At 36.0% G+C, this 132,920-nt stretch overlaps 2 protein-coding genes and 1 pseudogene across 3 annotated transcripts; 2 read left to right on the forward strand and 1 right to left on the reverse strand.

Annotated features, from left to right (window-relative positions):
- Positions 1 to 16,175: 16,175 nt before the first annotated feature.
- Positions 16,176 to 99,440, reverse strand: STK31 (serine/threonine kinase 31; the record flags this gene model as incomplete). Its single annotated transcript, XM_081283282.1, has 24 exons — positions 16,176 to 16,406; positions 21,987 to 22,055; positions 37,831 to 37,953; positions 40,961 to 41,110; positions 42,332 to 42,418; positions 42,600 to 42,725; positions 43,316 to 43,441; positions 45,327 to 45,407; positions 46,769 to 46,870; positions 49,386 to 49,517; positions 50,871 to 50,990; positions 52,469 to 52,585; positions 53,104 to 53,283; positions 61,232 to 61,354; positions 71,672 to 71,831; positions 74,331 to 74,446; positions 76,529 to 76,703; positions 77,908 to 78,266; positions 88,391 to 88,549; positions 90,072 to 90,146; positions 94,063 to 94,161; positions 96,636 to 96,688; positions 96,778 to 96,824; positions 99,391 to 99,440. 24 exons carry the CDS (start codon positions 99,438 to 99,440, stop codon positions 16,176 to 16,178), a joined length of 3,060 nt encoding a protein of 1,019 aa, XP_081139408.1.
- On the forward strand, positions 57,214 to 57,484 carry LOC308643872 (mitochondrial import inner membrane translocase subunit Tim9-like; annotated as a pseudogene). The gene has a single exon. The product of its transcript is annotated as a mitochondrial import inner membrane translocase subunit Tim9-like (transcript).
- Positions 99,441 to 112,882: 13,442 nt separating the features above from the next.
- Positions 112,883 to 115,942, forward strand: LOC308643445 (tubulin beta chain-like; the record flags this gene model as incomplete). The annotated part of the gene is made up of 4 exons (XM_081283283.1): positions 112,883 to 112,939; positions 113,671 to 113,779; positions 114,104 to 114,214; positions 114,891 to 115,942. The coding sequence occupies 4 exons, from the start codon at positions 112,883 to 112,885 to the stop codon at positions 115,940 to 115,942; spliced, it is 1,329 nt and encodes a 442-aa protein (XP_081139409.1).
- Between the last annotated feature and the right edge of the window lie 16,978 nt (positions 115,943 to 132,920).

Below are 132,920 nucleotides of genomic sequence, written 5' to 3' on the forward strand. Positions count from 1 at the left end.
TTCTTTGTTGATTTTTTAAATTACCACTTCTTGTATCTACCTATCTTTTATCTGTCCAGATTTTGCTTCTTAATGATTCAGTCCTGGTGGAGTTGTATATTTCTATTAATTTGACCATTTATTGTAGGCTATCTAATTTATTGGTGTATAATTGTTCATAGTAGTCTCTTCTTTGTATTTCTGTGGTATTGGTTGTAACATTGCCTCTCTCATGAATTAGTTTTTTTTTACTTAGTCAAACTTAAAGGTTTGTCAATCTTATCTTTCAAAAAGAAAAAACTGTTTCATTAATCTTTTGTATTTTTTCTCCTAGCCTCTATTTATTTTTGTCTGGACCTTTATTCTTTCTTTCCTTCTGCTGATCTTGGTCTTTTTCTTTTTCCAATTCCTTCAGGTATAAAATTAGGTAGCTTATTTGACATCTTTCTCTTTTTCTTAATATATATGTTTATTTTATAAATCTCTTAGAAATGCTTTTATCTTGTAGGTTTTAATATGTTTCCATTTTGTCTCAAGTTATTTTCCTTTTGTTTTCTTCTTTGATCCACAGGTTGTTCAAGAGTGTGTTGTTTAATACCCATATATTTGTGAAGTTTTCAATTTTCCTAATGTTTTGATTTCTAATTTCATACCATTGTGGCCATAAAAAATTCTTGATAAATTTCAATCTTATTAGATTTAATATTTGTTTTGTGAATCCACATATGTTCTGTCCTGAAAAATATTCCATGTGCTCCTAAAAAGAATGTGTATGCTGTTTCTGATGGATGGAACATTCTCTATTTGTCTGTTAAATCCATTTGGTCTATAGCATTACTGTCTGCAATTTCCTTATTGATTTTATCTGAATGTTCTATCAATTATTGAAAGTGGAGTACTGAAATAGGGATCCCTATCATTAAATTGTTGGCTATTTCTCCCTGCAGATTTTTAAATGTTTGCTTTATATATTTAGATGCTTTGATATTAGGTGCATCAAGTATTTATAATTGATGGATTTGCCCTTCATCATAAACTGTCTCTTGTGGCAAGTTTTTACTTAAAAGATTATTTTGCCTAAGTAGAACCACCTGTGCTTTCTTTTGGTTATCACTTATTACATGAAATATCATTTTTCCCTCTTTTTAAGATTTTTTGTTTTAATTAGTTGTACATGACAGTAGAATGCACTTTGATATATCATATATAATGGAGTATAATTTCTCATTCTTGTTGTACATGATGTAGAATCACACAGATGTATAGTTATCTATGTACATAGGGTTATAATGTCTGTTTCATTCTACTATCCTTTCTATCCCCATACCCCCCCTCCCTTCAAATGTTGGCAAGGATGTGGGGGAAAGGTACATTCATACATTGCTGGTGGGAATGCAATTTGGTGCAACTATTATGGAAAGGGGTATGGAGATTCCTCAGAACCACCATTTGACCCAGCTATCCTACTCCTCAGTTTATACCCAAAGGACTTAAAATCAGCATACTACACTGACACAGCCACATCAATGTTTATAGCAGCTCATCACAATAGCTAAATCACGAAACCAATCTAGCTGCCCTTCAACAAATGGTTTTAAAAATGTTATATATATACACATATATATGTATATATGTATGTATATGTGTGTATGTATATATACACACACATATACACACATATATTTATATATAATGTACTATTACTCAGCTTTAAAGAAGAATGAAATTATAGCATTTGCAAAATAATCAATTTTAAGTAAAAACCTGCCACAAGAGATAGTTTGTGATGAAGGGCAAATCCATCAATTATAAATACTTGATGCACCTAATATCAAAGCATCTAAATATATAAAGCAAATATTTAAAAATCTGCAGCAAATGCTATAAATGGAGCTGGAGAATATCATGCTAAGCAAAGGAAGCTAAATTTATTCAAATGTTTCTGTTCCTTTCTCTCCTCCTTTCTGAAATTCTTTCCATGGTGTTGAAATGCTTGATGGTATCCCCATAAGCCTCTTCTGTCCTGTTTTTTCTTTTTCTTTTAGAGAGAGAATTTTTTTAATATTTATTTTTTAGTTTTTCAATGGACACATCTTTATTTTTTATTTTTATGTGGTGCTGAGGATTAAACCCAGCGCCCTGCGCATGCCAGGAAAGCACGTTACTATTTGAGCCACATCCCCAGCCCTGTCCTGTTTTCTTAATTTTGTTCCTACTCCTCAAACTAGACAATCCCCCAACTGACTCAGCTTTATGATTACTAATTTTTATTTCATCATTTAAAATATGTTAAGCCACTACAATTAATTTTTCATTTCAGTAACTTATTTTTGGCTTCCTAGTTTCTATTTGGTCCTTTCCTTTTTCTTTTTGGACTGGGGATTGAAACCAGAGGGCAGCTTCCCACTGAACTACATCCCCAATCTTTTTTTAAATTATGATTTTTTTTTTTTTTAATTTTGAGATAGGGTCTTGCTAAGTGCCTCACTAAGTTGCTGAGGCTGGTCTTGAATTTGCAATCCTTCTCAGCCTCCTGAGTCACTGGGATTAAAGGTATATGCCACCGTGCTCAGATGGTTCTTTCTTATAATACCTATCTCTTAGTTGACATTCTCCATCTGGTAAGAGATTGTTCTCATGCTTTTAACTTCTTAAATATGATTTCTTTATGTTCTTTATACACATTTGTTACAGCTTTTGTGCTACTAAGTCCAATATCTAGCTTTCCTCAGGGATACATTTTATTAACTGTTTTGTTTTTCCTGCATATGGACCATACTTTCCTGTTTCTTAGTATATTATCTAATTTTTTTTCAAAACTAGAAATTTTAAACAATATAATGTGTCAACTTTAGAAATCAGATCTAATCTCTGCCTCAACTTGGGGTTTGTGGTTGTTCTTGTTTCTGTTAATGATGCTAATATGTTGCTGAGTAACTTTTCCTAGATTAATACTGTAAGGGCTATATTCTTTCTGATAGGCCACTTAGCTTAATGGTCACCTAACAATTGAACATTCATTTCCTTAAATGCCTAGAACCAGTAAGATTCCAAACTTTGCTGAAAGGTTACATGTATCCATTGAGGCACACCTTAAACATTCTGGCAGTTTATAACTCTGCCTTTGCTTTCAAATTCTGCTTTTTAGAATTTCAAGATCAGCCACAAATGAAAGATTAGGGCCTTCTCAGGGGTTTCTTAGACATGCGCACGGCTCAATATGCACACAATCTTCTAGATACTCAAGAATTTTTCAGAGTGTTTCAAGACACCCTAGAAATATCTCATTCTCTAGATTTTCCTATCAAATTGCTTTTTCCACCTAATATGACTGCCTCAGCAGCTACTATATTAAACTGCTGTGATGCTTTTTAAACAAATGCCATGGGAAAAGGACTTTTCTGAGTTTCAAATCAGATAACTTTTAAATTAAGACAAGTCCTGAGAATGGGGCTTTTCCAGGGTGATGAAAGACCAGTAAAACAATGACAATTCTATAGCAATGAGGCTTTTGAGAAGCTCCAAACATTCTGCCACCTCCAATGATGTTAAGCCCACTCATTTTCATTGATAACACAACTTTGAGGCTGCTACAGTTTATGAGACTTCTGCAGAGCTGTGGTCAAGGGAATGGAAATAGGTCTATTAAAACATTACAAAGTTTGCTGTTTTTGCCAAGACCCAACCATTTTTTCTTGAATAAATGTTCTTTAGGTTGTCGTAAGCAACTGGTTATTTCTAGAAGTATGAAAAAGTTGATTTTGACCATTTTTGTCATTATTCTTGTTGATTTTATGGAGGGATACATTTTCAGAGGACCTTATTCTGCCTTCCAAAACTATTTCTACGCATAATATGGTTATCCCGATAACTAGGGCATATTAAAATATACCATTTTCTGAGTTAAAAGACAGATGCTTAGAAGAAATCTAACAAATGTTAAAATTAAAATACATGCTGAATGACTTAGCATTAATACTATGAAATGGGCCAGAGGTTTCCCATAAATTTCTTCAGAGATGGTTTATATTTTTGGTTCTCTCCCTTTTCAAAACCCTGACCTAAAACAAGATTTCATGCATTACTTTAGTTAAAATGTACTATCCTTAAATTTTTCCTTACCTCCAATCTTTTCATGCCTAAATCATTCTCTCTCTCTGGTTAATTATTCTATACTAAAACAGGACTATCTTTTTTAGCTGCTCCTAAGTTTATAAGAGGATCTCACCTCTTGCAAAGCAGCTCAATATTCTCTATTATCTGTCCCAAAATACTTTTTAAAAGTTATTTCTCGGGCTGGGGATGTGGCTCAAGCGGTAACGTGCTCGCCTGGCATGCGTGGGGCGCTGGGTTCGATCCTCAGCACCACATAAAAATAAACATGTTATGTCCACTGAAAACTAAAAAATAAATATTAAAAAATTCTCTCTATCTTAAAAAAAAAAAGTTATTTCTCAACTCCCTTATAAATGTTCTGTAATACAGCTAATTTCTTGGCATTTCCTAAATCCACATTTGAACTTTCCTAATTTCTTTGACCTGCAATGCACTTTTTCCTGTTCCAACAAGCAGAATTCTACCATGCTCCTTCAAAACGAATCAAATGTTCCTCAATCTCAGCATTCCTCTCCTCCCTTCTTTTTTAGTGCCCTTATTATAGTATATTACATGCTGCATTATTTACAGACTGCCTACAAAGCAGTTTGCCTCTGCAACAACATTCAAGAGACACTTATGTGACTGAACAGACATATACTTGGAATTTGTTGATTCTCACTACATATTAATATTTGCCATTTTAAAACATGAAAATTTAAAAATTCATCTGAGTAGATGACATGATCACAAAATATGAGACCACAAAATATGATCTTCATACTGGTTTCATAAGAGATTAAGAGGTATTATGATGGAGAAAAATGGATATCATTGTTTGGGCTAAAGAAAACTAAATTGAGTTACCCTCCTATAGAACTTTTAAAAACCTTTAATATTGAATATGTACAATCAAACTTCAATTTATCACTATTTCACAAAAAGCTAATCATGGAATTCACTTTTGTTCAGTAGAATACCCTTAGGAAATCCTGGTCTAATTCTTAATAAGTAGTGTAAATGAGGTGGTCTATCCTTGCTCCCTTTAATCCAAATTTGCTTTAACCTTATCTTCTGAGCTTTTAATACTGAATCAACTAAAATTGAGTTCTACTGTAAAATAGAGAAGTCAAAATGCAGCAATGGCTTGAAAATTTGGCAGTGGTTCCCTTGTTAATTAACTGATACACAAAAACTGTACATGCTTATGGTATATACCATACTATGTTTAGACAAATATATACAATGTGTAATATTCAAATAAGGGCTAACCTATCTCCCCATTTATAATTTTGATAAAAACACTCAAAATCCTTTCTTATAGCTTAAAAAACGGTGCATTAACTATAAAAAATTGAACACCAGAATTTCTTTCTCCTAACTAAGTATAACTTAAAACGCATTAATCAACCTTCCTCACATACTTCCCTTTAGTGATTCCCTTTAGTGCTCACTATAATGACTTAAAGGATTTGTTAAAAGAAATTGTTAAGACTCTATTCCCACAGAGTTTCTGATTTGGTAGGGAAGAAGTAGAGCCAAGAATTTTCATTTCTTTTTTTTTTTTAATATTTATTTATTTTTTTAGTTCTCGGCGGACACAACATCTTTGTTGGTATGTGGTGCAGAGGATCGAACCCGGGTCGCACGCACGCCAGGCGAGCGCGCTACCGCTTGAGCCACATCCCCAGCCCCAAGAATTTTCATTTCTAACAAGCTCCCAAGTGATGCTGAGGCTGCTGATAAAGGAACCATACCTCAATGTAGAGATTCATTCTCTCAAATAACATGAAATCTTAAAGATAGTACAGAGGTTTCAAAATGGTAAGGAACATCAGTTTCTTCTAACTCATTCTCCATCATGCTAGTTCATGGCTCACATCCTCAAGGTCACCTCATGATCCAAGAGGACTGCTCAATTTCTAGCCATCACATTAACTTTTGGGCAGTAGGAAAGGGGTAAAGGCAAAAGGGTACGTCTCCTACCTACATCAGCTTCTTTTAAGGAGCCTCATTTGCAATAACCTAAACTACCTTGAATAATAGAGACAGTGGTAAGTGTAGTCTTTTTAAGTATACTGCATCCCAAGTCAATTACTGAGAGTCTATTCCTAAGGAAGATTGGATATTGAATAGCCAACTGGAAACTTCCATGCTACTTTAGTCTACATATACTTCAATCACCACGTCCAATAATTTTTCCTAGTTATTTCATAAATTTCCTCCATATATTTCATCTCTATACCTACTTTCCCTAGATCTTGCAAACCATCACCTCTCATTTCCTTTATTATAATTACCTTTTTACTAGTCTCCCTACCTCCTATCCTGATGATAAGTAGAAAATCAACTATGAAGAAGCTAAAGCTGGGCTGAGGTCATGGTTCAGTGGTAGAGCGCTTGCCTAGCATGTGAGAGGCACAGGGTATAATTCTCAGCACCACATATAAAGATCCAATGACAACTGAAAAAAAATATTTTTAAAAAAAAGCAGCAACAGCTAAAGCTGCCTATAATTCTTAAATGAATCCCTATTTCCTCCAAAAAAATCAGTTATAAACATTTTTTTTCATACAAAGTCCTAATCTATCCTGCTCTACAGTTTTAACTACTAACCCCAAACAAACTGTTTCTCCCTTCAGCTTTTTCTACTAGCAAATTATAATACTCTTGCTCCTCTCTTCACTTTTACTACTCATCTTTTAAGATTTAATTAAGAGGCTGGGGGTGAAATTCAGAATTCCTACCTAGCATGTGCAAGGCCCTGGGTTTGATACCCAGCACCACAAAAAAAAAAAAAAAAAAAGAAAAGAAATAAAATTGCATACAATTTCAATGTGAGTAACAAGGCCTAATTAGCTAGACCAGCCCAAAGTTCATTAAAAAAAAAAAAAAGAAAGAAAAAGATTTATTAAGGAAGAGGTAGAGTAAGATGGCAACCCAGTAAGATTTTCCAATGATCCTCTCCCTCACGGACACATCAAATTGAACAACTAATAACAAATTACCCTCACAAGAGCTTAGGAAATAAGGTTGAGAGATCACAGTGCCTGCTTTTACTGTAACAAAATTATAACAAAATTAAAAAACAAAATGAAGAAGGCAGGAAGTAAAGAGTTGCCTAAGTCATCCCTTACACCTACCCAACTCAAAGCAGCCCAGCATAGAGAGATTCTTCTCCCTTGGGGGAGGGAGAAAGAATTAAATCCGAAGCCCAGTACCCAGGCCTGCTATGGTAAAACTAAGTGCTGGAAAAAGCCCTACAACCCCTATACCATCAGGCTAACACCCACAGACTAAGCTGCTGCAACTATTAGACCAACCAGCTGAATGTTCCCTCCATGCCTCTTCCAAACCCTGGGCAGCATTACAAGGAACAAGACTCCACCCATTGGAGAGTAGGGCATGAAAGTCAGCACAGGGCTTTTTCTTGGAGCCCAGGGGCAGAACTACCACAGTAAGATCAAGCAACCAATAAAACTGAAAGCCCTATAGCAGGCCAGAGCTCACAGATGGGAGCCCCTAGATCAACCTCAGCATCAGATGGATACCTATGCACCAGTGGGACAGACTCAAGATTCGCCCTGCATTATTTGCAGTAGTGGAATAAGTCCAAGATATACTTTCCCTCCCGAGACTCTGCAGGTCCCTACAGCTATTAAGACTCACATTCAGATTAGTATCAGCTTTGGTGGTAAAGAGATTGTCTCTACCATGCATTTCCCAATCTTGGTGAGAGCAGCACAGCTATCACCAAGCCAGTGGTCACACATGGGGTTCTAGAACTGGCCTAGCATCACGCAAAGACCTGTGTCCCAGTGAAACAGAATCATGTTTCAGTCTGCATTACCTACAGCCAGCTACAAGTGGGCCTCATTGTACCCTAGACTATGCAAATCCTGAACTTGGAGACTTGTGTCTACAAGTTCAGATACAATCCAGCCTATCATCACTCTAAGTAGCCAAGGGACTGTCATCACCAACACTACCCAAACCTCAGACAACAAAGAATAGTTAAAGACTATTCACTGGGAGTAGGTCATAATAGTAAGCACAAAACTTTGCCCTAGAAATTAGTGCTGAGCTGATGAAATCTAACACTGGTCACATCCTAAAGATTCCCATCCCCAGACCTGCCTGTGCAAAGAACTTTTAGAATAGCCCCACGTATAAGAAGACACACAACTGCAGTCTATCAGACTTCTTCTATAACTATCTTCATCTTTTGCTGAGTACAGCAGTCATGGGTCATGAGCCCACTGCAATAGGCCTTGGTTCTATCCCAGTATTATGCTGGCGTTGATCGACTGTGGGCTTAGGTGTGACAGAAGTTGGCAGCACTGGTAATCACAGGTGTGACAGAGAAGCCTGGGGCTGGTCCACAGAGGGTAACTATGCCCAGAGCCAGGCATACTTCACAGTGCCTGAACACAGGCTGGGAACTGTAGACAAAGCATTTGACCTACCTTGGCCCTAGGGAGAGGTTTGTGGGAACAAACTACTCTTTCTAGGTACTCTATCAGTTCTTCTAAGAACACACAACAGTGTGTTTGGGACAAACCTGGGTTTGTATTGTCCTCTACTGCTGAAATAGTAACAACACACCAACAGCAGACTCCCAGCAAATCTGGACCTGGGTTTCAGCCAATGCTAAAATAGTTGAGGCAACAACAGGCTCAGCAAAAATAATAAGCCTACTTAGAATTTTTGTTAAATTAGGAAAGCTGAAAAATTGCCTAGTGCTTCAATGCCCACTTGACATCACATGCCAACAAGCATCAAGAGCTTTCAGGAAACTATGATATCATCTAATACTTGAAATACAGTGCCAAAGGAAAAATCAGCCAACATTTTGGCCCTTGCCCTCTAAGGTCAGCCCCAGAGAACAATAGGACCCCTCTCTGGTGAGTCATCTGATCTGCCAATCAAGGAGTGGACCCTGCAAAGAAGGGGGTCACTGGAGAGGGAAATGTCCCTGATGCTTCCAAGAGAAGCCACTTATAGTCAACAAAACTGACCCATTCTGGCAGATAGCAACACTGGCAGAAGAAAGCTTAAGGAGCCAAGAGGCTTCACACATCTCCCCAACAGTGATCTCTGAGGAATTTCAGATGACTCTTAAGAGTAGAAAGGAACCCTCGCATGCACAAGGCACTGGATTCAATCCCCAGCACTGCCCAAAAAAAGAGTAGATAGAAACAAGATCAGTTTTAACCAACTTGATCTTAAACACCTGGCAGGAGAGTGTAGCCTAAGCACAGTCCTATATGAACATTTAAAAGAAAAAAATAATAGTTTTTTAAATGTAACCTAAGATGTACCCTTGTGTCAGCCCTACCAAAATTAAATAGAGCTGGAAGCTATAAAGGAAAGGTTGTTGTGTGGGAGTGACTAATAATAATGATCACAAAGGACTTTAGAGTTGCAAGTTTGTCCTAATTTGGGCCAGATCTCATACACCTACAAATCTTCTTAACCTTCTACATTGATGAACTTGATCTGATTTTCACTGATATGAGTTACTGTCTCCATGGTTTTCAGAGACTGGCTGAAATACGAATTGCTTTTGTGTTATTTACAAAACAAGTAATGCTTTGCTGTCTTGTTTACTGTTGTCTTAGCATGATCCCTACTCTACATATGCTGTCCAGTCACCTGTCATCTGCCACTGTAGACCCCTGAACTGCTCTGATGCTGAATATCCTTAACTGTCCATGCCCCACCTGAAAGAAAACAGGATTTTGGATTACTTCCCCCAACTTTGCCCTCTTTCAGCAGCAAGCAGCTTGGAGATGTTGTTGCCCATTTTTTCTATAGATGGAATTTAGAAACTGACAGTGGGGAAATGTAACAATTGTCTACTTTGTGCTTTGAATACATCCCTTGCTGCTCTGCCACTGCAACTTTAATTTTTAAAATGGACATGTTTCTTTCTCTTCCTCTTTCCCTGCTCCTCCTTAATCTCTTCCCCTCCCTAATCTCAGAGGAAACAAGATTACATTTCTTCCCCATTTTATGCAGAGTTATGTGTCCTTGAGTAGTACCCACAACTGGAATATAGTAATCCAGACTTTGGGGATGGTACCAGAAGATCTCAGAAACTACTATCTCCCAAATTAACAAGTGAATTACAACTCTAAAAGAGAACTACACATGGAATGTAGCTTTTAAATTACCTCTTCTAAAGCCCCTTGTTGGGCTGGGGATACAGCTCAGTTGGTAGAGTGTTTATCTCCCAGGCATAAGGCCCTGGGTTTAATCCCCAGCCCTGCCAAAAAGAAAAAAAAGAAAATACCTGTTCCTGCTGATGGACAGAATTAAAGGTGCCCTGTGTTTCTCCTTTACTAGCAAAGCAATAAAAACCTTTTTCCTTTTTCTCAAAAAATAAAATGAAACAAAATAAAACAGTGCCAGAAACTACCAGATAGTAATCCATACAGGAAAACTCTCAGGCAGAAAATTTAAAACATCTGTTTTAAGGAAATTTCAATGAGCTTGAAGAAAACAGAAATGTTTCAATACCCTGTAAAAGAAACTTAACAAAGAGATGGAGGCAATTAAAAAGTCAAATAAATTCTTGAGATGAAAATATACTCTGTGAAATTAAAAACACAATGAAAGGTAACAATAGCAGGATAGAGTAAACAGAAGAAAGAAGTAAGCTCTAAGACAGGCTGTAAAATATGCAGTTGGAGGAGAATAAAGAATGACAAGGAATAAAGAAAACTTAAAGGAACTTTGGGAAATTAAAAGAGCAAATGTTGGGGCTGGGGATGTGGCTCAAGCAGTAGCGCACTCGCCTGGCATGCGTGCGGCCCGGGTTCAATTCTCAGCACCACAAAGATGTTGTGTCCGCCGAAAACTAAAAAATAAATATTAAAAAATTCTCTCTCTCTCTCTCTCTCTCTCACTCTCTCTTTAAAAAAAAAAAAAGAGCAAATGTTCAGGTTGTTTGGGTTCAAGAAGGACTTGAAAATGCCAAAGAGATAGAAAGCTTATTCAAAAAAATAACATAAAACTTTCCAAACCTAGAAAAGGATACAAATATCCAGGTACTGGAAGGTTAAAGACTATCCCAAGATCTAATCAAGCTCCCAAAGGTAAAAGATAAACAGAAGACTCTTAAGGCTGAAAGAGAAAAGAAATGAATAAAACATACAGATGTCCCAATCTGCATGACAGCAGACTTCTCAGCAGAAACCTTACAGGCCAAGACAGAGTGGCAGGAGGTCTTCATGGTACTGAAGGGAAAAAAAACTGTCAACCAAAATATACTGTACTCAGCAAAGCTATCCTTTAAAACTGAAATGAAGATAAAGATATTCTCAGACAAACAAAAGCTGAGAAAATATTTCTATATCAGACATGTTTTACAACAAACACTAAAGCAAGTTCTTCAAACGTAAAGAAAAACATTAATGAGTAAGAAGAAAACCTTAGAAAGTATAAAACTCACTGGTAAGTTTTCAGAATGTTCTAATATTGTAAGCATAGTACATAAACCATTCATTGTTTTAGCATGAAAACTAAAAAACAAAACACTTAAAGATAATAATAAGTACATTAATATATTAGGAGATAGGCAATATAGAAAGAAGTAAAATGGAATATTCAAAATTCAAAATGTTGGGAGGAATGCAATAAAATAGTTTTCTTATTAATATATTTTCTCTTGTAAAATTTGTTTCTGTTCTTATCCTTATGATCTATTAAGTTGCTATCATTTCAAATAGCTTATTATAATTAAAATGTTTTTGTTAGAGAAACCAAAAATAATAAACAAGGATTAAAACGTACTACAGTAAATCACTTTACCACAAAGACAGAAAAATAAAAAAAAGGAAACTAACTAGAAAAAAATTACATAATGGCTAGTAAGATTATATCTACCAATAATTACATTGAATATAAATTGATTAAATTCTCCAATTAAAAGACAGAATGACTGAATAGTTAAAAAAAAAAAAAACAACAACTATATGTTGCTTATAAGAAATTCCCTTAACCTCTAAGACCACACATAGATAAAAAAGTGAAATAATGGAATAAGATATTCCATGTAAATGGGGTAAAAAGAAAGCAGGAGTAGCTATACTTACATTAGATAAAATAGACAAATGCAATAAAAAGAAAAAGTAAGGTCAAATAATGATAAAGGGATCAATTAAATAAGAGGAAAAACAATTCTGATTGCATATGCACCCAATACAGCAATGCCCAAATGTATAAAGCAAATATTAATAGTTCTAAATGAAGAGAATGATTTCAATACAATAATAGTTGGGAAACTTAACCCAGATTCAACAATGAATAGATCATCAAGAAAGAAAATCACAAAGAAACAGCAGAGTTATAATGCACCCCAGGCCAAATGAACTTAACAGATATCTAAAGAATATACATTTTTCTCATTAGCATATGCAACATTCCCCAGGAAATGAAAGGCCTCAAAAACAAGTCACAACATTTTTTTTTAATTTAAATCCCTTTTCTAACCACAATTAAATAAAACTAGAAAGCAATTACAAGAACAATTCTGGACACTATATAAATACATGAAATTTTTTTGAAAACCCAATGGATTGAGGAAGATACAAGAAGAAAATTTTAAAATTTCTTGAAAACAATGAAAATGAAGACACAACTTACCAAAATCTATGATACAGCAAAAGTAATACTAAAAGTAAAGTTTACAGCAATCAATACCCATATCAAAAGAAAGATCTCAGATAAACAATCTATCACTGTATCTCAATGAACTACAAATAAAAAAAAAAATAAACTAAACCCAAAATTAGAGGGAAAGAATGAATAAAGATCAGAGCAGAAATAAATAAAATGGAGACTAAAATATCACAAAAATTCAACAAAACAAAAAGCCTTTTCTTCAAAAAGGTTATATAATAAGACAAATCATTAGCTATACTAAGAAAGAGAAAAGAATCAAAGAAATAAAACCATGATTAAAAAAAAAAAAAAGGAGACACTAAACCAAGTGTGGTGGTGCACACCTGTAATCCCAGCAACTCAGAAGACTGAGGCAGGAAGATCACAAATTCAAGGCTAGTCTCATCAAATTAGCAAGGCCCTAGGCAATTTACGGAGACCCTGACTCAAAATAAAAAATAAAATGGCCTGAGGATGTGGCTCAGTGGTTAAAATGCCTCTGGATTCAATCCCCAGTACCAAAAACAAAATGAAAGTGAGACAGATATTACAACTGACATCACAGATACATAAAAGAGCATTAGACATTATTATGGACTGTATGCTGAAAATACTGATAACCCAGAAGAGAAAAATTCCTGGACTCATATGCCACTACCCAAACTGAACCATGATGAAACAGAAAACTTGACCAGAACAGTAAAACAAGTAATAAGACTGAATTAGTAAATAAAAAGCCTCCAATCAAAGAAAGCTTAGGACCAATGGCTAAATTCTACCAAATATTTAAAGAGGAAATAATACCAATTCTTATGTATTCTAAAAAAATATATAAGATAAAGGAATTCTTCCAAACATATACTACAAAGCCAGCATCACCCTGATATTAAAACCAGATAAGAACAAAAAAAAAAAAAGAAAGAAAAAGAAAACTACAGGCCAATAGCCTCAATGAAAATAGACATAGAAATCCTCAATAAAATATTAAAAGATACATCCAAAAGCATATTAAAGGGATCATTCACCCTGATCAAAGGCATTCATTCCAAGGATGCAAAGTGGTTCAATATATGCAAATCAATAAACATGATACATCACATAAACAAAATAAAGGACAAAAACCATATAGTTATCTCAACAGATGCAGAAAAGATATTTGATAAAATTCAACATCCCATCTAATTACACATAGAACATATCTCAACACAATAAAGGACATTTATAATAAGCCAACAGCTAGCATTACACTAAATGGGGGGAAGCTGAAAGCTTTCTAAGATCTAGAACAAGACAAGAATGCTACATGCACCATATTTCTTCAACACAGTGCTGAAGACCTAGCCATAGGAATAAGGCAAGAGGGAGAAATAAAGGGCATTCAAATTTTAAAAAGTCAAATTATATTAGTCTTAAATGTAAGATTGAAACTATGAAACTACTAGAAAAAAGCTCAAGCAAAATGCTTCAGGATAATGAAATGGGCAAGAACCTTTTGGACAAGACCCCAAAAGCACAGGAAACAAAAGCAAAAATCAAGAAATGGAATTACATCAAACTAAAAAGCTTCTACACAGCAAACAAAGAGACAATCTATAGAATGGGGGAAAATATTTGCAAACTACACATCTGAAAGGGGGCTGATATCCAGAATACTTAAAGAAACTCTAAACCCTTAACAGCAAAAAAAAAAAAAAAAAAAAAAAAAATAATTAAATAACCTGATTTCTAAAATGGGCAATAGCTCTATATAGACATTTTTCAAAAGAAGACATACAAATGGCCAACAGGTATATGAAAATGCTCAACATCACTATCATCAGGGGAATACAAATCAAAACCACAAATGAGGTTATTACCTCACCCTAGTAAAAATGGCTATTATTGAAAAGACTCAAGATAACAAGTACTGGCAAGGATGTAGAGAAAGGGGAACTGTTGTACACTACTGGTGATAATATAAAATAGCAGAGCCATTATGAAAAATAGGATGGAGATTCCTCAAAAAATTAAAAATAAAACTACCATATGATCTAGCAATCTATTCCTGGGTATATAGCCAAAGAAAACTAAATCAATATATCAGAGAGTCATCTACACTCCTATGTGACCAGCAACACTTTTCACAAAAGCCAAGTGAAAACAACATAAGTAGAAAATGTGGCGCATACACAACAGAATACCATTTAACTATTAAAAATGAAATCCTGTCATTTATGGCCTTATGGATGGAAATGGAGGTCTCTGTGTTCAGTGAAATAAGTCAGGCACAAAAGTAGTGGGCTAGGGTTGTAGCACAGTGGCATGGTGCTTGCCTAGTACTTATGAGACACTGCGTTCAATCTTAGCACCACATAAAAATAAATAAATAAAATATGCATCCATTTACAACTAAAAATATTTTTTAAAAAGACTAGTACTGCATGATCTTACTCATACATGTAATTGAAAAAAGCTGATCTTATAGAAACGCAGAGAGTAGAACAATGGTTATCAGAGGCCAGGGAGAGTATGGAAAGGTGGAGAGGGCTGAAGAAGGTTCATACATGAGCACTAAGTTACAGTTAGGACTAAGAAGTTCTGATATGCTACTTCACAGAAGGCCAACTCAGATAATAATAATGTACTGTACATCTCAAAAGGCTAAAGAAATAATTTAAAAAGTTTTCAATCATAAAGAAATGTAAATATGAAGATGATTATGTTTAACTTGATTTAAACTTCTATAAGTTTAAATGTAAACATGTATATGTACACATGTATGGAAACATTACATGGTATCCCATTAATATTCACAATTTTTGTTTTTAATAGTTAAAAATAAATTTTAAAAGAACTTTAAAGCAATAAATAAAATCATGGTATCACCTCCTCTAGAATGTTTTCCCTAACACTACTCCTCTGCAGGATGAGTACTACTCCTGGATAATCCCATAATGCCCAGGGCTATCACAGGATATTCCACATTATATTATGAAGATCTGTTTATATATCTGAATCTCAATAAATTGTGGGCTTCATAAGAGCAAGTACTATGTTTTAATTTACCTTTATGTTTCCAGAACTGGATACAAAGTACATACCAACTATCATCTGCTGAATAAATATCAGTCTTCACCATCAACTAGCCAACATACTGAAAATCTACATAGAATAGGAATCTTGCTGTCTAATAGCCTCTCCTAGTACAAGTATCACAGTCTAACTCAATTCCAACAATTACAGACAGAAAATTCTTCCTTGATAACCCCAAGTTAAGCAAAATTTCAAAGCATACAAACAGCTTTTAGATATATGCAAACATTTTTTATTTTTCACAACCTGAATACCAAAGATGAAATCCAACTAGTTCCAGAACATTTCCAGATCTTTTGTCTATTAACCAAACTAAACAAAGTTTTTAAAAGGAAGATCTGCAACATTAATAGAATATTAATTTATAAATCAATGCTGGCTTCACCATTTCTTGTCTTTTCTTTATATTTATCCAAGTTCTCCATCTTTAATTCGTCGTCCTTTTTATATTGAGTATATTCAATCTCTTTTTCTGGGTTTGGAATTGATTTCCCCTTCGGTAGCAAGAAACATTCAGCATTCAAAACTTGCTCAGCAGTCATTGAACTTCTAAAATATATCAAGCTACAGAGAAGGGATTTGACATTATCATCCTGCAAAGAAAAAAACAAAAAAAAAAATCAAAATCAAAATAAATGAACAAAAGGACAATCCTGTTTGTCACTGATACAAGCTAAAGTCAAATTTTCCTATTTAAAGATTCCTACCAATTTCAACTACTTTTTAATGTAAATGGATAAAATAACAGGATTGAATTCTTAGGGGGAAATGAAAAAGGAAAAAGAATCACAGCTGAAATCTCTCTCTCAAAAAAAAAGTGAAATTTCAGCAAAGGACATTTTATAATTTTCTCTATTCTGCCTTTATAGGGCACTGATCAGAGTTTCACACTCTGAAAATTTCAACTAAACCCCTCTGCTTGGAAGGTTAACTCCACCTAGTCAACTGTTTTTTTCCAGTTTTGAAACGATCTCCTCTAGGAACCCTTTTATCACCACTACCATTATTATCATCATTACAGAAGCCAGACTTTATCATGCACCACTATTTCAAATCACTCTCTGTTTTATCACAAGTAAACAAATCTAGGATGTTGCTGCTGAATAATTTCCACCTCCCAAGCCATCTCAGTTTGTCTTATATTTGCCCCTCCAATTAACAGCACATATCACACTAATGAAAATCATCTATTTACTATGAATGTGCTTACTAGACTCCAAGGTTCCTAAGGACAGACATTTCAGTTTATTAATTCATCCTCAACAATGAGCAATGTTTTGAATATAGCAGACATTCAGTAAATATTTGATAAATGAATGAATACCATTTTCCAAAAGGCACTATACAAAAAATGTTTTTAATCAAATTTAAAGAAACTATCTTCACTAGGTATAAACTTAACTGAAAAACTAGGAAATCTAAATGAGAAAAATAACACATCCTCTTTAAAACCACAAAAGTAGATCTGGAACAAATTAAATCTTATGTTCTTAGACCAAAAAAAAAAAAGACTCATAATAAATATATCAATTTACATGTTAATTTACAAAGTTTACCTAACTCCCAACAAAAATACCATCAGTTTTTTTTTTCTTTTAAATTAGAGCAGTTAATCCTAAAGGTCTTTTACAATAATAAGCAGGAATAGCCACAAAACTCTGATTATTTAAAAAAATTAGTAATGAGGAAGGATTTACCCAATGTATTTTTCCAATGTCTTAAAGACTATGTTTTCTTTTTATTTATTGGTGCATTACAGTTGTTCATGATGGTGATATCTCTTATTTACATATTTGTACATGCAAACAATATAACAATATAATTTGGATAATATTGTTCTCCAGTAATTCCCATGTCCCTCCCCACTCACTCCCCCTAATCCCTCTCTTCCATTCCACTGATCTCCCTTTGATTTTGATGAGATCCTCTTCCCATCTTTCTTTTCCTTCTTCCTCTCTAGCTTCCAAATATGAGAGAAAATATATAATCCTTAACCTTCTGGGTTTGGCTTATTTCAATTTAATATAATGTATAACTGTTTTCTTAATTTCAGTTTTGGGTGTTCATTGCAAGTGTACAAAAATACAATCAATTTCTGTAACTAATCTTATATCTTGCAACTGTGCCTTCTTTTTAACTAGTTTTAATAGCTCTAGGTAAGATAGACAAGGATGTCTTCTCTCACCACTTATATTCAACATTGTAAAGGAGAGGCTGTAGTTATGTGTACAAGAAAACCAAGGCAGCTTGAATAAAAAGAAGTAAAAATACTACCTGTATTTGCAATGGCATTAGGAGATATATAGATATACAGATATAGATCACTAAGAAATCCACTAAAAACTACTAGAACAAATACATAGGAATAAATTTAACATAAGAAGTAGAAAACCCTCTGAAAAGTACAAAATATTGCTGAAGAAAAATAAACATGTAAATAAGTGGGAAAACATCCCATGTTCATGGATCAGAAGACTTAACATTGATAAAGCGGCAATATTCCCCAAACTGATCTACATATTGAACACAACTTATCAGAATCTTAACTGACTTCTTTGCGGAAATTGACAAGCTAACTCTGAAATTCAGATGAAACTACAAGGGATCTAGAATAGACAGACAATCCTGAGAAAGGAGAAGTAGAAGGACTCAAATTATCCAATTTTAATAACTATCCAGCAACAGTAAGCAAGACAATATGATACTGACAAAAGAACAGACTTATGTATGCAATTGGTCCTTGTCTTGTGATAGTTTAACTTATAATTTTTTTCTACTTTGCAATGGTGTGAAAACAATGCATATTCAGTAGAATATCATACTTCAAAATCTTAATTTTGATCTTTCCCCCAGGCAGCAATACACAGTACAATACTTTCTCATGATGCTACACAGCTGCTCTGAGTTGCAGCTCCCAGTCAGCCATGTGATCACCAGAGTAAGGAAGCAATATTCTATAGTGCACACTGTTGTTAATTATGATGTTAAATTTAGGTGCATTCTCAACTCACAATATTTTCAATGTATGACTGGTTTATCAGGATATAAACACATAAGTTGAGAAGCATCTATAGACTGATGGAATAGAATTAAGTCTACAAATAAAGCCATACATCTATGGTCAACCAATTTTGATAAGGATGCCAAGACAATTCAATGGAGAAAGAACAATCTTTTCAACACATAATGTTATGACAACTGGATGGTCACATACAACAGAATAAAGCTAGAACCTTACTTGCAAACTTTATAAAATTTAATCTGAAATAGATCAGAAATTTAAATACCAAGACCTGAAAGTATAAAACTTTAAAAAGAAAATATAGAGATAAATATTTGTGACTTTTTAGATTTAGTAAAGGACTCAGAAAACTAAAGCAGAACCAACAAAGGAAAAAAACTAGATTTCATAAAAATTCAAATCATTTATGCTTCAAAATATACCATTAAGAAAATAAAAATACCACTCACATAATAGGAGAAAATATTTGCAAACCATACATCCAATAAGGAACTTACATCCAGAAAATATAAGCAACTTTATGACTCGATAATAAAAAGACAACCCAACTTAAAAATAGGAAAAGAATCTGCATAGGCATTTCTTCAAGAAAGACATATGAGTAACAAACACAGGGTAAGATAGTCAACATCATTAGTTACTAAGAAAATGGAAATCAAAACAATGATGAAATAATATTTCACACCCACCAGGATCACTAGAAATCAAAAAGTCTTACAATAAGTGTTGTCAAGGATAAGTAAAAAATAAAACTCCAACACATGCTGGTAATAACGTAAAATAGTGCACTGTTTTTGCAGTTCCTCAAACTAAACAGAGTTGTGACGTGACCCAGTAATTGTAATCCAAGGTATTTATCGAAGTGAAATGAAAACATGTCCACTCAAAAATCTGTACACAAATGTTTATAGAAGCATTATTCAAAAGACAGAAAGAACCCAAATGTCCATCAACAGACAAATACAATGGTAGAAAATAACTTTTCTACTAAACTTTAAATAACAAGGGTTCCATATGTTCACTGTGGCTGAAGCATAATCTCTGATAGAATGCTATCTAACAGCAAATAATATCAATAATGGTGAAGGCGATCCCCCACTCACTGTCTTGACAGGGTCACAGTGAGAAAAAGTGTTGGCAAAGCCGCTCTCCCACTGTCTTGACAGGGTCACAGTGAGGATGAATGCTGGCAAAGCCACACTGGTTGGTGGGTAACCGAAACCATGAGACCCTTTTTTATGTAATTGGGACTTTGCATTTTCATGCTTATGTTTCTCACAGGAGGCATGAGTATGTTAAATGTCAAACAATTAAATTTCAGATGGCTAGAACAGAACAGGTAGTTCATGCCTTGGAAGCTGTTCTGCTACCCACCCCTCAGCATATCAAGGACAAAATAAAAGGCTATTCTTCTATCTTAGTACATTGTGGACAAACCTAATAACAGACAACAATCATCCTCTGAAAAACAAACTCTTTGAGAACTAGTACACATTGACTGAGAAACAAATTCTTTGAGAACTAGTGTACCTTGACTGAGAAACAAAAGAAACTCTCTGAGAAAGCAGCTCAACCAGTTTTATGAAAATAAATTTAGGAATTAATTAAAATAGCTTTATAAGACACAGTTTTAGAATAATGTTAAAAATATTATTTAGATTCTTAAGTTTAGAAATTATTAAGTCTTTAGTTATATAGGTTTCTGATATGCTTTAAGGATGATTCATAAACTTTAGGACATTTTAAATATAAGATTTAAAGGGACTTTTTTAGATGGGAATTTTAGATTAAAAATAAAGTGCAGGTGTACTTTAGGTTAATGATTAATTAGGAGACTTAGAGTCTGGTTACGTAGTTTGACATTAGTTAATAAGGAAATAACATCTTGGGAAAAATAGTAAATCTTGGGAAAATCTGAAGGATGTAAATTGGTGACATGTTTTATTGATGAATCTGTACTTTGATGATTGTATGGCTGGGGGTCATATCCTGGAAGAATGTAGATCCGTGTGCTCTCAATCATGGTTAAGGAAATGTCATGTCTTGGCAAAATTTTAAGTTATATAATCAATGACGTATTGTGAATCTATAATGATGAGAAAAATTGTAATAAAAAGGGGACCCAGAGAAAAGCTGTTTTAGCTCTCTCTCTGAAGATTGCTCAAAGGGAACGACTCCTGTACCATCATTTCGCCGACGCCACTCCTCCTTCGGGACTCCCTGGACCCCGCCGGGGCCGGCCCCCGGCACAATAATAATAGGCTTTTCAAAGTGTAAACCATTATCTTCTTTGTTATCTCATTCTATACAGGCAGCCAGAGTGCCTAACACAGTTTCATAATTTCCCAAAAGTTGTCTCAAATACTTTTTACTACTGCCCAAGAAGTGTGGCAAACTTCCTAAACATTATTTCTAAGGTTTTTTTTAAATTCATGAATATGAGTATCATAACAAAATATATACCTGTGGTCAAATAAGTTTATTGTCTTAAATAAAGTTGTATGTATTTCTTCACTGACACATATCCAAACCATCAAAATGGCATAAAAACTTTTAGAATCAGATATTTATGCTATCTTTTAACCTTTTAATATATAATCACACTATATTTCCTCCTTCCCCTTCATAAATAAAAATTAGCTTCCCCTAAATTACTTCATATTTTATTTTTAGATCTTGGTTGTTTACTTGTTCACATTCCTAAATTGTTATTTCATTTTCAATGCTGCAATCCTTATAACCCCAACTCCTAGTTCAATTACTGGCACACAAGAAGTACTTGAAATATGTTGGCTAAAAACATATGGATGAAAAGCAATTTCAATGATAAGTGAGAATTTAAAAGAAAAATATATTTAGGTGCTCATTTAAAAAGCTAAAACATTAATTTCAATATAATCTTGAAATACTGTAAACAATACTTTTTCTTATTAAATATAGATATATATGTATACAATATGTGTGACACAATAAAGCCTAGTAATATTAACTAACTATTTGACAGAGGTTTAAATGATAAGTAAGGCATTTAAGTTTTCTCAGTACTCTCTACTATGAATGCTCTTACAAAGATTATGACATTTTCAGTAAAATACTTAAGTTTACATTGTTATACATTTCAAAACAGTAAATGACAAAAAAAGTCACATACCAAATGAAACTGATCCACTTTGGGGATTCCGTCTTCATTTGTCTCAAATTCCTGATTTTGAACAGAAAGCTGTAAAAGAAAATAAGTTATGAACAGATTCCAAATTTGTCAAAACAGTAATTCTACAAGAGAATCAAATATAAAATTCCTTAGATCCATGTGAACAGAGAAAACTTAATTTACAAAAACACATTACTCTTGCAGGATACAAAAACTTTAATAACTACTTACAATGATTCCTGAGGCTCCTGAAGGACTATTCAAAAGTTTATGAATACACTATAAATGCTAATACTTCCTCATCTTATAATAAGAAAATGTGTTAAAACTTAATAGTCTATTATTTTGGCTTCAACAATATTTAAAAATTAGGTACAAAGAAAATAAACCAGACAAGTTTCCTTCCTTCTAATACTTAACTTGTATTCAAAAACTATAAGCTAAACTAAGAAACTATTAAATATAGATTTCTTACATGCGAAAAGGTATGCTGAGTCCCATATTTTTACATCACCCAATGCTAACAACCATCTATCAGTGATTACTCTTATCCTATACACAAAACCAAATGTAATACTTCTAAGGAAAATCCTATGCATCCCATAATTTCATATAAAAATACTATTGTACATTATCTCCAAAAGATAAGGATATATTTTATCTTTTTATTTATTTTGATATTGTCACAATAAAAATAACTTTGATATCAATACCCAGTTTTCAATTCTTTTTTTATGGTGTACATACTTTATTTCTATTGTTATCTAATTTTTTTTCTTTTTTATTGATTTTTTTTAAATACATGACAGTGGAATGTATTACAATTCTTATTACACATATAGAGCACAATTTTTTAAAGTATGTTCACACCAATTCATGTCTTTATACATGTATTTGGTTTTTTTTTGCACTACAATTCTTATTACACATATATACCACAATTTTTCATATCTCTGTATATAAAGCAGGTTGACACCCAATTCGTGTCTTCATACATGTACTTTGGATAATGATGTCCATCACATTCCACCATCCTTACTAATCCCCTGCCTCTTCCCTTTCCCTCCCTCCCCTCTTCCCTATCTAGAATTCATCTATTCCTTCTATGTTGCTCCTCCCCACCCCACTATGAGTCAGCCTCTTTATATCAGAGAAAACATTTGGCATTTGTTTTTTGGGGATTGGCTAACTTCACTTAGCATTATCTTCTTCAGCGCCATCCATTTACCTGCAAATGCCATGATTTTATGCTCTTTTATTGCTGAGTAAAATTCCATTGTGTATGTATGCCACATTTTTTTATCCATTCATCCAATGAAGGCCATCTAGGTTGGCTCCACAGTTTTAGCTATTGTGAATTGTGCTGCTATAAACATTAATGTGGCTGTATCCCTGTAGTATGCTGTTTTTAAGTCCTCTGGGTATAGTCTGAGGAGAGGGATAGCTGGGTCAAATGGTGATTCCATTCCCAGATTTCCAAGGAATCTCCATACTGCTTTCCATATTGGCTGCACCAATTTGCAGTCCCACCAGCAATGTATGAGTGTACCTTTTTCCCCACGTCCTCTCCAACACTTATTGTTGTTTGTCTTCATAATAGCTGCCATTCTGACTGGAGTGAGATGATATCTGAAAGTAGTTTTGATTTGCAATTCTCTGATTGCTAGAGATGATGAGCATTTTTTCATATATTTGTTGATTGATTGTATATCCTCTTCTGAGAAGTATCTATTCAGGTCCTTGGCCCATTTGTTGATTGGGTTATTTCTTTTTTTTGGTGCTTACCTTTTTGAGTTCTTTATATACCCTAGAGATTAGTGCTCTATTTGATGTGTGAGGGGTAAAGATTTGGTCCCAGGATGCAGACTCTCTGTTCACCTCACAGATTGTTTCTTTTGCTGAGAAAAAACTTTGTTGTTTGATTCCACCCCATTTATTGATTCCTGTTTTTAATTCTTGCGCTATAGGAGTCTCATAAAGGAAGTTGGGGCCTACTTTTTCTTCTATTAGATGAAGAGTGTCTGGTTTAATTCCTAGGTCCTTGATCCATTTTGAGTTAAGTTTTGTGCATGGTGAAAGATATGGGTTTCATTTCATTTTGTTGCATATGGATCTTGAATCATAAATTATTTTACTTTTTACAGTTCATTTAAATGAAAGTCCAAGTAGTTCCTCCCATTATAATTATTATAGACCTAGAAATAACATAAAATATAACCAAAGGAGACAAGTGGATCCAAGATGGCAGGCTAGAGGGAGGCTGCATTCCCTGTCACCCTGTGACCTAGAATTCAAGCAGTGGGAATACTGTTTCTCTGAAAGTTATCAGAGGACCCCCAACAGTTATTAGAGGACTCCCATACAGGAATCCTGGTCACTGAGTCCACACAGGTCTCTTGGCCTCAGGGTACACTCAGGACCCCCCAGCCACCGCTCCCATGTGGACCCTCATCTACTAGCGTGGGGCTCCCCTGGTTGCCTCCATCTTGGGACACTGCAACCACTGCCATAGTCACCTGCATCTGGGGACACTGGACAGGGTCTGGAGACAGCCACCAGCTACAACACTGCACTCCACAAAGCTGCATCTCTGAACATGCTGCCCAGTCCAACCTGACACCCCATCTCTGAAAGCAGCAACCTCTATCCTGAGACACCTTTGTCACCAACTTTGGTTATCCTTGATACCACCAATGCCATTTTTAGTTGGGACAACTCCTAGCTTGGGACTCCAGCTGAGGCCTAGAAGCAATATCAAGGTACCCATAGCCTCCCGACTCCCCCGTCTCCCCCATAGTTACTAACCCAGCACAGTGCCTGCAGCTAAGTGGCCAGTCCATAGCTGGCAAAGACTGATCCTGACCTGCCCGAAACAAAACAGCTTTTGGGGACAGATGCTCAGGCCTCAAAGTGCAGCCCACAAGACCTCTGGAGAGAGAGGCTCCTGCTTGGGAAGTAGAAAGGGAGGGGGTGAGTGAGGTACAGTTTAGAGGCTAAAGTAGAGACTCAGAATTGTGAGGTCTACATGCAATAAAAGGAGAAAAGACCAGGTGCCCTCATCACATGAGCAAGCCCCAAAGGAGATCTTGGGGTACAGTCTCCCAGCAGAGAAAGCAAGTGCTATACCCCACATCCAGCAGTTCTGCTCGCAAAACCAATCCTCCCACCCTAATAACCTTCACCATCCTGAGGGTGGAGATACCATCAAACATTAGACAACCCACCTATGAGATGAGAAGGGAAGCAGGAAAGATACTGGACTCCAACAGAAACAGTCTTTAATTTTACTTCGAGATTTTTTTTTCTTTTCTTTTCTCTCTCTTCCTGCCCTAACATCCCCAACATTTCTGAAACCAAATACTTTTCATGGATTAGGCTACTGAGGACTGGGATGTCTGAATAATATATTACAGTTGTGTTGTATATTCTTTTAAATGGCCTATTTTTACACTTTTAATTTTTCTTAATTTTTACATTTGTTTTTTACTCTCTATATTATCTTCCCACTTACTTGTCTACCCAAAAATCACTTTCTCTCTTTTCTCCTGTGACTAGCCAACTTCTTTCAATTCTTCTTTCACTCTTCCTTAACATCTGATCCTACACCCCACCCCCAGTTCTCTTTGTACAACATCAGAAACTGTAGACCCTTTTGTAAACCTCCTGTTTATATTGTAGATAATAAACTGAACTCACCATTTCTGTATATTGTGACAAAACTGTAAACGTCTTAATAGAAGATATTTGATTTAAGGCTGTATATTGTTTGTATTGGTATCAGATAATATTGATCTCAGTCCCTGAAAGGAGAGGTATTGAACCCTACAGGGACACTATAAACTAGAGGGTAAAAACTCAGGAAAAAAAAAATCCCTATAAAAAGAACAAATCAAGACCAAAAGTAGTAGAAGACAGAAAATAATTAAAACCAAACAGTGGCTCAGGAAGCTGAGATAGGAGGATCACAAGTTCAAACTCTAGCCAGAGCAATGAGACAAACAGTGAAGTGCTGAGCAACTCAGTGAGACCTATTTCTAAATAAGATACAAAATAGGGCTGGGGATGTCATTCAATGGTTGACTGCCTGAATTCAATCCCTGGTACCCCCCTGCCCAAAAAAAAAAAAAAAAAAAAAAAAAAAATCAGAGCTAAAGTCAATGAAATTGAAACAAAAGAAACAAGTGAAAAAATTCACAAAAACAAAAAGTTGGGTTTTTGAAAAAATAAATAAAACTGATAAACCCTTAGCCATGCTAACGAAGAGAAGGAGAGAGAAAACTCAAATTACTAAAATCTATGATGAAAAATGAAATATCATGACAATTTGTTCTCCAATAAAATAGAAAATCTGAAAGACACTGACAAATTTCTAGAGTCATGAGATTTACCCAGACTGAATCAGGACGATATCACAAGTTAAACAGACCAAGTTCAAGCAATGAAACATAAGAAGCCATCATAAGCCTACTAACAAAGAGAAGCTCAGGAACAGACAGATTCCAAGCTGAGTTCTACAAGACCTTCAAAGAAGAATACCAATACTCCTTAAATTATTCCATGAAACAGAAAAAGAGGAAACAGTTCCAAACTCATTCTATGAGTCCAATATCACCCTGATTCCAAAACCAGGCAAAGACACATCAAAGAAAGAAAACTTCAGACCAATATCTCTAATGAACATAGATGCACAAATTCTCAACAAAATTCTGGCAAATCAAATACAAGAACATATCAAAAAGATAGTGCACCACGATCAAGTGGGGTTCATCACAGGGATGCAAGGTTGGTTCAACTTGAAAATCAAAAATCAGAAATGTTAAGTTCACTTATTATCTACAATATAAAGAGTAGGCTTACAAACCAATAAATGCAGAAAAAGCATTTGACAAATATAGCACCCCTTCATATTCAAAACACTAGAAAAACTAGGGATAACAGGAACATCTCTCAACATTGTAAAAGCTATCTATGCTAAGCCCCAGACCAACATTATTCTAAATGCAATAAAATTAAAAGCATTCCCTCTAAAAATTGGAACAAGACAGGGCTGCCCTCTTTCACCACTTCTATTTAACATAGTTCTTGAAATTCTAGCCAGAGCAATGAGACAGACGAAAGATATTAAAAGGATATGGATAGGAAAAGAATAATTCAAACTATTACTATTTGCCAACAACATGATTCTATACTTAGAGGATCCGAAAAATTCCACCAGAAAACTTCTAGAACGAATAAATGAACCAGCAAAGTAGCAGGATATAAAATCAATACCATAAATCAAATGCATTTCTGTATATAAGTAACAATCCTCTGAAAGAGAAACTAGGAAAACTACCCCATTTGCAAAAAATAAAATAAAAAATAAAACCTTGGGAATCAATGAAAGATGTGACAAACCTCTATGATGAAACTACAGAACAGTAAAGAAAGAAATTAAAGAAGACCTTAGAAGATGGAAAGATCTCCCTTGTTCTTGGATAGGCAGAATTAACACTGTCAAAATGGCCATGCTACCAAAAATACTATATAGATTTAATGCAATTCCTATTAAAATCCCAATGATATTCTTTAAAGAATTAGAAAAAGCAATTATGAAATTCATCTGGAAAAATAAGAGACCCAGAATAGCTAAAGCAATCCTTAGCAAGAACAGTGAAGCAGGTATCACTATACCAGACCTTAAATTATATTACAGAGCACTAATATCAAAAACAGCATGGTATTGGCACCAAAACAGACTTGTAGACCAATGGTACAGAATGGAGGACACAGCAAGGAAACCCAAACAAATAGTTATTTCATACTCGACAAAGGTGAGAAAAATCTTTACCACATGCATGAATGGTGTAACTCTACTTTGTGTACAACCAGAGAAATGAAAAACTGTGTTCTGTTGTGTACTATGAACTGAAATGCATTCTCTGCTGTCATGTATAACAAATTAGAATTCATTCATTAAAAATATATATATATATATATATATATATATATATATATATATATATATATATATATATATATATATAACCAAAGGAAAATTCTGAAGGATAAAAAGAGGAAATTAAGCTATAAGAGACTACAGGGGGGCTGGTGCTTTAGCTCAGTGGCAGAGCACTTGCCTAGCACACGTGAGGCACTGGGTTCAATCCTTAGCACCACATAAAAATTTTTTAAAAAAAGTTTACATTGCTATGCTATTCAATAAAGAGAGAAAGAAACTATAGGACTTGAGGAACAAGATAGTGCCAGGGAGTCTTCTGTGCCCCTAACCAAAACTGGAAGTAACCAAGGCTTGCCATTTCCCAATCCCCAAGCTAGCAACAGAAATCAGGCCAAACGGGGCCCTTTCCTGAATTTAATAGGAATGCCACCAACACAGATAGGTGAGCCTAAAAGAAACAATGAGGGATGCAACAGAAAGGCCAAGGTCACAAACAAGGGGAAATCACACAAGCTGCTGGTCTAATAAGTGCACCCTAATCCCCACAAGAATACCATCATAACTAGTGGCTGGTTCAGGAAGTAGTCTCTATCCACCCCACAGAGAGCAGGGTGTAATAGTTAATTTGAATGCCAACTTGATTGGATTAAGATATGTCAGAGATTAAGAGGCTTCTGGGTGTGTCAATGAGGGTGTGTCCAGGAATGACTACATGTGAAGTAAAGTGGGGACCTTCCCTACACTTGGCACCACCATCCAACAGGACAGTGGCTTGGATAGAATAAAAGTCAGAACAACAAGGAAACGGCAGCAGATACAAGCTCAATTCTTCTTAAACACATTCTTTTTTTCTTTTTGTTATATATGACAGCAGAATGCATTATAATTCATATTACATATATAGAGCATAATTTTTTCATATCTCTGGTTATAAACAAAGTAGAGTCACACCATTTGTGTCTTCATACATGTAATTAGGGTAATGATGTCCATCTCATTCCACCACCATCTTTTCTACCCCCATGTCCCCTCCCTCCTCCTCTCTCCCCTTTTCCCCTTTGCCCTATCTAGAGTTCATCTATTCCTCTCATGACCCCCAACCATATTATGAATCAGCATCCTTAAATCAGAGAAAACATTCAGCATTTGGTTTTGGGGGATTGGCTAACTTCACTTAGCATGATATTCTCCAACTCCATCCATTTACCTGAAAATGCCATGATTTTATTCTCTTTTAATGCTGAGTAATATTCCATTGTGTATATATACCACCATTTCTTTATCCATTCATCTACTGGAGGGCATCTAGGTTGGTTCCACAATTTAGCTATTATGAATTGTGCTGCTATAAACATTGATGTGGCTGTGTCCCTATAGTATGCTGTTTTTAAGTCCTTCAGGTATAAACCAAGGGGCGGAATAGCTGCATCAAATGGTGGTTCCATTCCAAGTTTTCCAAGGAATCTCCATACTTCTTTCCATATTGGCTGTACTAATTTGCAATTCCACCAGCAATTTATGAGTGTGCCCTTATCCCCACATCTCTCATTTCTATCGCATGGTGATAGAAAGGGGTTTTATTTCATTTTATTGTTGTTTGTATTCTTTTAAAAAAATTGTTATTTTTTAGTTGTACACAATATCTTCATTTTTATGTGGTGATGAGGATCGAACCCAGGGCCTCGCATGTGCTCTACCACTGAGCCACAACCCCAACCCTTGTTTGTATTCTTAACAGCTGCCATTATAACTGGAGTGAGTTGAAATCTTAGAATAGTTTTGATTTGCATTTCTTTAATTGCTAGAGATGTTGAACATTTTTTCATATATTTGCTGATTGGTTGTATATCATCTTCTGAGAAGTGTCTGTTCAGTCCCTTGGGCCATTTATTGATTGCATTATTTTTTTGGTGTTAAGATTTTTGAGTTCTTTATATATCCTAGAGATTAATGCTCTATCTGACGTGCATGTGGCAAAAATTTGTTCCCAAATTGTAGGCACTCTATTCACCCAATTGTTTCTTTTGCTGATAAGAAGCTTTTTAGTTTGAATCTATACCATTTGTTTATTTTTTTATATTAATTCTTGTGTTACAGGAGTCTTATCAAGGAAGTTGACACCTAATCTGACATGAGATTTGGGCGTACTTTTTTCTTCTATTAGGTGCAGGGTCTCTGGTTTAATTCCTACATCCTTGATCCACTTTGAGTTAAGTTTTGTGCATGGTGATAGAAAGGGGCTTTATTTCATTTTGTTGCATATGGATTTCCAGTTTTCACAGCACCATTTGTTGAAGAGGCTATCTTTTCTCCAATGTGCATTTTTGGCACCTTTGTCTAATATGAGGTAACTGTATTGTGTGGGTTTGTCTCTGTGTCCTCTATTCTGTAGCATTGGTCAACAAGTCTATTTTGGTGCCAATACCATACTATTTTTGCTATTTTTGTTACCAGCTATTTTTTGAGCTCTGTAGTATACTTTAAGGTCTGGTATAGTGATGCCACCTGCTTAGACTTCTTGCTAAGGATTGCTTTAGCTATTCTAAGTCTCTTATTTTTCCAGATAAATTTCATGACTACTTTTTCTATTTCTATAAGGAATGTCATTGGGATTTTGATTGGAATTGCATTTTGACAATATTAATTCTGCCTATCCAAGAACAAGGAAGATCTTTCCATCTTCTAAGGTTTTCTTTAATTTCTGTCTTTAGCATTCTGTAGTTTTCATTGTAGAGGTCTTTGACCTCTTTCGTTAGGCTGATTCCCAAGTGGGTTTTTTTTGTTGTTGTTGCTGTTTTGTTTTGTTTTGTTGAGGCTATTGTAAATGGAGTAGTTTTCCTCATTTCCCTTTTAGAGGATTTGTCATTGATTATACAGAAATGCCTTTGATTTATGGATGTCGATTTTGTATCCTGCTATTTTGCTGAATGAATTTTAAAATTGGATGGGCTAAACAGGATGAACAGAAAAGAGATGACAGAAGATAGAATCAATGAACTTCAGAAGAGACCAATAGAGAGAACTATGTAAAAGTAATACACTATAAAAGAGGGAAGTAGTACATTTTTTAACTAATAAAGAATGGAAAAAAATTTTTAACCAAAAATTCTATATTCAGCAAAACTATCCATCAGAAATTAAGGTGAAATCAAGATGAGGGAAAATCAAAAGAATCTGTTACAGGATAACATAATCTCAAAAAATGGCTAAAGGAAGTATTTCAAACAAAAAGAAAATGATTTTCTGAAAAAAACAGAAGTCCTGGGACATTGAAAAGGAAGAAAGAACATAAATATGATTAAATACAAAAAGCTTATCCTTCTTATCATGAGTTTTCTAAAAATTATAACACCATCTGATACTCAAGACAATGATCCTTTAAAGTGGGGAGGGTAACAGAACCTAAATGGATATAAGGTTTCTATACATGCTTCAAAGTGATAAAATGGTGATACTACTATATGTGATAAGCCACACATGTATTTTGTAATACCCAGACCAATCATTAAGAAAATCAAGGAGGCATACACTCAAACACACCATCAACTTTTCCATCTGCTCCCCAAACCCCAATGAACACCACTCTGGCTGAACTAAGTTCATTCTGATCTCCAGGCTCCTACTAAGCTACAATCACCCACTGTCTTCCTGAAACTACTATCACGATTATCTACCAGAACTTCATCAGCTACAATGAGATCTTCTCCTACATTTACAGGTTCCAGAGATCATCGACAGGCTGGTTCCTGAAGGTAGAATGGAAGATGATCAGTAGCATAGGGAGTTAACATTGATGACTTGCTCATTGGTGGAAATGCCTCCATTGAAGACCCCAAGGATAAAGGCACCAAAAGCACAGTAATCACTGGTGTTGATATTATCACGAACCATCACTTGCAGGAACCAGCTTCAAAAGAAACTACAAGAAGTACATTAAAGATTACATGAAACTGACCAAAGGCAAACTTGAATAATAAAGGCTAGAAAGAGTAAAATCCTTTCATGATAGGGGCACATCTTTGTTAATTTCAAAAACTACCAGTTCTTTAATGATGAAAATAGTAATCTGGGTGGCCTGGCTACTCTGCTGGACTATAATGAGTGGCCCCATATGATTTTCTTTAAGAATGGCTTAGAAATGAAAAACTGTTAGCAAATTTGGCAATTACTTTCAGTTTATCAATGTCATAAGTGCTTATTATTTGTCATCCACACAACAGATCTTAATACAAATGGGACTGATGGCATCTTGAGTCTGTCATTTATTTTGACTATGATTTATCTGGAGTAGAGACCATGTTTTTAAGAAAAAAAAATGTCATGTAGGTTGTCTACACATTAAGTGCTTTTAAACTAACAAAATCTATAAAGATATCAAGGTAGACTTTAAAAGTTTCCAAGTTATTCACACAAAGGCAAGAAAAAAGAAATGAGTAAGAAACAGAGGAAACAAGCAACACCAATAATAAAATAGTGGACTTAGCTCTAACTTATCAATAATCACCTTAAATATAATGATCTAGGTGCCCCAATTAAAAGACAGATTAGTAAATTAAAAACATGATACAAGAATTAACTTTTAATCCAAAAACATAGACACCTTTAGAGTAAAAAGACAGTGATATATATCATGTGAACATTAATTTCAAAAACATAAGATGAAATCAAGCATGTTTTCCCCTGTATTCAGGTCACAGAAGGACCCAAGTACTGCCTCAGAGCTGCCTTTTTAAAGTGGGCACAAGTCTAGGGATTCATGTTATCCATCCTACACCCAGGGGAACTGAGGCTCAAGAGGCAAGGACATTCACCCAGGGTCAACAAAGAGAAGTCTACACAAGATGGCCAAATAGAAGTAACCAGCACTTACCCCCTCCAGAAAGAAGAAAAACAACAAATGAATAGCATCATTTCAGAGTGAGCGACTCAGAGAGAGCACTAGAGATCAGCAAAGGAAAAAGAAGAATCCTGTACACACAGATTTCTGGGCTGGCAACACAAAGAGAGAAGAGTATAACAGCAATTGCAACCCTGGCTCCCCAAGTAAGGAGGAACACACACAATTGCATGGAAAAGGGTAAACAGAAGAGTCTCAGCATAACCAATGGTCACAGATACTGGAAATCCTAGCTACAGGAGCAATGTATTAGGAATTGGAATAACAAGAAAATCTTGAAGTAGGGTTCCAAAGAATAAACTGTACAATGGGGAGAGAAATAAGAAATAGATATGAATGTAATTGTGACTAAAATTTTAACATTCATTCTTACATCATCAAGGCATACATTAATACAACTACTAATTAGATGCCTATTGTGCTTGAGGTATTGAGGATATAGTAGCCAACAAGACAAACAAGCTGCCCTGAAGAAACTTATACTCTAGAGGTAGTATAATCATGGTAAAACACAAATAAACCCCTGAGCTCCACCTGTTTTTAGTTGATTCTAAAAATCACTAATCTTGGAGGTTATGCAGCTAAACAATATATTAGTATCCCAGCAGCTTTACCTTAGATGATACCTCTGACTAAAGCCACCTAATACATTAGAACTATTCTGTAAAAGGTGCATTTCATCATCTTGTCCAGCAAAAGTTGCCTTTATGTCATTATACCCTTTCTTTGAGGGAGAGTTGCCTTTGCCTTTTTTTTTAATTGTGGGGGTGGGGTCCAATACTAGGGATTGAACACAGGAGCACTGTACCAATGAGCTGTATCTCCATCCCTTTTTATTTTTGAGAGAGTGTCTCACTAAGTTGCCCACCCTGGCCTCAAACATGCAATCCTCCTGCTTCAGTCTCCCAAGTAGTTAGAATTTTAGGGAGATGTGCCAGAAGATGAAAAGATCTCCCATGCTCTTGGATAGGCAGAATTAATATTGTCAAAATAGCCATACTACCAAAACTATTATACAGATTTAATGCAATCTCTATTAAAATCTCAATGATATTCTTTACAGAAATAGAAAAAGCAATCATGAAATTCATTTGGAAAAAATAAAAGAGACCTAGAATAGCCAAAGTAATCCTTAGCAAGAAGACTTAAACAGGAAATATCACAATACCAGACCTTAAACTATAGAGCAATATCATCAAAAATGGCATGATATTAGCACCAAAACAGAAATGTACACCAATGGTACAAAATATAAAACATAGAGACAAACCCACATAAATGCAGTTATCTCATACTACACAGAGGTGCCAAAACATACAATGGAGAAAAGACAGCCTAATTCAACAAATGCTGCTGGTAAAACTGGAAATCCATATGTAACAAAATGAAATTAAACCTCTCTCTCTCACCCTGCACAAAAATCAACTCAAAGTGGATCAAAGACTTAGGCACTAGAACAGAGACCCTGTGCCTAACAGAAAAAAAAAAGTAGAGTGACCACACACATGTAGAGGAGGAGAAAGACCATGCTGTAGCCCCCATCTACAAATGCATGGCTCTCCCAGCCTGCTTCCATCTTGGGGCACCAGAGCCAACTCCAGAGACCCTCCCCACAACGTGTTAGCCTCCACCTTGGGGACAACTGGCAGTGCCTGGAAGCAGCAGCCTCCCACAGCACTGCATCTCTGAACAGGCTGCTCAATGTCACCACACAGTCTTCCCTCTCAGCCCTCTGAAAACAATCACCTCCATCTTGAGACACCTCCACCACCATCTTGGGTTACCTCCACTGTCATACCACCATCTTTAGTTGGGGCGGCCTCCATCTTAGGACACCGGCAAGAACCTGGAAGTCTTAACATCAAGGTACCTACAGGTTTGACGCTGCCACTGCCACCAACTAGGAACATGCCCACTTCCATCTAGAGACAACAGCCAGGACCTGGAAGACAATCACCAAGGTCCTTGTGGGCTTGGTTACACCAGAGGTATACCAACTAGCCTACTTCTCTTGATTCCTCTTTCACTCTTCCTGTAATCTAATATCTCTATATTCTCACCTCCTACCTCGTAAACCCCACATCCTATACTCACCCCTCAGGCTCTCTCTTTGTCCATCATTAGAAACTGTAGACCCTTATGAAAACCTACTATATATATTGTAGATATTAATCAAACACATAATTTCTTTTTACTATGACAAAGCTATAACTGTCTAAATAGGAGCTATATGGTTTAAGGCTGCACATTATTTGCATTGGGTGCTATAAATATTGGTCTCCCCCTTAAAGGTGAGGTATTAGTAATCCGAGGGATACTACAAGATTACAGTGTAAAAATTGTAATACCTCAAATCTGCACTGCTAGAGAGGAAAGCACATGAACAGTATGAAAAAACAAGGGAAGAAAGTGCCCCAAACAAACCAAGATGCTACAATAATAGAATCCACTGACAGCACAGATGAAATGTCAGAAAAGGAATTCAGAATGTACATGATTAAAATAACCTACAAAGCAAACAATGATATAAGAGAACAAATACAAGTAACAACTGATCACACCAACAAAGAGATAAAAGAGCAAATACAGGCAGCAAAAGATTAATTACATAAGGAGACAGATTCTGAAAAAAAATCCTTTAAATGAAGGAAACAATAAACCAATTTAAAAATTCAATAGAAAGCATCACCAACAGATTAGATCACTTGGAAGACAGAACCTCAGACAATGAAGACAAAACATACAATATTGAAAATAAAGTCGACCACACAGTGAAGATAGTAAGAAACCATGAATAGAACATTCAAGAATTATGGGATAACATGAGAAGACCAAATCTAAGAATTATCCGGATAGAGAAAGGCACAGGGATACAAGCCAAAAAAATGCACAATCTCTTCAATGAAATACCATCAGAAAACTTTCCAAACATGAATAATAAATTGGAAAATCAAATACAAGAGGCTTACAGGACACCAAATGTACAAAATTACAAAAGATCCACCCCAAGGCACATTATAATGAAAATGACTAGCATACAGAATAAGGCAGAATGCTAAAAGCCATAAGAGAAAAGTTTCAGATTACATATGGGGGAAACCAATTCAGATATCAGCAGATTTTTCAACCCAGACCCTCAAAGATAGAGGATCCTGAACAACATATACCAAGTTCTGAAAAAAAATGGATGCCAACCAAGAATCTTATATCCAGCAAAATTAAGCTTCAGATTTGATGATGAAATAAAAATCTTCCATAATAAATAAAAGTTTAAAGAATTTATGAGAAAACTACAACACAGCCTCCACAAAATACTCCATGAGGAGGAAATTAAAAATAACAATGAAAATCAGCAAAGGGAGGAACTACACTAAAGGAAAAGCCAAACAAAAAAGAAAGCAAGTCAAGTTAAAATCCAAAAATAAACCATAATGATCAGGACTACAAATCATATTTCAATAATAATATGTTTGAGTAAAAACTTTATAGGCATATGTAGTTATTTGAGTTTTACTTCTAGATCTAATATACATTTGGAGTTATATTTGTACAAGTTGCAAGAAATGAATTAAAGTTTCTTCTGTGCATGTGTTCCAATATCACTTTTGCTGAAGATTCCTTTCACTCACCCTTCCATTCACTTGTATATCTATCTAATTTCACACCAACATTACACTAATCTTACTATAATTTTACTAAGTCTTGAAGTTAGATAATATAAATTCTCCAATTTTGTTCTTTTTCAAAATTCTTTTGGTTATCCCAGATTGTCTGCATTTGTATACATTATGAAATCTGTCAACTTCTGCCTCTCCCTCCAAAAATAAAGAACCAGCATTCTGATGAAATTACATTAAATCTATAGATCAATATCAGAAGAACTGACATGCATACAATATTGTCTTTCATTCCATGAGTATACAGCATATCTCTTTGATTTATCTACATCTTTTCAGCAATACTTTGCAGTTTTTCAGTGTACAGTTCTTGTCTACCTTTTGTCAAAAATTCTGTATTTTTGATACTTTCTTGATTTTTTATTTCAACTTCCTATTATTTGCTGCTAGTGTAACCCAATTACACTGAAATTAAAACTTCTACCTTGCTAAACTCAGGTGTTCTAGTAGCTTTTATGTACATTCCTGAAATTTTTCCAAATAATGTCATCTACAAATGTTAGCTTTCTTTATTTTCAAGCTGTATAACTTTTACTTCTTTTTATTGCTTTATTGTATTGCTAGAACAGGGATCAGAAAACTATGGCCTCAGCTCCTATCAATTTCACTACCTGTTTTTGTATAGCCTATAATCCAAGAATGGGTCTCACATATTTAAGTATTTAAAAGAACATCAAAGGAACACTATTTTATGATATGAAAATTACAAAAAATCCAAATTTCAATTTTCTACAAACAATTTTTAGAATAGAGTCACACTCATTTGTTGATATACTAGGTATAGCTGCTTTTGTGCTACTAAAAAAAAAATCAGTGGTTACAACACCGAACACATGGTTCACAAAGCCTAAAACATTTACAAGCTGGACCTTTACAGAAAATGTTTGCTGATTGCTGGGCTAGAACCTCCAGTACAATGCTGATTATAAGAAATGCCCTTATTACTATTTAATCCCTCATAATTCTTAAACCATGGATAAGAAATAGTTGGTTTAAAATGGAAGCAGGAACATTTACCCAAGGCTCAGTTAGCATTTATTTTTCATATATGCATAAACTTCTTCCAGATTAATACAGGACAAAATCATTTTCACTGTTAATCTTGACTTTAACAAAACTAAGACAGCAATAATACCTATCTTACAAGCTACTTGTAAAAAGTATACAGTAGGTAATAGGAAGTGTATCAACAGTTTATGATAAATCTAAAAACTAAAATTCTACCATTGTTCTTTATCCAGAACAATATGTTAGGAAGAATTGCTATAATCGTCACTTTAAAAAGGAAATATATATAAAAATGATTGATCTATTTAAAAAATAACATACCCACAATAAAAGGCAACCATAAGCATATAAGTCTGAACTTGGAGAAGGAGGTTTCCCCATTTTCAATTCAGGTGATATCAAATTCAAGCCACCAACCATCATGTTCACTGAGGTTCGCTGACTCTACAAAAACAGTATTTTAAATATTTTAGGGTCAACAAATTTGATGAGGTTTTGTGTAAAACACTTGGCATCTGATTAGTAAAAATCCATTTAAGATATTTCATTTTCTTGCTCTCAAATATATTATCTAAATTTTGCTATTACAAATTGCTTTTAAAATTAGTTTCATAAAATTAACAGTGAGTCTTTGATTACATTCAGGTTATAGACTTGGATAGATCAAAAATAGATCATTTATTTTAGTAAGTTTCACAAGGAAATGCACCAGTGTTACTTTCTAATTCTGAAAACTCTAAGCTTTATAAAAACTGAAAATTTCTTTTCTTATTAATTATTTTCTATATATACCATTTCTAAGATACCAAAGGATAATCAATGGCAATAGTATGACTTAAATTCAGTCAGACCTGGGTTATAATCCCTACTCTTCCACTCATTTGCAGTGAAGCCTTGGCTTTAACTTTTTGGGGCCAAAAATTAATTAATTTATAAAACAGAAATAGTATCTACCTTACAGTTATTATAACCATAAAAGTAATTAGCATTATGCCCAGCACATATTACTTAGTATTAATTATATCTATCCTACTATCTTTATCCTTGCTTCTCAAAATGTGGTCCAAAAAACAGCAACTAAGGTACCAACTGGGAACTTATTATAAATGTAAGAATCTCCATCTCACAAATGCCAAATAATAATGTGCACTTAAACAATATTCCAGGTAATTTATATGCACTGTAAAAACTCAGATATCAAAGATGTTGAACTACACACTACTTTTAAAATTGCTCTTACTAGTTAATATACTTCAATCTAAATATAGTATGAAAATATAGCAAAAGGTGAGTTTAATCAGTACTTCAGATTAAATAATTTTAACTAGTAAAACAATGTTTTGGGAAATAATAACAGGTAACAAACAAGGAAAAAGAGGAAGAGTAATTCTTAAGAGCAGTCATATCTACAGTTGTATAAACGATATGTTCAAAAGACAAACTGGGCAGGATCCCTAGAGGTTGAAAACCTTAGTGGCACATGTCTGTAATCCCAGCAACTCATGAGGCCGAGGCAGGAGGATCACAACTTCAAGGCTATCCTCAGCAAGTTAGCCAGGCCATAAGTAACTTAGTGAGGCCCTGTGTCAAAATGAAAAATAAAAAGGGCCGGGGAGGGCCGGGGATGTGGCTCAAGCGGTAGCGCGCTCGCCTGGCATGCGTGCGGCCCGGGTTCGATCCTCAGTACCACATACCAACAAAGATGTTGTGTCCGCTGAGAACTAAAAAATAAATATTAAAAATTCTCTCTCTAAAAAAAAAAAAAAAAAAAAAAAGGGCTGGGGAGAGGCTCAGTGGTTAAGCATCCTGGGTTCCATCCCTGATACAAAAAAAAATGCTGAGAACCTTTTAAAACTCATCATTTAGTCATTTTTCTCAGGATGTCATCTCAATTTTCAGATAAATTAATATGCTAAAATAAATATTTTACCAAATCAATCTGTATAAATCCTGTTTCATTACAGTTTTAGATTTTCACTTTCTAATCTTTTTAGGGTACCATATGAAAGCCACTGAGACTATATATACACTGATGGCATTACCCTATGACTTGCAGATGACCAAAGTATAAGACATTATAATATAGTAGTGAAAGGGAATTAATCAGATAATAACAAAAGCTGGCAAGGACATGGAGAAACTAGAATCCTTATACATTGCTTATGAGGATGTAAAATGATAGTTACTCTTAAAAACAATTTGATTCCTCAAATAGTGAAAGAGTTACCATATGATCTAGTAATTTTCCTACTGAAAGAAATAACATATCTACACAAAAACATGTACATTAATGTTCATAGCAACATTATTCATAATAACAAGTGAAAACTAAAATATCAATTTACGAATAAACAAAATATGATACATATATATATATATACACACAATGAAATATTATATTTGGTCATAAAAAGAAATGGCATCCTGATGTATTCTGTAACACAGATGAACCTTGAAACTGCTATACAGTAATATAAGCCAATCACAACAATTATATATTCTATGATTTCATTTATTCAGATGTCTAGAATAGGAAAACCACAGAAATAAAGGACATATTAGTTTTTTCAAAAGCCTGAATAGAGGAAGAAATGAAGAGTGACTGCTTATCAGCATGGGACTTCCTTTTGGGAGTGATACAAATTATTCTGGACGTAGACAGTGGTGATCAATACACAACTCTAGAATGTACTAGAAACTACTACTAATTTGAACACTTTATAACAGGTGAATGATATCTCAATAAAGCTGGTATATTTAAAATAGGAATTTCTGATTCAGTCATTTCACATATCAATCAAAACAAGTGCTGTACACAATAAATGATTTTTATTTGTCAATTTAGATAAAGAGTCTTGTTCCCTCAAGACTATGTTGAGACTGCCAATTCTATAAAGTTTTTTTCACAACATGCTCTTAATTGTCTGATCTTTGCTATCTCTACTAACTCTTGCAATCTCTTGCTATCTCTGTGTACACTAAGATGATAAGGCTCCAAATTAAGAGCCATTGTAGTTGAGTCAGAATTTAAATAAGAAAGTCCAAAGTTCCCAGGTTTCTAAAGTACACATTATTAATCAAAAATTTAAAAGTATGTATTTTTAAATTTAATTTATGGGGAACAGGTGACACCAGCAAAGAGGGGTTCTTGTAAATTTCCTAGTAGTTGAATATTTCCAGATAATGGTAAAAATAGTTAATGTTGTCAATACTATTGAATGTAATCTCAGGTTGCTCCTAATATTTATGGTAAAAATATACAATGCAAAAACTTGGAAACTCTTGTTCTAGCACCTGATTGACAATAGGTAATTGCTTATACTACATCACACACCTTAACTGAAAGCACAGGTCTTACAATAAATTACTATATAATGTGTAAGTGCTGACTTACTGCCTAGTAATATTAAATAAAAGTCTAGAACTTATTTGTAAAACTATGATATTTTACCACAGATTTAGTGAAGTCAAAATCTCCAACAATTCCTTGTTCACGATTTAAAGCAAATACGTTGTTCTGATGAAGTGATCCATGAATTATGTCAGCCTTGTGCAATGTGTGCAGGCCCTGGGCAACACCTTTCATGACCTTTAAAGCTTCCTATAGGTAACAAGAGGTTAGAAAATAGGCAAATCATTTTAACACGTGAATCTTTTCCCTGTTAAGACTCTGTTTCAGGATGAGTAAAATTTCCTCCAAATAAATCTTTAGTAAGAATACAGCATAACACTATAGTGAAACATGAATACCCATGTTTACAGTATCACAACTCACAATAACTAAATTATGGAATCATCCTAGGTGTCCGTCAATGGATGAACAAATTAAGAAAATGTGGTATATATACACAATAAAGTTTTATTCAGTCAACAAGAATGAAGTTATGTCATCTGTAGGAAAATGGATGGAACTTCAGAGCAGTATTTAGCAAAATAAAGTCAGAAAGTCAGGGGCCATATATTTTCTCTCATATATTAAAGCTAGAGAGAAAAAGTGGAAAAAAGGTAGAGAGATCTCATGAAAACACAAGGGAGATTAGTAGAGTAGTAGTAGTGGATCAGGGGTAGGTAGGAGAGAGGAGAGAAGGGGAAGGGAAGGGAATGAAGAATGATACTGACCAAAACATATTGTTCTATTGCATGCACATATGAATAGGTAACAACAAATCCTACTACTGCATGTAATTACAATGCACCAATTTTCAAAAAGGCAATAAAGAGAATAAATCATAAATAAAGAATTAAAGGCCAGATAAAGCCCTGATTATGTAACTTGTATATTTGGTGACTGTGTATGACTGCAAAAGTATACAAATATATACACATTCTGCAGTGTCTAAGAAAACTTAGATGACAATGACTTACTGCCTAGTAATATTAAATAAAAGTCTAGAACTTTTATTTAATATTACTAAATAAAACTAGAAGAGACTGAAAATAATGTTCTGGGTAGTTCAAATTATAAATTTACAATGATAAAAATTAAAGCTGACACTTAAGTGCTTATAATATTAAATTCTATACTAGGCAATTTATATATAACATAGCTTAACAATTTATAAGTTTGGGATTAATAACCAAGAATGCATATATTTCAAGTCTCAACTTATCTCTGCCTGAGGGACACTGTGCAAGTCAAAGACTCACTTTTCTCATTTGTATAATAGAATTTTGTCACATCACAAAGTGGATGAGACAATTAAATAACACAAGTCAAAATTTTACACAGTATCACATGTAGGATGACCTAAATAAATATTAGATATTAAATATTAGGTGTTATTTTCTCATTAATATATCCATGGAAATTGTTTTGACTTACTTCTGAAGTTAAAGGCATACTAGCTTGAATAGCACTCAGGTTTGCCCTAGGATAGTATGGGACCATCAGATAAGCCATAGGATCAGACTAAGAAGCAAAACAGAGAAGGTGACTCCAGTTAAATATTGTTCAACATATTTTTATTACACACTGATTCTATAAGATAATTTTAGCTTATGTTAGAAGGAATGAATTACTGCTCTAAAACATGGAAACCAAAACTTAATATAAATATTAAGTCTATAAGAGATAAGCATAAGAACTTTACCTTACACAAAAACAGGAATATCAATGGCAGTAACCCAGAATCTTCTTTAACTTCTCTCCAAGCTCTGTGATAGGTAGCTGCCCTCTGAATCACCCTGGCTTCTGTGTCAACATCCACAGAATAGCCCTTGTATCAAGACAGAGACACTGGTAATACCAACATTTAAAATCCCACTCTAATTACAGATCACTCCCCTTAAACATAATAATTTTAAGTAAATCAGATTACATTTGATTTTCTATTCTAATTTTGTAAGTATTTTTTCTGCTTTGAATGCTATAATAATGAAAAGAAAAAATAATTCTACCTGTAGCTTACTATACACATTCTATTATGTGTAGCAACTAAGGCTAACTTAATAGTGTCACAAATCAATCACAAAGGAAATTAAGAAGTAGGAGCTTATGTTGGCAACATAGCAGAGATTTTGAAAGGAAATCTAAAAATAAAGCAGAATCTTAAAAGACTACTGGATAGATTGTAATAACTTCACAAAAAAAAAAGCAGTGAATCCCACTAAAGACAGATACTACTTACAAAAATGAAGGAAATTTAAAAGTCAAAATTAATTCTGGCAACCAAAATAAAAGAATCATCATCACGCCAGTCAACTTACATCCTTTATAAAATAAAAAGTGAGTTTTTTCTTTCCTGAAAAGTAACACCACTACTTCCCAACTTACAAAACTCCCACAAATCAGAACTTAAGCAATTACCTTTAAAAGAATTGTCTGCCCATTAACTTCAGAGCACACCAAAGGACGCTTGCTGCTAAGTTCCTTCATGGGCTCAGCATCAAGAATATCTCGTTCCAAGCTCATAGTAAGAAGACCACCAGAGTTCTAGGCACAAGTTTTTATTATAGTTGTAGAATTTAACCATGTCTAGTACTTTTAAATCATCAACATAGTTAGCTACGTGCTCTTAAATGGAATGAACATCCTCAACTCTACTAGAAAAACCAATAAAACAAAAATGTTGAAAATTTTTTGTATTTTTTCTGGTTTCTGACTTGAACTCCTACCCACAGTGTAATCATCATATAATAATCACTGTTACAGTTCTAGAACAGATACTACAGATGACTGGGATTAACCAGATAGGCTGCCAAGAAAACTTAATGTTTACTTAAAAAACCTCATGGTTTTCTGCAAAATACTAAAATAATGACAAAGTAGTTGTAGAATAGGAATGAGAAATCTGAAAATTATAACTACCATCAAATAATTCTAACACCTCTGCCTCTGTTTGAAGTCCTCAAAAGTGAAACTAGGTTTCAAATGTTTTAATCCCACAAGATATTTCTGCAATTTTTTAAAAGAATAAATTTTCACACCAAGATCTGACAGTTAATATTATAAATCACTTTACTGCTTTGTAGTTTTAGTAAAAAGGGTCAGAGGAGTATTTCCTAGTTAAGTTACATTAGTATATTTAAGTAATCCACAATACATATAATCGATCTACAAAGGAGTCCAGAGAATACTTCCCAGTTAAACATCTTAATATCATTAAAGCCTGTCATAAACCATGATTAAAACCTTTTATAATCTTCTACAATAAAGAAGATTAACATATTTTTAGAAATGAATTTTCATTTCATGGCATACATAAACACTCACCTACACAATATGAGACACTCTAGAGTTGCATAATTGCAGGTAAAACTCATCATTTTCATGTCTAGTCTGTAAAGACTTTATATTAATTGTTTAAGAAATTTTGATCTTATATGAGAATAAACTCATGTGTTTATACAAATATCCCTTTCAATGCTATATTTAAGCTTATGATGGAATTAAATGACAATTATAAAGAATAAATACAGTTGGCCCTCCATATCTATGTATTCCAAATCTGTGCAATCAACTGTGACTTGAAAATGTTTTTTAAAGTGTGTGTACTGAACATGTACAGACTTTTTTGTCATTATTCCCTAAACAATACACAGCATTTACACAGCATTTACACTGTACTAAAGATCATAAGTAATCTATGATGATTTAAAGTATACTGGAGGATACATGTAGGTTACATGCAAATACTAAGACATTTTATGTAAGGAATTTGAACATCTTGGATTTAGGATGGGATGGGGGGGTCCTAGAACCACTAAATACCAACTAACAACTATACCTCATCTAGTTCCTCATCCCTAACAGACAATAAAACACAAAGAGAGAACAGATTCTGCCCTGAGAGCCAGAATTCACCAATCCTTCTCCATACTGTCCAGGTCTAATGTTAATCTCCCAGCCTTTGAATTGGCCTGCCTAGAAAACAAAACCCACCTCAACAACTCTACCTTAACCTTCTTCTCTCAATTTTTTTTCCCCAACCTGCTCTAACTTGAAAATCACATTAGGTTTAAATTCCTCATGACTAACAGTATCCTGTTTTTATATAACTCTCAAAACTGCAGTTAAAATTTTGTTTTATCATTTCAAAAAAAAAAAAAAAACCCCACAAACAAGTGCCATACCATCTTCTGAATGAGAATGAAGAGAAAATAGAGAAAAAGATGTAAATGAACATAAAAATTCAAATCTGCACTGTGCAACTACTTAAGACAGTCTTGAGAAAAGGTGCTAATAATATTTTAAAATGTTCATCAGAAACATTTTTATAAAAAAGATATTATAAATTTAACACTGATATACAGTCTGAACATTATCACTTTTCTACACTCTCTGCAGAGTAGCAATTCTCAGGGGAAACAAAGCTTACCATGTATTTAAGTAATCCTATTTCAGGATAAAGCAGAGGCAGCTCAGGGAACCATTTCTGTGCCAAGCTATTCAGCTTCTCCTAAGTTAAAAATGTAATTTTTTATTGTAGATCAATACATATTTAATTGTTATGTGTTCCTTTTCAGGATAACACAGTATATCAGCATCAGTCTTTTTACATATCTAATAAGATATATGATCCTAATTTTGATTTCTATTTTTCAGAAATACCAAGCAAAAACCAAGTGATACCTTGAATCAAAATTACCACTTTACAAATAGAAGAAAAACTTAATTACCAATTTTATGCCTTGTATACATATAAGCCTAAGGTCAAAGTTCATACTCACTTCCAAACTAAAATGAAAATGTATAATACTATATCAACTTGAATAATAAACTGTCATTATTTCCTAACATATTAAGAACATGGTAGCATTTTAAAATAATGCATGTCTCATTTAGAAGAAAAAAAATTATAAAAGCCTGAGACAAAAAATAAATACATAGCTCTGCATCACTCACTCTGAAGCAAATGTGAAAACTAAAGATCCTTACAAAAGGAAAATCATGTCACATGCTTAAGAAAAACTTCTAAACTTTTGTAAATTTTATCAAAAGATTCATAAGGTGTTACATATAGTCAGATGAGTTTGGTAATTAAAGCATGACACTTAAAATGTCTATTATTTTATAGTACTATTTTATTTTCATAGCACTGTAAATTGACTTCTTCTCTATAATATGCCTCAGACATAAAGTACAATATTTTTTCCTTTTTAAAGAGAAAAGACACTGATAAATTCTTCTAAGGTAACAGTAATTAGGGGTAGAATGGATGACTTAAGATACAACTTTCTCAAAAAAACAGGTAGTTCCATGTTACATTCACCAAAAATAAAGAATGTTGTTCCATTAATGTTTACATTGAAACATTATGCTAAAGTGATGTTCATATAGGTTTATTTGAAGAAATTCTTATGCTTTATATTAAACAAAAAAAGATGCCTCTGTTTGTTTGTGTGTGTACTGTAATCTCAATTCTGAAAACAGAAAAAAAAAGGGTAAAAGGAAGTCAAAAGTTAATTGTGACTACTAACTAAGCTACCACTAGGTGAAAAAGTTATAAGTAATGTCTTTTCCTTTTTTATAATTTCCAGATTGGTATGGTCATGAATTATTCTTTCATAAATTAATTTCACTGGGGGTATAGCCCAGTGATAAAGAGCTTGCCAGAATGTATGAGGCCCTGGGTTTCATCCACAGCACTGTCAAAAGAAAAAAAGAAATAAATTTCTAAATTCATATAAACATTTTCATGCCAAGATAATACCTCTGGCCTTGTGATTACAGTCCATTTTATAGAATGAGTATTTTAATTCAATTTATAGAGCAAAATCTGATTTAAAATTTCAAAGAATCAAAGAATCAAAGACTTACATATTCCTCCCTTTCATGATAAATTTCCTGAAAGACACTGTTGCGCAACTGAGTAATTTCTTGTTTTATTTTTTCAATCTCAGATCCATCATGGTCATCAGACTTTAATCAGAAAGAAAAAATGGTTTTACAGGCTCAGTAAGCAGACTAAAATCAAGTGTTCCCATAAAATTAGTTCAACTTCTATGTAAATCATTCTGTGTGATATCTGTGCATCCTTCAGTACCTACCATCATAATACTTGTTAAAGTAAACTTAGTTCAGTTTATTCTAACACTGATTTTTTTCCAAAACCTACACGAAGAAACTATAAACAATAAAGATAAAAATCAATTACAGAGATTTTTTTGGCCTTTTAATTTGCTGTAGATTTTCTCAAAGATCAAGATGACTGGGGCTGAGGTTGTGGCTCAGTGGCAGAGCACTTGCCTACCATGTGTGAGGCACTGGGTTTGATTCTAAGGACTGCATATAAATAAATAATAAAACAAAGGTCCATCAACAGCTAAAAAAATATTTTTTTAAAAAAAAGATGACAAACTGCAGTCATAAAGTAAACGTGTTCAAACAGCAACTAAAACTGAATTACCTGTAATTGTTTTTTACATAAGACTTGGTTAAAAATACAACATGCCAAACTGTAAAAAACAACAGTCAATGTGTGAATAATCTACTACAGGAAAAATTATTCAGAACTCACAAACACTCTGTAAGACCCTAATGAAGTTTTAATTAAAAAGCCAACTTAAAAGATATATATGCTTTTAGGACTGGGATGGTGGCTCAATGGGAGTGCGCTCACCTAGCATGCATGAGGCACTGGGTTCGATCCTCAACACCATATAAAAACAACCTAATGTATCCACCCAAAACTAAAAGATACATAAATATTTTTTAAAAGATATATATGCTTTGGGCTGGAGTTGTGGCTCAATATTAGAGTGCTTGTCTAACATGCATGAGGCACTGGATTCAATCTCAGCACCACATAAAAATAAATTAATTAATTAATAAAACAAATAAATAAAGGTAGTGTGTGTCAGGGTTTTTAGCCCCCCGTCTCCTCCTGACCAGCGGGAAAAGCATGTCCCGACCAAGACGAGACAAGAAAGGTAAAGTTCTACTGGCCGCCCACACTCAGCACCCAGCCCTCCCTCCTGGGAGGACAATCAAACGTGCGAGGGAGAATAGTCAAAGCAGGATCTCATTTAATAAGGAAGTACACACAGCTTATATACTGCACAGGAGCCAATCAGAATAAAGGTCAGAGGGGTGGAGTAAATTCACGTGTACACCCATCCCATAGTCTGTAAGGGAAGGCACGAGCTGTCCAGAGGGTGGAAGAGTCCTGGACCTCTCCTGGAGGTGGTCCGCCTCCTCCGTCATGGCCCACAGCACCGCCTCCTGGCTAATCACCAGGAGCCCGTCCCAGCTGCATGTGTGGCCTCAAGAGAAGGAAGCAGGCAGCCATGCCCTACAAGTGTGTCCATCTACAACTAAAAAATATTGTTTAAAAAGATATATGTGCTTTAAAAATTATATATTTTTCTCCAAATGTTGAAAAATTAGACTGAAAAGGCCTACCTTCCCCACAGTCCAGAATAGGATAAAGCTGGAAAACTCTTAAACTGTGAAATTAGATCTAGAATAATTACCACTCCACTCCCAACTAAGTGTTCAGAAGATGAAAAGAGATGATCAAGTTTGATTAATTCATAATAGATTCCTTCTGTGAAAATATTAAATCCTCAAGAGAATACAGAGAATTGCCAGTTTACTCACAATGTTTCAAGCCTAAAGAGGTTAGTTGAGATTGAATACCCTAATCCCTCCATCTGTTTTCATATGAAAACAACTTAAAAAACTTGCATGGAGATATGAAAAATTGTGCTCTATATGTGTAATATGAATTATAATGCATTCTGCTGTCATATATAACAAATAAGAATAAAATTTTTTAAAATTTTTTTTGAAAAGGGGGGAAAGCATGGGGGTGGGTCTGATGATGTAGCCCAGTGGTAAAGCACCCCTGGGTTCAGTACCCAGGAGCAAAAAAGAAAACAAGCAAAGAAAAAGAAAGAAGTATTATGTCCAGTCATTTAAAGAAAAAAGAGTAAACAAAAGATACCATGATCTCAAAAATATACCTTTGGGGAAGTACCCTATTTATCACCTGTATGAAGTAGATTTTATACTACAACAAACAGTCTTAACAGTTCAAAGCAAAAAAGTCTTAAAAATTACTGCAAAATGTTCATGTTACTGAACACCAAGGAAGCCATGTAAAATGTTTTTAAAGAACATTTAAGAGGTAGAAATGTGATATGGTTGAGTGATAGAGCACTTGTCCAACATGCTGGGATTCAATACCCTGCATGGCAAAAAAAAAAAAAAAAAAGAATATAAAAACATTTACTTAAATGGGAGAATGTTTACACTGTTAATATAGTCTCAATTATTTATACACTCAGAAAAAAATCTAAAGTATATAAAACAAAACATAAATGTAATAGCTCTCTTATTTTAAAAAGTATATTTATGTACAACTTTTATGAATAAAGCTCTAGTAAAATGAGGTACAAACAGAGTTCAGTTAGAAGCAACTGTTTTTCCTTACTTCTTCCAAATTATTCTTTTCAACCAACTTCCATCTTAGTCGAGCTTTTAAGACTTTCAGTGTCTTCTTAATGGACAGCAAGTGATCCACACTGGGGCTCTTATTTAAACATTCAATAATCTGTTTTTTAAACTAAGAGAAAGAATTACCATATTTTCAAATACAACAGACAGTAATATTAACTGAACAGTTACTTACTGACCATTTATTATTTCTCCAAGATCTGACTACAACTGAAATACTCTGAAAATTCTATAATTTTCAACAAGACAATTCTACCAATTTCCTAATTATCCACACTTCAAGAAATCTCAGTTTCAGCACTAAAAGTAACAAAGTCAATACTTCAACTAAGACATACAATAAGACACACATTGTTAATATGGATGCAAACTGGGATATCTAGTGAGGATGTAAATTGAAATCATCTTTCCCAAAGTGGTTTGACTATATGTACCAAGTTTTAATAATTTTCATTCATTATAATGTGGGAATTAAAATTTTAGGAATCTGAGAGATTATAAAAATTATGGGCCAGGCATGATAGTGCACACCTGTAATCCCAGTGGCTCAGGAGGTTGAGTTCCAGGAGGATTGCAAGTTCAAAGTCAGTCTCTGCAACTTAGTGAGACCCTATCTCAAAATAAAAAATAAAAAGGGCTGAGGATGTGGCTCAGTGCTTAAGCATCTGTGGATTCAATCCCTGATACCAAAACAAAAAACAAACAAAAAAAAGTGTGTTGTTTTGTTTTGTGTGTTTTTTTAAGGCAGGAGAAAAAGTTACCTTAATGTCCAACATATATGATGAAAGGTTAGATAACATTATACTTCTATATAGGAATGATGATTTATCTACTCAAAATGACAGCACAAAAGAATCTTAATCATATGGGAAAATGCTCATAATATACTACTGAAACATAATAATAAGCATTCTGTGTATATTTTCTCTCCATTCAAAAAGGAAATAATATTAATCTTTCTCAAAGGACAAAAGAATTATAATTATGTTTTCAAGTACATAAGAAAATCAAAGCTATTAGACTTAATAAAAAAATGTATTTAGTCAGACACAGAGGCACACACCTGCAATCTCAGCTACTTGAGAGTCTTAGGCAGGAGGATAGCAAATTTGAGGCCAGCCTGGGAAACTTAGTAAGAACATATCAAAATAAAAATAAAAAGGGCTACAGATGTAGCTCAGTGGTACAGCAGCCCTAGGATCAATCCCCAGCTATTAAAAAAATACACACATACATATGTATGTGCATAAATCCATATATATGCATATATTTATATCAATAAAAATCATCATTCCCACTTTATAGTGAATTCAATTATATACCTTATAACTACAGCTATAGTTTTCCCAGCAATAATAATTTACTGACCCAATGAGAATTAAACTACTAGAGAAAAAATTAAATGTTAAAAAAAATCCAAAGCATCAATTTGGAAGAACATTAAGACAAAACAAAATCCAACCTCAGCACTGTTCCTGTACTTGGATTGTACTGTGGCAATGAGCCTTTCCTCTGAACGGATTTTCTGTAGTACTTGACTGTAAGTATTTAAAATGATCTCCTTATCTGCATCACCTTGCTCCTAAATAAAATCACATGTGGAATCACATATGAGAATAGCCAAAAATAGCTAAAATCTTCAATAATAATAAATAAAGTTCAAAATTACACCTTTAAATTACTATATTTATTTCAAACTACTTCTCAAGAACAATTTTTTCTAGATAGAACCTTGATATTAAAGACATTTAATGGAAAATTTTACCCCTATTACTCTATATATTATCCCCAAAGCTGTCTGGAATACAATGCTAAAGAAAATCAGGAATACTAACCTGCTAAATAAAGAAACAAACAATATAAAAAACTTCAACACTCATTGTAGAAATCATCTATTAACATCCACTTATATCATACCTGACAACACCAACCAAACCTATTTAACAAAAGGAAAATTCAGTTGTTCATAGAGTAAAAAAGAAATAAGTAAAATGAAAAGCATAATCACTAAGACTTTGGAAAGCAACTTGAACAACTAGTGAGCATCCTAATGAGAAATGTTAAGATTACAAAATACTCTTCTGGAATCAATATCAAAAGCAGTAGAAGATGGGATATAACTGAAATCAGAACCTGAATCAATGAAACTGAAACAAAAAGAATTTTTTAAAAAATCAACAAAATAGTTTGCTTGAAAACAAATAAAATTGATAAACCCTTAGCCAAGCTAACGAGGAAAAAGAGAAAAAAAGTCACTCTCATTATTAATTATTTTAGTAATTTACTAAAATTCTTGGTTAAAAAAAAGGAAATATCATGGATTGTGGTTTGTGGCTCAGTGGTACAGCACTTGTCTAGCATGTGTGAGGCTCTGGGTTCAATCCTCATCATCACATAAAAATAAATAAAATTTGATACAGGAATACATATTATACACAATAAAAAAGGGAATACTAATTAATCTGTGTGTCTACTTCCAAAGCTCTCCCAAATTTTTAGTTGTTTTTAGTTGAAGTCACTATATACAATAAACACAAGAATCAAATGATATAGAAAGCTGATCCACTCAGATGAAGAGATATTTCCTTGAATTAAATATTAGCTTTCAAAGTGTGAAATGTTCTATTAAAGTGAAAATACCACCCTACAGAAGAATAAGATTTTGCACTATATACAGATTACAACTTCAAGTGTTACTCTTTCAAACAGGACTATAAGAGGAAAGATCATATCAGTCTTAATACTTCCTAGTTAGCAAAAAAGCCATCTTAATAGTTAATACTTTCTGGGCTGGGGATGTGGCTCAAGCGGTAGTGTGCTCGCCTGGCATGCGTGCGGCCCGGGTTCGATCTTCAGCACCACATACAAAGATGTTGTATCCACCAAAAACTAAAAAATAAATATTAAAAATTCTCTCTCTGTCTCACCTCTCTCTTTAAAAAAAAGTAATTAAAAGTAATTTAAAAAAGTAAAAAAAAGTAATTAATAGTTAATACTTTCTAACTAACAAAAGAAAACACTGCTTCAAAGAAAGCAATAATAAAGAATATCAATACTCACAATCAGAGATATTTCCAGCTCTTTACAGACACATGACTCAGTCTTCTCTAGGATTTCATCAATATTACCAAGTGTTTCTTCAGAAATCAGTGATTCTTCCAAAGACAGATCAAAAACCTTATTTGCAAAAAAATAAAAAATAAATAAACTCAATTAATTAATTCAGTTAGGATTCATTTTACCTTTATACCTGAAAAAAAGCATTAGTAATGCCCTGAGTGATATAGGGGAAATAAGATTACAGAGGAAAAAAGAAAAGACTTACCCTCATAAAACACATGTACCAGAAAAGACAAGTTACATGCATATAGCATACCTAAAGAAAATTAGTGTTTAAGAAAGGTGAGAGGACAATACAGAGGAAAAGTAAGAGCAAAAGCAAACCTAAATGATGTTTGTTGTTTTTTGTTGTTGTTGGGTTTTGTTTTGTTTTGCTTTGCTTTTTTGACAATAATGAAAGGAGCAGTCTGACTAAAAGCTGATAAAGAACCTTGATCCTCAGGTAGCAAATTTAAACCTGACAGGGATGAGTAGACAATGTTAGCTTTTAAACAAAGGATATGATTAATGTATATGGATTCCCTCCCCCCCCCCATTTTATGCCACAAATGGCACTGAATAAGAGCTTTCTTTACCTTTAGAGTGCTCTGGAACCATGCTACAAGATGTTGCAGAGAAGCCTCAGTTTCACTCCTCACGTTGGTGAATTCCTGTCTTTTATCACACTTCCACTCATAAAATTTTTTAAGTATTTCTTCAGAATTTGTTCCTTCTTTGACCTGTCCATACACTGCTTCTAAAGAGGTTGATAAATCCTACAAAGAGAAATATTTCTGTTTATTAAAGATTATTTTCAGGCATAGAAGTGCACACCTGTAATTCTATTGACTCAGGAGGTGGGGACAGCAGGATCACAAGTCAAGGCCAGCCTCTGTAACTTAGCAAGACCTTGCCTCAAAAAAATATATATGTACAGGCCCAGAAACTTAGCTCAATGGTAAAGCATCCCTGAGTTTAATCCCAAGAACCAGAAAAAAATATATTAAAACTTATTAACTTCAAGTTAGGATTCAAGCACTGTATTGAACATAGGAGATGAAAAAACAGTATCTGAATCCCCATTCTTAAGAAGTTTATAAATAAAACTTAAGACTTATCAGATGAAAACACAGAACTATCTAAAAGGTGATTTTTGGACCATTTTTGAAGTAAAAGTCATATTAAGTCAATTCATTCAAACAGCAAGTTTTATATTCTTAGGGGTTTTTTATTGGTTGTTCAAAACATTACAAAGCTCTTGACATATCATATTTCATACATTTGATTCAAGTGGATATTCTTAGGTTTTTAACAAACTAGAAATTGGCCTCTATTTCCTGACTTTAAATAAGAGTAACAAATGTTTGTCCTGACATGGTGTTCCCAGTATATTGCTGGACAAAAATATATTATATATACACCAAAATATACAAATAATTCCAATTAAGTAAAAACATTAAGCATATATATGTACTTGAAAGCATTTTTAAAAGACTGGGGGGAAAGGAATTTTTTTAAAAAAGGGATTTCACCAAAATAGAAAAGAAACAAACGAGAAGGGGATCAAGAGGGAATAAGGACAGGAAGGCCTAGGGAAGTAATGGGAAACAAAATCCACTAAATTATGCTATGTACATATATGAACATACCCCAGTGATACCACTTACATACATATATATTTATAATGCACTAATTAAAATAATAATAGGAGGGAGACAGAGCAAGCAGATGAGGGAAGGAGAAAAGGAAGGGGAAGGAAAGGTAAAATGCTGGGAGATGTGATTTATCAAATTATGTCATGTGCATGTACAAATATGGCATAATGAATCAATTATTTATAATTAAAATGTACCAATAAAAACAAATAAAAAGTAAAGAAAAAAATAACGAATGGAAGAGACAAGGTAGTCTCAACTAGATAGCCAACACAATCTGCTGGCTCTCAAGGAATCAAACCCTATAAATGGTACAGAGACAAGAGAAAAGCTTAATAGTTTCCAAAAAAAACTTATCACAAAACTCTTTGAGAAATCCTCAAAAGACAATGGATGGTGCTTACCACTAAATGAATAGTTCTTTCAAGTGTAAGAAGATCTATATACCACAGCAAAAAATAACGTGTGGGAAAACAGAACTTCCTTCATGTACCCTACTCTCTCTCTTTCCTTGGGCAGAAAAACAGCAGCACCAGCAAGAGGCAATGGGGTTATAGCACATAAGGACACAGATGAGGCAAAAACTGATAACCAGGAGAGCTAGGTTGGCCAGCCCCTGAGCATTCTTTTTCCTTCCCATTTCTCCTAAATACATGGGAGCATTTATGTCCAAGTGGTAGCCCCCAACAGAGGCTGAGGTAAAGGAACAGGGACAGATATAGAACACAATTTTTCACATGTATAATAAGAATTGTGATGCATTCCACTGTCATGTATTTAAAAAATAAAAGCAATTAAAAAAGAAAAAAATAAAATTAAATGAATTGGGAAAAAAAGGGAACTGGGAGGAATGCTGATTAAGACCATCTAGAAGAGAAGCAGATAGGCAATAGCTACACCCTAACTGCAACACCAGAAGTTCTACACCACAAAAAAACAACCCCATTCTATTCCCTGAAGGCATCAGAAATCTTTAAAAATTATAGTATAGGATGTCACTCTTACTCTGCCTCTCTACCATGTTATCCCATACCTACACAACATACAGAGCTAAGGCAGTTCTAGTCTCAAGGAAATATGTAATCTTAAAGACAGGTAAAAGGGAAGATGAAATGTGTGAAATACACAAGTTCTTGGAGAGAAGTATAACAATAAGCCACCTTATAAAAGAAGAAAAATCAGTAACAGATTCCCAGATAATAAGAACTCAAAATAAGCATAACAAATAACAAAAGAAAGAATACTGGAAATACAACCTGGTACTTATAAATAATAAGCAACGAAAGATAATGGGTATGAATGGAACCAATTTAAAATAAAAAACACAATGGACTAGAAAAATGACAGAAGACATACAATTAGAGAACCTACTGGTGAGACAGATAGTTAAATCAAGGATACCTCCAAAAAGCCCCTAAAAGGGATAAAAAGAAAAAACTGCATTAACAGTTACAATATGCAGAGGATAAAAGAAGTTTAAATATCCACGTAATAGAAGATCTGGGATGAAAGAAAAATTCACGAGGTGGGGTAAAGGAAAAAAAACAGCTGCAGTAATTTCTTAAATATATATCAAAGATTTCCTAGAATTAAAGAAAGATAAGAATTCAAAACTGAACTGACCTGAATTATATCAAAACTTAAACATGTTATAGTGTAATTTAGTAACAGTCAAGAGAAAATTTTAAAGCTTTCAGAGGGACAAAAAGTCAAAGAACTGATAAATTACAAAACTCAGATAATAATAGATTATCATTATCAAAGTTCCATAGAGAAAAATGGCCGTTGGATCTAATAATTTTATAGCCAGTTAAATAATTATTTATGAGAGACAGAAACATGATATCTTTAAACATTTAATACCTCATAAAGTCAACTACACAAAAATGTCTCTGAAAGCACAAGGAAAATATCCTAATATCTTGAAAAAGTCCAAAGACACCAAATAACACCTAAGAAATAATGAGAAAGTAACTTCAAATTTTATTTGATTGAACTATCAAACACAGTATTCATAACTTGTGACTATAATCCTAATCAACAATATTGGTTGTTTTGCTAGTTGCTTTAGGGAATGAGACAGAAAGGGGGACATCAAAGACAGGGGAGATCTTAAGTATTAGGGATAGAAGTGAGACAAAAAGGAAAAAAGAAATCATGATACAGATACAAAAATAAGATCATGGAAATAAGTTCTAAACAAACAGTAATTAGATATGTAAGTCAACTAAGTTACCAATCAAAAGATAAATTTCTAAGTTGAAGTCTTTTAAGAATTGATCATGAGTGCATTAGCTAAGAGGTAGTTCAAAAACTGGATACAAAGAAAAAAAGAAAAAATATATAAAGTAATTATTAACCAAAAATAAAAGTGGGATGGGAATTTTAAAAGGAAACAAGATTTTATACCAAAATGTGATAAGTGAAAAAATAAGATTACATAGTGGTTAAAAAGAAAAGTTTAAAATATAATTGTGAATATTTTAATGTCCAGTGTGTTTGTGCGTGTGTGTGTGTGTATCCCTCTAGTTCCTTCAGGTGTTCAAAGTACATACATACCAAAAAGTAAGTAAGGATAAGGATTAAAGCTTAAGATGATATACAGTTATGCATTATTTAACATTTCAGTCAGTAAAATCACATATACAACAGTGGTTCTATATGACCGCAATTGAACTGAACAATTTATATCACCTAGTGATGCCATAGTTATCATGATGCATTACTGACATGTTAGTGGTGATACTGGTGTAAACAAACCTACTGCACTGGCAGTTGTATAAAAGTATATAACACATAAAAATTATGTATAGTACATATTTGAAAATTATAATGAAAGATTGTTACTAGTTAATGTATTTAATAGTCTAAGGAATCTTTTTTGTTATTTTAAGAGTATACTACTTCTACTTATTAAAAAAAAGTTAACTCTTGATTTTTATTTTAAAGGCAGCACATCTCCCTACAAGATTAAGATATTGGATAAAATTCAAGGGACTCATCTTCGACTGAAGCACTCCTGACCTGACTGGTGATTAATAAACATACCAAGAGAATATGGCTGCACAAATGCCAGAATCTGATCAGATAAAACAGTTTAGGGAATTCCTTGGAACATACAATAAACTTACAGAAACCTGCTTTTTGGACTGTGTAAAAGACTTTACAACAAGTAAAACCTGAAGAGATCACCTGTTCAGAACATTGCTTACAGAAATATTTAAAAATGACACAAAGAATATCCATGAGATTTCAAGAATATCATATTCAGCAGAATGAAGCCCTGGCAGCCAAAGCTTGACTCCTTGGTCAACCACGATAGAGAGAAATCCTGATGGATGGACTTTCAATGAAAGATTGCCAACAGCTGTTGCACTGGAAATTAGGATTTATATGACGGAATCCCCTGTTAAACCACCTGTCATGACTCTTTGGCAGTGAAAACCAATGAAGAAACATCATCACTGTTCACCAAGAATAATTAAAATAAAAGATCTTATTGTTCAGAGAAAATACTAAGATACATTTGTTGAGGCCTTAAGATTCTGCAGCTTGGTCACACTTGATTAGAAAAATAAACCACTGTTTCTTCCATTGTGACTATTAATTTTAAAGCAAAATATGTGTCCAATCATGTATGAGATAGAAAAATTTTTATTCTAAAAGTGAAATAAATGGAAATATCACTAAAAAAATTAACTCTTAAACAGTCTCAGGAAGGTACCTTCAGGAGGTACTCCAGAAGAAAGCATTATCATCATAGGAAATAACAGTTCTGAGTGTCTGAAAGACATTCCAGTAAGACAACATGTGGAGGCAGAAGACAGAAATATTGATTATTAAGCCCCCGCAAAGGCCTAAGCTACTGTGTTTGTGTCTGTTTTAAACAAAAAAGAGAAGAAAGTTTAAAAAGTAAAAATAAATAAAAATTTGAATAACAGAAAAAGTTTATAGATTGAGGGTACAGAGAAAAATATTTTTTACAGCCGTACAATGTATTTGTATTTTAAACTATTACTACATGAGTCAAACAGTTGAAAAATAAAGTAAGCTAAGGTTAATTTCTTATTAAACTAAAAAATTATTTTTATTAGTGTCACCTAAGCATAGTGTTCATAAAGTCTACAGTAATGTAAAATAATGTCCCAAGGCTTCACACTCACTCACCACTCACTTAGCAACTCACCCAGGGCAACTTACAATCCTGCAAGTCCATGGTAAATGCCTTATAAAGGTGTACCATTTTAATCTTTTATACCATATTTTTCCTATACCTTTTCAATGTTCACACTCACAAATACTTAGCACCGCCTTACAAACACCTACAGTATTCAGTACAGAAAAAATGTACTTATTTGTAGCCTAAAAGAAATAAGCTCTACCACTTACAGGTACCACTTATAGGTATTCATTAATAGGCTACATTACCAGGTTTATGTAAGTATACTCTGTGATGTTTGCACAACAATGGAACTGCCTAACAATGCATTTCTGAGAATGTATCCCCTTTATTAAGTAATAAATGACTGTGTATATCTAGAACTGCACCCCAAGAAAACCTAGAATATACTTTTTTAACTCATAAGGAACAATTATGAAAAACCAACCATGTATTTTATGCCACAAAAGGATTAATAAATGCACTGGAAGTTAGAAATCATGAACTTTAATTTTTTTGACTTTCATTATAGAAATATGCTTCTTAAGTACTTGAAAAAATAAACAAAGTATTTCTTAGCAAAATGAACCCAAGTTTAAAGAATATTCTGGTGACGTAGGTAAATAAAGAGACAAGGCAGGCAAAAAGTCTTAATTCAGGTTAAGCATCTCTTCTCCAAAATGCTTGAAGTGTTTCAGGTTTTAGACTATCTCCAAATACTTAATGATGTATCTTATGGATGTGTTTTCCAAGTCAAAACACCAAATTCATTTGTGTTTCATATACATCATATACACATACCCTAAAGGTTACTTTTAAGTAATTTTTGCATGAAAAAAATTGCATACATTGAACCATTAGAAAGCAAAAGTGTCCATTCATGTTAAAACTACTAGAGAAACTAGGGACATAAGGAATTTACCTCAACATCATACAGGTTATATATGACAAAACGAAAGCCACCATCATATTGAATGGGGAAAAATTGAAAGCATTTACTCTAAAATAGAAACCAGACAAAAACGTCCACACTCATCACTTCCATTCAATATAGTACTTGAAATTTTAGCCACAGCAATTACACAGGAGAATAAGATACAAAAAGGAAAGGAAGGAGTCAATGTATGGCTGTTAACAGATGATGATTCTAAAATTAAAAAAAAAAAACTCCACTAGAAGACTTTTTGAGCTGATATACAAATTCAGCAAAGTAGCAGGAATAGAAGATCAACATACAAAAATCAATGGCTTTTCCATACACCAATAACAAATCCCCTAAAAAAACATGAGAATAATTTGATTCATGATTACCTTAAAAAATAAAATATTTAAGAATAAATCTAGCCAAAGAGGTGAAGACCTCTACAATGAACATTACAGAACATTGAAAAAGAAATAGAAGACACTAGAACATGGAAAGACCTTCCTTGTTTGTGAATGGACAGAATTAATATCATTAATATGGCCATATTACCAAAAGCAATCTACAGGTTTAGTGCAATCTCCATCAAAATACCAATGACATTCTTTTATGGTAAACTAGGGAAAAAAAAGATATAAAATTCATAAGGAAAAATAAAAGACCCAGAATAGTCAAAGGAAATCTGAGCAAAAAGAACAATGCTGGAGGCATTGCAACTTCAAATTATATATACTACAGAGCTATGATACAAAAAATAGGTTGATATTGGCATAAGAACACATACCAAGACCAATGAATAGATGACAGAGACAAAGCCACACAAATATAGTCATCTGATTTTTGACAAAGATGCCAAAAACATGATAGAGGAAATGTAAACTTTGTAACAAACAGTGCTGGGAAAACTAGATATCCATATATAGAAGAATGATGTGTGTTTTCTGCTTTGTTTTGTTGGCAATACTAGGGATTGAATTCAGAATCTTGAACATGCTATATGCAAGCACTCTACCACTGAGCCACATCCCCAGCTCTACATACAGAAGAATGAAACTGGTTTCTTCTCTCTCACCCTGCATAAAAGTAAACTCAAAAGTGGATCAAAATCTAAAAAATTACAACAGAAACCTTGCAACTACCAGAAGAAAATACAGGGTCACCACACCAACATATAGGCAATGACTTCCTCAAAGCTCAGGAAATAGTACCAAGAATAAATAAATGGGATGGCATCAAATTGAATTGTTTCCGCACATCAAAGGAAGCAAAGTATAGAGCCTACAGAATGGGAGAAAATCTTTGCCAGTTACTCTTTAACAGGGGATTATATACAAAGAACTCAAAAAAACTGAACACCAAAAAATAAAAATAACCACCCAATCAATAAGTTGGCAAATGAACTAAACAGACACTTCCCTGGAAAAATACAAATGCTCAAAATATAAGAAAAAAATGTTCAACATCTTTGGCAATCAAGGAAATGCAGGGCTGAGGTTATGGCTCAGTGTAGAAGGCTTGCCTAGCATGTGTGAGGCACTGGGTTGGATTCTCAGCACTGCATATAAATAAATAAATAAAAATTAAGGTCCTCAACAACTAAAAAAATTTTTTTTAATTAAGGAAATGAAAATCAAAACTGTGCTGAGATTTCATCTCACCACAGTTAGAATGGCAATCATCAAGCACATCCTAGCAACAATTTTTTCATACCACAATATTTTCATTCTGTTGTGGGCATTTTTCATTCCTGTAAGGGCCGTCTCATCAGCTGTAAGCAGGCCTGGGTTCAATCTCTAGTACCGGGAGGCAGGAGGAGGGTGTGGGGGGTACACACAATGACTTAAACTGGAATTCAGCAAAAAAAAAAAAAAAAAAAGCTGTACAGCTGTCAGTACTTTCTAAAATCTCAAGGTAAATACTAATTTCACCTCTCTCACTGAGTAAATTTATAATTGAATATATATATATTAAATATTTTTAATTCCAACCTTCAATGTTTTTAAGCGTTTATTAAGCGGTAATTCATCCACTTCCAGAATAAAAACTTCTACTGCCATATATAGCTTCTGTTGTACTTCATTTCTTTTGGCAATCAAAACATTCCCTTCATTCTGGAGGAAGGAAAAGAAAAACTACCATTAATATATCGGGTGTTTTTCACGCATTTACCTACATGAAAAAAAAAAGTGATTTCTAAAATTTAACATTACTTTCACCAAGCATAGTAGCATTTAAGACAAATCCTTTTCTCCTTATCACCAAAGAGACAAAGAACATCTCTTCCCTTAATACAAACATTTCAATTCAACAATCTTGCCCTGAGAATCTTTATTTTTTATTATGTCTGCAATGAAAGTTGTTAATAAAATTATACAAATTCCTATTTATTACACACTACCTTTCTTTTACTCCCAACCCATCCTCAATTCTTTCATCTAGTCATCTTTCAAGATTTAGTTAAACTTCACCGGAACAAAGCCTCCAATTTGCCCAAGAGGTTGTTTGTAAATTATGTACATAAAACATAACCAAGAGGGGCCTGAGGTTGTGGCTCAGCTATAGAGCGCTCACCTAGCAATTGTGAGACTCTGGGTTTGAGATCCTCAGCACCACATAAAACTAAAAACAAATAAAAATAAAGGCATTGTGTCCAACTACAACTAAAAAAATTTTTTAAAAAGATAACCAAGAACCCTATGCATTATCTCTATTGTAGTACTTACCATTTTATATTGAAACTATTAGTACATCCATCTAATACCAAAAAGAGAAAAATTATGTCCTAAATATAAATACACACACACACACACACACACACACACATATATGTATGTATGTATGTATATATATCTCCAAATTACAGATAATGGCTATATATAGCCATTATTTACAATAATATCTGGAACATATACTTAAAAGCTTGAATTTCTGAATATTTTTTCTTACATAAGCTCAGACTATTTTATAAACAAAAAGAAAACAACTTCAAGTAAAACTTCATCAAAAAATAAAATAGCAAACAAGGAATTAGGCAGTACATACATAAATAAAAGTAACAGTTCTAAGACCAAATTAAATACAAGATGGTTAACTTTGAGTGCAATTTTTATTACATATTTACTCAGTAATCTACTCTTCAGTTTACAAAATGAACCTTAAGTCCTGAAACATCAATTCTTAATTAAACAATTCTTAAACATCATTCTTAATTATAGTAAGAATAATTAATTGCTTAAAAAAAAAGACACATTTGCACTACTAGAACATTGTGTCTAAAAGTCAAATTAATCTTCTTTCCTCTCTGTCCTGAATTATTTAACCATGCCCAAACCACAAAAACAAAATAAGACCATAAAAGCAGGTCTTTTTCATCTTACTATATGACATTCATTAAGATGTATTTAAAAACTGACCTTGTGGTTTAAATGGAAAGAGAATAACTTTTCAGTCACACAAGCCCGGGTTCAAAATTCCATATTAACATTTAGAACTACACAATCTTGACCAATTTCCTTAACTCTGGTGAAACTGTTTCCTCATTTATGTAATAGTAACAAAAATGACCATTTTAAAAATCAATATGAGGTGCTCATCTAGCATGCATGAGGCACGGTTCAATCCTCAGCACCACATAAAAATAAAATACAGATATTGTGGCCACCTACAACTAAAAAATAAATATTTAAAAAAAGAAAAGTTAGTGTGAAAGGGAAAATACTGGGGAATAATGATGGCCAAATTATATTGTTATATTGTATGCATGTACAAATATGTAACAACAAATCCCACCATTATATATAATTTATAATGCATGAATACAATATTTTTAAAAATTAAGATATGGAGGTTTGATATTGCTGGATTCCAACATGGCGGCAGGCGCAGAGAGATCAAGTCTCTGACCTCTTCAGCTGTGCAGGCATAGGGAGTCATAAACAACCTAAATCTGTTTGCTCAGGATTACTAGGCAATGCTGAGCTGACGTGAATCTGGGGCAAACAGTCTGGGCCTCTCAGAACACACTCTGAGCCCGGATCGGCTGAATTCAAGCTCCAGTTCGCCTGCTTCCCGCAGACAAACAGCTGTGACTCAGCACTAATCCATCCGGCTGAAACAACTGGTCAGCCCTTCTCATCCTACGGAGGTAAATGCCTACCGAGCCTTCATAGGTAGTGGCCACAGGTTTGAAACGGGGCTTGGGAGAGACAGTAAGGACCCACCCGTTGCATTGGTCGCCCGACAAAGGGAAATGAACTGTCGCCATTTGCAAGAGATACTACCATGGCAGAGAACTGACATCATCAGACTGCTGCGGAAGAGATAACTTCATTGAAACCTGCGGCTACAGGTGTGTGATCCCCTAGCCTTCCCTCTCCACACATCGAGGAAACCTTAAGGGCCCCTCCCAGCTCTCCCGGAAGGGCCCCTCCCAGCTCTCCCGTGAGCACAATAGCCAGACCCAGGGAATCAGAGGTGGCGCGGGACCAGCGGCACGGAACTACCGCTCCCACCAGTGCTGACAGCTGAGGTCTCTTGCATCAGCTACCGGGGGAGTGGCTACTGGAGGGCAAGTAAAATTCGCTGAGGATTCTCAGCCCCAAGCTCTACAAACTTAGGGTCTGAGGGAATGACAAACTGGAAGAGTGTGCCCAGTCGTTCATGAAAACAGGGCTCCCGGGAGCAGCAGACCTAGCGTGTAGCCAGTATTGTGGTGAGCGGCACCCGTGAGAGGGGCCTGGCTAGAGGAAAAGTGGGAAGTGACTAGACACAAGAGGAGGCCCTAGGCACTCAGGATTGGAGACTCGCCCAGTCTGGGAGGAGCTGCTGCACAGTAATTGGTTCCCACATATTGACAGGAGAAACTTGGCCTGGTGGGCACAGCGCCACCTACTGGAAGAGAAGGTAATCAAACTCTAAGACTGAATTTATTAGTTTTTCTTTCTTTTCTCTTTTTTTTTTTGATTTGGGTTTTTCTTTCATTTTCATTTTTCTTGTTTTTTTAAATTTTTTTTACAATTTTTTTTTAATTTTTTTCTTCTAATTTTAATTTTAATTTTTTTCTATTATTTTTTTTATTTTTTTTTCTTTTTTATATTTCCTATTTTTTTCTTCTTCTGTCTTTTCATTTCTTTTCAATTATCTTATTCCTCCTTCCTGTAATTCTACCTGCTTACTCTCATTCTCTTTAGTGACTTCTTCCCTTCCCTTCTAATACCTTTCCTCCCAAGCATCTAATAAATTTATAGGAATAAACAGTAACTCATCAGTCAAACAGAACAAGAAGTAACATGAGCAGCTTCAAAAAGCAAGGAAGAAAAGGAGTACAAACAATGCAGGACAGCCTAAATATTCAGGAGGACCTAGAGTCATCAGAAAAATGGTCATATAAAAAACTCAAGGAACACCTTAGACAGATGGAATGGAACCTTAAAGAGGATACAAGACAGCAAATTCAAGCAGCGAAAGAACACATTGAGAATGAATTACATAAACAGATAAAAGAAGAAGTTAAGCATCTTTATCAGGAGATAGAGATTATAAAAAATAATCAAACAATAATTCTAGAAATGAAGGAAACGATAAACCAAATTAAAAACTCAATTGAGAGTATCACGAACAGAGTGGAGCAAGTAGAAGCCAGAACGTCAGATAATGAAGACAAAATATATCATCTTGAAAAGAGTCTAGCCAACTCAGAAAGGCTGGTAAAAAATCACGAGAAAAACATCCAAGAGTTGGGGATAACATAAAAAAACCAAACTTACGAGTCATCGGGATAGAAGAAGGTACAGAGATTCAAACCAAGGGAATGAGTAACCTGCTGAATGAAATAATTACAGAAAACTTTCCAGAAATAAAAAAGGAAACAGATATACAAATGGAAGATGCATACAGGGCACCGAGCACACAAAATCACAGTGGACCAACGCCAAGACACATTGTTATGAAGATATCCAATATACAGAACAAAGAGAAAATATTAAAAGCTACAAGAGAAAGGAGACAGATTACATTCAGGGGTAAACCAATAAGGTTAACAATGGATTTTTCATCACAGACACTGAAAGCAAGAAGGTCATGGAACAACGTATTTCAAAAACTGAAAGACAATGGATGCCAACCAAGAATTCTGTATCCAGCAAAATTAAGCTTCAGGTACGACAACGAAATAAAAATCTTTCATGATAAACAAAAGTTAAAAGAATTTGCAGCCAGAAAACCAGCACTGCAAAGCATTTTGAGCAAAACACTACACGAGGAAGAAATGAAAAACAATAACCAAAACCATCAGTAGGAAGTGCCTCGGTAAAGACAGAGGGCGAGGGGAAAGATAATCATGGAGAAACAAACTAAATTTTTTAAAAAAAGGATAAATAATCAAACATGGATGGAAGTACAAACCATATATCAATAGTAACTCTAAATGTTAATGGCTTAAACTCTCCAATAAAGCGACATAGGCTGGTATCATGGATTAAAAAAACAAATCCAACAATATGCTGCCTCCAGGAGACACATCTGATTGGAAAAGACATACACAGGCTAAAGGTGAAAGGATGGGAAAAAATATACCATGCACACGGTCCTCGTGAGCAAGCAGGAGTGGCCATCCTCATATCGAATAAAATCGACTTCAAGACTAAGTTAATCAAAAGGGATAAAGAAGGACATTATATACTGTTAAAAGGAACCATTCACCAACAAGACATAACAATTATCAATATTTATGCACCAAATAATGGTGCTGCGACATTCATAAAACAAATTCTCCTCAAGTTCAAGAATCAAATAGACCACAACACAATAATTATGGGTGACTTCAACACACCTCTCTCACCATTTGACAGATCCTCCAAACAAAAGTTGAATAAAGAAACTATAGAACTCAATACCACAATCAATAACCTAGACTTAACTGACATATATAGAATATATCAACCATCATCAAATGGATACACTTTTTTCTCAGTAGCACATGGATCCTTCTCAAAAATAGACCATATATTATGCCATAGGGCAACCCTCAGTAAATATAAAGGGGTGGAGATAATACCATGCATTTTATCTGATCATAATGGAATGAAAATGGAAATCAATGATAAAAGAAGGAAGGAAAAATCCTACATCACATGGAAAATGAACAATATGTTACTGAATGATCAATGGGTTACAGAAGACATAAAGGGAGGAAATCAAAAAATTCTTACAGATAAATGAAAATACAGACACAACATATCGGAATCTATGGGACACAATGAAAGCAGTTTTAAGAGGGAAATTCATCGCCTGGAGGTCATTCCTCAAAAAAAGGAAAAACCAACAAATAAATGAGCTCACACTTCATCTCAAAGCCCTAGAAAAGGAAGAGCAAAACAACAGCAAATGTAGCAGAAGGCAAGAAATAATTAAAATCAGGGCGGAAATCAATGAAATTGAAACAAAAGAAACTACTGAAAAAATTAACAAAACTAAAAGTTGGTTCTTCGAAAAAATAAATAAGATCGACAGACCTTTAGCCATGCTAACGAAGAGAAGAAGAGAGAGAACTCAAATTACTAACATACGGGATGAAAAAGGCAATATCACAACAGATGCTACAGAAATACAGAAGACAATTAGAAATTATTTTGAAAACCTATATTCCAATAAAATAGAAGATAGTGAAGACATCGATAAATTTCTTAAGTCATATGATTTGCCCAGACTGAGTCAGGAGGATACAAACAATTTGAACAGACCAATATCAATGGATGAAATTGAAGAAGCAATCAAAAGACTACCAACCAAGAAAGGCCCAGGACCGGATGGGTATACAGCGGAGTTTTACAAAACCTTTAAAGAAGAATTAACACCAATACTTTTCAAGTTATTTCAGGAAATAGAAAAAGAGGGAGCTCTTCCAAATTCATTCTATGAGGCCAACATCACCCTGATTCCGAAAACAGACAAAGACACCTCAAAGAAAGAAAACTACAGACCAATATCTCTAATGAACCTATATGCAAAAATCCTCAATAAAATTCTGGCGAATTGAATACAAAAACATATCAAAAAAAATGTGCACCATGATCAAGTAGGATTCATCCCTGGGATGCAAGGATGGTTCAATATACGGAAATCAATAAATGTTATTCACCACATCAATAGACTTAAAGATAAGAACCATATGATCATCTCGATAGATGCAGAGAAAGCATTCAACAAAGTACAGCATCCCTTTATGTTCAAAACATTAGAAAAACTAGGGATAACAGGAACTTTCCTCGACATTGTAAAAGCTATCTATGCTAAGCCTCAGGCTAGCATCATTCTGAATGGACAAAAGTTAAAGGCATTCCCTCTAAAATCTGGAACAAGACAGGGATGCCCTCTATCACCACTTCTATTCAATATAGTCCTCGAAACACTGGCCAGAGCAATTAGACAGACGAAAGAAATTAAAGGCATAAAAATAGGAAAAGAAGAACTTAAATTATCACTATTTGCAGATGACATGATTCTATACCTAGAAGACCCAAAAGGGTCTGCAAAGAAACTACTAGAACTAATAAATGAATTCAGCAAAGTGGCAGGATATAAAATCAACACGCATAAATCAAAGGCATTTCTGTATATCAGCGACAAAACTTCTGAAACGGAAATGAGGAAAAACACTCCATTCACAATATCCTCCAAAAAAATAAAATACTTGGGAATCAACAAAAGAGGTGAAAGATTTATACAATGAAAACTACAGAATCCTAAAGAGAGAAGTAGAAGAAGATCTTATAAGATGGAAAAATATACCCTGTTCATGGATAGGCAGAACTAACATCATCAAAATGGCGATATTACCAAAAGTTCTCTATAGGTTTAATGCAATGCCAATCAAAATCCCAACGGCATTTCTTGTAGAAATAGATAAAGCAATCATGAAATTCATATGGAAAAATAAAAGACCCAGAATAGCAAAAGCAATTTTAAGCAGGAAGTGTGAATCAGGCGGTATAGCGATACCAGATTTCAAACTATATTACAGAGCAATAGTGACAAAAACAGCATGGTACTGGTACCAAAACAGGCGGGTGGACCAATGGTATAGAATAGAGGACACAGAGACTAATCCACAAAGTTACAACTATCTTATATTTGATAAAGGGGCTAAAAGCATGCAATGGAGGAAGGATAGCATCTTCAACAAATGGTGTTGGGAAAACTGGAAATCCATATGCAACAAAATGAAACTGAATCCCTTTCTCTCGCCATGCACAAAAGTTAACTCAAAATGGATCAAGGAGCTTGATATCAAATCAGAGATGGTGCGCCTGATAGAAGAAAAAGTTGGCTCCGATCTACATATTGTGGGGTCGGGCTCCAAATTCCTTAATAGGACACCCATAGCACAAGAGTTAATAACAAGAATCAACAAATGGGACTTACTTAAACTAAAAAGTTTTTTCTCAGCAAGAGAAACAATAAGAGAGGTAAATAGGGAGCCTACATCCTGGGAACAAATTTTTACGCCTCACACTTCAGATAGAGCCCTAATATCCAGAGTATACAAAGAACTCAAAAAATTAGACAATAAGATAACAAATAACCCAATCAACAAATGGGCCAAGGACCTGAACAGACACTTCTCAGAGGAGGATATACAATCAATCAACAAGTACATGAAAAAATGCTCACCATCTCTAGCAGTCAGAGAAATGCAAATCAAAACCACCCTAAGATACCATCTCACTCCAGTAAGATTGGCAGCCACTATGAAGTCAAACAACAACAAGTGCTGGCGAGGATGTGGAGAAAAGGGTACACTTGTACATTGCTGGTGGGACTGCAAATTGGTGCAGCCAATTTGGAAAGCAGTTTGGAGATTCCTGGGAAAGATGAGAATGGAACCACCATTTGACCCTGCTATTGCCCTTCTCGGACTATTCCCTGAAGACCTTAAAAGAGCATGCTACAGGGATACTGCCACATCGATGTTCATAGCAGCACAATTCACAATAGCTAGACTGTGGAACCAACCCAGATGCCCTTCAATAGATGAATGGATAAAAAAAATGTGGCATCTATACACAATGGAGTACTATGCAGCAATAAAAAATGACAAAATCATAGAATTTGCAGGGAAATGGATGGCACTAGAGCAGATTATGCTTAGTGAAGCTAGCCAATCCCTAAAAAACAAATACCAAATGTCTTCTTTGATATAATGAGAGCAACTATGAACAGAGCAGGGAGGAAGAGCAGGAAGAAAAGATTAACATTAAACAGAGACATGAGATGGGAGGGAAAGGGAGAGAAAAGGGAAATTGTATGGAAATGAAGGGAGACCCTCATTGCTACATAAAATTACATATAAGAGGTTGTGAGGGAATGGGAAAATAAACAAGGAGAGAACTGAATTACAGTAGATGGGGTAGAGAGAGAAGATGGGAGGGGAGGGGAGGGGGGATAGTAGGGGATAGAAAAGGTAGCAGAATACAACAATTACTAATAGGGCATTATGTAAAATTGTGGATGTGTAACCGACGTGATTCTGCAATCTGCATTTGGGGTAAAATTGGGGGTTCATAACCCACTTCAATCTAATGTATGAAATATGATATGTCAAGAGCTTTGTAATGTTGTGAACAACCAATAAAAAAAAGATATGGAGGTTTATAAAATACCTACAACATTGCCTATACTTTACAGAGATTCAAAAATTACTGATTTTGATATTTTTATTTTTATAGTAATAAATGACCCATTACCCAAATCCAATCCTTTCTCCAAACTAAACATTCCTGGCATTTCCAAAGGCCTAGTTATCCTGTTCACACTTTTTATTTAAAGCCAATTGGGTTGCCAATTGGTCAACCTAGGTATAAATAATGAGTAAGATGTTCAGAGTATAACCAGAGGCAGAAACAACCAATACTTAAGATGGAACAAGTCCAATGACAACAAAAAGCTCATAGGTGTTACAGACAGCTTTAATGGTTATGGGAAATATCTTTACAAGAAAAAAAGGTGTTCATTTTCATTCAATACAATAAACTAAAGAAAACTGAAATAGTAAATAAATAGACTTGTACTTAAGCTAATAAAAAAATGCACATGAGGGCTGGGGCTGTAGCTCAGTGGCGGAGTGTTTGCCTAGCATGTGTGAGGCAGTGAGTTCAATCCTCAGCACCACATAAAAATAAACAAAATAAAGGCATTCTGCCCATCTACAACTACAAAAAAAAATTTAATTTACATGAAGTATTTCAGTCTTCATACCTTCCCCACTCACAAACTACCTCTCAACATTAGATGGCTTACATAGTATTTAATAACATGGAAGAATCTAAAACACTACTTATACTAGAAGACAAGATCCACATGAGCATGTATGAAAGTTATCCTAGTTCACAAGGCTCCTATGAGTCCCTCAAAAGTTCATAATTATTATAATAACTCCACAAGTTGAGCTTCCCAGAGTCCCTTGAAAGACACACCCAAATGCAATAATCCCCATCAAGAATCTGTAGTTGAGGCTGGCTGCTGGCATACTCCTATAATCCCAGCCTCAGAAGTGGCTGAGGCAGGAGGATCACAAGTTCAAGGCCAAACTCAGCAACTTAGTGAAATCCTAAACAATTTAAGGAGACTATGGCATTGGAGAAGATAATGCTAAGTGAAGTTAGCCAATCCCAAAAAAACAAATGCCAAATGTTTTCTCTGATATAAGGAGGCTGACTCACAGTGGGGTAGGGAGGGGGAGCATGGGAAGTATAGACCAACTCTAGATAGGGCGGAAGGGTGGGAGGGAAAGGGATGGGACAGGGGGTTAGCAAGGATGGTGGAATGTGATGGATATCATCACCCAAAGTACATGTATGAAGACACGAATTGGTGTCAACATACTTCATATACAACCAGAGATATGAAAAACTGTGCTGTATATATGTAATAAGAAGAAAACAATTTAGCAAGACTGTTTCTCAAAATAAAAATTTAAAGACTGGCGGATGTAGCTCAGTAGTAAAGCATTCCTGAGTCCAATCTCCAGTATCAAAGGATAAAAAACAAAAAGAATTTGTAGTTGATAATCGTTCCTAGTCCAGATACAATCAGGACTTACAGTTACTATAGATAATTTTGTCCAGTAATACAGGTGAACTATTTTATCAGATTTCCAAGAGAACAGAGAAGAGTTAATCTTCTATTAACCATTTAATCTTCTATTAACCATTTATCTACAATCACCAATTATCTTTCTTATAAGGCAATACTTTTGTAGCATTTTCACATTAACCATTTGATTATATAAAGTATGTATTTAAAATGTGAATAAAGCATTTAGTTTATGCAAATATTGCAATAGCCGCCGTCCATCTCTGCTTTCTCAAAAGATAGTATGCCTTCATGTTCAACTGATTAAAAAATATAAAAGAGAAAAATTCTCAACCCACCACATTATAACAACTTTGGATCTTCTCCTGAGCCAGACTGTATTCTGCCCAAATTTTCTCCAATTCATTCAAAGAAGCTAGAGTAGTAATACACCCTTCATCCAACACTTGTATAGCATCTGAAAGGTCATTTCCAAAACGAACACTGATGTTGACACGTCTATTTTTTTAAAACAGCAAAAAAGATAAGATCAAGAAGTCAGAAAATTAGCATAAGAAAAACTTACATATTACTGGTCTAAAAGTTACTATTACCTTACTGGCTATAAAGAGATGTCTTTTTAAAAATTTTTGTATTTGTTATTTTTAGATATACATGACAATAGAGGGTATTTTGATATATTACACATACACAGAGTATAACTGATTCTAGTTAGGATCCATTCTTGTGATTGTACATGATGTGAAGTTTCACTGGTGGTGTATTCACAAATGTCAAATGAACTTTGAATTTCTGATCTATAATCATATTTGTAAGAACTTCTCTGAAAATTTTAGACACAGCCAATCTAGTTTAGCAAAACTAGGATAGTCCCGGTACCCTTACAAACAGACTAGCATTTGAAGAGTTAAAAAATACAACCTCAAAAAAAAAAAAATACAATCTCCAAAAAAAGAAAAGAGAGGCAGGCTAATTAGAAAAACTAACAAGATCCATTCACTTTTTTTTCCCTAGCTTCCAAGCAGACTGCCACCATTCTAATAGGACATTGTTCCCTCAAACATAGATTAAAGCATATTGTCATTTTGGCCCAAAATCTTGTCTTAAGCTTTGTCAGAATGGCCACTTGGTTTTTGGTAGTATATCAAAAATTCATTAGGCTCTAAAGGGACCAAGTTGCTCAAACTTTTAAAAAACACACCACATGCCAAGTGATAGATTTATACTGAAAAAAAAAAGAAAGAAAATTCCATTGAGGGGGAGAAAACTAACAAAATATTTATTCAGGGAAACATCTCAGGGTATCAAAGTGCAGGAGAAAGTGAATTACTGGTTTTAAGTACAGTGTACAGGATGAAAAGAGTCTGTGTTAAGAACTATTTTATTCAAACTGACAATTTAACAACCTTAACGAACAATAATGCAACACTCTGTTAAGATAAAATACCTACTGTTATGGTTTAGATATGAGGGAGTCCCCCAAAAGCTCATGTGTGAGACAATGCATGGAAGTTCAGAGTGAAATGAACTTTCACTTAACCTAATGAGTGTATTAATCCCCCATAATAGGGATTAACTGGATGATAATTATAGGCAAGTAGGGTGTGGCTAGAGGAGATGGGTTATGGAGTCAGGGGTGTCTTTGGGGTACAGATTTCATCCTTGGAGAGTGGAGCTTGCCCTCTCTGCTTCCTGGTACCATGCTCCCAGTTGCTTTCCTCCACCTCACTTTTCCACCATGAACTTCTGCCTAACCTCAGAACAAGGGGAACAAAAGTCAGCCATCTGTGAACTGAGACCTCTGAAATCATGAGCCCCAAATAAACTTTTCCTTCTCTAAAACTGTTCTTGTCAAGGCTTTTTGTCACATCAGCAAAAAATCTGACTAAAATACTTACATAATTCTATTTTTTTTTAATATTTACTTTTTAGTTGTAGTTAGACACAGTAACTTTGTTTTATTTATTTTTATGTGGTATTAAAGATGGAACCCAGGGCCTTGAATATGCTAAGTAAGCCCCCATAAATCTATTTTTATTAATCTATATTTATTATACATTTTATTTCCTCCCAGAATACTAATTAAAAAACAACAACTTGTTTCTACTTAAGGAAAAAAAAGCCACGAATCAAATGAACCAAAAAAACTATTAAAACACTGCTTTTGTAGCAGAAAGGAGGCAATGGGGTTTAACAAAGCATAAAAACTATACCTGGAACATAAAAAGAAATCTAAAGGAGACACTCTAGGATGCTGCCAATTGCTGGCATCATGAAGCAGTGCCAAAAACCTACATAATTTTAATGCAGACTTTTAAGAAATACTGAATAAACTCAACATAAGATTTGTGAACTCATTGCTTCCAACTCTATGAAGATCACTTTGTAAATAATATATTTTTTATTTAGACAGAGCACAGTGAAGTAATTTAGATTCCTGAAGCCTTTAGTTTCAGTATTCTCAAAAATAAATAAATAAATAAAAATAACCCCAAGCAAAACAATGACATGGTAGTTTTCCATCAAACTACCTCTTAGAAGTTGTGTTTGGGGGTTTTGCTGGGTTGGTTAGTTTTTTGTCTTCCTTTTAATGCTGGGAATTGAACCAAGGGTGCTTAACCATTGAACCACATCCCCAGCCCTTTTTTCTTACTTTTTGAGACAGGGTCTTGCTAAGGCTGGCTTTGAATTTACAATTCTCCTGCCTCAGCCTCCCAAACTACTGGGATTATAGGTTTGTGACACCTGTCTTTTGTTTTTTTAATTTCACTCTCAGAGGTGGCCTTAGGACACTAAAGTTTCAAGTAGTGACAATAGAAAACTAACAACAAAGACTATAAAAATTACTCTCAGGAATAACTATTTTTAGTTTCTCTTTAAAGTCATAAAAATACAAACATTAAATTTCAAACCAAAATAGTAGGCATTTTTAAAATCCCATTTAATTGGTAATTATTTTAAATTATCCTTCCTTCTCAAAAATATGCTTTTACATACCTAATTTCTTTCAATTTTTCCACCTTAGCTGCCAGATTTTTCATTCTGGCACCTACACGAGTCTTTAGAGTACTTTCTAAATGTTTAGTCAAATCCAGGGTAGCTGCTTTCTCTTGCTGAAACAAAGAACACACACATGCTAGTGAAACTCAAATAGGAAACTGTATTTCTGCCATTATTTAAATGATTTTTTTCAGGTGTAATTTAAAGTTAAATAATGTTTGTGTCAAAATGAGTTGAATTGTTGAGCACCCAGCTGGTGTCAGAGAATTGGACCACTGATCCTAGAACAACACATTAACATTTGAAAACCACAGTTACTCTTTTTTTTAATATTTTTTTTTTTTAGTATAGAGGGACACAATACCTTTATTTTATTTATTTTTATGTGGTGCTCAGGATTGAACCCAGTGCCTCACACTGTGAGGCAAGCGCTCTGCTACTGAGCCACAATCCCAGCCTCACACAGCTTGGGAGATTTCGAGGGAGAATGGACCTGAAACTGAGCCTAACTTGAAGCCTAACTACCATAAAAAGGAAATATATAAAGAAATCAGAAGTGCAGATTAAGTAATTCAAGAGATACACCAACCAAAATGCAATATATAGGCCTAACTAGAGGGAATTCAGACTGGAAGAAATGAATCTGTAAAAGGACTTTCATGGAGCAAGATAAAAAAAATCAGAACGTTGTCTGAATTTTAAATTATATTAAGCAAGTACTACTTAGTTTCAGTATGAATAGTATTATGGTATGATCTGGTTGTTTTTTGTTTGGGGGGGTTTGTTTGGGGCTAGAAGTTAAACCCAGAGCTTTGCACTTCTAAGCATGCACTCAATGAGCTACACCAGCACCAAGTTCTTTTTTTTATTATTATTATTATTTTTAGTTGTAGTTGGACACTAGATGTTGATGGACCTTTATCTTAATTTATTTTTATGTGGTGCTGAGTATGGAACCCAGCGCCCCACACATGCTAGGAAGGCACTCTACTGCTAAGCCACAAGCCCTGCCCCACCCATTCCTTTTGAAGTCCTTTCCTATTAGCATTGTATGCATAGTAAACAATATGAAATTCTACAAATGAGATTTGTTTTAAAATAATACACAAAGGACAGATTTAACTAAGACTAGACCACCCATGATCATAAAAACTGATACTGAGTACATGAGGATTAATTATTTAATCTTTCTCCTTCTGGAATGTTTAAATTTTCCATAGCTAAATGTTTTTTTGTTTTGGGGGGGAGGGGTACCACGAATTGAACTCAGGGACACTCACCCACTGAGCCACATCCCAAGCCCTATTTTGCATTTTATTTTTTATTTTTTTTTTAATATTTTTTTATTTTTTAGTTCTCGGCGGACACAACATTGGTATGTGGTGCTGAGGATCAAACCCGGGCCGCACGCATGCCAGGCGAGCGCGCTACCCCTTGAGCCACATCCCCAGCCCAATTTTGCATTTTATTGAAGGACTCTCACTGAGTTCCTTAGCACCTTGCTTTTGCTAAGGCTGGCTTTCAACTGGTGATCCTCCTGCCACAGCCTCCTGAGACGCTGGGATTACAGGTATGCTCCCAGCTAGCTAAAAGTTCTTTAAAGAACATAAAAGGGACTGGGTGTGGTGAATTCCAACAACTGAGGAGGCTGAAGCAGGAGGATTGCAAGCTCAAACGAGCCTCAACAACTTAGCTAGACCCTAGAAAAATGAGTGAGATTTCATCTCAAAATAATTTTTTTTAAAAAAGGTCTAGGGGGCTGAAATTGTAGCACAATGGTAAAGCACTTGCCTACCACGTGTGAGGCACTGGGTTCAATCCTCAGTACCACATAAAAAAAATTAATATATAAGTGTATTGTGTCCATGTACAACTGAAAATGTTTTAAAAAATAAAAATAAAAAGGTCTGGGGATACAGCTCAACAGTTAAAGTGCCCCTGAGATCAATCCCTGGCACCACTCCCCCCACAACAAAATAACATAAAATATAAATGAGAAATTCAATTTCAAACATCCAATGAAATCCACACATTATTAATTTAAAATGTAAGAAAAATTTTTCATCTATAAACAGATATAAGGAAAGGAGAAAATAAATTGGGGAGTGGAAAGAAGAGTTCCCCTTCTGTAAGAGCAAATCAATGTACACATTTCTTGGTTGAACATTCTTTACAACTTAAGCTATTAAACATACCTGCAGCTCCTGGGAAATCTGTTCTACTTTCAATTCTAATGCCTTATAACTTTCCAGAAGAGCCTCCTTCTCCGTCTTTAGTTTTTCATTCTCTTCAATCAGTTTCTGGTCCTGCTTAATTTTTGCCAGGCTGACATTAGACCCTAAATTAAAGTCACCAACAGCCAAACTTTCCCTATTAAAAACAAATACATTCATTTTTAAAGATATACCGTATAAGGCTGACAATGTTCACAAATCAAAATTACCTTGGATTTTTATAATTGTAGAGTTAGCTTTGGAAACTAAAATCTTTATCTCATTCAACATTTAAAATTTTTAATTTAATGCAAATTAGATTTTACAACTGAGTCATGATTCAAAAACAGTACCTCCAACTATCCTATATTCCAGATTCCTCATTAGCACAATCAACTGAAAAAAACAAAGTAAATCACATTTCTCACAAATCTTTCTCACAATTGTGTCCCCACCCTATTTGATAATTCAGCTCCTAAAACACTTGTAAGATCCCATCAAATAGCTATGTCACCCAAAACCTGCCATTAAGGTTTGGCTCACAATGCAGATATTTGCTATATATAAATATCAAATCTTAGTTTTTTGCTTCAAGTTGATGATTCAAAATTACCTAAAAAAGGAAATCCTAAATATATGTTTAAGTTGGCAGATATATGCCAATTCCCCTGATCTGCTTATTAATATTGTGCATTGTAATATAATGAAATATCACAGTGAACCCCATAAATATGTACAATTACTGTTTTATTAATTTAAAATACTTTTTAAAAATTGAATTCCTTTTGGAATAATCAAATTCCATCATAATAAGTTTTCATAGGAAGAACAAAGAAACTCATTCAAATATTATTATAGCTATAGGAAAAAACACCAAAGCTTTTCTTTCTTTCTCTTCTTTCTTTCCCCACCACCCATCATCCGAGCCCCACTCTTCTCCCACAACATACACACTGGAAAATGAGCCCAGGGCCTCGTGCAATGCTAGTTCAGGCTCTACTACAGTAGAGCTATACCCCTAGATACAACTTCAAATATTATTTGAAACTTGGCTTTGCATCAATAATTCCCACTTAGGGGTAGATTTTTATTTTTGATAAAAGCATTCAAAAGAGTTGGCATGAAAGTTGGTACGTGAATTTTCAAAAATCCAGGAATTATTTTTCTTTCAAATCCCTCTGAATGAAAACATTCTGTTAAAGAAGAGAGCAGGTATTTGAGAAAAATATAAATTACCAAAACTGCTCCTCAAAAATCACTGACATAGTGAAGGATTCCAAAAGCATGAGCATTAACTTCTACAAGGGCCACTACCATAAATTTGAACTTAGTTAAAACTAAAAACCCCACCACACTCTTACTTTGGAAATGTCACAGGATTTCCCGCATCATTTTCATTCTTCAGATCAAGAGTCAGCCTTCCATTTAAACGTCCCTTTGGCCTCCTGAAGGTTGACTGGTTTGATCTGTGCCCCCACAAGGGAATGGGGTTCTTGAGATTCCTCAGAGCAAGTTGACTAGGATCCGATTTTTTTTCCTCACAGGCATTAGGGCTGGAAGAGAGTTTGCATTTTTCTGCAAATCCTTTCTTAGCCACCTCTTCCCCTATATCAACACTGCCATACTCAGCCTGAGCAATAACTGTTCCATCTTGATAGGTTGCTTTAATTCTCATTTTTATTTCCTTTTCAAAAATCAAGCTCCCCAAAAAGGTTCTGCCCTAAGAAAGACAAGAAAGAAGACATAAACCAGCTATATCACATTTCTCTTCACTTTTCTTTCTACCAATTTTTTTTTTTAGGTATGTTTCTTCATTCTAGAATCTCTATGTAAAGTATCTTATCTTGTTGTTGGCTACATGCAAATATATTTCCACATGTGTATGAATGTATTCCAGTAACATAGTTGCTAAAAACCCATAAATAAAGCTAATACCTGTATAAGCAGCCATGTTTATAAATTTTGAAATGTATAGTAATTAAATATGTACAATAATTTTTGAACCCAACAGAATGTATTAACAACTCTGGCCCCCATATAAATATAATGGTATCCTTATATCTTCCCAGAAGATCTAAAATCTGCATACTACAGTGATACAACCATGTTGATGTTTACAGCAGCATGATTTACAAGAGCTAAATTATGGAATCAACCCAGATACCTGTCAACAGATGAATTGATTAAGAAATGGTGACACACACACATTAATGGAGTTCTACTCAGCCACAAAAATTAATGAAATTATGGCATTTGCCAGCAAATGTATGGGAATGGAGAACATCACATTTAGTGAAATAAGTCAAACTCAGAAACTAAATGAGTGCTTTCTCTCATAGGCAGAAGCTAGAGTAAAATAAGAGAAAAAGATAGGATAACATAATGATAAAGGGAAGATAAGTAATGTAAAAGAAGGAGCTCAAAAGGCAGAGTGGAAGAATGGGTAAGGGAAGACAATGTAAAATGAATTCTTTAAAAAATCAAATTATGTGCATATATAAATATACAACAGGGAACTTCACCTTTATGCATAGGTAGAAAGAACCAATTAAATATAAATTAACAAAAGGAAATCTAGTAGCATAGAGAATGGAGAATGGGCAAAGGGAGGGAGGACAGGAAGGACAAAAGAGAAGGAAAGGGAAAGAGCATAAATTAAAATCAAATTCCATACATGTATGAGTTTGTCAGGATGAACCCAACTACTATGTATAACTATAAAGCTCTAATAAATAAATAATAATGGTGTCCTAAAATGAATTTCTGGTATTTAAAAAAGATATTCAATTTCAACAAAATTTAACAGTTTTAAAGGAGGAGTCAGGTATTTCAACAAAACAGTTTTAAAGGCAGAGTCAGGTACTGTGGTTTTAAAGTAACAGGAGTTAAAAAACCAGAAACTCAAAGCACAAAAATATCAGCAAATTCTTTTAAAAATCAACAAAGTAAAATTATGGAATGTGCAATGCTAGAAATTTCTATACTCATACTTTCTTAAATAAAATTTTAAGGAGGCCACAGCAGTACGAGAAACTACATGAAAAGTGAGGTGCTGGGGCTGAGGTTGTGGTTTGGTGGGAGAACACTTGTATAGCATATATGAGGCAATGGTTCCAACCTCAGCACCACAAAAAAATAAAGGTATTGTATCCACCTACAACTATAATAAAAATTTGTTTTTAAAAAAAGTGAGGTACTTGCTAACTCTTAATTATTAACTATTACTCTACTACATATATATCTAAAACATATTTGAGAATGAAAGATATGGAAACAACCTAAATAAGAATTTTCCTACTCTTCAAGAAAATTGTAATTTTTTAAAAAATTACTTTGATATGATCTAATTACTTTTAATTTCTAAAATTTCTCTAAGCTCCTTTCCCGATTTTTACCCTACACTGTAAATGCAATGAACAATTTTTTTCAGAATCTGTGAAACAAATTTAACAGAGAATGGAGAATGAGCAAAGGGAGGGAGGACAGGAAGGACAAAAGAGAAGGAAAGGGAAGGAGCAACAAAATTGGTGGGTACTGCGTAAGGTTACTGGTTCTTTAGGGATATAATTAAAACTGATATATTAAAACTGATGATCCATATCTTACAAGAAAGAGCTTTATTTTTAGCTATATTCCCACTAGATAAATATCAAAAACAATATAATTTATGGAAATAGAGCAAACTAAATAAGAAATCATATCAATAATACTCAGAAAAATAAGTATGCAGAGATCAAACTAAAAAAACTGAAACTAAACCAGCCAGATTTTAAAAAGAAAAACTTCAAAATCCAAAAAACTTAGTAACACTGGTAAGGATTAAATATTTTCTACTTATTTTAACTAAACAGCAATAAAGAGGGTAGAAAGTGAGACCTATAAAGGGGATTCTTAACTTTTCTTGTGCCATGGGCTCTTTTATCAGTCTTACTAAAATCTTTTGGACCCCTTTATCAGAATAATGTTTGTAAATGCATGAAATATGTAGCATCACAAATAAAAATATTTCACTGAGATACAATTTAACACCATGTTAAAAAAAAAAAACCCTGGGCCTAGAAGAATTTCTATGAGGGAATAGAGGAGATTCAAACTGTTTTTGTATTTAAGGATCACCAACCATCCTTATTAAAAAAAAAAAAAAGTTTTAGCCCACAAGCCAAAATGAAAAAGTATTAAGGTTAACAAAATCATGGTTATAAATGTCTCAAAGCATGAAATTTAGAAATATACAAATTATATCAAGAGGCCTGAATTCACCAAGAACACCACTGTAAATAGCAAATATGGTTCAGAAAGCATTGCCAATCAAATGAGATGAAGCAAAGACAACTCAAAATGTAATTCACTAAAATACATCATCTTAAGATTTTGATCAATTATATAGTTTTCTATTAACATCTTACCTACAAAAACCTTTGTTTTCCAACTGCCAAAAGCTTATCTAAAATTCAAGTATATGCCAGTCAGAGTGGGGCATGCCTATAATCCTAGCAACTCAGAAGGCTGAGGCAGGAGGATTCCAAGTATGAGACCAATCTCAGAATTTAGCAAGGCCCTAAGCAACTTAGCAAGAAGAACCTGTCTCACCATATATAAATAAAAAGGGTTAGGGATATAACTCAGTGGAAAGTGCCCCTAGGTTGAATTCCCAGTAACAAAATAATATTCAAATAAAATTTCTGCCCCTAGGAAGTGTTTGAAAATTATGGCTAGAATACGTAGAATTCTTAATCTATCAAGAATTTGGGGGGGGGGGTTCTCTGCTTCCTGGTTCCATGTTCTGAGATGCTTCCTGTATACCACACTCTTCCACTATGATATTCTTCCTCTCTTCAGATCCAGAGCAGCAGAATTGGCCATATATAAACTGAGACTTCTGAATTCATTTCAGCACACATTCAAGAATATAAAATGGAGTAGGGCAATATGACTAATGACTGTAACCCCAGCAACTCTGCAAACTGATGCTAGGAAAACTGATATCCATCCCTATGTGGATGAATGAAACTAGATCCCAATCTCTCACCCTACATAAAAGTTATTTGAAATTGATCAAAGATATAAGATATAAGAATTAGATTAGAAATTTTCCAACTGCTAGGGAAAATATAGGGCAGCAGTTTATCATATAGTTATAAGCAACCACTTCTTCAAAGGACTCCTACAGCTCAAGAAATAATACCACGAATTCATGAACAGCATGGTATCAAACTGAAAAGTTTCTACACAACAAAGGAAACAAGAGTGTGAAGACATAACCTACAGAAAGGGAGAAAATCTTCACTTGTTACTCTGCTGACAGAAGATTATTATCCAGAGAATATAAAGAACTCAAAAAACTAACCACCAAAAATCAATAACCCTATCAATAAATATGCAAATGAACTAAACAGATACTTCTCAAAAGAAGAAATACATATAGCCAACAAATAAACAAAAATAATATGTTCAACAACTTTAGCAATTAGGGAAATACAAATCAAAACTACACTGAGGGCTGGAGCTATGGCTCAGCAGTAGTACACTTGCCTGACATATGTGAGGCACTGGGTTCAATTCTCAGCACCATGTATAAATAAATAAAATAAAGGTCTATCAACAACTAAAAAAAAATATTTTAAAAAAATCACACTGAGATATCTCATTCCAGTTAGAACTGCAGCCATTAAGAATACAAATATTAGTAAATGCTGCAGAGGACATTAAGGGAAAAGGACAACTGTTACACTGTTGGTGGATTGCAAATTAGTACAACCACTATGGAAATCAGTTTGGAGGTTCCTCAAAAGACTAGAAATAGAACCATCATATGACCCAGCTATACCACTCCATAGTATGTATCCTGAAGAATTAAACTCAGCAAGACATAGTGGTAAAACCTGTATTCCCAGCTATTCTGGAGGTTGAGGCAGGAGGACCACGGGTTCAAGGTCAGCCTCAGCAACTTAGTAAGACCCTGTCTCAAAATAAAAAAATAAAAAGGATCAGAAATGCAGTACAGTGGTAGAACTCCCCTAGGTTCAATTCCTAGTATCACACACACACCCACATACACACAAATTAAAGTGAGTACATTATAGCAATACCCATGTTTATAGCAGCACAATTCACGGTAGCCAAATCATGGAATTGACCTAGGTGTCTGCCAATGGATGAATGGATAAAGAAAACTGGTATATATAAAAAAGTTTTATTCAGCTATAGAAAAGAATTAAGATTATAACATTTGCATGAAAATGGATGGAACTTGAGAGCTTTATGTTAAATGTATATTTTCTCTTATATGTGTAAGCTACAGAGAAAAAAAGGGAACAAAACAAAAAAGGTATGGAGAATCTCTTGAAAACAGGAAACCATTAGAATAGAAGAAGGTGAGTAAAGGGAGGTAGGAGGCGAAGGAAAGGGGTGTTACTGGGGGAAAAAAACTGACTAAATACTTAACAAATCCTACTATTGTGTACAATTATAATACACCAATTAAAAAATCTGAGAAAATAGGGAAAAAAGAATCTTTGTCTTTGAACAGCATATAAATTCAGATGGAAATAATCTACTGCCGAGTTTCTGTTCTCGTGACTAAAAGGCTTAGGAGTCACTCCAGTTAAACTGGGATAACTGGGCTGCATGAAATAACCACACAAGAGACACAATACCTTTTTCTTTGGGGTCGCTGTGACGGCTCCTCTGACCTTAAGGTCAGGAAGAATGAGAGCGAGAGTACTCGCTGACCCCTTTTATTGAGAAGAAGCTATTCAAATGAGGCAAGGGGTCAGGTTTCAGGGGGCTGAGTCTATCTTCATGATGTCCACTGTCAGCAGGTTGACTGACACCTGGATAGGCCACACCCAAGGGGACAGTAAGAGAAGGGGACACACACAAGGCACTTCCATGGAAGATTCTATCCTAAACAGGACAAGGAATTATATTACAAAGGAACAGGTGAGCATAGCTTCACCCATGGGGCTGTAGCAAGACACACCCATGCACAAGACACCAACCCTCGAACCCAAGAAGGGTGGGGAAAGCTCTGCCACATTTCTGTGACTGAGCACCTCAGCACCCAGCCGGGAATGTGACCCAGTCACGTGTAAGGTTGGTCTCCCACAATCTACTTTCTACAAAAACTTGAATTACCTACAGCTGAATGCTGTAAAGGTACACAACTCCTTTAGAACTTTTTATGTATAAATTTGATTTTTAGACTTCTCTCTGAAGTCAAATTCTTTTTAGTTATAGTCACCCATCACAATTAGTACCAAGTTTTCAACCAGATTCTCCCTGAATAATTATATCCACAAATAAAGAACGCTAAAATTGAATTCTCAGTTCTAACTAGCAATGAGAATGACAAGGTAGGTGATAACATGAGTGTTTTTTACCATACTTTGCCATAAATATATATGCCAAATATTCTTTTGTAAATGTTAAAACATTTAATTTTTATCATTACAAATGTATTATATTTTCCATTAAATCTGTGAGAGAGATATACACAAGTACTTTTAAAACATATTTAAGAGATAAGTTACCTTTTAAATAAATCTGGTTACTGGTTCAGTGTTAGAGTCTGTAAACAAGTCAGAATGGCGTTTGGCATTTTGCCAGAGGGAGTGGTTTGTGAAGTGGCGCCAGCGAGCCATTAAGTGTGGAGATTCCTTATTGGTTGACTGCTGTATCTAGTTTATGTTAATTAAGATAAGCTGTGTGGAATATATATATACCGCTCCTGTCCTACAATAAAGGGCTCCCACTCCTGCTGTATCAATGTACACAAGTTGCTCATCACCCCCCAGTTATTTTGCCCAGCCAGCCGGGCTGCGGCAGTTCAGAACACAGAACTTTCAATAATTTAAAAAAGGATTAATGTGCTGGGTGCAGTGGTACATGCCTATAATCCTAATGGCTTGAGAAACTATGTCAGGTAGGTCCAAATTCAAAGCCAGCCTCAGCAAGTTAGCAAGACCCTAAGCAACTTAGTAAGATCCTGTCTCAAAATGAAACAGGGGGTTGGGGTTGTGGCTCAGAGGTAGAGCACTTGCCTAGAATGTGTGAGGCACTGGGTTCAATCCTCAGCACCACATAAAAATAAGTAAATAAAATAAAGGTATTGTGTCCATCTACAACTAAAAAAAGTTAAAAAATAAAAAGGGTTATTGGTATATGTACACAATGGAATATTACACAGCATTAAAGAGAATAAAATTATGGCACTTGCCGGTAAATGGATAGAGTTGGAGAATATCATGATAAGCAAGATAAGCCAATCCCCCCGAAACAAAGGCCAAATGCTCTCTGATAAGTGCATGGTGATCCATAACAGGGAGGGGGAAGTATGGGGAAAATGGAGGAACTATGATTGGGCAAAGGGGAGGGAGGGTAGGGAGGGTGCATGGGGACAGGAAAGATGGTGGAATGAGATGGACAGAATTACCCTACGTACATGTATGACTGCACATATGGTGTGATGCTACATTATGTACAACCATAGAAATTGTGCTGCAATTGAGTACAATGAATCAAAATGCATTCTGCTATCATACCTACCTAATTAAAATAAATAATTAAAGAAAAAAATTTATCAAGTCATACTGATTGCCACAGAAATTAGCCAAAGGGGGAAAAAAAGGATTGCTTGAGCTAATAACTTTACTGAATTTATCTTTCAAGGTGTGGTTTCTAAATGTGAATAAATCCTTCATTATAAAAAAAATTTTTAAAGGGGTGGGGATGTGGCTTGGTTGTTAAGCATGCCTGAGTTCAATCCCCAATACTAAAAAAAATTAATATCTAATGTCACTTTTTAATTATTTCATTTCATTTCATTTTCCAAAATGGTAAGTTTTATTCAGAAACAAGATAGCTCATATGCTTTATACTTTATTCTTTTTTTGTGAACAAAAAATTTATTTGCTCATTTCTTGCATTTGAAGTACTCTTCGATGACTCTACCTAATCTTGAATATGTATACTAGAAATTGGCTAAAATCTTTACACTGTTAAAATCCAATTTCCAATCTTTAGCTCTCATTCTGATTCTATATATGCTTTTTAAAGTATTCAAGGCATATATAAAAAATTCAGTCTTGGGTTGATCTTCAGCAATTTGTAAGCATCGTTCGGAGTATCAATTTCAACCATGTTATATAGCATTATGTGAATGTGCTGATTTAAAACTGTGCTCAAGGCATTTCAGTTCCCAGAATACTTTCTGCAATACTCTGTGGGCAGTATTTACTTGTTTTTGTTTTTATAGAATCCCTACCATTCACCCATTTATTTAAATTCTAGATAAAATAAATACTTGCCTAACACCTAACATGCAGGGAGATTAGGCATAAAAAAAATATTTGTCAAATATAGAGACAAATATAATATTTGTCTCTACCAAGACAATCTTACCTCTACCAAACTCACTATCCTGTGGGAGAGAAAAATTACATTTTTACATGCCTTACATATTTCCCAACTAAAACAGCTGCAGGGGAACAAATGTATGCATTAGCAAAATCTACATATATGACTCCTGATCTGGGAATTAACAACTAACTGTGGACTTCTTATGCAAAGACATTCAAGAATAACTATTTTTTTCCAGATAACAGTCTGCTAATTAGCTTATCTCTGATTATTTTTTTTAATACTGAACTAAACATCCAAATACAAATGTTTATACATAGCTGCCTAAAAAGAATCTATGGAGCATACAGAACAGTCTCAACTGAAGTTTATTCCTTCAGTTCCAAACTTAAAAAATGCCTTCTAGCCCTTGAGGTGTAGTTCAGTGATTGAGCAAGTGCCTAAACAACAAAAGATCCTGGGTCCCAGACCACAAAGAAAACAAAACCAAAAAAGCCTTTTCTTTCTTGATTCCTGTTTGTTTCAACCAACATACATCTGTGTATCATCTTACCATGAAAATAGCAATGGATTTGGATGAATTCTAGCCACCATGGCTCTGCACTAAGTAGCTTTATGATTTTGAATAAGTTATTAAGTTGTTCTAGACCATAATTTCCTTATTTGGGAAATATGATGACAGTAGATCAATTTTAAGTCTGTGACTTAATATTATAGGGTTCTAGGCATGTGGGAAATTCAAAACAAACCTTTACCTTGGTCAAGGCTATTATTAAAGAAAAAATTAATAAAAAAATAGATTTTAACTCAAAATACTAGGTATAATTTTATAATACCTACATTTTATGTAAGTCTGAGCTGTATACACAGAAATGTTTCTCATATGTAACCACAGTGCAGCAAATTTAACATTCAACACACCAGCAAGATTATCAAAACACACAAAAAGATGCAAATACAAGGTTTCTAAGTTGTAAGTACTGTTCCATATAATGCGGATTAAATCATTTTTCATATAAGCCACTTGAGTTGCTAAACAAAACTATTACAAACCTATTACTTTGAAATGTAATATCCCTCACCAGCACTACCACTCACAAAAAGAACATATCATTATTGTATAGTAGACTTAAAAGGAGGTATTCCTGTAAGTCTATCCCTGAAATTATCAAATGTCTTCCACAATTAGTTAACTTACCCACAACCCAATGGAAATAAATACAAACTAGAATCCAGATTAGCAAAACCCACAACTTGATGGAAATGCAAACTAGAATCCAGATTAGCAAAAACATCACTGTCAATGACTATATCATAGTATAAACCTCTACTAAAATGATAAAATCTGATTAAGTATAACCCCACTAATTTCAATTTGTGATATTTATGGTCAAGGCTAGGTTAAAGACCACTTTTACTTAATATATTCACAAAAATGATAATCAAGTAATTGCATTCATTATTTTCTTCAGCATGTTAAAAAAACAATCCTTTTAAATTTTTACATCATAGACAACTATTCACATTTGTTTTATTTATATATGTGTGTGTGTATACACACACACACATCACTTATCTACTCATCAAGAATGTCTACCTAAAGGGAGAGAGAAGGGAAATTGCATGGAAATGGAAGGTGATCCTCAGGGTTATACAATATTACATACAAGAGGAAGTGAGGGGTAAGGGAAGAATAATACAAGTGGAAGAAATGATTTACAGTAGAGGGGGTAGAGAGAGAAGAGGGGAGGGGAGGGGGAGGGGAGGGGGGATAGTAGAGGATAGGAAAGGCAGCAGAATACAACAGACACTAGAATGGCAATGTGTAAATCAATGGAAGTGTAAATGATGTGATTCAGCAATCTGTATACGGGGTAAAAATGGGAGTTCATAACCCACTTGAATCAAACTGTGAAATATGATATATCAAGAACTATGTAATGTTTTGAACGACCAACAATAAAAAAAGGAAAAAAAAAAGAAACAATCATTTTATCATCTGAACAACATGTTAGTAGTACATGGTTATGTGCTCTGATTATCAAATGCTATTAGATCTTTAAAGACAAGATTATGCATATATCTGTAATTTATGCAGAACAAATATCAAAATAAATCTATAATGAATGTTTATAAAAAAAAAAAAAAGAATGTCTACCTAGCAAACATAAGCATGATTATATAATTGCTTTGGAATTATTTTATGCCTTGTGTGTATATGTGTCCTTGTGTGTGCATGCAGTGAGCACACACTAACACATACAGTACTGGTGATAAAACCCAGGGCTTTATGGCTATGCATGACAAATACTCTATCACTAAGCTATATCCCCAACCCTGAATTGTTTTAATAATTCATATTTTCTACTAATTTATATGGGTTTGTAATATTAAACAAAGTTAATGAGACTTAACTACACTAACATCTTTTTCAAGCACAGTTTTGTTTTTACTAACTAAAAATGTTCAAAATCTATAACTTGCCTGATCAAACTGGGTAACTTCTTGGCCAGAAGGAATCTGTAGTCCCCAAAGTCTATACTTTTTGGCAACACTGGAAAATTGCAGCTCCAAAGGAATTTCTACTATGTCAGATCGGTTTAGGATTTCAGTGTTTCCATAGTCAACATACCTCACCAGACACTAAAAAAAAAAAAAAAAAAAAGGAGGGGGGACAAATATCAACACTCAATCTAAATTAAATATCTCCAGAGAAACCATAATTTGCTGTTTTCTGTTGATTACCTGTATATTAGGATGGAATTTTACTTCAACTTAACAAATGCATTCAGGATCAGAACTCTAGTAATATAATCAAATGAAATCACAGTGTTTCTATATTTGGTACTACTTAAGTTCCAACAGTCCCATTTTTCATTTATCTTTTTTTATTAACAACTAGTATGTCACACAAACATGAATCTATTAAGCTTATGGCCCTCTCTTATTTTCTTTATTAATGTTAAAATCAATCAACAATCAATCAATCAATCTTAAGTCGGAAACAAATCTAAAAAGAAAAGTTATCAAACTTCCTTTGATAAAATTATACTCAACTAGACCATGAAACAGATCAAACTCACCCTTACTTCCGTATCTAAAAAAGTCAAATGTCACCTTGCCCCTTGATTCAAAAAGTTAGAGCAGCCAATCCAAAAATAAATGCAAAATATAATTCCAAGTGTTAAATGATACAGAAAATATCTATTAGAAAGGACAGTTTCACTAAGATAAACCATTACCTATGACAATAATAAACAATGAGGTTTTTTAAAAAACAAGATAATCAGAGTTTTAAAGTTGTTTAATCTTAACACTTTATTACACCAAGAAAACTACTTATAAAACACATATATTATAAAACATATTTTAGAAAGCAAATATGGAAGAAACACTAAGGGAAGACCTGTGAAATGTTTTTATACTGCCTACAATGTGCAGTTGCCACTAAACAACTATTCAGAATCTCTTCTCCCCAAATCCTCCTAAAAATCTTCCACAACTGGCTGGGGCTGGGGCTCACTGGCAGAGCACTTGCCTAGCACATGTGAGGCACTGGGTTTAATCCTCAGTACCACATAAAAAATAAATAAATAAAGTAAAAAAGGCATTCTGTCCATCTACAACTACAAAAAAAATTTTAAGAAAATCTTCCACAAGCTTTCAAGGTTAGAGAGAGAAAATTAATCACATTAAACCTAGGAATAAGAATATGGCAAACCAACCTTCATTATTAAAGATATTCACAACTAAGTAAAAAACACACCTAACTTCAGGATCAAATGTTCTTTTCCTATTCATCAATCTTAATAAAATGAGCTTTTAATGTTATTCATTAGCAAGGAACAAACATAATTATTAAAAACTGAGGTGCAAAGGACCAACCAGTCACCAAAAATAATCCACAAGCTGTATCAACTATTCTTTGACAGTCTAAGATAATTATAAAAAAAAAACTTAAATTCAGAAGAACATTCCTGAATCTTATCTGTTTTCAAGTAACTAATTTCTTTTTGTGTTCACTAGAAAAAAAAACCATGTTTTAATCAATTTATAAATTCACTAAACCAGACCAAGAATATGCAATGATGGGCTAAATAAGCATCAAATTTTGGAAGCACATTAAGAATTCCTTAGGGCAAAAAATCAAACACATATTTCTTGCCTTTTCATCACTGATGATTTTCAGTACTTTGCATCTGTACCAACACTTATCTTCAGAAAATAATCCACCATAAATCTAAAAACAGAAAGCAAAATTATTTGGTATCTTAATGAAGAAAAGCACACTAAGTAGATTAGCATTTTTTAAGTGCTTACTATGTGTCAATAGCGTTTTACATACAATAATTTATTAAATGCCCAGAACACCATCAGGCAGATATTTTGTTTTCACCACTATGTACCCAATGTCATAAGTTAGTATTGAGCAGAACCCCTCCAAGTCCATTATGCTATTCTGCACCTCAAAAGAAACAAACAAGAAAAGTTTCAGGAGGCTGAGGCAGGGAGATCAATCATAAGTTTAAAACCAGCTGAGCAACTTACTGAGACCCTGTCTCAAAATAAAAAGAAAGCTGAGGATGTAGAGTGCTAGCCTAACATGCATGAGGCCCTGGGTTCAATCCCCAGTACTGCAAAAAAAAAAAAAAAAACTCGAAACAAAAGAAGGCACAAGTATCAAAGACTTAAAATAAAATTATTTTAATGTCTGAAGACATAAACAGGTATAATTATTCTTAGACCTAAATATGCTGAATATTCTACATAAGTCTAATTCTCAACCATGGTGGGATCCATTATTTACTATCAACCAAGAAAAAAATATTTTTATACTTTTTATTTTATATATAAGACATCAGTGATATCAAGTGGATAACTGGACAATAACCTGAACAATGAATTTTCATTTATTTAATAAATTTTTGTTTAATAAAAGAGCATAACAAAAAAAAAATTTGCATACTTTCAGTCATTTGCTCAGCCTTAGCATTTGAGAGCTGAAAAGTCTTTAAAAGTGAGAAGACTGTCCTCTAACCTATGCATTTTAGGATCTTTACCAGCATTTCCCCTGACCTTCATCCACTAGATGTCAGTAGAACCACTTTCAGCTGTGACAACCAAAAACTGTCTCCAAACATTTTCAAATGTCTCCTGGGAGTAGGAGTTTGGGGATAAAAATTCACTCCAGGTTGATAACCACATTGAAGCAATATTGTCCCCAAGGGAATGAAAAGTGCCTCTTAGTGGACAGGGGGAAAGGGATCTTAGCTATTACAATGGTTTGTAGCCCTGACAACAGAGATATACGATATATTTGCGATATTAAAATATGTTTAGGGGGAAAGGCCCATCAGGAAAAAACAAGTCTAAAATGCTCCTTACGAGGGAATCATTAACCAAAGGTTAAAGAACATGGCTTTCAATGACAGTATAAAATTAAGTTAAAACATTACTGAACTGGGACAAATTCACATATTTATTTTAAAACAAAAGTAATACATAGTAAAACCCCTCAATTCCCCAAAATGACAAAGGGCAAACCTATGCAGAGCCACAAATGTGCATCTAGCAAATCAAAGGCTACAAATGATAGATGTATTCCATTAGTACCAAACTCTGGTTCCCTCAGCTAACACTGAACAACTAGAGGTCAAGAAAGAGCACCAATAGCATGGAACCCTCTCCCGATAACTTTATTTCATTTTTAGCAAGCAAACAAGTTTAGTAGCAAAAATAGATGACAGTTTTAAATCAACAGTTTTATTCTAATTTCAAACTCTATAAAAGATCAAATTATCTTTAATTAGGCTTTGAAGCAATATACCAATATGATTAACACTTGGTAAAAGGCACATGACAGACATGGTATATGATTACAATCCAGATGATGTATGAATGAGGATACTTATATCCAGGAATAGAACTGGGATCCAACCAAGCTGAGGAATCCGAAGTTCTTGGCTCTGTAAGTGTAAATAATCAGAGGCACCATAACATATAAATCTATCCCAAACAGTCTTGTATTGAGAAAACAGTCAGAACTATATATTCATTTCAATTATGCCTGGGCCCAATCTTCTCCCACAACCCCAACTAGCCATAGCAACTGACCTTCTCTACACAGTGAGGAGAAAACCATTAGGATCACCAAGAAAATTTTGCAAAGTGTAATCAGAGATGAGCGAGGAATATAACCAGATTCCTATTATTGAAGCTAATTTGAATTTCTGGTAATGCAAGTGACATTTTGTATTCAACAGATAAAAAGGTATTGTTAATATTTAAACTATTAAATATAGTCACAGACTTCAGGAACACTAACAAGAAACTTCACAAACTGCATTACCTTATCCATCTAATGCTTAGTTTCAAACTATGTTCCTTCCTTCTTAATTTCTTTTATATTTTTACATATGCTATTGGGATTTTAATTGTTTTAAAACAAAACTAAAAGAGGTGTATTATTAAAAAAAGAAAAGAAAAGCACATAAAAGGACTTAGTTCAGTGGTAGAATGGAGAATGTATGCTTAGCACGTGCAAGGCCCCGAGTTCAATCCACAGCACACACGCAAGTGACTTCCAAAAGACTAAGACATTTTCCAACTTCTGTCTCCAGAAAATAATTTTTACACTTACACTAATTTCACATATACACTAGGATATTTGTGCTACCATCTGGATTTTATTTACATATATGTGCTTATGTTTGTACTCCATTCTATATCTTATTCCTTATTAGAAAACAGAGATATAACCCTGTCTTAAGCTTTTTGGGCTACCATAGCAAAATACCTTAGATTGAGTGTATCTCATAAATAATACATTAATTTCTCACAGTTCTGAAGGCTGGGAAATCCCAGATCAAACAGCCAGCAGACTCAATGCCTAATATGTTTCTATTCCTCAGAGAAGACACCTTCTTGGTACTTTCATGTATCTTCACATGGTAGCACCCTGATACCTCTTTTATTTGGAACTTCTCTTGTAAGGGCACTAATTCATGATATAGTGCCTTTGAGTGGTAAAAGGCATGTGACAGACACTCAAAGGCCCCAACTCTCAGTACTTAACCTTAGGAGTTAGAACTTCAACACGTAAATTCCGAGGGGGAAAAAAAACATTTAGACTACAGCTATCTCCCTCATTTAAATAACCAATTAAATGGAGGAAGTTAACTAAAGCTAGGCACCCACCCAACAAAATTTATGGAGGTACTCACTCTCAGGTGCCAACCCTGCACTTAAAATATAAAGATGAGTGCCTCTTAAAATTTTATAATTGCCTCATTCTAGTACCAGCCCCCCAAAGATGGTCAGACAGTATTCAAAAAGTCCGATAAATTTTCCAATATAGAGTTAACAGTCAAAGAGATGGGTAGATCCGCCCTTACCTAGCTAGTGACTTTCATAAAAAGTTATCCTGGCTTTTTTCAGGAATTTCAGGAAAAAATAAAAAATAGTAACATCACCTGCCTTATATGGGCACTACGAGGATTAAATGAGTTAGCAAAAAGTGCTTAGAATATTGCCCACAAAGGAAGTTAACTATTATTATTACTACTGCTATTGTAAAATACTGAAGGATATTTAGTTGACCCTCAGTTTTTCTCATTACAAATAATGCTGAAATAAATATCTTTGTATAAACATATGGGTGCACTTACAAAAGTGTTCAAAGGGTAAATTCTTGGCAAAGAAATTGATGCACCCAAGGACGTCTATTATTTTGAAAAAGAACGATTAATACCCTATAGTCACTTATATAAAATAAAGATGCCAATACCATTCAGTAAAGAAACAATGGCTTTTTTATTAATCATGCTGTTAAAGTTGTTATATCCATATTGGAAAAAAATTCAACCTCTCCCTTATATCACAATCACAAATTTACTGGAAATAATTGTAGCCTTTAAAAAAGGTAAAAGCTTCTCAAGACATATCCATATTGCAGCTATGTCAGGATTTCTTTCCATTTTACGGCCAAATAATATTCAGTGCATAAGCATTTTTTGAATGAATATATTTACTATAAGTATTGTTTACACATTCTAAAATCCTTTCAAATAGACTCTAAGTTCCAAACTATAAAAAATCTAAGATGTAAGAAAGTTAACAAGAGGGATGAAATAACTATACCCAAGAATATGGCTCACCTTCTTTGGATCAAGATTTCCAAAAACTGAATTGGCATGGGGACAAACTTCACACAACGAAGAACCAATCTTCATAATATCTTTATTTCTATTTATATTCTAGGAAGAATGAATAAAGTTTGACACTCAGTAAAATATTATTTAACTGTTATAAAACTGAGAATTCTATTAAACATATTTAAAAGGTTTTGAAACTTAGATATCAGATTGTATTCTTACATCAGTATTTTTTCAAAATTAAAATCAGTTATTATAAGAAATAAGACTAGTCTATAAAAAATGTTTACTTTCCAATTGGCTTAAATCACTTGAAATTCAAATAAAATATAAAAGGTTATTAAGTTATATATAAAGAGGGTTCCCTGGAGACTGGTTGATTCCAGAGCTAGGAAATAAAAGATGTTCCTAGAGTATCTGATGGTGTCAAAAAAAGAGAGAGAGAGAGAGAGAGAAGTGGTAAAAAAAAGAATGGGACATTTTTAAGGGCCAAGTAACCAATCTGTGTTCTCTGGCCAACATTTGTCCTAATGGCCAGAACAGAATTATCTGAACAACAAAATAAATAATTACAGCATTGGGTAATAAATAGTGGAATAAATACATACATCTATATTAATATAAATAAATTATTTAAAAATTAAAAATGATAGAGAAAAACAGCTCTTCCTTATAGAAGAACAATTCATAAATCCACCGGGAATGAGGAGATTAGAAAATCAGCATTAGCCAAATACTAGAGTAAAAAATTATAAAATTTGTGGGTTAGCTTGTAATCCCAGAAGCTTGGGAGACTGAGGCAAGAGGATCACGAATTCAAAGCCAGCCTCAGCAAAAAGGAAGTGCTAAGTAACTCAGTGAGACACTGTCTCTAAACAAAATACAAAATAGGGCCAGGGATGTGGTTCAGTGGTCAAGTGGCCCTGAGTTCAATCCCTAGTATCCCCACCTGCAAAAAAAAAAAAAAAAAAAAAAAAAAAAAAAAAAAAAAATTGGTGGACGAAAAAGTTCCCATGCTATAGGAAATATAAAGAAATTTAATTCCCTTCCCTCTGACACCATGTACATACAGTTCACAAAATCAAAAACCAGTATGTAAGCCGGGCACAGTGTCATTGCATGTAACCCCAGCAACTCAAGAGGCTGAGGTAAGAGGATTGAAAGTTGAAAGCCAACCTCAGCAAACTTAGCCAGACCCTGTCTCACAATAAAACATAAGAAAAAGCCAGGGATGTTACCCAATGGTTAGCACCCTGGGTTCAATCTCTGGTACAAAAAAACAAAAAACACCACACACACACACAAAAAAAAAACATTAGTGGATAATTGTGTTTATTAGAGGAATTTCACATTCTTAAATTCTGCCAACACATGCACTTTGGTGCTTATTTTTTTAAATATTTGTTTATTTATGTATCTTCAGTTTTAGTTGGATACAATAGTTTGTTTTTATATGGTGCCAAGGATCAAACCCAGTGCCTCATGCATGCTAATTGAGTACTCTACCACTGAGCCACCACCCCAGCCCCTTTTTTATTTTCAAAACTGAATACACTATCTGACTTGTAGCCTACCAAGAGAAAATTGGAAATGTTTCATAAATGCTTCAAATTTTATGATGAGAAAAATTAGCATATCTTAAATTCAAACTTAAACAATCAGAAAAAAATGAGTTTTCTTTCTCTTCTAGAGAAGGTCTTGAGAGAGATGGTAGCTTTTTCTTCTCACTGGTTTTATTCCCTTTACAATCAGCCACCATCTGAAGATAAAGGAGCCTTCAGGAAAGTTCTTTGGGCTGGCCTAAGAGCATTCAGAATGTTCCAATGTTTGACATACCACCACAGGCTTTCCTACAATACAGCTTCTAACTAAACTAGGCTGTCCCAAATCCCTAGTAACAGAATTGTTTTCCTTTATAACAAGAAGGTTTAGAAAGCATTAAATGTCTTCATGTCATGTGTGCCCAGACAGATTTTGAAGGGTTTGTTCTGTGATGCTTAAAATTATGTGATTGTATAAATGAAAAACATCAGCTGAGCCTATGGTGGTTCTCTGTGTCCTAAATATGTCCGTGATAGGATCAAGCATTCTTTCCTTATAAAGGAGCAGAAAATCATTGTTAACATGTTGAAGGTACAAGCAGAGTCAGAAAGCTAAATAAATGAAATTTGTTTGATTAATTAAAAGATGACACTTAAAATTTTTATCTTTCAAGAAACAATCTTTAAAATGACCACTAGATGGAGCTATAACTTCACCCAATTATACAGCACCCTCTAGCCTCTTAAATTTACGCAGCCTAGGATGTTGGTATTAATTACATTCAGTGTAATTATGAAGTCACAATCTTGCTGATTTTAACATTTTTACTCATTACTATGAATATACTACTCATATTTCAACTATAGTTACAGTTATAACCAGTTACATTTTAATAATGCTTAGGGCTAAACAATTTAACAAAAATTAGGCAGTGATAATGATAAACATACTTACTTCTAGGTTTTTTGTTGTTGTTGGGGAAGACAGGTTAGGGAGGGAGGGGAAGAGAAGAAATCAACCTGACTGCTATTTACCTGGGCCCAAAATGTTACTGCATCTTCAACATGACTTCCAACCACATCTTCAACTAAAACCAAATCACAATGTAAAGAAAATTAGAAATTAATCATAATAATCTAGCTCTTACACCCAAAAAATAATTTTTAGCATCAGTACCTTTATTGTAATGTATATCTTCATCCATTTGGACAATTCCTGAAAAACTAAAACAATTCAATACTTTTAATTAGGTTATAATAATCCACTCATTAACAATAAAGACTAAACTACATGAAGCTCAAACTTTCTTAAGTGTGTTCTGCACTAATGAATTCTGTCAAAATTCAAACTCCATATTAAAAATGAGCTAAAACATTCTCTTCAATAGTTCTATTCTTGTGAGAATATTGTAGTTTACAATTTCATCATTTATAGTCTCTGTCCTTAAAATTGTCATTAACAAGACTTTTACAAATTTACACTGAAAAAGATATGGAGGTTCCTCAAAAGACTAATCATGGAACCACCATATGACCCAGCTATACCACTCCTCAGTATTTACCCTAAAGAATTTAAGTCAGGGGCTGGGATTGTGACTCAAAGGTAGAGTGCTCACCTAGCATGGATGAGGCACTGGGTTTGATCCTCAGCACTACATAAAAATAAAATGGAGATGTGTGTCCTCCTATAACTAAAAAATAATTATTTTTAAAAAAGAATTAAAGTCATTATACTATAGTGCTACATGCTTTCCCATGTTTAGAGCTGCCCAGTTCATAAGCCAAACCACAGAACCAGCCTAAGTGGTGATCAATGGATGAATGGATAAACAAAACGTTCTATACATACACAGCAGAGTTTTATTCATCCTTACAGAAAAAAATGAAATTGTTTATTTACAGGAAAAGAGATGGAACTAAAGATTATTAAGCAAAATAAGCCAAACTCAGAAGATCAAGGGTCATATGTTTTCTCTCATATGTGGAAACTAAAGAGGCAAACCGGAAAAGAAAGATGGGGGCAAGAGGTCTCATAAAAATCAAAGAAAGATCAACAAAGTAAAAGGACCAAGGGGTGGAAGGTGCAGAAGGAGAGGGGAAGTGCTGAGGACTGATATTGTCCAAATTATGTTGCTATATTGTGTGCACCTACGAGTATGTAACAACAGATCCTATCATTATGTACAACTATAATGCACCAGTAAATAAAAGGGGAAAAAATAAAAACAGGAAAAAAATACACTAAAGTCATGCATTTTGATCACTTACATAAATCAAAACTTTGGAACAATGTGCCTATTTTTATAATAAATTAATGACTTGTCAAACAAAAAGAAGGCTTCTATAAGAAGAAAGAAACACTACAAATGCTTCATACTGGTAATCAATTTTCTTTTAAAGACACAGAGGCTATTGTTTTTGAAGATACCCTGGGACTAAAGATGGTAAAATAAATCAAGTTTTGCCCATTACTCAAAAAAAAATTTTCATCACACAATATTATACTTTCCCAACTGAAAAAAGTATTTCAAAAGAAATGTCTTCTACTTTATAATTTTATTCTCAACACACTAGAATACTGCACTGTCCATTCATAGATACTGAAGAAAAATAAAATGTTTTAATTGCTCAGTCCCAGCTGATTTTACTTCCTTCTCAGAAAAAAAGTAATTTACAGAAGGTACATATCAACAATCTGATGGTGACTTTGATATGATTAGCTGGCATGACTCACACCACTCTCTGAACCCCCTTACCACCACCACCACTATTTTTATGGTCTTGAGTTTTTAAGACAAATATTCTATGCAGCTATATGTTGAAAAAGATGGGGGTAGTTGTCTTCACAGAACTGCCTTAAAAAGGCAGACATCCCAGGGCTGGGAATGTGGTTCAGTGGTTGAATGCCCCCCTGAGTTAAATACCCATACACCCCCACACCCAAAAAAAGAAAAGAGCAGATATCCTACAGTCTGTCATGTTTTTAAAACACTTTTTTAAAAAGTTATCTAAGAACACCTCTATACCAAAGTTTCAAATGCTCTAAACAAAGAAAAAAATTATTAACTCTTCATAACAGAAGGGAAAAAAGCCTTATAAAACCTTCAAACTTCATTCTTATGATTTTTGTTACAACTTTAATTTTTTTTTCCTTCAAATACACTAAATGCCTTTCAAACATCTTCAAACCAAGGACTCTTCAATACTGGTCAAAACTAATTTTTAAATTAAATTGACTGAAAACTTGTAAAACAAAATTGGAATCTGTTTAGAGGGATTACGTTTCCCTTGAAGACATTATGCCTGGGATTTAGTTTAAAAAAAAAAAAAAGTTTACTTTGTAAAACTTACCACTTGCCCTAAAAAGTTATTTTCTACCAGTTTTAAATCTTATTTTAAAAGTGATTGTCCCGCACGTTCATGCAGCACTGCTACAGTCCCCACTTTCTGCTTAAATGGATTACCAAACCTCCACTTCAAAAAGAGAATTTGTAAGGCAGGCACAGGTGGCTTCACTCTTGTTGTAGAAAGGACTTTGAAAATTTAAGTGGCGCAGATTTGCGGGAAAGGGAGCAAATAATTCCACCCCAGGCTTTACCCGTTTCGCTCCCTGGCACCAAATTCTGAAACCTGGGCGCCCATAGCCCCTTCGCGGGGCCAGGCGGCCCCAGGGCGCGGAAGGCCAGAAAGCAGGCCTCGCGCCGAACTTGAGCCCTAAAATGCAACCAGCCCCAAAACTAAGGTCCCAGAAGTGGCCACCATCGCACCTGCCACAAGGATTACTACTGACCTCACACTTTCAGTCACAGACGCTCTAGAAAAGGGCCCCTGGCCCCACATGTTGGACCCTCAGCCAGCCGCCCGCCACAGCAGAAAGCCCTCGGCCGCCGTCGCGCACGTGCAGACGCTTACCGCGCGTGCTTCCGCGACTCAGAACCCACGCTGCGCTTGCGCACACGGTGCTGAGCCACGGGAGCCGCAGCTACTTCATAAGACCCCGAGGCTGCTGCGAGGCAGGCACGTGCACGCCTAAAATAGTACTGAGGCTGCGTGCTGGCCATTTATAGTCCCGTATCACAGCTGTGTGCCAATAGCTGGTTCGGTTTTTGAGGCGTTGAACCATGATGCAACACTGTGGCGTGAGATTGTGTGGGCCTTCCTAGTTTGTTCACACGGGTTTAAATCTCAAAACTCCCAAACTGGAAGATTTCCAACATATGTACAAGACGTAAATAAGAAAATTACCTTAATAATTGAAAAATGTGTTTTACAGATCAATGGCTTTACATACATTTCTCAAGCCAGCTTTAGCATTCATTTTCTCGAGCAATGCCGGTTTTTTCCCACAAAATTAAAAGAGGAAAAAAAAATGTACTTCAATTGTAAATACTGTACATTGTGGCAAATCTTGCGCAATTTAAAATGATCACCAATTTTTACAAGCTTGATTGAGGTATTAGTTTATGAACAAAAACTGTGTTAAGTGCACACTATGTTAACAGTGAACAATTATATACACTGATGAAATCACCCCCACAAATCAAGATGAACAGTTTCATCACCCCCAAAAGTTCCTCACGCCTATTTACAACGCCAGGCTCCCCTCATCTACCTTTTGGCTTTCTTTCTCCATTCGTTAGTTTGCATTTCTAGAATTAATATTAATAGAATCATACAGCATGTTCATTTCTAGAATTAATATTAATAGAATCATACAGCATGTTCATTTCTAGAATTAATAGAATCATACAGCATGTTCATGTTTATATGGTTTCTTTCAAGCATCATATTTTGTCCTATATAGCAATACTTTTTGTTTTTTGTTTTTTATTGGTGAGTATTAGTCCATTGAATATGAATACAAACCCAATTTGTTTACATTGTGATAGACTTTTGGATTGTTTCCACTTTAGGATTGTTTCAAATAAAGCTGATATTGTGCAAGTCTTCGTATGGACATATGGTTACTTATGTTAAGAAACTGCCAGTCTGTTTTACAAAGTAGTGGTATTAATTTATATTACCACCAACAGGGTTAAGAGTTCTGGTTTGGGCTGAAGATGTGGCTCAGTGGTTAAGAGCCCCCAGATTCAATCCTCAGTATCAAAAAAAAAAAAAAAGAAAGAAAAAAGAAAGAAGGAAAAAGAGTTCTGGTTGCTCCATATCCTCATCATCACTTGATATGACCAGTGAATTTTGTTGTTGATATTGCTTTTGTGGTGCTGAGGATCAAGTCCAGGGCCTTGCACATGCTAGGTAAGCACCCTACCTCTGAACTGCACTCGCAAACCTTTTTTATTTTTAGACAGGGTCTTTCTAAGTGGCCCAAACAAGCCTTGAACTTTCAGTCCTCCTGCCTCTTCATCCCTAGTAGCTGGGATTATAGGCCTATAGGCCTATGCTGCCTTGACGAGGATAATCGATGTTTTTAAGTTTAAATATTTAGAGTGGGATCTCCTTGTATTTATTTTTTTATTTGTCTATTAACCAAAAATGATGAGCTATTTTTTGTATTTTTCCATCCATATATCTTCTATGATAAAGTATCTGTTCAATTTTTTTTTCATTTTTAATCGAGTTGTTTTATTACTTTTAATAATTCCTTATATATTATGAATACAACTTCAGATTTGCAAATACAGCTGTCTTTTCATTCTCTAACAAGAGTATTTAAAAAGGTTCAGGGACTGGAGGTGTAGCTCAGCATTAAGTCAGGCCCTAGGTTCAATTCCCAGCACCCAAAAAAACAGGAGCAAAGATTGTTAATTTTGATAAACTCCAATTTATCAGGTTTGTCTTAAAGATCATACTTTTGTGTTGTGTCCGAGAAGCCTCTGGCTAACCACTACTTTCTTCAGATTTCTATGTTTAAGCTTTACTTTTAGATCTGGATACTCTTTTAGGCATTTTACATAAGATGTGAAATGAATCAGAGTTCTTTTTTTGCATATGAATATACAGTTTTCCCAACACCATTTATTAAAGCCATTCTTATTTCTCTAGTACATTGTCTTTGCACCATTATCAAAGGTCATTTGAACATATGCATGAAGGTCTATTTCTGGATTCTATTTTTTCACATTCATCTCTTTGCCTTCTTTAGACTGTAAGCCACATTCCAAAATTATTCTTTTTCAAAAGTGTTTTAGCTTTGTAGCTTCATGCAAATTATAGTCAACTTGTCAGTGTGTACACACATACACACAGATTTATCCACATATACAAATCTTGCTGAGATTTTGATTGGGATTACACTGAATTTATACACTAATTTGAGAATTTACACCTTAACTATATTAAGTCTTCTAATCCATGAACACGATTGTAATATCTCCATTTATTTATTATTTTATTTCTTTGAGCATTGTTTTGTACTTTTCAATATAAAAATATTACACAACTTTTATCTGATTTCTCCCTAAGGATTTTTATTTTTTCATGCTACTATAAATGGTATTTTCTACTTCATTTCAATTTCTGAATTTTTGTTGCTAGTATGTAGAAATATAATTTTGTACATTGATCATATTTGCATTCTTACACTCACTTATTTCTAGTGATAGTTTTTGTATATTTAACATAATTATCTACATAAATGCTCATATTGAGTGCATATAATGACTATTTTATTCTCTTCTTCCCAAATTGCATGTCTTTTATGTCTTTTTATCTTGCCTTAATACAACAGCTAGAACCTCTATTATGATGTTGAATAGAAGTGCTGAGAATAGACATTCTTGTTATGTTCCTATCTTAGGAGGAAAACATTTTCCTTTCACCATCAAATATGATGTGAGCTATGGGATTATAGTAGATACCCTTTAGCAGATTGAAAAACTTACCCTCTATTCTTAGTTTGCTGAGAGTTTTTATCATGGGTATGCATTGAATCTTTCAAATATATCTTTTATATCTATTGAGATAATTTTGTAGTTATTTTTTAGTCAATATGAAAAATTACAGAGACATTTTCAAATGTTAAACCAACCTTGCATTCCGAGGATAAAACCAATGTGATCATGATGTATTATCCTTTTTATATATGTTTGTATTAGATCTGATAAAATAATTCAGAATTTTTGCATAGATGATCAAGAAGGGTATTAAACTGAAATTTTCTTTACTTTGTAATAAGAATAATACCAATTACAGTATAAGATGTAAAGAATTCCCAACTTAAATTTTTCAGAAAAGTTTGTATAGAACTGATATCATTTGTTTTTTTAAATATTTGATAAAATGTACAGTACAGCTACCTGGGCCTAGACTTTTCTTTGTGGAAATATTAACTACCAATTCAATTTCTTTAATTATATAAGGCTAATCAACTTATTTATCATTGAGTGAGCTTGATAGTGAGCTTTGTGTGTGTATTAAAAAATTTTTAACTTCTTATTTTCCTGGTGCCTCAATATTCCCACAAACAGGCTGTGGGTACCCTGCCCAAGCAAGCAGGTATACGATATATTTGCACAAACTTGAGGTAGAGGTATCCCATTTTTCCTTCTTCTGTGATCTAATGTCAATCGTCAGCACCATTGAAATTCCCTAACTTTTGCTTGTGTACTCTGCTCTCACCCCTAATAAGCACATGGATCCTCACTCTCTCTCAGCAACCACCTCTTTGACTGAACCTACTCCGATAGGCCCAAGGATTCTATAAGCTTCAAACTTCTGTATATCTATCCCAATCGTATATACTTAGTATATATTATATATTTCTACAACTCTCTCTTTTTCTTCTTCCCTCCCTTCCTTGCTTTCTTTCTTTCCAGTGCTGGAGATCAAACCCAAGGCTTCCACATGCTAGGCAAGTGCTCTACCACTAAGCTCTATCAATCCTGAGCCCTAGATTTTTTTCTTTTTAATTAACATATAATCATCATACATATTTGTGGGGTACATATTTATGTGGGTGGGGCATATGTATGAGCACCTTGAGTGTATGAGTGTGTGCATGTGTGCATGCATACTAGTGCCTGTGAGTATGTGCAAGAGTGAGTGTGTAAGTGTATGAGTGTGTGAGTGTTGAGTGCAAGTGTATGACTGTGAGTGTTGTGTATGTGTGTGAGCATGTATGAGTGTATGTATATAAGGATATGTGTGTATATGCATGTGTGTGACTCTATGTGAGTGCATGTTTGTGCCTGTGGGTGAGTGCAAGTATGTGTGTTGGTGTGAGTGAGCATGTGAGTGTTAGTGTGAGTGTGCAAGTGAGTGTTGTTGTGTATGTATGTGTGTGAGTGTATGTATATAAGGGTGTGTGTGCATGTGAGTGTGTGCACAGGAGAGTATGTGTGTACAGTGAGTTTATGTGAGTGTTTTAGTATGTGAGCATATGTAAGTGTCGTGTGTGTGCATGTGTGCATGTGTGTGGGTGTATATGAGTGTGTATGAGAAAAGAGGATTGCAAGTTTAAAGCCAGCCCTAGCCACTTAGTGAAGCCCTAACCAACTTAATGAGATTCTGTCTCAAAATAAAAAATAAAAGGACTGGGGATGTGCCTCAGTGGTTGAGCATCCCTAGTACCAAAGATAATAATAACAACAACACAACAACAATCAAACCAAACACATTCAGGAAAACTGTGTCTAACAGCAATATAACCTCCCAGCCCTGAGATTTCTCCAACAGCCAAGGACTGAAAGCCACATGGTAACTGTGAGGATGAAAGGGAACAGTAGCCCGTGTGCCATGACAGGAACAAAATCTCATTCTGGAAAGTTCTGCATATGTCATCAGCACCTCCTCTCACACACTCTAAGGCCTGGCACTGCAGTTGACTGGAGGCCATCTTTGGCACTCATTACACTTGGACCACCGTGGCTTCCCCTATAAAGATCAGCCTGGGATTATATCGTGCCATGTTTTCTAGAGACCCAGGAGCTACTGAGACTTGCCTTGGATATTTTGGCACAGAGGAAGGAGCCCTCAGAGAGTTGGCCTTGGCCTTATGACCTACCCTCCTGGCAACTGCTAGCAGTCAGCTTGGGGAGAGTTGGGCCATGCTTCTTGCCTTGTGGACCCATGGGTGAAAGGCTGAGGCAGAGAAGAGTAGGACAGATTTCAAATCTCACTCAGCCCGTACTTCTTTGGTGGTCTTTCACAAGCCCCTCCTCCTGCCAACCCTTGGTTTTGTCCTCTATAAAACGGGGATGCTCAGGTGGCCTGAAAAGATGCTATGATCTGTTAACTCATCGGCAGACTCTTTGCAGGCCTGGCACACAGTGACAGTGAGTGCATGGCAGAGTTCTGCCTTCCCTGTTTTCTTTACTCTCTTGCTTTGGGAGAGAGGAACATTGGGCAATTTAGTTCAGCCTTCAACCTGAACAGGAATCCTTGCCCAAGAATTGGTGGCATGCTGGTTGAATCCCTCTTCATTTTCCCAACGAATGAATGGAATATCCTTCCTTAGGACCAGGGATTTGCCAGTGTTTAAATTCAGATGGCTCCAGGGGATGCATATTTCCTCTCCAGTTGGCCCACCCTGCTGGATGGGCTCTGCAAACTAAAGGCCTTGCAGAGGAAGTCCCAGTGTCAACCCCAAAGCCTCCTTTCCAACACTGTCTGCTTTGCAGCCATCTCAGAATTCAAGACACTGTTCATTTTCAAAGGAATGTGCTGGGACAGGGGGAGATGGGGTCAGAAACACCCATTTCCAAAGTGAACAAAGAATGCTTTTGAGGGAGAGGAAATATGTCACCCTTCCAATCATACATAGGCACCAATGCACACACATAGGAGCATGTACACGCACATGCACCACACACATATGCACACATCATGCATGTCACCATCAATCAGCCCCTTCATGCTTGCTATTTGCAGCCAGAGTTCCCTACAGATGTGCTCCTGGGCTGGGAGAAGGAGAAGCTGGAGCTGGAGGGAGGGAGGGTAGGCAAAGGTGTCCTCAAAGAGTTAAAACCTTGCCTTGACATTCCTCATAGAAATATAAAAAGCAATCATGAAATTCATCTGGAAAAATAAGAGACCAAAATAGCTAAAGCAATTCTAAGCAGGAAGAATGAAACAGATGGTATCACTATACCAGACCTTAAACTATACTACAGAGCAATAGTAACAAAAACAGCATGGTATTGGCACCAAAACAGGCTAGTACCAATGGTACAGAATAGAAGACACAGAGACTAACTCACAAAATTACAACTACCTTATATTAGACAAAGGTGTCAAAAGCATGCACTGGAGAAAGGATAGCATCTTCTACAAATGGTGCTGGGAAAACTAGAAATCCATATGCAACAAAATGAAATTGAATCCCTATCTCTCACCATGCACAAAAGTTAACTTAAAATGGATCAAGGATCTAGGGATTAAACCAGAGACTCTGTGTCTAATAGAAGAAAAAGTAGGGCCTAATTTCCATCCAGTGGGGCAAGGCTCCAACTTCCTTAATAAGATGCCTATAGCACAAGAATTAAAACCAAGAATCAACAAATGGGATGGATTCAAACTAAAAAGTTTTTTTCTTAGCAAAAGAAATAATATATGAGATGAATAGGGAGCCTACATCCTGGGAACAAATTTTTACCCCTCACACATCAGATAGAGCTCTAATCTCTAGGGTATATAAAGAGCTCAACAAGATAAGCACCAAAAAAACAAACAATCCAATCAATAAATGGGCCAAGGACCTGAACAGACACTTCTCATAAGAGGATATACAATCAATCCACAAATATACGAAAAAATGCTCATCATCTGTAGCAATCAGAGAAATGCAAATTAAAACTACTCTAAGATACCACCTCACTCCAGTAAGAATGGCAGCCATTATAAAGACAAACAACAACAAGAGCTGTCGAGGATGCGGTTGAAAAAGGTACACTCATTCATTGCTGGTGGGACTGCAAATTGGTACAGCCAATTTGGAAAGCAGTATGTAGATTCCTTGGAAAACTGGGAATGGAACCACCATTTGACCCAGCTATTCCTCTTCTCAGACTATGCCCAAAGGACCTAAAAACAGCTTATTACAGGGACACAGCCACATCAATGTTTATAGTAGCACAATTCACAATAGCTAAACTGTGGAGCCAACCACTGATGTCCTTCAGTGGATGAATGGATTAAAAATGTGGCATTTATACACAATGGAATATTACTCAGTAATAAAAAAGAATAAGATCATGGCATTTGCAGGGAAATGGATGGCATTAGAGCAGATTATGATAAGTGAAGTTAGCCAATCCCAAAAAAAACAAATGTCTTCTCTGATGTAAGTGGGGGTGACTCAAAATGGGGTTGGGAGGGAGAGCAAGGGAGGAAGATTACCTCTAGATAGGGAATAGGGGTGGGAGGGAAAGGGAGGGAGAAGGGGAATAGCACAGATGGTGAAAGGAGATCCTCATCATTATACAAAATACATGTATGAAGATGTGAATTTGGTGTCAATATACCTTATATACAATCAGAGATATGATAAATTATGGTTAATGGTGTATTAAGAATTGTAATGCAAAAATAAATAAATAAATGAAAAAAACCCTTGCCTCGACAGACTGTGCATGCTCCACTAATCTCCCCGACCCTGCCCCCTCAGTTCAGCCAAATAACAGCATGACATTTTTCATCCTTCCACGAGAAACACAAAGATGGGAAGATATTCCCATAATCCTGTTCTGCATGCCTAACCAAGTGTTCAGTTCCATAGCATTTGTCCAGTGCCAGCCCCAGCAACATGAAGGTCAATCTCATCCCTTCTGAAATTTTTCCTCACCACTGCTTGATTAATTAACTGGCTACTACACCAGCAGAATACCTAACACCTCCTCTTCCTCTATTCTTCCTTTACAGTTTTTTTTCTCCTTTGCTCCATTTATATATACTTTATATCCCATAATTTTCACCCAAAAATAAAGAGAGAGGTAGTGAGAGAGAGAGAGCAGAGTCCATCTCAGTAATTTGATATAATGATAGCATGTCACCAAAGAGGAATTAGAAAAATCTGTAGATATTTAATGTATCCCTTTTTTTTTTCAAGTAGATCTCTCTGAAAGGAGCATTGATATTCATGGACAAAGGAAAAGAGTATACTCAACAGGAAAATTCCAAATTACTTACGGGGGAATGGCCAAATTCAATGAATTTTTAAGCACTATTGTTTAACTAATAGTGCTGGAGTCCTCCAAATCCCAGTTCCTCCCCATCAATAAATGTAAGTGGGGTTTTTGTTTGCCTTCAAGGGTTCTATGCTGTTGAAACTGGAAAATTGGCCTCTGTGTTTCCTCCCCTCCTGGGAGAATGCAGATAAAGAAGAAAGACATCAATAAAATCCTTTACAGTATCCCCAGGCTGGAGTTGTGGTCCCTCTCCTGCCCTCTCCTGTGGTCCTTCATTGGTAGGACAGTGTTCTGAGGGCTGGCTCTGTGGGTAGAATGGTTCCCTGAGGATTCCTGCTGGGCCACCCTCTTGCTGTTCACATATTCAATTTTTTCCAAATATTAAGTTTTGGAGTTTTAGCTACATCTTTGTGTATAGTTGTAGCTCATTATTCTTATTACTGTGCAGTATCCCAATGTATAAATAGACTAGAATTCAATTACACTCTCCTATGATGGCCCTAGGGACTGTCTTCCTGGCTCTTATGAATCAAGCTGGCATGAACATTCCTTTCCCTACTTTTCAGGAGTTATTCACCCTCATTGTTCCTCAAAAGATACCAAGGGATAGAATATCTGGTCATAGGACAAATTACCATTCAGCTTTAGCAGGAACTGATAAATGATCTTCAGAATGGTTGCCCCAATTAACACGCCCACCAACAGTGCCTAGGGTTCTAGTTACCCCCTCACTGTCACCAATTCTTGGTGTTGCTGTCATATCTATTACTTTCAAGTCTTTGGGTCACCAGGAAGTAGCAAGAGGAAACACTGACAGAGACCAAGTGGGGACATTCACTCAGAGCAAGAAACAGAAAGAGTCAGAGAGAGAGAAAGAGGGAAACACAGTCAGGAAGAACCAGAAAAGTAAAGGTAGAAACCCAGACAGAGAGGAACTTTGAGAGCAAGGTCAACAGGTAAAGGAAAACACATTCATAAAGAAAGGAGAAAGAAAAGGAAGATGGAAATAAACTTGGCAATGGGCAGAAGCTGAGGAAGGGGTAGGGGCAATGTTGACTGAGGAGCCAGTAGCAGAGGAAGAGAGAAGGGCACAGGGAACAAATGACCTTGGGAGGCAGGCTCTGGAGAAGGCCACACATAGAAATGGGTCTCCTGGTATTATATAAAACATGGCCTTTTAAAAAAAAGTGCTTCTTGATATTTTTGTATTTATATGTTTATCTGGCCTCATGGAAAATGCATGAGGAATAAGTGGTTTCAGGGAATGTTTTATACATGACTCAGGAGCTGTGAGGAGGCAGAGGTGGTGGGAGGGGGAGAGGTGTTGGTCACTCCTTTCTTGGGCCTCCCTGTCAGGTGCATGGAGCAGACAGGGGTTCTCACAAGGTCATGGGGAAGGTGGCCTAGGTTTGTGGACAAGATGGTGCATCTGGACCCACTCTCAGCTTCACCCATGCTGGGACTTTCAACATCCTCATCTCCCTGAGCCTCATTTCCCCTCTGCATCATGGGATGCTCACAGTGCCCATCTGGGGAGAGGTGGATCTGACTTGGGGCCAGGGGGACAACAGGGTTTAAAAAACAAAGGCCATCAGCAATTTAAAGCACATCCTAAAAAGCACAATGTAAGCAGAGGGCTCGGGAAAAATGCAACCCTGGTTATTGTCTCCCACTAAACTGAAACACACCAGAGGATAGCAATCTACCTAGAGTCAGTCATTTTTGTCTGGTCAAATCACTTATATTCAGAAAAGTATGTGACACACTGTGGCAATAGATGCTCCCTAAGTAACACACACTCTAATGTGTGTTATGGAAAGAGTCAACAGAATATAATGGAAAGAGTCAACAGAATACTACTCAGCCATTAAAAAAAAAAAGAATGACTTTACGACATTTGCTGCTAAAAGGTAGATCTGGAGGCTATATGCTAAGCAAAATAAATCAATCCCCCCCCAAAAAAAACCAAAGGTCAAATGTTTTCTCTGATATGTGGAAGCTATCCCACAATAAGAGAGGGGATAGGAATTCCATAGATTAGACGAAGGGGAATGAAGGGAAGGGAGAGGAATAGGAATAGGAGAGACAGTGGAATGAATCAGGCAGAATTTTCCTATGTACATATATAAATGCACCATAGTGAATCTACACATCATGTACAAATACAAGACTGGATCCTAATTAGAATAAGATGTACTCCATCTTTGTATAAACATGTCAAAATACACTCTACTGTCATGTATAATTAAAAAGAACAAATTTTTTAAAAAGGAAAAAAGAATAAGTGAAAATGGAATTATATAGAACTCAAAAATGTATAATCTTTTTTTAAAGAGTTTTCAACTTGTGATCTACTGATTTTCTACTGCAAAATAATCCCCTGTGACATAACTGGTGACACCTTCATAGTACCACATCACATATAAGAATTGTAACTTTTTCCAGTCTCATCTTGTGGCCATCTATACATCTATACAGAAATACATGATCATTTTCTTGGAATAAATGTCCGGAAGAGAAATCAGTGGATCAAAAAACAGGTGCAAGCCAGGGGTGATGGTACCCGACACAGGAGTCTGAGGCAGGGGGATTGCAAGTTCAAAGCCAGCCGCAGCAACAGCAAAGTGCTAAGCAACTCAGTGAGACCCTATCTCTAAATAAAACACAAAATATGGCTGGGGATGTGGCTCAGAGGCCAAGTGCCCATCACTTCAATACTGGATACCCCCCTCCAAAAAAAAGCAGGTTCACACAGTAAAATAGTATTCAGCTATAAAAAAAAAAAGAACAAGTACATGTTACAATATGGAGGAGCCCAGAAAATGATATGGTAAACAAAAAAATCTAGACTTGAAAGATCACAGGAACTACTTAAAAGATCACATGATCCACTTATAGAAAATGTTCAGACTAGGTAGATCTATAAAGACAGAAGGTAAATTCCCAGTTGCCTGGGGCTGGGGAGAGAGTAATAGGGAATGACTGCTCAGTGGACGGGGTTTCCTTTTAGCATGATGAAATGCTGTGGAATTAGATAGAGGTAAAGATTACAATAACATGGGTGCACCAAATGTCACTGAAATGCTTCAATTGTTTGAAATGGTTAATTTTATGTTATGTGAATTTCACCTCAGTTACAAAAACAAAGCAGGCATAATGTCAAGGCCAGCTTCCGCCAATCTGTGCATCCACCAATGATGCATCTGAGTGCCCTCAAAGCTGAGGTGGCACTGATAGCTTTCCATATGCCTGGTTATCTCAGCAGGCGAATGCATCAATTGTCGGTGAGATTGGTTTTACTGGAGTCATTCATGTTCATATTCCATTAACATGATCATATTTTCTGATTATAATGGAGCATTGGTCTTAGTGTTTCTCAAAAATGCATTTTCCATTGATAACATCCATCCTCACCATGAGTGTTAGTCAGCATTTTGCCATGGGACCAAAAAGTCAGACAAGAACAAATTAAAGTAGGAAAAATATATTTTGGATTCATGGTTTTTCAGATGTCTCAGTCCAATGAGTGCAAGGAGATGAAGCAGTGATTGTAGAAATAAAGAGTGAGACCAGACACACTTTACCCATTTCGAGATAGACTTTGGCCAGGTCTCCATTTATCACGAGGCTTCCATAAAACCTTTCTCTAATCTGTGCATGATGGTGGTGCCTGTAGTGACAGCTCCAGGGGAGGCTGAGCTGGAGGATCACTAGAGCCCAGGAGTTCAAGTCCAGCCTGGGCAACATAGAGAGATGCCAACTTTCAAAAAGGGAAAAACAAAGACTCTAATCAATGGGCCACAATGGTGATTTGTGTCCTTTGGAATCCATTTCAGTGCAGACCCTGTATCTTGGTTAGAAATTCTGAGCATTCCTCTTTATTCGCTCTGTAGTTACCATTAAGGGATAGTAAAGACTCCCCCTGTGAGGAAGGTTCAGGGGCCCCTCCCTTCCATTCTGTGCTTTTGACTTGAACCACCTTAGATCTGGAAACTAGCTGAGGAACTGTGATTTTTTATTCCCATGATTGATGTCAGCCTGCTGCTTGTCAGTTCTCAGGTTCTTTTTCTTTTCATTTCTTTTTTTTTTTTTTTAAGTTGTAGATGGACACAATATCTTTATTTACTTGTATGTGGTACCGTGAATCAACCCAGTGCCTCACACATGCTAAGCAAGCCCCAGCACTCTCTGTTTCTAATAAGGGGGGAGATGAAGGGCAATTATACAAATCAAATATCTTAAACAGCTGTCCTTCGATCTTGCCCCCTGGAACATCATGAACATCAGGTTATTCATTCAGACTCATGCCTTGGTGCTCATTAAGTTAATTATCAATCAATAGGCTCATTTGATTAGAGGAGGCAAACGTATTCTCCATATCTTAAGGTCAACTGATTGGGAACCTTAATTATATCTGTAACAATCTAACAGGAGTACCTAGATTACTGTTTGAACAACTAGGAAAAGATGTGTGCACATAGGTCAGGTGAAACTTGGGGACATCTTAATTTCACCTTGCACACCTCCTACTGTTTGGGATTGGAAACAATGTGCTCATCAGAACTAGATGAACCTGTGTTTACCATAGGGCAAGAGACTTCAAAGCTCATTTATTAGTAAGCACTGTGCTACAGTATAGAATTGAAGGCAGGGGTGGTGTAGAGGTGGAGGCCATGCCCTGGAGAGGTGGGAATAGTATGAGTGACACAGCTGTTCAGTGGAGGCCCAGAAGCTTGTCCAAGGGAGAAAGGGGTAGGAGCAGAGTCCAGGACATCAAACCTCAGCCTGAGAGGAGGCACCAGGCAGGCACCTGCCTATATGCTGGGAGCACTCCCAGGTCTGACTTCCTAAAGCAGGACTAAGTAAGACACAGCTAATGCCGAGAGACTCCTCACGGTGACTTGATTTTCGCTTCCACCTCTGATATAGACCAACCCTTAATATTGCAAGTAGAATTCATATTCATGATGAGGGCATCACCTGGGGCTTTACACAGGCATTTTTGTTCCTTCAATTTGAATCCCTTTCATAGGTAACCTCTCATTTCCCCGCCCAGCATTACGTCACTGGGGCTGGGCGGGATCCCAGGATAGAAAAGCAGAGCTGCTGGCTGAGGCAGTCTTCCCTAAACCAAGAGCTCTGGCCTCCTCTCGCTCCAAAGAGGCCTTCACCTCAGCTCCTTCACCAGCTTTGGGCATCATGCGTGAAATCGTGCTCATCCAGGCAGGCCAATGCGGCAACCAGATCGGCGCCAAGGTGGGCACATCGCTGGGGAGTGGACCCTGCGTGACACAGGCCAGACACAGGCCAGGGCAAAGGGTTCCAAGGATAAGAGTGGACTGGGGTGGGGGGTCTGGCGTGCGCGGCTATCAGGTGTGCCAGGGCAGCACATGAATATGGTGATGGAGCTAGGTGTGCCTTGAATCAGTGACCTTTAAATTACCTAGGGACACGTCCATCCTTTGTGGGCACACTTTTCCTCATGATGGCCACTGTCTTCCTCTGCCACTCAGATGCCCTCCCAACATCATGCCTATGCTCACTCACTCATTCCTTGCCAGGGTTAGGATCCAGAGGCCAACATGTACATGGCCGCCAATGACCTGTACCCTTCAAAGTTGCCTGAGGTTTGTGCAAGGAGTGGGGCCACTTGATCCTTGGTCCTGCTAGAACCCATCCTAGGACCCATCCATCAGCAGGGATTCAGGGACATTCAAACTTGCCTGGAGGGACAGCCCCACTGTGCCCACTGCTTCCTACAAGAGGTTCTTGGTCGCCCACTTCTCTCCCAATGTGCTTCCAGCCCATCAGTCTGTGACCATATATGGCTCGTGCCCTGCAGACTCCAAACCCCTACGAAACAAGCGATATAGGAAATAGACCAGCTTTCTGGTCTTAGACTGACACTCTTAACTCTACTATTCCAAGGCCATTCTAGTGACAGGATGCTGGGCCATGGAGTGATTTTTTTTTTTTTTTCATTTCAGTTTTGGGAGGTCATCAGTGATGAACATGGCATTGACCCCACAGGCAGTTATCATGGAGATGGTGACTTACAGCTGGACAGAATCAATGTGTACTACAATGAAGCAGCTGGTGAGTATATGCATATTAAATTTGCTTCCCATACTGTGGCAGTGGAAAAGTCCTAGGCGCATAGAAATGACAAAGGAATGCATTTTTGCACATTCATATAAAATGCCAACCTCAAAAAACAGATTTCATAGTTCCTTAATAGTCCTTTTTTTATTTAACACGACTAAGCATGCGCAGCATTTTTTTTCTTTTCCCTTTTTCATTCCTTTGTCTCAAATGTTGGAATCTTCTGTAATGAATTCTTCTGAGAGAACTACATAGAGTTATGACCCTACCCATGTTTCTTTACCAAGCACAGGTGTAAGTGAGCTTTTGTTCCTGCAGGCAATAAATATGTTCCTCGGGCCATCCTAGTGGACCTGGAGCCAGGAACGGTAGACTCGGTGAGATCGGGACCATTTGGCCAGATATTCAGGCCAGACAACTTTGTGTTTGGTATGTCCTCATGGTCCATGGGACTGTGATTCACCTTCTTCCTGCCAGCCACACACTTCACAGTTCTCAGTGTTCTGTGCCCAGGTGAGACTGTGTCCACAGATGGCCCCAGTCCTGGCCTAACCCCTTGCATGGGGGTGGGGAGATATCTCTGGTCACTCTGGACAGCTCAGGATTTCATGTCAGCCTCCTTTACAGCAACCCCTGAAGGGAAAGACTCAAGAGCAAGAAGAGCTTCTAATGAGGCTTAATAGGCTACAGGTCACTTGACGGGACCAGGGAAAACAGTGAACCAAATTAAAGTAATGAAGGCCAAAAGCACAGCCTGTGACCAAGATTCAGACAACTGCCTAGAGTCCCTCTTTCCCTCTGATCACACTGTGCCTTCCTCCTGCCTCATCGTACTGCATGAGAGTATTGAACAATGTTCCCCTAATTGCAGAGGTGGCTGAATTTTGTTAAACGTTTTCTCTCCTCAACTTGTTTTTTTTTCCACCTTAGGATGATCCCCAGTATTTTTGAGGTTCACTGATAACATTCAGTCTTGCAGACAGTCTTAGGTAACCAAAGCATATCTAAAAGGTTTTGTAAGACTAGTCTCACCTTCTCCACAGTGCAAATGACAGCATCCAGAATCCTTGTCCATTTGTGTCTCATATTCTCTTTCCTGTGGTAGGCCAGAGTGGTGCAGGGAATAACTGGGCCAAGGGCCACTACACAGAGGGAGCCGAGCTGGTGGACTCTATGCTGGATGTGGTGAGAAAGGAGGCGGAGAGCTGTGACTGTCTGCAGGGCTTCCAACTGACCCACTCGCTGGGGGGCGGCACTGGCTCGGGCATGGGCACCCTGCTCATCAGCAAGATCCGGGAGGAGTACCCAGACCGAATCATGAACACCTTCAGCGTCGTGCCTTCACCTAAGGTGTCAGACACGGTGGTAGAGCCCTATAATGCCACCCTGTCTGTCCACCAGCTGCTGGAAAACACGGATGAAACCTTTTGCATCGACAACGAGGCCCTGTACGACATCTGTTTCCGCACCCTAAAGCTGACCACCCCCACGTATGGTGACCTCAACCACCTGGTGTCAGCCACCATGAGCGGGGTCACCACGTGCCTGCGCTTCCCGGGCCAGCTGAACGCAGACCTGCGCAAGCTGGCCGTGAACATGGTGCCCTTCCCCCGCCTGCACTTCTTCATGCCTGGCTTCGCGCCCCTGACCAGCAGGGGCAGCATGCAGTACCGCGCCCTGACGGTGCCCGAGCTCACCCAGCAGATGTTCGACGCCAAGAACATGATGGCCGCGTGTGACCCCCGCCACGGCCGCTACCTGGCAGTGGCTGCCATCTTCCGAGGCCGCATGTCCATGAGGGAGGTGGACGAGCAGATGCTCAACATGCAGAACAAGAACAGCAGCTACTTCGTGGACTGGATCCCCCACAACGTGAAGACGGCCGTGTGCGACATCCCACCGCGGGGCCTCAAGATGTCAGCCACCTTCATTGGCAACAATACAGCCATCCAGGAGCTCTTCCAGCGCATCTCTGAGCAGTTCACTGCCATGTTCCGGCGCAAGGCCTTCCTGCACTGGTACACAGGCGAGGGCATGGACGAGATGGAGTTCACTGAGGCTGAGAGCAACATGAACGACCTGGTGGCCGAGTACCAGCAGTACCAGGATGCCACTGCTGAGGAACAGGAAGAGTTCGACGAGGACGAGGAGGCTTAGGAACTTCTCAGTCTCCTTGGTCAACTTGTTGTCCACCAGCTCCTCTATGATTGTCAACTAAGCTGCTCAGGTGTGTCTGTCCAAGTGCACTGTACTGATAATATCTGCACTCTTAATTCAGGGCTCCATACTCTCCCAATTTTTCTTCTCACTGTTCTCAAAGTTTCAAGATTTTCTTTCATCAGGATAGGTTTTCTGCCTCAATGTTTTTGAGCAGTATTCCTGTTCCTTTAGTAAAGAGATGAAACTCCTTTTTTTTTTTTTTTAATCTTCCCTCTCCCAGTGGATTCAAATAAAGATATTCTCAAAAGCAATCTGGGAATGATGGTGTTCCAGAATCTTGTGAATCTGTAGAATCAAGGCCTTAGGTAAGGACTTCTCTTTATCTGATTCCTTTAGAACAGTGTGTTGAATACAAAGAAAATCAAGTGTTGCTTTACCTGTCAGTTAAAAAGTATACTTAAATTGGAGGTGTTTTAAAAGAGTAGGCAGGAAAACAACAGAGTTCCGCCTAAAATGTACTTGAAAACCACAGCAGGAATTTAAGACAATGAATGGAAACTAACAATTTAACATTTTTTAAAAATTACATATTTCTAGCTATTAAAACTTGAATCTGCTTTCAATATGTGATCATTCTTAATGGATTAGGATCCTATTTTGGAGAGAGGGAAAAAAGCTGGGAAGGCAGGTGAACTGAGGTATGGGGTAAGGAAGGGAGTTTCTGAGGCTCTAGGATATGGTAGGAATAGGCAGCAATACAATCAGCCCTGTGCTAAGGAACCACTAAGATATGAAAATCCTTAGGGCAGTTTCATTGTAGAAAGTGTTTTGCTAACTTGTTGAATGCAAAGTGTGAGTGTGGGTTGTTTGCCTTCTGGGATCCGATGAAACCTTTTAAATAAAAGATACATTAGAGCCTGAGGTTGTGGCTAAGTGGTACAACACTTGCCTAGCATGTGTGAGGCATTGGGTTTGATTCTCAGCACCACATAAGTAAAATTATTGTGTCCATCTACAATGAAAAATATTTTTAATTATTTAAAGAAAAAAAGATTAATTTATGGCACATCTTTAGAAAACCCCTTCCCTTCCCCAACATTTCATAAAAATCTAAAGTGAAAACTGCCAAATTTTCCCCACAACTACTACTAGGGAGATATATTTATATTCATGGAAAGTTTTTACTACTACCTTACATGAGGCATGAAGCCTCTGGAGGTTCTGACCACCCCATAGGTTGACAGTAGAGTGATCACTTAACAGTGACACACATTGTATTTGGAACTACATCATGGAACAATTTGGAAAACTGGGCAGGAGAGGTAATTTGGTGGATACTTCAAAGAAAGTAAAAGAAAAAAAGCCGGCTAGGTTGGGAACATAGGAGGAGCACTTGTGTAGCACTTGCCAACAGGGAGGCCTTGTAACTGTCAGTTTTGCCTTCTAAGACCATGCAAAATTGGTGACTCACAACACTTCCATTTCAATCAGGGGGGATAAAACCTGTTTTATTATCAGTCGCATTTTGTAAAGCTTTAAAAGGTGGTAAAGGGTGAGCTGCAAGCTCCTTCCAGCTGCTAAAGCTGGCAGAGGACATGCCCAAGCTTTACACAACCAGGCATTTGGGGGTGGGGGTGGGGGTGGACATCTCAAGGAGAAGTTCCTTTTCTCAAATGCAGTCATGGCTAAAGCATTAGAAATAAAAGCGAGGCAGCTTGGGTGGACTGCTTCTGCTGGGCACCCTGGATCATTGCTTTCACCTGGTGTGTGGAGGACAAAGCCTTCTCCAATGTGCTGGAATCCTAGGACTCTGGCTGGAGGAGCCTTCAGACTGAAGTGAAAGCTTTCTTTCCATAGCAGCTACAAGTAAACCTGAAGTGCCATCAATGGGTTAAATGTATGTGTTCTATGGAGCAGGACATGGCTGGTCTCACCAGGATGATCTATCCTGGCAGGTTCTATCATCTCCCTAAGCCACTGTCCTTCATCTGCAAAATGGGGGCAATCATAGTTTCTTTCCCATGGTTTTATTCCGGGAACAATGAGAGGATGCATGGAAGGTGCACAGCATGGTGTATCTGTAGGCACATAGCACTTGAGTGTCACCTCTGCTATTGCACCTTAGGAAAATCCTTATGATGATCAGCTCTTTGGTTATGTATTCTAATTTATGAAAGTCTTTATGAAGGTTCTGCTTGCTTACAGCATACTGAAGAACTGCTCTGACTCGGGAGAAGAATTGATTTACCCTTGTTGACTGAGACAAAACCTCCAATTGGTAGATTTTTCCCCTAAGAAAAATTTGCAAAATGTGAATAAGATTTGTCTAGAAATGGTCAGACTCCACTCTTTTGGAGTCTTTACCAAAGACTTGCCTTAGTTAGCACTGCATAATTCTGTTTGAAGTTCATCCTGAGCAAAGTCTTATGCTGACTGCTTTCTTTTCAGAGAATGCGATTAAAGCAGCTCCTTGGAACAGTAGGATAGCCAGCAGAGGGAAAAGTCACCAGGGCCTTAGGAATGGGCAGGGCAAACTCACTGCCCCTCAGGCAGGAAGAGGACTAGAAGTGGAAGCTCCAAGAGTCATCCTTCCCTCAATGTCTACCTCCAAGTAACCTGGCTTTCCTATTCTTCACATAGGTGAGAAAGGTCAAGGTTTCTTTTCCTAGGTCCATTCATGTCACTCCAACTAGTGTACAGCTCACATTGGCCTGCCCTAACAGGCAAGGTCCATCTTAGCACTGGTGGCCAGACTTGAAGAGACAAAGAAGCTGCAGGAGAGGCCATTACCACCCTTCTGAAACCCAGAAAATGGACAAGGTCTAGTCCAGTAACACCCCTCATTGCCAGTCTGGCAACACATCCTCCAGTAAACCCACCAAAGTCCCAGTCCCCTGTGGAAAGGAGCATGCCCCCATCAGCCCTTCCCTGCTGTGATGGTTAACTTTGTGTCCATTTGAATGGACCTCATAGTGCCCAAATATTGGATCCAATACTGTTCTGACTGTGTCTGAATGTGTTTGGGGGTGATGACAGCATTTGAATCCATAGAGATTTCCTTCCCTAATGTGGGTAGGCCTTGTCCAATCTGTTGAAGGCCAGAATGGAATAACAAGGCTGAATAAGAGAGAATTCCTTCTGCCTGATGGCCTTCAACCTATCCACTTTTGTCAGCCTTGGAACTTGGCCTAAAACATGGGCTCTTATTAGGTTTTGAGCTTGCCAGCTCCAGGATCCACTATAGAATTGCCTCTTCTGGTTCTCTGTCCTTTGATCTCAGACTACAGCCACCCACCCAATTGGCTCTGCAGGATCTCCAGGTCCATGACTCACGCTGTAAAAATTGGGATCTGTCAGCTTTCCTAACTGCATGAGCCAGTTCCTCCTAATCTGTCCCTCTTTCCTCATACACACACCCCTTACTGGTTCTGGTTCCCTGAAAAACTCTTAACAGACTCCAATACCTCTGCTAATAATGGTTCTGAAAGCTGGTAGAGAGAGCAACCTGCCCCTGATGTCATGCCAACAATTCACTAATGTCTCCTGAGGCCCCTGTCACCTGCACCCACATCAGAGTTCCATTAAAAAAAAAAAAAAGTTATTGCGTGTGTTGTGCTCTTTTTTCTCTTCAATGTATCAATGCCTGCTCATTAAAGCCTCACAAATGAGTCTTCGGGGTGGGCTTGGCGGCGCAGTCCGATTTAGGTGGAGGGTTCGGTGGGCAGCAGCGGTGGCCTTAGGGAGGCGCAACGCCAAGGCCTGGAGCAAGGAGCAGTAGGCGTGTGCAGCGGACACAGCCAAGGCCTAAGTACCCCCCCTCCCCCCCCCCCCCCCGCCAGGATGCCCTGGGTCTCTTCCGAATTGGGCAGGGCCGCGGGGCTGGGTCGCCCACCGTCCCGGGGCAGGAAGCCTGGGCCGCTGCAAGGAGGCGCCAAAGGCTGCGGGGCTCAGCCACCTGGCCAATGATGAAGAGGCTCCCGCGGGCGACCTCGCCTGAGGAGGTCATGGCAGCAGCGAGAATGCGGGAAGCAGCGGAGGATGGAGGAGCGGAAGGAGGAGGGCGAGGAGGAGATCCAGGAGCACGGCCCGAGCGTTGGCTCCCCAAGTGGGAGCGGCAGTGCCAGGCCCAGGCAGAGCAGGACCAGCGGCTGCCCCCTGAGCTGCAGGAGGCGGCGGCCGCCGCGAAGCCCGAGCACAAGCTGCACCAGCTGTGGCACCTCTTCCAGGACTCAGCCACCACAGTGGCCCAGCTCTACAAAGACCCCGTGTGTCAGCAGCCAGCACTTTCTCTGTGCTCCCTTTCAAAACGCCACTGCCGCCGACACCAACCTCTACAAGAAAACGTGGAGACCCATCAGCGAAGTTTTGATTTTGGAGTTCAGATTGCTATCAGCGAGGCAATGAGGGTGCGCTGACTTGGGATCAAAAACGCAGAAGAACCAGATTTCATCAGCTTCCTGGGTGGAAAGTTACCTCCAACACCAAACTCTAGAGCTCCCCAAGACTGACTGGAGTGTCCCCAAACCGAGTTACTTCAAAGGAAACTTCTCATCTGGAGAGACGGATTTGTAACCCTTCCTGGAGGCAGGAGCTCAGCATGGGAAAGCCCTTTCAACATATTTCTGTGGAAAATTGGTGAAGAGTGTGCCTGTGGATCCATTTTCACGTTTAGATTTAAGTCCAGATAGATTGTCTGTTTTTTGGGTTTTGTTTTGTCTATTAGAGTCAACACTTGGTCTAAAAATATTAAAATAAAATGTAAACTAAGAAACACAATTTTTGACTGTCAGCTAGCCTGTCCTAAAAATGTTTTTAGAAAGTTAGTTTGAGCTTACTGGTTTTTAATAAGAATCTTTTTTCAACACTAACTAGAGTTTGTTGCTTTTCACTTTCATGTTGTACATGTTTTCTTACACTCTTGAGTCAAGGGAAATTCTTATGTCTTAGAACTCTGTTATGGTTATAGTTGCTTGGAGAGCCTGCTCCATGACAAGAAAGTTAGTTCTCATGGGTTAGTTCTCATGGGAACTGGGAACTGCCTTTGACAACTTTCATTTCTAGTGTGCTGTCCAGAATGAGAGTTGATGAGCCAAGTGAGAGAGGACACAAGGAAGAGTCATCGATGTCCCTTCTGCCTATTGTCCCTCAGGTTCTTCTAGCTTTGATAGTTAGAATCACCAGAGATGCTGCTAGTGGACAGGCCCATCACCACCTCCCCAGCCAGATGTGTCATCAAAAGGCATTCTTAGTTAAGGAGCTTCAGTGTGACAAAAATCTCAAAAATAAATAAATACTCGTTTTTAAATTAATTGTGCAAAACAGGAAACATTAGCCAAAGTCAACATGTGCCTCACCCTGGGCAAGTCACTCATATCCTTGAACTCAATTTTTGTTCATATTTTTTATATAGCAGAAATACTCTGGAAAACCCTTCTGAACTATGGGAATAACAGGATAGAAAAATCATCAGTATACTGCTGATGACCAATTTTTTGCTTCTCTAGGTTTGAGACCTCACAAAGGGGAATCAGTGGGGGACTATTGAAGGAATGGGTGTGTGCAGAGAGCACTGTAGAGCTGGGCTCAGTAGTGCATGCTGAAGTAATCACAGTGATTCGGGAATCTGAGGCAGGAGGATTAGTAGTTTGAGATTTGCAACTTAGGCCCTCAGCAACTTAGTGAGAGCCTGTCTCAAAATAACAAGTGAAAAAGGGCTGAGGATGCAGTTCCGTGGTAAAGCGCTACTGGATTCAATCCCCAATATCAAAAGAAGAAAGAGAGCTCTCACTGTCAGCATATCCCCTCAGGTAAAACAGGGTATTCTTCCACACTAATCCACAACTTTAAGATTGTGCCTATAAATAAAATTTTCCAGGCCTTTGCTTATCTTAGCTCACCTCACTTCCCCTTTCTGAAAGTTGATTCAAACCCTCAACACCCAGCTGTTCATAGCTTCTGAAAAAGGTAGCAATATTGTCCAAATGCTGTTCACTGTAGGCAATGGGTCAATAATTGCTTAGTCCAGCCGTACACAGTGGCCTGGGAGGCTGAGGTGGGAAGATCACGAGTTCAAAGCCAGCCTCAGCAATAGCGAGGTGCTAAGCAACTCAGTGACACCCTGTCTCTAAATAAAATGCAAAATAGGGCTAGGGATGTGGCACAGTGGTTGAGTGCCCCTGGGTTCAATCCCTGGTACCTGCCCCCCCCAAAAAAAACTGCTTAGTCCATACAATGCTAGAAACTTCACCATTCTAGGACACTCTGCCTCTGATCTGAAATGCTACCATAGGGTTCAAGCCAAAAAGAATGTTCTTTCAGGTGGGATTCCTGTTCATTGCATGCCCTCCTCCAAACTTTTATTTTATTCCAAAGAAAATGGAACCATCATCCACTACTCCAGTCTCCCTCATAGAATTCCCTGCACCTGGAATACAGGCCTTACAAAAACCACTTCTATAAACTCAAGCCATGTCTCAGGCAATCCTACATGAATTATCCTCCATTTCAAGACAAATTTAAGATTAAGGATTTTGTTATGGATAGGTGTAGGCTATTTTAAGGAGGTTTTCTCAGTTGTAATATTTACATTATAACTTAGTTTACATTATGTATGTGTGTGTATATGGATGTGTGTGTGTGTATGTATGTTTTTAATTAATGGAATGACTTTAATTCTGTAGACTGTGTTCAAGGCTTTTGCATTTATATGAAATACACCTAAATTTTGACTATGTTAGGGAATATGATATTGAAGATAGGTAGTTAGTGTAGTTAGGTAAATCCGGTCTAATATCGAGTAAGATAAAGAATATGGAGACCATTATCAAGAATGGAGTCCAGGGGGCTGGGGATGTGGCTCAAGCGGTAGCGTGCTCGCCTGGCATGCGTGTGGCCCGGGTTCGATTCTCAGGACCACATACCAACAAAAGATGTTGTGTCCTCCGAAAACTAAAAAATAAATATTAAAAAAATTCTCTAAAAAAAAAAAAAGAATGGAGTCCAGGAAACCAGAAGAGCACCTGGGAAAATTGAAATATTAATGTCTCCAAGGCCTAGAACCCATCCTAAGGAACCTCCCAGCAAAAAGGTAGGCGCTAATCAAACCACCCCAGGCCCTTCCTGCCCAGATTACTCCTTCCTGCCCCAATAGTCCACCTATCTCCTCACCTTTTGGCCTTCCCACCTGCATTCTATCACTGCAGGATAGAGGGAAACAAAGGACAGGAATGTGGGAGGACTAAAAGAAGACCTTAGATATAAAAAAAAGGGAAGACCTCCCCTTTCCACGCATTCCACCTTTTGGGTCCCCATCTTCCTCCGGGAGGAAGTCTTTTCTGCTATCCTTTAATAAAGGCTTCCACTTTCCACTCTACACTTGCCTCGGTATGCTTCTCTGGTGTTATGCTTCAGCATTGGGGAAGCAAGGACTCAGTAAACAGCAGTAACAATAGGGATCAAACCCAGGATCTTGCACATGCTAGGCAAGTGTTCTGCCATTGAATTATGTCCCCAGCAGATTTTCTGTTTTTCTTCTCTTTATCCTTTTGCTATATTAATTTATATTTTATTTTTATTTTCATTTTTGGGGGTGTTGAGGGGAACCAGGGATTGAACCTAGAGGTGTTTAACCACCGGACAACATTCCTAGCCATTTTTATATTTTATTTAGAGACAGGTTCTCACTGAGTTGCTTAAGGCCTCACTAAGTTGCTGATGCTGGCTTTGAACTCAAAATCCTCTTCAGTGTTAGGAGCTGCTCTGAAAATACATGCCCTTAAGTCCTCAGCAAAAGACACTGAACAATTATTGTGCCCTGCAATAGCTTGGGCTTACCGCCACTCAGATAATGAGGCATGGCTCCAGGAGTAGGCATTACCTGGTTGGGTTGAGTTACACTCACCTGTTCCTTGGTAATCCTACCCTTTTGCCCTTTTTGGGATAGAATGTTCCATGGAACCTCCCCTTGTGTGTCCCCTATATAAGAATAAAGAATTCCGGTGGCTTTCTCTTTCCACAGACCCCTAAGGTCAGAGAGCTGTCCAGGATTTTGAAAAAGTACTTCTGTGTGTTTGTGTGCTTTCTTCACCATTTTCTTACATTATTGAAATAGTCAGATTTGTGATCCTAGCATAGGTCACCAGCTAGGATAGATGGCAATACCTCAGCCTCCCAAGCTGCTGGCATTGTAGGCATTCACCCCTGCACCCAGACCTTTGGCTTTACTTTTGAGAGATTTATTTTCTCTCTCTTTATGGAGATTTATTTTCAATTTCCAAGAAGTCTGATTCTTTTTTAATCTCTCTGAGATTGTCAATGGCAGCTTTTCTGGAGTGCTTTTGTGTTTCTTCAAACTATTTCTGATGATCCTTAGTCTTTTGCTAATAATTAACCCCTTAAGTCCCACATTTTCAATTCCATGAATATTTCAGCAAAATTGACATAGGTGCATTAATATAGGTTAGAAATCATAATCTAGATTACATATATTATGTTAATTAATGTTATACTATAAATTTTAATTATATAATTATGTAGTATACATTTATATATTAAAGTTTTGCAGGGGTTGTGTGTGTGTGTGTGTATGTGTGTGTGTGTGTGTGTACGCATGCCACGGTACTGAGGACTGAACCCAGGGCTTCATGCATACTAAGCAACCACTCTACCACTGAGCTACATCCTCAGCCCTATTTTGTATTTTCTTTAGAGACAGGGTCTCACTGAGTTGCTTAGCACCTCGCTTTTTGCTGAAACTGGCTTTGAACTTGTGATCCTCCTGCCTCAGCCTTCCAAGCCACTCGGATTACAGGCATATGCCAAGGCACCAGGGTTAAATTTTTATAAGTGTTCCATTTCTGGGACAATGGGACAAAATCGATTAAGAATGGGATATTAAAAAGTTGATGGAAATACTGAATTGTTGGGTGGTATTCACTTCAAGATGATCTGGTGGGAATGTTTCTTTAGTTATAGCTTTAATATTTAAATGACTTCTGATACCAACTACCTGGAGTTAGCCAAACTTCACAGGTTAAGGGCACAGTCCTCCATATAACTGCCCTCACTTTAGACACCAGCCACAAGGCTGAATATCCCCAAGCCACCCTTGCTCCTGACCATCTCACTACAAATTCAGGCTTTACCATTCCCTCATGTTTGGGAGTTTTCTAGAACCACTCACAGAACTCAATTAAGTTACTGTGCTGCTTATAACAGTGTTATTATGCAAAAGGATACAAATCAGAACCAGCCAAAGGGAGATGCACATGGGGCAAGGTTTGGGAGGACTCCAGATACAGTTTCTATTGTCTTATCTGCATGTAATCAGTATGCATAACCCTCCTGGCACATCAAAGCATATTAGGGTATGATAACATGCATAGTATTATTCAGATGTGGTGGCACACATCTGTAATCCCAGCTCCTTGGAAGACTGAGGCAGGAGGATTGAAAGTTCTAGGCCAGTCTTGGCAACTTAGTGAGACCCTGTCTCAAAAAATAGAGGCTGGGAATATAGCTCAGTAGGTAGAGTGTTTGCTTTGCATGAACAAGGCCCTGGGTTTAATCCCCAGCACTATATAAACATACACAGAGTGCTGGGGATATATCTCAATGGTGGAGTGTCCCTGAATTCAGTCCTCAGTCCTGGGAAAAGAATTGCAGAGTATTACTGACTAGTGAAGTTTGCTTAAACTTCCATGTGCAGGGTTTTTGTTGGGATTTTTTTGTACAGGCATAAGTGATTGAATCATTGGCCACATGGGTGAATTCAATCTCTAACCTTCCTCCTTTTCTGGAGGTTACCTGAAATCCCCAATCTTGTAATCATATCCTTGTTTTTTCTGGGATGGCCAGCCACCGTCCTGAGTTATCTCATTAACACAAGAGATCTAGGGGCCTACTCCAAGTTACTTCATTAATGTAAACTAACAGATGTTGTCCCAGAAGTCTACCTTGACTAACAAAGACTTGCATCATTTAGGAAATTCCAAGCACTTGGTGGCTACCTCCCAGGAACCAGAAACAAAGACAAACTAAATTCTTTATTACATAATACTACAGTCTACCCTTTCCCATGGTTTCAACTCTATGTAGTTTCAGTTACCTGTCATCAAACACAGTTAAAAAATATTTAATAGAAAATTCCAGAAATACATTTTAAGTTTTAAGTTTCATATCATTCTGAGTAGCATGATGAAATCTCATGCCATCCCATTCCATTCCTCCCAGGATGTGAATCATCCTTTTGTCCAGTGTATCTACTTTGTGTACACTACCTTCCTGTTAGTGTAGCCATCTTGGTTATCAGTTCAACTGTTACATTAACACTGTGCTGTTTCTGTTCAAGTAATCTTTATCCTACGTTTTGTGGGGTTTTTGCTGTGTGAATGTGCCATGCTGGGGATGAAACCCAGGACCTGTGTTTGCTAGGCAAGTGCTTTGCCACTGAGCTACATTCCCAGACCCTTATTGGCCTCCTTATTCTTTTTAATAATGACTTCAAAGTTCAAGAGTAGTGATGCTGGCAATTCACATTTGCCAAAGAGAAGCAGTAAAGTGCTTCCTGTTAGTGCACAGGTGAAAGATCTAGACTTAAGGGGGGAAAATATCATATGCTGATATTGCTAAGATCTATGATGTTATTATCATTAAATTCTTGCTGTGCCTAATTTATAAATTAAACTTTATTGTATGGATACGAAAATATATCATATATCTAGTGTTCAGCAGCATCTGTGGTTTCAGGCATCCACTGGGGATTTTGAAATATATTCCCTGAGAATAAAGAGGGCTATTATATCAGTAAATTTTTTTATTTGGGATTATATCTAATACAGGTATATTTTAGTCCTTCCTATTCAGCTAATCAGAAATCCTAGAAAAATACTCTCATCTCTTGCTGGGGAATATAGGCCTGTAAGTGCTCTGGGATCTGAGTAGAGAAAAAAGGCAGAATGAAGAAGGCTGTTTCAGCACTCACTATGTAGCTGTCCATTTACTCCCCCAGTTTTCACTTGGCACCCAGTGAAACTCAACTGCCTCACCCAATGTGAAAATACATCTCGCATCTTCTTCACTGGGGGAGGTTTTGGAGTAATGTAGAGAATTTAGGAAAATCAAATTGCTTCATAAACAGATTTTCACATAGTCCTTTTTTAAGTCCTTTCTTTACCCTGTTTTCTGTAATACATGGCATAAAATTCCTGGGCATTTTGGGGATGGGATTCTGTGGGGAAAATTGGATTGCTTCTTGGCTTTTTCCTACTTCTTGTTTAAAATTCATCCATTTTAGGCAAGCAGTTTAGTATGTGAATTGAGGAACTGGGAATTAGCATATGATGATTTTCTTGAAGTTACAAGTGTTGGTTTGTATATGCTTTTAAGAGTCCAATTTAGGGCCTGGGTAGTGGCTCAGTGGTAAAGCACTTGCCTAGCACATGTGAAGCACTGGGTTTGATCCTCAGCACACATATAAATAAATAAAATAAAGATATTGTATCCCTCTATAACTAAAAATATATCTTAAAAAAAGAATCGAATTTAGGTGTCTAGAGATTAAGGTGGGTGTAAACTGAGAAGGAGGTCCTTGTCACAGATACAGATACTAACATTATATTGTTTTGCATGCTGTTTAGTTCAAGGACACTGATAGAAACAATGAAGAAGCAGATTCTTACAGAGCAGGAAAAATGTTTGAAAGAAAATTCCTTCTAGTTGAGCACAATAATAGTGGTATTTTAAAAGCCAGCCATCTGTAGCAGGGTGAGATAGAGAATGTCTATAATTCCAATGACTCAGGAGGCTGAGACAGGAGGATAGCAAGTTCAAGGCAACTCAGCAACTTAGTGAAACTCTCAGCAATTTATTTAGACCCTGTCTCAAAAATAAATTAAAAACTCTGGGTTCAATCCTCAGGATCACAAAAAAAAAAAAAAAAAAAAAAAAAAAAAAATCTCCCTCCCACAAACCAACTATCTGTACTATGCTATCCAACCATATATAATGGCCAGATATCTTAAAGATATCTTTATGGAGAAAAAAAGAAATTGCTAAAAAGCAAAGAGACAGAACCTTTAAAAAAAAGTCTCAAAGATCACTGCTCAAATCTATACCATTTTGTTTCTCTTTATTGTACTACCTATACATTCAGATCAATCTAGAATTCTTTAAATTATGCGTGTAGTAATGTTAGCTCCTCAAGAAAAGGTTCTGACTGTATCTGGGTTTAAGGACATTGAAAAGTATACAGTGATAAAAGGTTTGTTTATTTGTTTTGTAATACTGGAGATTGAATCCATTGTTGCTATGCCACTGAGCTACATCTCCACATCCACAGCCTTTTTTTTTTTTTTTTCTTTTGAGATAGGGTCTAGCTAAGTTGCCAAGGCTGATCTGGAACTTTCAATTTTCCTGCCTCAGTCTGTCATTGGGTTATAGGTGTGTGCACTATGCCTGGCCATTTACAAAAAAAAATTTTCACATTCATTTCTTTTTTATAATTAATAACACATGTTTTTTGTTTAAAAAATTGACAATTCAAAAATAATTAAGTAGAATATCACTGGTAGTTCTACTACACAAATATAATCACTGTTAACATACTATACTTCTCTGTGCATAAATATACACACAAACGGGTTTAAAAGCAAAAATGAGATCTGTGCATGGATATTTAAAAACAGTATATGGTAGAGATATTTCTGTGGCAGTTAATATATTTCTGCATCATTTAATGGTCATATAGTATTTAAGCAATTCCACAAAGAATTTTTAATCATATTTGTTTATAAAAATATTATGTTTATTATAAGTATTCACATATTATAGAAAAATATGTATAACAGATAAGGGGAGCAGAAAGAATCTCAGTTAATTTAGATAATCAGGGTTTGGCATACTTTTTATTAAAGGGTAAATAGTAATGATTTTCAGCTTTGTTGGTCTTACAGTATATGTTGCAATAAATGAACCTGGCTGTGTTCCAGTAAAATTTTATTTACAAAGATAGGAAGCCAGCAAGCTGTAATTTGCTAATATATGGTGTATTTGTATATTCTCCAATCCATTGTTTGTTTTGAATGAATGGGATTGTACTATGCATACTATTTGTAACTTACTTGTTTTCACTTAATTACTGTGGCTATGTTTCCATTTTAATGCATATAGGTCATGCTTTTTAATGACAATATTGTTTCATTTTATAAATGTACCTTTCATTTAGTTTCTACTGATGATCAATTTGGTGCTAACATTTTTTTGAGTGTTTTATGAAGTTCTTTAGCTATTAGGGAAATTGAATATATAATTAACTCCCCTTCAAAAGAATCTCTAGGCCTGAAGTTTTTGCTGGAGAATTCTCTTGGTACTTTAAAGAATAATTGAAATAAATTCTATATAGTCTCTAGAAAATAGAAGGCACATTCCCAATTTGTTTATGAAGCTAGTATCACTCTTATACCAAAACCAAAGACAATATAATAAAAACTACAGATCAATGTCTTTCCTGAATATACATGAGAAACTCATTAAGAAAATAATAACAAGGGGCTGGGGATATGGCTCAAGCGGTGGCGCGCTCACCTAGCATGTGTGCGGCCTGGGTTCGATCCTCAGCACCACATACAAACAAAAGATGTTGTGTCTGCCGAAAACTAAAAAATAAATATTAAAAAACTCTCCCCCTCCCCTCTCTCTCTCTCTCTCTCTCTCTCTCTCTCTCTCTCTCTCTCTCTCTCTCTCTCTCTCCCTCCCTTAAAAAAAAAAGAAAATATTAACAAACAATTCAACATTGTGTCTCATTCATTTTACCTTTTCCTTTAATTGCTATTTCTAACCTTAACACTAATTAATGATTAGACCATATTCTTCATAATTCATGTCAAAACTCAGCTTGGTGCCAAAACACTTAGAAATTTAACTTCATTTTATGTTAAGTTTTTAGGAATTCCCCTACCCGCACCCAACTTGTTTGGTCTAGGTTGCTATTTCAAATGTTATAAAGAAGGTGACTGCCTGGGTAACCAGAGATCTAGTTTTAGTCTTTTTGCTGAAGGATTTAAAAATATATGTAGTTCTCTCTTATTTGCCAGATGATATTATATTTTTAAAGTAATTTTATTAGTGATGAACATAGCCTAATTCTATCTTAAGATTGGGAGCCATCTCATCACAAAGTCATGAAAAGTTCATTTCTGTTTTACTATAAAATACTGAGATTTCTAAACTTGTTTGGAATTCTTGCCTGTGCTCTGAACTCACCTATACCTGCCTCTCCATGACCAGATAACAACCCTCTCTCCAACCTCAGCAGCACCTCATAAATTCTGATGTTGGGATCTGAATTTACTCCCTACCTTGAAATATCAAGCCATGTAAATCATTAATCTGTTAACTGCTCTTGTATTACATTTGCCAAAATCCTGTGGCTATAAATTCCCAAGACACCCCCTTTTGTAACTTTTCATGCTATAAAAATCTTTTCTTCCCTGAGAGCTGGGCTGATCTCTGTCCTGGGTTTCGGGTGAGACAGCAGCTGGCCATCTCTTCATGTACAATATAAGCTTGATTTAATTTGGTTTAAAATTGCAGTCAGTGGTCTTTTCTTTGTGTCGTGGTTCAACAATTAGTGCATAATTATACATCATAATGGGATTCATTGTGACCTGCTCATATATGCACACAATATAATCTTATCAGTTTCATTTCCCAATATCTCTCCTCCTTTCCCTTCCCACTACTACAACTCCAGATTGAAAGGTATTTAAAAAAAAAAAAAAAAAGGAAAAAAAAAAACTCTTTCTTTCACTTTATACTGGAGATTCAACCCTGGGTGCTTAACCACTGAGCCACATCCCTAGCCTTTTCATTTTATTTTATTTTATTTTATTTTATTTTATTTTATTTTATTTTATTTTTTGTAGTGACGGGGATTGAACCCAGGGCCTTGTGCATGCAAGGCAAGCTCTCTCCCAACTAAGCTATATCCCCAGCCTCCTTAGCCCTTTTAAAAAATATTTTATTAGAGACAAGTTCTCGCTGAGTTGCTAAGTGCCTTGCTAAATTGCTGAAAATATGTTTAGCCTCAGCCTCCCATGCCACTGGAATTACAGGTGTGTGCTACCGTATCTGGCCACCTGTCTTTTTTATTTGTTAAAATTTAAAATTTACAGAAAAAAATAAAATTGGGGCTGGGGTTGTGGCTCAGTGGGAGAGTGCTCACCTAGCATGCACGAGGCACTGGGTTTTATCCTCAGTACCACATAAAAAACAAATAAATAAAGTTTAAAAACCATTGTATGATAAGGGCGAGAAGTATAGCTCATTGGTAGAGTGCTTAGCATGCTCAAGATCCTAGTTGTATCTCCATCCCTCTCCCCAAATTGTATGACAAAAATCATATATCCTTTATCTAGACTCACCATTTCCTCACATTTTTTCCTATATAAGTTGAATATCTCTTATCTGAGGTGTTTAGAACCAGAGTGTTTTAAATTTCAGATTTTTTTTTTTAGATTTTGGAATATTTCTATGTATATAATGAGATTACTTAGGGATGGGAACCAAGTCTAAACATGAAATTCACTAGTGTTTCACATACCCCTTATACATATAGCCTGAAGATAATTTAATACAGTATTTTTAGTGTACTTATATTTTGACAGTAATCTGTCACATGAGGTCAGGCGTGAAGTTTTCTATTTGCGGCATCCAGAAAGTTTTGGATTTTTAGGATTTGCTCTTCCTGTCTATAGGCTAATAAATATGCTATTGTTTTAGTCCATTTGAAAGAAGTTGTGTAAATTATGATATTTCAACCCTAAATACTTTTTGCCAAAGGGTTTTTCTTATACACTCTTTTTGTTGTTGTATATTCCCCTCTGAACCAGTGCTCCTGATGAATGATGACAAAGATACACTGTTCAGAAAGTCTCATTCTTCTATGACTAGGCTTCCTCCAAATTTCTTCCTCAATTTATATTACATTGATTTTTTTGTTTGTTTTATTGATTGCTAAAAATTTTCTGATCACCCTCTACTATTACCACTACTCTCTGTACTCCTGATATCTATTATTTATTCTTTTTTTAATTTATGACAAAATACTTAAAACATTTGTCATTTAACTTGTGTGTGTTTTGGGGCAGGGGGGTCCTGGGCATTGAACCCAGGATGTACTACCACTAAACTACATCTCCTGCCCTTTTTATTTTTTGAGACAGGATCTCACTAAGTTGCTGAGGCTGACCTCCAACTAGCGATCCTTCTCCCTCAGCCTTCTGAATACTTGGGATTATAGGCATGCATCACTACATCTGATGCCACTGAACCACTTTTAATTCATTGGTATTAATTATATTCACAATGTTGTACAGCCATCACTATGCTTTTCTAAAATTTGTACTACTCCAAACAAGGATCTCTAATTATTAAGCAATAATATTTTTATTTTTGGTATCCCTGGATGGGCCCAAACAGTAATGAGTTTTTATTCCTTCCCTTCCTCTGGCCCTTGGTAATCTCTATTTTCTGACTCTCTGGATTTGCCTTTTTTAGTATTCCACATAAGTGGAATCATAAAATATTTGACCTTTTGTGTCTGGTTAATTTCACTTTGTATAACATCTGCAAGGTTTAAGCGTGTTGTAAAACGGATCAGAACATCATTTCTTTTATGACTGAATAATATTATTTTGTGTATATTTACCACAATTTGGGGGGACAGGGTACCACAGGTTAAACTCAGGGGCACTTGACAACTGAGCCACATCCTCAGCCCTATTTTGTATTTTATTTAGAGACAGGGTCTCACTGAGTTGCTTAGCACCTCAGCTTTGCTGAGGCTAGCTTTGAACTGGCAATCCTCCTGCCTCAACTTCCCAAGCCACTGAGATGACAGGCATGCACCACTGTGCCTGACTTATTTACCACATTTTGTTCATCCATTCATCTGTTGTTGGACCTTGAGTTGTTTCCA

Source organism: Spermophilus citellus, assembly GCF_964194105.1.
Source record: "Spermophilus citellus genome assembly, chromosome: 3".
In the NCBI taxonomy this organism is placed as follows: Eukaryota; Metazoa; Chordata; class Mammalia; order Rodentia; family Sciuridae; genus Spermophilus; species Spermophilus citellus.